The 144,179-nt window shown below is 38.3% G+C and overlaps 2 protein-coding genes and 3 long non-coding RNA genes across 7 annotated transcripts; 2 read left to right on the top strand and 3 right to left on the bottom strand.

The window, feature by feature from the left end:
• Positions 1-24,833: 24,833 nt before the first annotated feature.
• On the bottom strand, positions 24,834-43,906 carry LOC109144831. Its single transcript, XR_002045824.3, has 2 exons — positions 43,637-43,906; positions 24,834-28,245 (listed from the first exon to the last, which is right to left on the bottom strand). It is a non-coding gene; the product is annotated as an uncharacterized LOC109144831 (long non-coding RNA).
• Positions 43,907-43,994: 88 nt separating this feature from the next.
• On the top strand, positions 43,995-113,576 carry SRFBP1 (serum response factor binding protein 1). Its single transcript, XM_039566611.1, has 8 exons — positions 43,995-44,117; positions 67,205-67,293; positions 68,256-68,328; positions 88,173-88,244; positions 108,457-108,538; positions 109,413-110,154; positions 110,581-110,618; positions 111,358-113,576. Exons 1-8 carry the CDS (start codon positions 44,088-44,090, stop codon positions 111,546-111,548), a joined length of 1,317 nt encoding a protein of 438 aa, XP_039422545.1. The 5' UTR covers positions 43,995-44,087; the 3' UTR covers positions 111,549-113,576.
• Positions 79,899-84,015, bottom strand: LOC109144858. Its single transcript, XR_002045848.3, has 3 exons — positions 83,589-84,015; positions 80,993-81,079; positions 79,899-80,741 (listed from the first exon to the last, which is right to left on the bottom strand). It is a non-coding gene; the product is annotated as an uncharacterized LOC109144858 (long non-coding RNA).
• A 2,323-nt stretch (positions 113,577-115,899) lies between the features above and the next one.
• On the bottom strand, positions 115,900-129,420 carry LOX (lysyl oxidase). Of its 2 annotated transcripts, XM_039566610.1 has the most exons (7): positions 128,277-129,098; positions 127,750-127,858; positions 126,304-126,441; positions 123,781-123,937; positions 121,269-121,364; positions 121,021-121,136; positions 115,900-119,600 (listed from the first exon to the last, which is right to left on the bottom strand). In XM_039566610.1, exons 1-7 carry the CDS (start codon positions 129,001-129,003, stop codon positions 119,594-119,596), a joined length of 1,350 nt encoding a protein of 449 aa, XP_039422544.1. In that variant the 5' UTR covers positions 129,004-129,098; the 3' UTR covers positions 115,900-119,593. The 2 variants fall into 2 exon arrangements, with proteins under 2 accessions (XP_039422544.1, XP_039422543.1); XM_039566609.1 differs by lacking the exon at positions 115,900-119,600 and having other exon boundaries at positions 121,017-121,136; positions 128,277-129,420.
• Positions 127,975-139,887, top strand: LOC109144857. 2 transcript variants are annotated; one of them, XR_005603787.1, is made up of 5 exons: positions 128,918-129,030; positions 131,659-131,780; positions 133,878-134,186; positions 136,484-136,685; positions 139,822-139,887. It is a non-coding gene; the product is annotated as an uncharacterized LOC109144857 (long non-coding RNA). The 2 variants fall into 2 exon arrangements; XR_002045847.1 differs by lacking the exons at positions 128,918-129,030; positions 136,484-136,685; positions 139,822-139,887 and adding an exon at positions 127,975-128,041 and having other exon boundaries at positions 133,878-134,113.
• The last annotated feature ends 4,292 nt before the right edge of the window (positions 139,888-144,179 follow it).

Here is a 144,179-nt window from a genome sequence, read left to right as displayed (position 1 = left end):
TCAGTGTGCCATTTTGATCCAGATTAAAATCTGTTATGGTCAAGGAACTCTGTTTACTAGCTGGAGAGTGGACAGAACTGATGGAAGTATGTTTTGCCACACATTCAAATGATCTGTTATGGAAAAAACAGTCTATTCCTACACTTATTTCTTAGTATTATAGGCAGATCTTGCTTCTTATTTTTCCTTTGTTACCACAAGATTTCTCATCATCACTGGCATGATTCCACTTTACCTTGTGCAACTAAGTTTAAGCACTAAAACGTTGTCGCTAGGATTTTTAAAATACTAATAGGTCTGTTCATCACTAGGAACTTGCACCTTGGATGGATTAACTGATTAAAACTAATGGGCTGAGCACCTCACTAAGGCGAGCACTTCAAAAGATATAAGCAGAAAGTAATTGAGAAATATAAGAGGTTCTTGTACAAAGCAGATATCTTGAGCTTGGAGTGTCGTGCGAGAGAAGTCTGTGAAGTCTCTTGTTTGTGGATATGGAAAAGGATGTGTGAATAGGCACAATACAATGTGGACCTCTGATATTTTCTTAGTCATCTGCCCACACATATATACCCTAAATGATTCACTGTAAAGTGATTCACTATATCCTAATGGATTCCATTTACAGATATATGTAGTATAAGTACTACGCAAAATTTTTCTGGAATCCTCATGATTTTGAAATATCAAATAAGAGTACTTCAAAACAATAGCACCAGAACCCAAACCAGTACTTTTTCAGTATCTTAAAAACTATATCCTGAAAATATTTCTGAAGCATTTTGTTGTTCAGTCTGGTTCTGGTTTACTGCAGTGATTAATATTTCAGCAAGTGATTCATGTTTAATATTTTTTGTATCCCAAATGTCTTCCATATAATCAGAAGGCTTCAAATAGGATGATTTTATATTATACCAAAATAAAATTATCTCAGAAACAAAAAGAAATGCTTTGCATCTGTAGAAGCAAACTTGCTCCTCTGTAATCTACTGATTTAGAGAACTTGATCTGCATAACAACTTTCTGGCTATGTTTTATTCATTTACTGGGTATTCATCAATGCTCTGAGCAAAATAAAAAATCAAAATGCAGGGAGTTGCATAATCCATGCAAGTACACACCAGTCTACCCATTATGACTGGTTAAATAAACTTTTAGGTATGTGTTTGAAATCAGCACACTAAAACTGCTCCCCAGAAGACAGAAAACACGTTTGTATATCAGTTTTCTCTGTTGAACAAGACAGTTTTCTTGTTTCTGATTTTTCATGTGTTTCATTGGGTTTTAACATGAAAATTTTGTAGATTCTGTGTAACTAAAGACCAAAGCTGATAAATAAAACCTTTGTAAACTAGTAGTAACATGAAAGAAGAAACATGATTACTTTTAAAAAGCGCTCAGTTAACAGCAGCAATATGGGCCCTTCTAACTGGTCAAATACCTCTCTTCCTCCACTTGCAATCTTCAAAACACTGATCAGCCGTTGAAGTAGTTGAAAAAATTTTGGACAAGATTTTGTGTAAGAAAAGGTTTCCTGAAAACTTACAGGTCTTCCAATTTGGTAATTCTACTTCTTAGTAAGTACTTGCATGTTCAAAAGACGTGGAGAAGAAACAAATGCTGCCTGTCACACTTAAAAAACTCTTTTTTTTTTTTTTAATATGCTTTGTGGATAACCCCTCTTTTATTGATAGAAACACATATCCAAAAGTGGAATGAAGGAACAAAATGAGGTGACCAGGAAAATTCTTACAGTTACTTACAGAAAAAAAATTAATGAACACTACTGCGCAGTTTAACAGATGACCAATGATGAAGAAAAGGAAAAAAAAACCCACCATGAATATTTTGTATCTATTGTAGATATCATAGGAAATGTAGTTATGCTGGTAGAAGACCTTAGCACAGACAAAATGCAAAAGCCTCTACAGAGAACTAATTTAATGTTGTAGAAAAAATAAACAAGAATTGCAATTTACCGTGTGAACTCTAAGTTAAAATGCCTTTGTAAAGAATTCATTCAGAAAAATAAAAATAATAAGCGGGAAACATAATGTGTCACATTTGGATGATGTACTGACAAGAGGTAACAAAGGTTTTGATGCCAGTATGACATGTACATGTCAGGACTAAAACAGGTAGCATTAGTCTAAAAGAAACAGACTGTGGTCTGATAGTCTAGAATAGTCTTGTCTGTGCATAGCCATCCACCTGGGCTTCACTGCAGGCTGCCTGCCTGGCCAGGTGTCAGCCCTGCCTCAGGCTAGTCACCCACCTTCTGACCTGTGCCCACAGGACCCCCCTTCTCTGCAACTGGACAGGGCTGGGATTTGTGAGTCCTCTGCTCTGGTAGCTGCTGTCACACTCAAATCCATCTCCTCTGCTGGCTCTTGACATATATTCAGTATGAGATTACATACTAAAGGCTACATACAAAAGACTCCCGAGTCTTCCTCAGAAATCACAGAAAACCACAAAGAGCATCAATATATGCCCCTCTTCTGCAGTGCAGGAAACATAATAAAATTTCCGAATCCAGATCTAAAAAGGACCTAGATGCCCAGAATGGCACCTAAGTACCAGACTTAGCTACTGGAAATTAGGTACCAAAATTCCAAACTTCAGCTGCCTAATCTGTTAATTAAAACCCACAGACAGGTGAATGCTGATTAGAGAGAGTCAAGACCCTCAGACAGAATAGCAAGGAAGGCTGTAGATTTAAATGAAGGTCAAATTTCAGCCCTGTGCAGTCCAGGATTACAGGTTTTTTTCCGAAGCAAATGCAGAGGCATTGGTACAGGTGGTGATAATTACATGCTTTAAAGGAACGTGGCTGCTACAGAAAGTGATTGCCTCAGGATGAAGTTTGTACAGCTCTTAGAAAAAGAGCTTCAGGAGAAAGTTCAGGGCCAGAGATGATGCTTTGCAAAAGCCATACAATGGAGAAATTTAAGACTAATGTGGTCTCTGTTACCTCCCTGGCTGACTCTCATGGCGCATTTGCTCAGCAGGTTGTGAGGCTCCAGACCTCCCCGGATTTGCAGCTGCAGATAGTACAGGCAGAGTAGGCACACAGTGCTGGGCCAGTCCACTTGAGAGGCCACACATCAAAAAGTTCAGTGCTGAAATGCATGTTCTACCTGTTTAAGTATTTCTACTCTTATTCCATTTCCTGCTATGCTTCCACTTAAATAAAAAATGATGGGTTTTGTGGGATTGGGGGGTGGGGGGGAGGGTTGTTTTTGATGGATGTTGGTACTGATGTTTGGATCCTTTCACTGCCATGACTGACCTAAATAAAAGTCCTGTTTATGTACAATCTAATTTACTACCTTAAAGAGATTTTTATTAGTTTAAAGTAACAGATACAACATTTAACATCAGCAGGATGGAACATCAGATTGCTAATGGCTATGCCAGACAGCAATGTGAAATCTAACCTATAGGCATACAGGAAGACAAAGCATTGGTGTTCACATGTACATTCTTCCACTATGCTGAATCCTAAAAGAAAGTGACTTCCCCACCATGCTCACTTTTTAATGAGAAGTAGAGAAGTCTCTTCTCACTATGTTTAAAATATCTGTGGAGAAACAATGCTAGATAAAGCGAAATGAGGCTGCAAGCTATAATTTTCCATTAATGGAAAAGAGTTTGAAAAGTTCAAATTTAGTCACCAGGAAACATTTCTAAATATGTTTAAGTAACTGGAAGTGCTGCCAACACTGGATTAGCACTGTACCCCACGCAATTCCTCATGCCATACACCAGAGAGTATATGGAGTGATGGGAATAAATTAAAATTTAATCTTTCATTTTTGTCTGTCATTTTTCAGAACCCTCTAAGAGGCTGTTTATACAGAACTCAAACAGAAGCCTTTTAACTATGCTGAAGGGAAGCCAGATGCTATTTTCTGAAACCCTGAAAAGACAGAAAGTTTGGATCTTCTCAGTGGTCTTAGTCTACAGGTGATTTCATGTTCAAACGAATATTGGTTTAGAGCTTTTTAATTGAAATTAATGAGACAAATAGACACAATTTCTGGAAAACTTAGGGAAATCCTCTTATCAGCATCCACTTGAAAAAACTAGAAAGAAATATCACCTTATTCTCTCACCTCAGACTAAATCCATTTTAATACTAATAAGGCTTATTTTTGTTATGACTTTCTAATGTACATCGTATTAATGCAATAAAAATCTTCAACGGCACCAACACAAGAATAGGTTTCAGAGGTTTTTCATACTTTAGTGTTCCCCTGCCAACCAGATGAGTGCTTCTGCAGACGTGACTTAAAATTCCATCAGCTTATAATGGGTACACTGATGAAATGAAACACCCCTAATTTACTATAAACAGTATGTTTTTGTGGTTTCTCTTACCAAAAAACTAAGATACTGGAAAGTCTTACTCTGGGACAGACATAAATTCAGTAGTGCTAATGGAAGATTTGTTACTATGTCTATCCCCACGCCAGACCTTAGAAATGTGCAAAACAACATTCTACAGTGTTTCTCATCCATACAAAATAAAAGGATGTATATGTCCCTGTTATAAACCAATATGAGTTGGCACCAGTACAGTGGTCCTGAAATAAAAGAATAAAATAATACAGTGCTACCAACTTACATGCCTCATATGAATCTTTTTCCAGCAATTGAAATGTTCAAAATTAAGAGCAGAAAGTATGACAAATATTAAAAAGCTATGCTACAGAGACCCTGGGACTCATTGTATTCTCATTTATACATATATGAAGAACAAGTGCAAAATCAGGGGAATTATACTTTTATAAAAGTGGCACAGGAGAGGAGTTCAGCACATTGTAGAACGTACAGATTTACGGTAATATTCTTAGGTGTACCAATGTACCATAGCAGAGAAGCATACAAAGTTGTCTTTGACTGATCTAGCACCTAAGCTGGAGGAGGCTGGAGCATCCCTGTTAATCCTGTGGATGCTGGGCCATCCCAGGCAGAGCAGGTACACAGGAGGGAAAAGAGGTTGCGGCACACGCATAACAAAAGCCCGTATTGGGGCTTTTCATCTGATTTTAGGAAGATTATGTTTATTTTATTGAGAAAGCATCTCTGTACACACTGATGCAGCCTAGTCATTTATATGAATGGAACTGAGCCAATTCAGAGCTGAGGGCATGACCAAATTCCTTTCCAGCTTCTATTACTGCATGTGTCAGAGGGAATTGTTACTGCGTAAACTGTCAGTTCAGATGCCCTCTTGGTGTTGTCCCTACAAATGTGAGCAGAATACTTTATGATCAACTCTGTGCAACTACAGCAAACCTGCTAACAATCAAGGGCATTCAAAGACAGCAGTGACATTTATGGAAAGTTCTACATTTGATTAAAGAAGACAAAAATTGAGCTCAATAGGCACGGTTAGAAGCACTAGATGCTAAATTATTCTGTACGATTCTGTGGTTCAGAAACACGAATTAGCTGATGCTCGAGGCAGTGAATTGTTGAAGTTTAAATGTGAGAAATTCTGCCTATTCCTATTAACTAGAACTGAAGTATTTGTCAATACCTCTCTCACACATTCCATATACATCCATGCAATGACACCCAGCAGAACACGGCTACTAAGTATTTAACTGCAACTTCTTCTGAAATATTCCATAACACGTGCCAAGATTTTTCATAATTCTAACATTTGCTTTCAGATAACTAAAAATACATGGTGATGAATAGGGCAGTAAACTTCAGATTTGAGACAAACCTTTGTTTTGAACGTACCTTGTGGAGTTATGATCAGGGCAAGATCCATCAAAATGTTGCAAATATCATAGTGACAGAGCAAAGGAGCACAATATGATCACACATCCCTTCTATCAGTATTAGTGTACTAGCAGGACTTCTTGCCACATAATAATTATCTGGGGTAAAGGAAGAAATTGAAGTATGAAGTAATGTTTTTTAAAAATCTACATGTAAATATGAACTTAAATTTTTAATGAATGATGACATCCATATTCCTCCTTAAAATACTGTCAGTACTAAGAATTAAAAATCAGATTTGCCTATTTTAAGCTAAAGAGTACCATGATGGTATTCTGCATTTGAGCCCATACTTTGCCCATTTATTTTGTCTAAAATTATAAGTTTTATAAATAATATTTGGCTTATCTTCTGAGGCTTTAGTTTTTTAAACCACTTCTGTATTGTACTATGAATTTCAACTCACTTAATTTCATCTCACTGAATTCATCTTACTTCTCAGAAGGTCTGTTTTTCCTTGAATTTTTGGTCTAATTTCAAGTAAATCAGTTCAATCCAGTTCAAAATAAAACAGCAGTCATAGAAACTACACAGTTTGTGTATGTTGTATGTTATATGTATGTTATACTGTTGGGTTTGTGCTATAGTTATTGTGATCCTTGACAATATGGATTACCTATTTGTTCTGGAAAAAAACCCTTACTGGTTAATCTGGAAAGTATATTTATAATCATTGAGCCATAATTCTGGAAAAGGTCAGAGATTATTAGTATAGTACATTTTAAAGCAGAGAAACCATTCTTTTCCATTTTACAAGATCAATTTTCCTAAAGCACGTCACAAAAATGTAATCCATTAGCACTTCTCTTGCTTCTTTTTAAGTAGTTAAACTCTTTGTTTTAAGAGTTCATAATATCAAGATATTCATCTTGAATGATTGTCTTCAAGGTGTAGTATTGATAAAAAAAATATAACTTTTAAGCTCTTAAATGCAAATCCACAAAAAATTACAAAGCCCATTTTCTTTTCAGAATTGAGATATGAGTGCAACTAACTATATTTGCAGTTTTCAGTTTAGAAACTTCAGTTCCCAAGGCTTTACATATGAGGTTTTTTTACACTGAAGTCAAGAGCAAAATTCCAGTTGAACTCAGGGAAGTTCTGGAATATCTCATGAGAAAATGTTAAAAACCACTCAAACTCTAGAAATAACCATACAGAAATATCTGCATGCTTTTGTTAAGTACACTGAAATACATTAGTTTGCATGTCTTTCAAATAATACTACAAATTTATTTTAACAAACCATTCTGGAATCTCTTTATTAAAAATATTCTCATAACTGAAGTTAATAAGGTTTTGACACTTTTGAAAACTGCATTTTTCCCCTCTGTAACTTTTAAGCTTTTCTGATATCGATCAAAATAGCACATGGATACAAAAACATGTATTTATATACTCAGATAAACATTTTGTTTCACATTTTTGTTATCCTAAATCAAAAACTGGAGAAACTGTTTTAGGCTGAAGCATTGTAATAAGAAATTCATCTTGATTATTAAAAGACTACCTTCTGCAGAGGGTAGAAAACGATAAATAGTGATTATATTTTCTTCTTTCTCTAGATTTTAATTGGCTTATCATTTGTTTTGCTGTAAGATATCTCACTGCTATTGTTCCTTGCTTAATCATTACTTGAAAGTTTGATCATTAGTTTCATTTCTCCATTTTAAAAATTTATTGAACATGAATAATAACAAGGAGGAGGTTATTGATCACAGAAAAAGAAGAAAAACATTTGTCCCAGACCAGATTATATACAGTTCTGTGTCTACAGCAGGAAGACTTATTTTGGCAGGATTCTGATTATAGTGAAATTAATGGAAAAAAATACAGCTACTTCAGAGGGATCAAAGTATAAAGTGGCATCAAACCTTTACAGTGTTTTTCAGGTTACACAAGAGACATTATTTTAAAATAATTCATACTTAATGAAAGACTCCTGACAATTCATTTAGGTATAAATGTTTTTTTAAGAAATTACAGATCTTACCTGAAGTAACGTTACAGAACAGTAATGTCCCTACTAGCCATTTCCTGGCCAAGAAATCATTATAACTGTGACATATTTACCACCAGCAAATGATTATTCATTTATTCTCCCATATGCATGAAATTACTTGAAGTTTCACGGTCACTCTCTTCTTCATTTGTACCACTCTCCTCTGCCACTCTGCATACATTCTGTAACACTGTTCTTGAAGTTCTGACAATAGAAAACAATACCTTCAAGGTCTTCTCACATTGATTTTAATACTGCATATAGTTCAGAAATGTGCAGATCATTTGTAATACCTTGATTTTCTCAAGTGTGTTTATAATGATCTCAAAATAATTTTGTGTGGCAATCTACCGGTCACACCCTTGTGAATTTATCATTACTTATTAGTGTAACACATGCCACGAATGACACCTTTAACAGCAGACATACAGAAGCTTAATATCTAGCTTCAGGTGTCATTTGATGTATGGGAGTAGCTAATAGTTCATCACCACCAAGAAATATTACAAGCATTTTTTATCTTCTTACCTAAGAATAAGAAACTAAATATGGGGCAGAATGCCCAATAAAATTTACTCCCCACTGCTAGGATGTCATTAAAACTGAGAATTCTTGAAAGGTGCTCAATCTCACAGCAAAACTCAGATCACCAAATAGCTTTTATAATCGGTATTGAGTGTTCATTAATTCATTAATTCATTAATTTGAAAACTGGTCCTTGATTCTATCACCTTTGTTGCCAACATTTGAGCTGTTTGAGATTATATTTGACCTAATTGATTCCTGCTTCTCTGAAATTGTCTGTATACAGCTCAACAGTTTGATCGGAGACATAGTGATTTGTTGTGTAGAAATGCCATGCCATTGGGCTGCATAAGCCCCAGCAAGCACATTATACACAGCTTGGCTGTTTCAAAGGATTGTATCTACATGTAAAAAAAATGTTTATGAGCCATCCTATAGCACATTTCTACTTCTGGTTAGTCACTTCAGTCAAACACTTCTCTCACTGCTTCTGCAGCAAAAAGCAGTGTGTTGAAAGCTTTACTCAACTTTCAATGACACAAAAAGCTATAATAAACATAATTAAATCAGTATTGGGCAGGATAAATGCTGGGGAGTAAGGATAGTAAAGTTTAATGTAAAGAAGATTCCAAGATTCTGAGGTGAAAAAAGAGATGACAACTACATATTAACATGCCTGAAGCATGTTATTTTAAACCTCATCTGCAATTCTTACTCCAGAAAACCATCTCAGTTTCTCACTTGCATACTGTTTATATACTGTTCTTCTAAAGAAGTTGGTACTTGAGATGACAAAGCAGAGATTCAAGACCAGGTATTGCACTGGAGATGTAGTTCAGCCACAGGGACCGACAGTGTCCAGATCCAGCAGACCCACTGAAGAAAATGTGATCAGCTGCAAATTGTGAGTCTGACCTGAACTTCTATTCAAGATACCATTTTACATCCATGTTCATTGCTAAAACCTACTCAACTATTATACATGTTTTTTCTGGGTCTACTTCTACTCCTTACAATCATTTCATTTTTGGTTCTGAATGTGATCTTATTTTGACTAATTTTTGAACAGCACAATTTCACTAGCTTCAGGAAAACTGAACTTGATTTACAAATGGTGGAGTTGTATTAGAGTTAAACCAATGATTTTGACATTATCATTGTCATTGTAAGCTTGATTTTTCAAAAAGCAGATTTCCCCTGCTATTTGCTGTCGCTATGGCAACAACATCCAGTGACTTGCTGTGACAGCATGGGCAGGAGTGGGAATTGTGATGAAGCCATAAAAATACTCCTTTTGCAGCAAATAAAATCATATTACTATTTTCTCTCTATAAATCTATCTTTTCCACACTATCTTTCCACCAGATTTTAAAAAATCCCTGTTGGCTACTTCTATCCTTGTGATACATGAATAGTTTTTGCTTTGGCACTTTTAAAATTGGAGAGTGCTAATGCAGATTTCGCAGGCTAATAAATTCAGGATTTAGCATTTATGTTGGCTCTTTAAGGCAATATTTTATTACTTGTAATTACAGGAAAGCCCTGAGGGGACCTTGGGTGATATATACAGTATAAATATGAATATTGATTCACTCAGTCAATCAGCCAGATATTTTTTATATAGTACCTCTCAGTGTTTATCTTTGGTCACTGTAGATAAAAAAATGCAAAAGGAATTAGAACCATAAATAAAGACTCTGCATACAAAGAATAGTTCTGACAGAAGGTATAGCATGTAATAAATATGCACATGAGGGCAAGTTATTAATAAGATAACTAGTATTCTAGCCTCTGTAGCAGCGCCCTCAATCATGCCATGAACCAGATGCCAACGAGACTCCCCAGAGGCCAGCTATTAATTCCTTGGCTAAGCAGCAATATAAGCAACATTACTCTAAACACGGGCTGTTTCTCCTCTACTCTTTAACTATCCCACAGTGCTGAAATTGTAATGAGAAGAGATCTGGAGCTCAGCCAGCCAGCCATTTGCAATCCAGCCAAATGGATGTTACTGCACAGAGATTTTTTTTTTTTCTTTTTATGCTTTTTATCAAATTAAGGTTAAATACACCTGGTTTCTTAAAAATCCTCCTTTAACTCCTTTAAGTATGTGGACTTCAAAGTGGCCTCCTTATTTGCAGATCTACAAATGGGATAGAACACATGCTGCATGGTGCTAGTCCAGAAAAATATTAAAATGCATTCTTAACTTCATGTGTAATCCAACTATCATTGAATCAAACATTGTCTCATCATATTTTTGACAGTGTTAGCTATGTTTGGAGTGAAATATGTGTATAAATGTTTTGCTAGATAAGTTATAAAGTTTTGCATTTCCAGTATTTCCTTGACAAATAACTGACACTAAAAAAACCCCAAAATTAAACATTGTCAGTGATATGTGTGTAATCTGATCAAGTTCTGAATTTTATAGTAAACAATGTAATGATTGGTAAGAATAGAAGTTTACTGGTTTTTCAGCTCTCAAAACTGCATTCATATTTACCAACGAACTGTGCTGGGTTGGCCCTTGCTGGTATGCAAGTCCACACCTCACTCCTCACTCACTTACCCGTAGAGCAAGATAGGGAAGAGAATTGGAGGAGCATAAATGTGTTAACACAATTAAAAAGCAAAGGAAGGAAGCAGGAAAAAAAACCAAAAATAAACCACAAACTGATTCAAAGACACTTACCACCTCCCACAAACATATTGATAAACAAGCAGTTCCTACCCAAAACCCATCTCTCCTATGCCTTTAATTATGCTCATGGTGTAATATGGTATGGAATATTCCTTTGGCCAGTTGAGGTCAGTTGTCCACATTGTGTTCCTTCCCAATCACTTGTCCACCACAACCTACTGTAGACCTGAGTGCGAGACAGAGAAGGCCTTGGTACTGTACAAGTCCTCCTTGTCAATAGTCAAAACATCAGTGTAATCAACAGTGTTTTGGTAACAAACCAAAACAGAGGACCATGAGGGCTGCTATGAAGAAAGCTAACTCCAATAGAAGTTTCCTGGAATGCCTTGGGTAACTTCCTTCTCCAAGCGATAGAGCAGCTAAAAAGGAGAGGTGCCGTGTTGGATTTTGTTTTCACCAAAACAAAAGGAGGGGCTGTGGGGGGGATATGTGAAGCTCAAAGGCAGCCTTGGCAGCAGTGACCATGAAATGGAGTCCAAGATCTTAGGGTAGTGAGAAGGGTGCACAGAAAGCTCACTACCCTGGAATTCAGGAGAGATAACTTGGCCCCTTCAGGGATCTCTTTGGTAAAGTGCCTTGGGATAAAGCCTTGGAGGGAAGATGGGCCTAAGAAAGCTGGTTATTAGTCAAGCATTTCTTCCTCCAAGCTCAAGAAGATGAAGAGGCAACCTTATTAATGCATACAAATAAGGACATGTGTCAAAAAGATCGACCCAGGCTCTTCTCAGTTTTACTGTGACAAAGCAGTAGAGAAAAGCCTCTCCATTATGTTATGTGGATGATTATCTTCAGATTTATTGCTAATAAAGTATCTAAATATTGTCAATGCAGTATATAACATAAATTTGTCTAAAGAGATAAAATATAAACAGATTGCCCTAGAAATGTACAGGCTTTGGCCTTGCAGAATGCAGTTACAAAGCAACAAAGTACCTATGGAACTACTGCAAGATTTTATCTCTGTAGGTGACCATAACACTTTAACTTATCCATTCAGAAGTGAGTCTTGCCAGTGTTATGGCTGGATGTACCTGGCAGACATCCCTGCCTTGAGGTGGGGGAGAAGGATAGGGGGAGTGAAGGGAATGGTGTGGGTGAGGGTAGATCCATCTGGAAGCCGCCTGCAGCCTCAGGAGATCAGTCAGCTCAGTCTCCAGTGGCATTTGATACCCTTTTGCAAGCCAGTGTGCACCAAAGCCCATCACAGGCATCACAGCTCCCTCATCTCTGAAATGCATTCATCATGTGATCATCTGGAGTCACCTCTGCAATTTGTATTTGATATTCTTATCTTAGGAAAAATCATATTGCCCATCAGAGACAATTGCAGGGGAGAGGAGGTGTGAGTGAGGGGAGAATGCAGGAGAAGGCATTTTGTCACCAGCCCACAATATTAAAAACTTTCAGAGAAATATGAATCAATGCCTGATCACTTAGTTGTTACTCTGTTTGGTAAACCTTTATGGGATTCTTAAATAAAAACTGAATGAATAATGGAGTTAATCTAGGAAAGAGTAATTCACTAAATTATTTCAAAGTGGCATTTACTGGAGTAAAAAGCCCATTACTGCGCTACTTTCCCCAGCATACTGAAAAAAAAATACTCTTCAGAGAGGTCAATAACATTTAACTTGATTGAGAGTTAAAGCAATTTGATTTCTTATTTGATGGTTGCTCTTCACACCTTAAAAACTAAGCCTATCCAACTGTATCATAGCAGGCAACTAACATAAGGGAACTAAACTAACTAACTAAACTAACATTTAAGGGAACAGAAGGTAAATATCTCCATATTTTCCATTCAAGCATACATATATTGAAAAGTACATAACTGCTGTGATGCAAGGATATTCCATGAAACATGTCACAGAGTTTCAGTATTAAAATAAATTTGAATTCTTATCAATTTATGTAACAATTTGTTTAATTTATACTCTTTATTGCACAAAAGTGGTATGATTCTGGAAACATTTCTCTTTATTGCCAGAACTGACCAACAGGTTACTATTCTCAAAATCCCTAGAGCATCCAAATGCAGGCTCAGATAGCCTCAAAACCAGCAGTAATTTCCTATGAACACAATGTGTCTTATTTGTCTTTGCTTTTGAAAAATATCACATATATCACAAATGAACATCATTACTGGCATCATAACTCTGCCAGAATGATTGAATACTGAATAATTTAGAAATATCATGCATAAGTCTCAATTAAGTCTTCATTGGTAAGATCCAGCCTGCCCAAGATCTAGTTGCAAAGACTGTATAAAGCACTTACAACTTTTTAGATAAAGTAACTCTATTTACTCATACATTTTTAGATGAGAATGTCAGCTTTTCTAATTGCCATTTAGAAGGACAAAAGCTGGTTGGTTGGGAAATGTCACCACAGAAATCTTGCTGCACAACTCCTAAATTCTGGTTGCTTTGGAAAAAAACAGACTTTCAGATGCTCTCATCTCTGTTATTTAAATTATATAGAGATTTCAGAAGTAATGAATATTCTTATCCAAGTAAGGCCTGTGAAAGTTTAAGATGTTCAAAGATGCAGCCTAGCATCTTACATGATGAAGCTGAAAGGTACCACTCTACAGGAAGAAAGCAGGCATGCTTCTTGGAAACTGGTTATGTACACCGACTCCAAATAGCACAATAAGTTTAGTCAGACCTGTCCACACTTTCTGTTCTCCCTAAAATGCCTCACTCATAATCTCTGACAACTTGCAGTGATACAGTTTAAGAGTTTACCCTATTCATTGTTTGTCCCAGTCCTTGCACCTTGCCAGAGACAATAAAATGGAGAGAATACGAGTGTCATTCTGGTGGGAAGGGAACACATGTTGTCAGCCTCCTTGTTGCCCATACTGACACTGCACAGTGTGTTCACTGTTTTCACAGCTTCCTCCTCTGAAACTCAAACAGGACCACTATCTTCTCCAGAGGATGAGAAGCAACACATAATTCCTGAACTCCACAACCTGGACAGCAGTGTCTTCCTTCCAAAACATCAGCTAGAGACTTTCCCTGATGAAGGACTAGATGATCAGGAAACACCTACCAGATTCAGACTCACACTTCAGCAGAAGCCGAAGTCCAATATAAACAAAGCAAGGGCTAGTGGTCTGCAGCATGAAGCACGTCCCCAACTCTTGCAGAAAGGTTGGGAGCTCCTGTAGGAAAGGTCCCTGTCTGCAGCCACCCTTAGCCTGGCACATGCCTATACTGCACCAAATGCTGAGCCTCCAGTGAGGACCAAAGATGCATGTTGTCTTCAAAAAGACCCTTAACTCAACTGTGGGGGCAGGAAACCTTGCTCAAGTGTTGACAGTCTTTCTCACCATTACACAAACTCAGGTTGAAGGCCACTTCCAAGGTAGTCTCACATTGACTACACCACTGTGCTCTCCAAGCAGCCACTTTGCCTCTACACAGAGAGGGCTGCTGCCCTGGGAGTGGCCTGCTGCCCACCTTGCTGGGCAAGCAGTGCTGACTCTTCTCCAAGGGGGCTCTGCTTGCTCCTTCTCCCCTCTCCTTCCCCTCTTGTTCCTGTATATCTCCTTCATATCATCTCTGGAACTGAGCTGGCTACGTGGCAAATTGGCTACTTGTCAAGTAAAAAAGATCACTTTCTTACTGAGTGAAAGACAGGATGGGAAGATGTGTCTGGTATCAGAAGAAAGACAACAGTGGAGACAAAAGGACCATCATCTTGGGTTGTTACATCTGTGTTTTGCAAATTGGACCTGGCAAAAAATGCTAGTTTGTTATTATACCTCACAAGGCTGTTATGGGAACAGTAGGTATGAAGTGTTAAAAATTTGCCCCTTTTGCTTTGATCATGCTTATAGCCAAATTCATGTGTTCTGTATGGAAAAAAAATGGTAATTCTTTACAACAAATCTGGAATGGCCACATATTTAGGAACACACATCCTAGGACATTCTTCTTTAAGACATTATTCATGCTTTCTTGTTTCTGATACATAAAAAGAATTTACATTGGAATTTGCCTTGTTCTAAGTTTGAGAGAGATTTATCTATGTATGAATGAAAAAGGATGATGTACTCTTTTCTAGTGAAATCACTGCTCTAAAAAATGTGCTTAACAAATTTGTACACAACATTTGTAAGTCAATATTCAGTCATGGTGGCTTATGACAAGAATTATCTGTTAAAACTCTTCAACAGCTATCAGAAACACTAGATTAAGGAGGCTTGACATGACACTCTTAGTGTAAATACAGAATTAAAGAGCTCTAGAGATTACTAGAATGTATAAATCAGCTTTAGCAGCTAATTGGAACAATCAAGCCCCCAGTGGAAGATGCTGGTTTTGTGAAGGGTTTTGGTATGCCAATTTATGACGAACAAAATACAACTAAATTTCTCTATTCAGGCAGCACAAAGTTATGTCTTGATCTTGGATATTTGCTTCCTAACAACTCCCATCTAGAGATCGGACTATTCCTGAAGCCACAGTCTTCATGCAGATCTAGTGATTTTGCCGGACAGGCACACATATAGCGCCTAATTAGATTGCAATACAACAAAAATGTGTATAAACAAAAACATTGGACAGATAAATGCAGAAAAACACATTACTCTCCATAAACAAAAACATATAGTTGAAGACTTCATATTTTCTATCCAGAAGAACTGCTTTGGCCTCTTCCTTGCCAGCAAACACACTAATAGGTGGTGTCCATCTACTGCTCATACTTTCAGTGTTTGCATAAAGCAGTCACCATGAAACACCACTTGTACAACATCCAAGTGGCACTGATGTAGCAGTACCATCACAGCTGGAAAAGACAACAATGCCAAAATATAAACACAGTTTTATGATATGAAAGGCTTTATGAGGAAAAGTATACCCCCAGAAAATACAGGGATAAGACACTGCGCTCATACTAGGGAGCATAGTTGTAATTATTTGAGTAAAATAGCACATCCACTACTCTGATAATCACACACATTTAAAATGTTTACATTATCTTGAGGACTGAAATCTTTTCCATTATTTTCACATGTAAGTTACATTTGGGGACAAACTGTACTGTTCTGCAAGATGAGAGCAGACAAGCCGGATTCTTTTCTAATGAATCTAAAGAGCAGAAATTTGAACTGCATGCACTAGTTACACCAGCTGCTTACAAGACGTAAGAAAATTTGGTCCCAGTTATTTCATTGTTTTCTTATTCTAAATTAATGGTATTATTGTGAAGGTAAAATTAATGTAGAGGAATTCCTTGTGGAACAGGGGCATGAGATACCCCAGGAGAGCTTGGGCATCCCAGGGCTGTTGCACAAGTACCCCTGACGGGGCCTCAGGCTGAAGACAGGCTTGCAAGGCACCTGCTAGCCGGCAGCCTTGAACAGCCTTGGGAAAAGGCACACACTGGTCAGCTCCCCCGCTGCTTCGAGGCTTTCTCATGGGAAAGGGGCGTGAACTTTGAAAAAGTCTAACTTGGTGAAGGTAAACAATAAAACGGGAGCACGATGCTCAAATCGTATCGGTGTTCGTATCGTGACTCTGGCTGGATTCCCCTGCTCCCGGGACCCCCCCCTGCTACAGCAAACTACCATTTTATTCTTTCTAATTAACAGCACTAGTATAATTTATCTGAGATGCATTTAAGGGCAAAAGAGATTTGCTGCAAAATTACCATTTTGCAACTGGAAGTTATTCAAAACCTAAGATGAAATACAAATTGATTTGCAGATCCACATCACTCCAGACCACTTTTCTGTAGTTTTCACTATGAATTTTTAGCAAACATTAATACTACTTCCCTCCTTATTTCTGTAAGTAAAGAGACAAAGCTTGAAACAGATACAGGTAATTTAAAAACCCCATTGTTTTATCAAGATTCTATTTACTTTATAGAAAAACTATATTTAAGACTACTCAAAATGCAGCTAACAGTTATTTTTTCTTATGTGTGGAGTTTCATTAAATCAAACAAAGTTGAAGCTTGTTATTTCACACAGATTTATTCAGGGGAGGGTCCTGTACAATGCCCAATGGCAATTATAACTGCTGAAGATAAAAAAGGCCTCAGGCCACTCCACCAACCCTTGTCCCCATAGAGAGTGGATGTGCGAACAGGTGAAAACCATAAACAGAAATCTACCAGTCCATATTTCAGTTGAAACAACTTGTACTCCATATTCCTCCTTGAAATATACATCAAAATTCACATTTCAAACCAGTACATGTGACTTTTAGAGATATGACATTAGGGTGAAATCCAAAATCACATGCCAGAAGTACATGCGGTTAAATTGATCTCTGTATGGCAACGTTAAACACAGGCCTGTCGTCAACAGAAAAAATTGTGTACCATTTCATGCCTCCAGTATATCATTATGTAAGAACCAAAGAGAGCCTCAGGGCTTACAGAAGGTCAGCATGTTTGCTTAACTGTTGTTTTGCTTCCATTATAATGTCATTATGATGAACTGAGAAAGAACTCAAACCCTTAAACAGGCTCAGGACTTTCTTAAGCAAACCGTGGGTCTTTTCTATGTCAAACTTAAATAAACCTTTAATTCAGGGAATGGTTTTGTTCATCTAGACTATTCTAGAACTAAAAATTTTCCGAAGTGCTAGATGATAATGGGGCAGAGATAATTCATGCACTTCATATCCTCTCAGGCTATTCAGACTTTCACTTGGACCTTGGCTGCCCAAAGTGGTTAAATAACTACTTTCAGAATCATGGTGTCACAATTAGGTCAGGCACTGGAATATTGGATGAAGAAGAAATGAAATGCAGTAGCTTTATAGGAAAGAAACTCCACAACAAAGGTCAAAAAATGCAAATGAGATGAATATCAATCATAACTTTACAAAGATTTAACTGACCATTGCAGCACAAAATGTTATTACACTGTCACCCAGTAAAATTCCTGTGACTGATAGGAAAAGAAGTTCATTTTTATCTTCTGTCATGAACTATTAAAGCATTAGAAGCTATGTAAGTAATAAAGGGACTGTTCAGCTTTATCAATTTTGACAGCTATCCCCAGGAAACATTTGCTTTCACAATAGCTGGATGTTCTCATTATTTTGTTGTTTATCATTTTTATAATTTTTTTTTTGTCCTAATCAGCTCTCCATCAGCTGTCCAAATAGCTAATAAAGCTGGTCTGTAGAGATCCCTAACTACAATCTTTTTGGCCTCTCCTCTACCATATCAAGTCTGTGGTTGTTTGCTTTTAACTTCCTCAAATTCCAAGAGGCTTGCAATCCCTGTGATTAAAATTCTCTTTGGTCTTCTCCTATAGCAATCTTACTGCCACTTGTCTTGGCTATTACCTTTCGTTTGTTCCCTTACAGTGTAGAAAGACACTGTCAGAATCATCTTGCACACTTACAAACCATAGAGTATCTCCCTTTTTTATCTGTTTATCAGCTTCTCATTTTCTTGCGATAAAATCTCTGGATTCTCTTTTCATCCTCCTTAATTTCCTTTAGTGTTTGTTTTTCCCCAGTAACCTCAACATCTTACCAGTTCTTCAGTGTTACACCTTTGCCTGATTATGACTTCATGCTTTCCAAGACAGGGCTCCAACGCAAGCCCTAATCTCATGAAAAATGCCACATCAGACAAACAGGTGCAGTAGTACATATCAGATCTACAACTTTTAGTGCATGAGAACAGGCCATTAAAACCATTCTGTATATTAGAAGTGTGACAGACAAGAAATCTGTGCTTCAAACACCTAGAACATTCAGCCTGTTCTTCTGTTCCTTAGAAATTGACTGCACATACTCATTTTCTTCATTGTCATTATGAGTTGTGTAGCTGTTTCTTGTATCTTGTAGAAATCACAAAACCTTTGGAACAAGCAACATACACTTTACTCATGTTGACAAAACTATCATTTATAGAGCCCCTACAGAGATGTATTAACCACAATTATTTACTACAGTCTTAGGTGAGACCTTCAAACTCACTTCATGTGCAGTGAGCTGTAATGCAAAATTTAACACCTTGCTGACTTTAATCAGCATTTTGTTCTGGAGATTTTTTTGGATATCAGTAGATATCCAAAGATTAAGCTGTTTTTCTAACCCACCTCTTCTATCTGAACCTTTGTAACTACTGCTAAAAACCAAGAATGTATAAACCAGTAAATTTTCAGAAAAAGTGAATTTGGCCCCTAATGTTTTGCATGATCTTTTATACAGAATGAACACTGGGCAAGTGGAAAAGTTATTTAGTCTTACGCCTTCCTAGTTGATATTCTTGCCATGATTCATTTCTTCTTACCATCTAAAATTAATCACAGAATCCTCAGACTGTAGAATGGTTTGGGTTAGAAGGGATCTAAAAGATATCTAGTTCCAGCCTTGCCACCATGGGCAGGGCACACCTTCAATTAGACCATACTGCTCAAAGCCTCATCCAATCTGGCCTTGAGCACTTCCAGGGACAGGGCATCCGTGGCTGCTCTGAATATCCTGTTCCAGTGCCTCACCACTTTCACAGTAAAGAACTTCTCCCAACACCCAATTCTAAACTTACTCTTTCAATTTAAAACCATTGCCTATTACTAAATCATAGTAAGCAACCCTGAAATATTAATCTTGCATGCACACATTTTTAAAAAACCCCCCACCAATTAAAAAAAAAATATGCATTTACTGTCACCTTTGTTATTCTGTTTCACTTTAAATCCTCTATTGCATATGCTTTATTACCCATTAAACCAGTATGGCTTACTCATAGCTTCCCTCTTGGGAAAATTGATTTAATACTGCAACCATTTAATTTTTTACTATCACCTTCTTTTTAATTTAGATTTCACCTTGAATTGTTAATATCTTCTTCCCTTTACTCATTTTCACTTAAACAAATGTAAATTGGCAATGCAATGTCATTTCTTGACTTCTATATCTGTTCATTAATTTTAATCTATTTCACCTTTTTTTTTTTTTACTTTAAAATGAATTAATATGTTTCAAGGTTCTCTTTATCTAGCAATTATTTCCTTGACTCAGTTTCAACATAAGCACAGATAGCTGATGTTCTGGAGTCTGTTTTCTCATCAGCTATGGAAGAAGCTTCTCCACTTAACAGTCTCATTATTTCAAATCAAAGCAAGAAAGCTTCATTTTAATGCAAAATAATGTTTGATGGTGATTTGTTTCATAGGTTGGCTTTTTGCAGTAGTCTTCTTAGTTAAAAAAAAAAAAAAAGAAAAAACCAGAGAATCCAAATGCGTTAAAGTGTACAACCTGTGGATTAACCCTTTGTAAAAAGGTGGTCTTTAAAAGTAGAGGTATACTCATTAGATCCTCTACACAAAAAGAAAATTAAAGCAAAGGGTGAATCTATCCCTCAGAAAAGGGTGGCAATAATCTCTTAGATTAGTCAGAATTGAGCAGTTCAAAATAAGAAGCAAAAGCCAATAGCTCATCCCCTGCTTGTGTTTATTACCCATGCAGCATGTTCAGTCTACTCAGAGAAGACTGAGTGAATTTATATTCAAATTCATCAGCCAGAATTGAAATATGAAACTACTAAGATACTACAATTATTTTCTAAAGAACTTACAGGAATTTTAACTTTTCTTATAAATTGAATGTAGAGAGATGGCAAAAAATAGATATAGCAGCAGGGGAGTTTAATTTTCTAGTACCCATGAGATCATAAGCTATTTTTAAGGTAATGTCTTACTGGGATTACTGGCAGTGGTAATTAACTAAAATTGACAAGGTACTCATTGTGACATATTATGACAGGGAAGAATTTGTATCACAGCTCTACTTTAGCACTTCAACATATTAGAATAAATTAGCCTCATGGTCTCAAAAGGATGTTCAAGGGTATTCCTCTCTTTTAATGTTTTGTAACTCCATCAGCTTCTCTAATGTATTACTATGAGTATTTCTATACGATCTGTACCACTAGAGGAGACTCGCTATAAAATATTATTTACATCTGCTAACCACACTGACTTGATGACTTTTATCTCAATGCACAGCGAGAGGAGCTTTTGCTAAAGCATGTAAGTCTTGCAGCATAATATCCTGGCTACCTTCAAATAACAGAAATCTTTGACACTTCAGAAGTACTTATTCTAAGTTTGGAGCTTTTGATTTATTATTTGTTTGGGAATTAATGAAGTTTCGATCTTTTTGCTTTTTATTATTGCTGCATTTTGATACATCTCTGAGAAAGGGAGAGAGAAAGAGTTTAGGATTGGTTTAAAGCTGACTCAATACTGTGCTTGCTTGAAGCTACTAATGACGCATCATAAGAAACACTAGGTGCCAGCCTAAACTTTACACTAATGCCTCTTAGATGAAAGGACTTTTTGGCATGAAAAACAGGGCAGCCAGGCAGCCTAAGAGTAATTACAAGATCATACTTCATTTCACTGTTTTTTAACCGGTTTCTAAAGAAGAAAGTGGTTTTCTGACTTTGATCATTATGTACTAGTGCAGGGGGAAGTGAAAAGTGGTTTTTCCTTCACCAGTAGTCGCAGTCCCTACTAACATAAACATGGTGGAAGCCTTCAAAAACAGATCCTATAAGCTATTGTTGTTCAAGAAATAGTTCAGTATCCTCAGCTTATTTGGAAGCTCTCCCACACAGGCTATAATCAAGTATTAAAGGAAATAAATGAGACAAAAAAAAATCTGATTTAAAACTTAAAACCCAGGGAGCACGGATACTTTTTTGCTCTGTGCCAGATTTTTTTATAATTCAACAGCTTTTTATGAAAAGTACCACTTAAAAACCTTGACAGATATAAAAAATTATAATTTTTAATTAGAAAGATGTTGCAGTATGTAACATTCAAGAGTTTATTTTAGGTACATTAAATAATCTAGCCCAATTAAAAGAGAATTGCTTCTCTGTTAATGGCACTTTCTGTTTTCATTAAATGAATAGAGGGCAACCTCCTTTTGACACTCATTTGTCTTAATAATAAATCACAAACTCTAAGTTCTCTGAATAAAAAGACTGCATTTGGCTAGCATCAGCAATACCTTTTCATCAAGACTCTACAGGGCTGCTAGTTCAATTCCTTCCAAAATGCTAGTAAAGCAGCTCTTCAACCGGAGGAACACTAGTAGAAATTCTAGGCAATAATGCTAAACCAATTTCCACAGCTCTAGCTCACAAAAGCTGGGTTTGAAACACAGACCTTGTTTTATAATCACATTCTTTGCCATATCATAAAAAATGCTCAAGTACGAAAAGTCTTCAGTTGTGTTTCAGATCCTGCGTAAGAATTTTACAGTTTTAGTGAATATTTTGGGATGACCTAATTGAAGCCTTCCAGTATCTGAAGGGAGCCTACAAAAAAGATGGAGAGATACTTTTTACAAGTGTATATAGTGACAGGACATGGTGGAATGGCTTTAAACTGAGAGTAGGTTTAGATCAGACTTTAGGAAAAGATTTTTTACTGTGAGGATGGTGAGGCACTGGAACAGGCTGTCCAGACAAGTTGTTGATGCCACAACCCTGGGAGTGTTCAAGGCTAGGTTGGATGGGACTTTGAGCAGCTTGGTTGTCCTGGGTTGCAGTGTATTCTACTACCATCCTGATGAGCTGTTGAAACCAGGAGGGGCAGTGTTTCCTTGCCTCCTCCCTCTGGACTATCTTCTGTTAATGAGCCCATCAATGCCTGGCCGCATGACTCATCATCCCATTGGGAGATGCTCCACCCAGAAGGAGGAACCAAGCATTTCATCCTGGATATAATCTGAGATTCTGAGCACCACAGCCACCCTTGCCACTGGATTCCCAGAGGACAGGAGCTACACAGCCACCACTGGACCTTCTGAGGAAGAGCAGACCTCTCTACAGGACCACCACTTTGACAGAACCACATCCACCACTTCAAGAGTGTCATACATGAGATCCTTAATTGTGCTTGGTCTTTGCATATTAAGTGCCTTAATTAATAAATTCTGAGTTAAATATGTCTAAATTGAATGTTAAAATTAACCCATCAGCCCAGGTACAAAAATCAAGTTCTATTATTAGTGTTTTCAATTGTTCAAAGTAGTTTATTTGCACCGTTCCCAGTTAAAAATTCCCCAGTTAAAAATCCCTAACTTATGCTCCCTTTTCAAACTTTAAACCACCTGTACACCATAAGAGTTATCTTTCCTATGTTCATTGTCTACTTTTACAAGTGTTTTAAGATGCATCAGATGTATTTTAATATTTTTTTAAGGGTTTTTACTTTGCACTCTAGTCCAAGGACTAACTCCAAAACCCCAGTTTCTAACAGCCAGCAGCTATTTTTAGCCCCATAGCCCTTACCCTGCAGGCAAGCTCCATGGCAACCTGAATTTAATGGAGGCATGTTACCACCCTTATTTCAACTGATACCACCCCTCTGACAACGACGAGGTATTGGTAGATGGAGATGATCTGTCAAAGGGAAAGCACCAATCACTTTAAACCAAAGGGGTGGGCTGTAGGCGGGCTGCGGGCGGGCTGTGGGCGGACTGGGGCAGAGCAAAGGCACAATAAAACAATGAGGCAGCTCTCCAAAAGGGGGCAGTTTTCTGTAGGCTAGCTGTGGTGGTTTTCAGTGCTGGGCATTAAAAGCCTTACTCCTATTAAGGAGCTTTTAATAATTTTTTTTTCCCTGACTTTTGGACCAGCTAAAAGTCAGCCCAGCACTGCAAGTCCTTTTCTCTACCTGAGGTCCAGTGCTGTCTCAGCCAGAAGATCTCAGATCTCTGCGCTCCTGGGGCATACCATCTATCGAGCCATAGGATCCCAAATTTTTATACTTTTCTAATTTCTGTAATTTTTCAATTTTTCTGTTTTCAATAAATTATTCTAATTTTTTATTTAACTAAGAGTTGTCTCTTTTCTCACAAGGAGGACTGCAGCCACCATCTTACTGGACTGCTACCACCACCCTGGCTAACAGGGTGTCAGGTTGTGTCCTGACTCTGTCAGTTTAAACCAGTGTTTTCTGCCTTCATGTTTTTTAAATTTCCCTATTAAATTGTTACTCTGACTTGATGCCTCCCACTGATTTGTTTTCAAACTACTACATTGATCTAGTTGAAGGTGTCTCTGCCCATAGCAGCAGGGGGGTTGGAACTAGATTGTCTTTAAGGTCTCTTCCAACCCAAGCCCATTCTATGATTCCATGTGGAAAGCTGTCATACAACAGCCTGAGCAGAACTGATGATGGGGTCTGTGAAAATACTCAGTCTTCATTAAGCAGTAATAAAAAATACTTAGTCTTCATTAAGCAGTAATAAAATTCGGAATTTCCAGATGCAAAGTCTTGTAACATTACACTTACAGCACTGAGAAAGGAATTTCCTGGACACATAACAGGAGGCTCAATTGCACATGCTGCTTGCTTAGAATCTGTGGTGTAGTAACTCACAGACTTTGATCACACTGTTACTTTGGTTCACAAGAGCTACTGAAACCAGAATTTTTGAAGCAAGTTCTTTTTAAAAGTCTTTACTATTTCTTCACCAGTGTTTTTCTCCTGATGTTCATTCAGTAACACAGGATAAACACGTCAGCCCACACATTACCTTCAGGAGATTCAGACTTAACAGGAAAAGTCTGAAGTAATGAACTATACCAAACCAACCCTTTTCTTTCTTCAGCTGTGTACTAATAAAACACCAGAAACAGGAGATATGGTCTTGAAAAGGTCATCTCGTTAACTCAAAGGACTGGAATTCAAGAATTTTGAGTTCTTTTCCTAGCTCTGTCTTAGACCGTTAATAAACTTGGGATGTTTTTTGCATCTGAAAACAATGATGATAATAACTACCTAGCAGCCTCAAAAAGTATTTGTGGTGCTTTATTCTTCAGTGCTGTGAAGAGCAATGAAGTGTTTGTCATCAGACAATGAAATACACAACATTATTCTTTCACATGGAGCAGACTGTAAGAACTATGACATCTGTCAGTATGACCACTTTTCCTTCCTGGTTCATGTCAAGCATTTAAGTCTGGGCTTCTATTTTTAACAATTTTTTGAAGTATCACCTAAGTTCTCTGCTTCTGTGAGCAGAAATTGAGAAGGCCCTACCTGCTATCCACAGCATTTTCTCTGTTTTACAGAAGTAACACAGGATTATTGACTACTAAAATCCTTTATCCTTGTCTGCTATTGTTTTTAAACTATGCAGATGACTTTTAACATACAACTGGTATATCTCTACACAAGGGAGTATTGTCTTGCTTGCAAGACAGAATTGTGACAACAAAGTACGTGAAGGTGTATAAATCGATCCACATTTGAGAATCAAACTAGGGAGATATCCTCTATGGAACTGACTGAATAACAGCTCAGAACTGGTTTATTGCCTGAAAACATAAGTTTCTAGTTATAAACATTTTTAGACTAAGTAATTGTTAAGGAAGTAATGTCTACAAATGCTTCAAGAACAAAATTTGGAACAACTGGATCCTGTATGTAAGGACTGTGAGCAGGGGGGAAAGGAAAGTCTGTGATTCATTGGTTTTTGTATGTTTATGGTTGACATGGGAAACTCTTTTCCATTCAGTGTAACTCCTCACAATGCTCTTAATATAAACATATCTATGACAGAAATCGTATCTAGTCTTTACAAATAAGTTCCTTATGAATTTCAACTAGAAAGAACATAACTGATGCTTGATCACCAGTTTCTACTGAAATATTTGTCTTCCTGAAGGCTCTTGGATTCAATTTTTTTTTAAAAATTTACTAGAGCTAGCACAGTTCTACATGTTTAGTGAATAAACAGTTGCTTAACTAATATTAATACTAAAGCTCATTGTGAATTTTCCACAGGAAACCTGTTTTTCGTACGTAAAGTCAAAATTAAACATTTAATTGTTGGTCTATCTGACTCATATATCTTATAATGCACCAAAAAGGAAAGGTCCTTTTGACATAAAAAAATATTAACTAGCATTTCCCAGGTCCTATAATGCATTATGGAAATTCTATGTCAGGCATCCATTTCAGCCAAGGCTCTCCAAATACCATTTCCCACGATGCAAAATGAACTTCTCTCTTTGACCTGGCTGGTGCTACATGATTGAAAAATTTGAATTCACCATAGAAGGAACTGGAAGGCAAAAAAGACCATTGAGGCAAAGGCAGTGTATAGTGGGTAAGAAACAGTCTTTTCTTCCCTTGTCAACTACTGGAACACTGAAATGTCATCATACACTAACTGACCAAAAAAAACCCCAAAACCACCAAACCAAAAATAACCCAACAACCAAACCCAAAAAACCCCCCAACCAACCAACCAACCAACCAAACCCAACAAAAACAACAACAACAACAAAAAAAACCTACCCGAAAACTGAGAGCTGACTCTCAAAGCAGTATCTAGCTGAACTTCTGTGGGGACAAAACAGATTTCAGCCTCCACCAATCTCCCTTTACCATACTTTGTGCATAGTGTTTTGACTCCTAGCAGATTTCACCCTCAGCATTGCACCATGCTGCAAATGCACCAACTTTGCTGTCACCTAAATGCATTCTTAGTGGCAGAGAAGTTTGTGTCAGAGCTCCTTTTTGCTGCATCCCATGAGTCATTGCCAATGTGCTCTAGACAAATTTCAGTTTCTCAGAATTCTAAGAAAAACGTTCCATCTTTTAGAAAAATATCCTATACAATTTTATTCTTACAGCCCATTTATATTTAAATGAATTTTCTGAAAATATTTGTCTACTTTAAAAAATAAAGAAAGAAAGTCTAGAGACATGTCAGTTCCACTAAACCTCCTTAATGTGTTCTTAAAATGTCTCCACTGGACACCTGTTGAAGTGGGATTTGGGTAGTACTGCTAGTTCTTGTCCAGTGAAACCTGGACCAGCTCAAGCAGAGTGCCATGTCCTGAAAACTTGTGGTGATACCTCCCCTGCCCCACTCAGGCCAAACTATGATCTGAGAAATGCTCATTAGGCTTCAGCCTTGACGAAAAGCACCTGGGCTCAGCCTTTCTTGAGCTTATTGGAAACACTGTTCCCAGGAACTAGTGCTGTCTCCTGGTTTTTAACAAACGGTGGAAATTTATTTTTCATGCCTGAAAAACAGCCCAAGGGGAATAATACTTTTTGAAGAAAGTTACCTACTAGGATTGCAGCCAGGATGAAAAAGTTATTATGACCAAAGCTCACTCTGTTTTAACCCTATAAACCATGGTCCAAAGTGAGAGCCTTGGAGCTCTGCTGGACTACAGAAGCTTCTTGCCTGTGAGTGGGGCCTCTCAGAGCCAGCGAACTCTCAGGTCTGCTGTACTCAGAGGATCACCAAACAGCAATGCTGGTGATATGCCCTGTCCTCCAGACTCACCCCTTCACCCACTGAGAAGATGCAAACGCATCTGACGCGAGTACTTCCCTGAACTGAATGGGAATTTTTTCAGAAGTGTATCTCTTAAACATCCTTGAGGTCTGCATGCATGCTAGAGTTAACATGCCATATCAAATGTGCTGTGAATGTTACTCTCCTGGATTCTTAGTATTTTAGATTTGTAAGTAAGTTAGGCCTGTGAGTTACTGTGGTGCTATAGTAAATTCTGTATGAATCCTTTGTTCAATTAACTTAAGCTATACATTAAGTGCTGTTAAGTTTAAGTGCTGTTAAACCTTTATGCCAAAAATTTCCTAGGCTCCATTTAGCAAGAGGGTCTACTCCACACCTTGTGAGTCAACAGCAAGTCCTTCTTTATTCCTTTTTTCTTTTGATCCTTATCCTTTCCTACCCTTTCTTTTCCTCCTCCCTCCCCCCCTCCCTCAGCCCGCAAGCCTTCTCACAGGTAATATTTGGATTGATTTTGGTCATAGATTGAAGGGGTTTAGATTTTTCTTTGCTTTTTCTCTGTGTGCTTTAACCATCTAGTAAGTAGTAGGGTGAACCTTAGCAACGAACTTTGTAATGCTTTTGCTTTTACACTAACCCTGCTTTTGCCAATACCTTTGCCAGTGATTCTTTAAGCAACCCTAAAACACACATTCACGACACAAGTCTTTGGAATATCTTGGCTCTTCGAGGTGAGCGCTCTCAAAAGGATTGCTGCCCGCTGAGTCCTGGTAAATTATTTTCCTGTGAAGGATGACTTAGTCCAGATCAACAGACTGGTAGATCTGTTTGCAGACCACAATGTCTAAAACATCCTCTGGAACCTGGGAATCATGTATCAGCCTTTTTTTGCTTCTTTTCTTCTGTCATAAAGTTGGCTAGAGTTTTTCCTGCAAGAAAAAATGTAGAATAAGAGACAGCACACGTTTTGCATGTCTGGTGGTGTAAAAAGAAAATATTGCAGAACACTGCTGCCTGACCAGAGTTTCAAGGGACCAGAAACTTCTTTTTTCTTTATTTTCCCTTTCGGCAGCTCTGTTTCACAGAGGCCCAGACAGGGCACGAAAATAAAGGAGTACAGAAAGTTCAAATGAGAAACAGATGTTGGGAACAAGTGTTGAAACAATACTCAATGCCCCAACAGCCATTTGCTTCAGTACCCTGAATACCCCAGGAACATAAAAAGAATATATTACAACAACACATATATCGGTACGGTGATGGAAACTAATGAACTAACTAATTTATGATTTACATAACTGAAATCTAATCTAAAAATACAGAGCTTGGTAATATGATTTTTTAAGTTATTAGACAAAAAATTATTCTGAAATTAAACATTACTGAAATGAGAGTTAATTTCCAGCATAGGGTTAGTACCTGTAGAGTAAGTGTAATGCCATAATATAAATTCAGTTATGACCATGAAGACTTAACTGAAAGTTCTATTATATTTCAAAAGTTGCAATGTAGACTGACATAAGTAAGGATATTCATATACCACTCCTGCATACAGATGTACACAAAAATGTCTCCAGTGAGGACCTCAGAGCACGTATGGGAAGACAGATTTTCTCTCTTCCTGCTCCATATGATATATCAGTTTGAGAAGAGAACATGCCTTATGGAATTGTTGCTCCTTCATCTTCTTCCCTTGCAAGAGGTGTATATAATAATATGTTGTACTGAGATGGTTGTGGGTGGTTGTTATGCTATCTAAGGTGTTTTCAAGGATATTTTGCCCAGTTGTACTTTCCTAAAGAGATTGCCACCTCAGTCTCATAACTGCTTGGGTGTTCCTTGTAAAGAAGTGAAAAGGAACAACTGAAGAAACGTATTTCTTACCTTGGTTGAGCAGTATCCGACTATATATCTGACTGCTTCATATACGCATTCATGTATTTCTTGTATTGGCTGAGCTGTATTAAAGTCTGTATCTCACTACTTCAAATATTGTAATCTGGAGTTTTTCCACCTTTCATGCAGTACTGAAGAGGTCTTTGAGCAACACTACCCTCTAACTTCAGCTGCTGAAATTTGAAGTTGCAATTCTGCTTTCAGCTACTGCCACAAACCACACTGGCAACAACCATTAGTAATGACAGGTCCCCTACAGAGAGCTCCTGAAGTAACCACCCTGGTATCAAGCAGGAATGAATCAGTAGTCATATTATTGTTAGTACAATTCTGCTCCTCACGTTTCCTGCTCTGTTGAGAATTAGAGATTATAGACATGAGCTGGTCTTCACATCTAAAACTGAGTAACAGAGGCTGTAGATGTAAGGATTGATTTTACATATTTCAGAAAACCATGAATTTCTAACTGCAATTTATTTTTTCTTACAAGAAGGTGAATAACAAAGTAACCTTTCAGCAAACCTTGGTGCACTCCTTAAATAAAAGGAAAGAATAGTATTTAAGGATGTATGTGCAAAACTGTTTTCTACTGACATACAAAGCTCCAAGGTATTCTGCAACAAAGGTGTTTTACAACTAAGTCCTTGTTGTTCATAAAAACTTTGAAATACATCCTTAAAGTCAAGATCATATCTAAGCATTACCTTGTAAGCATACATGCATTTTATACCTGTGCTATTATATTATCTACATAATACGTAAATAATATATATTCTAAATAAACCAGAGCCTAAATTATGGGAGAACTTGTAATACAAGATGTTAAGCTTGTAATACACTATAGAGAGTATTTCCTTCTAACCAAAGTAAAATCTCCTGGCCAGTTTCACATAACTTCCAATAATACCAAGAATCTTGTGACTGAATTTAAATTTCAAAAAATTATTCATAGATTTTTAACTTACTTATCTGTTTTCTGGGTCTCAGATATTAACAGAGTTAAGAGAGAAAACTCCAGGGCAGCAAAATCAGCTAATGATAAACATGTGCTAAGAGTTTCCTAATCATGAAAAAGATCTCTCTATGTGAACACTGCTGCATCTTGCCCCTGCTGTCAAGACTGAAAACAATTTCCATTAAATGGTGTGAACTTCCAGAAAAAATAGTGTGAACTTTTAAGAAATCTGTCCCTTTTAGCAGTAAAAAGTCCTTTAACAACTCCAATAGTAGCCTTACTTTTCGTTCTTATAAATAAAAGAACTTTGGTATCAACAGAACAAAAGATAGGACACACATGCTTATGAACACCTAAAAATTTCTTCAGTCACTGAACACATTCTTCCCAATGGTGCTTCCAGATTATGACAGTAGAAGATAGGCTGTTTACTTATTAGTGGGTAAAATTTTTAAAAATAACTGAAATTACATGATCAGATCTGACTCTTGAGTGATGTCTGAAGGCATTGCTTGGTGACATTAAAAGCTGAACTTCTTTCATATCCACCTTAATTAGTAATTGCCTGACATAAAGGTACAAACATGACCTTTACATTTTCACTCTTTCTTAGAGAAAGAAAACACTTCCTGTTCCAATATATGTGGTGCATCCCACCGCCTGTTTTATGTGGCTAACTATATTCACAGGCTATTATGTGGAAGTACACACATCAGACAAATTACTTAAAACCTGCTCACCATAATTCAGCAAGCACTTGCATGGACTTGTATTCAGAAAATGGGTAGAATTTGGTCAGTATTACACTAAAATTTCTATAAACTATTTTCTCTCTCCTGAGTTAAGCAGACTGAAAATCAATTTGATTAACATATACCTAAAAATATGCTACAAAATGCACCTGAACATCCACGTAAATGAATGTTAGTGGTTACTAGGGTTTTGGACCTCCTAGTTATAACAGCCAACAAACTGTACGATTTCCTCACTTATGTGCATCATCCTGAAGTTCACATAGGCTTTCTACAAGCCAGATAAACTAAAATTTTGCAAGACTTATGCTTTTTTTCATCTTTCAGACTATCAGAAGTACTGACTTCTTCTGCCAGTACAGTCATTCCTCAATTCACTGTAGGTGTTCAAAATGCACATAACACTTCTTCCCAGTGAACTGACAAGCATAACAATGAAAGAGGTTTAGTTATAGAGGGTCTAAATGATCTGCTGTGGGGATGAACAAATTTTATTAAAGTATTTGTTTAAAAGTCCAGCAGTAGCCAACTCAGAGCTATTGAAAAACCCAAACCCCATTGGGTTAAACTTACTCATTTCAGAGAAGGAAAACAGAGGAACAGAAGCTGGAATTCAGAAATGAAGGGAGAAGAGATTGTATGATTTACTCAAAATCCAATGGTTGGGTCTATTTCTACTTTATCCTTTACCATAGACACCAGAACAGCTATTTCTATATGTAACACAGAGAATACCAAAACCTGAACTTTTGACCTTGCTATACTTGCAGCAAATCTGTTTAACTTCAGTATGTAAAGCAATTCATAGAAGACATTAGAAGTTCATGCACAAGATCTATGAGAACCAACCAAGAGAATCTTTAATTCCTAACGCATTGCCAAATTTAAAATTAAGTTGCTATACGAGAGTTGATGAAAATATTCAAATGACTGTCATATTAACGTGATTAACACTAATTAAGCACCTGATGAGATACCTTCTTGTGTATCAAGAACATATAGTCTTTCTCTAATATTCAGGATGCAGAAAGAAAGCTGCTGAAAATATCGAAATTTTTAGAAAATCAGAAAATGATAATTTTTCCCTTAGAAATTACAATATTACAAGCATAAAGTACCATACACAACCCAAATCAGGGTTCTCAGGTGGAGCACCCATCTTATGAGTCAATAACAGAACAAGCCAAAGCATCACACATGGAAGAAATTTTGTAACACATCTGTTACAAAACCAATATAGCTAAACAAAGTCTGTAGAGCAACTTCTTTAAATAAAGAAGTCATAATTTATTGATTACTTTTCCACAAACTCTCAGACAATAATACAAAGAAAGGTGTAGCAAGATTTTTCTAGTCTAGATGTTCTTCCAAGTGTTGTTCTACACAATAGGAAAGCTGGTTTAAGCAGTAAGTGAAAAAATTGGTGTAATTAACCATTATCTTAAATTACAACCATCTAATATTGAACTCTTTTCCTTCAGGTTTCTAGTTTGACACCAGGGCACAAAAATAAATTATACACAGAGTGCTTTTCAGGCTATGTGTGCAAGGTGAATGTCCTCATTCCTCTTGTTGTACTTGCACAGTTCAGGGATGTCCATGTATTACGTTAATGACTATATAAACATTCAAAAAGCAGTGTGGAAATTGGTTTCTGGTCTTTTTCACCAATTTTTCACTTTAATGGCATCATAAAAAAAACTCATCATCTCTGAAAGAAGTATCTCCTCATGGCAGTAGAAAAATCCCCATTGGTCAGATCATTACAACGAGACTAACCCTGTGCCCATCCCAAACCACTCAGCCCGACTCTAGAGTAGTCTTTATTTTCCAGCTTTAATGAGATACTTGAATTTAACTTGTATAAAAAAGATATGACTAAGCAGATGAATTATTTACATGAGCTGAAGCCAAACTTTTTATTTGTGAAGCCTAAGCACAAAAGTGCTTTTGCACTGCAGATTTCCAATATGATTACAGCCTAGATTTTCTGGTTCCCAGTTGAGCTATGCTCAGCAAGGAGTTTGTATCAGTTTGGAACACCCAGCAGCCCTGCAATTGGCTTTCTTGACCTTCAAATAAATTAAAGCATCCTAATAGCCTGCTGCTACCAACTGCAGAGAACAATTCAGTGGGTAAGAACTATCCTGACCTTGCTTCTTTCCCAAGGAGCGCCCATGCCAGGGTGAAGAGTACAATCAGAAGCCATTAGCATTAATTAACCCCCAGAAGTTATGCAGAGAAGTCATATGGAGGCTGAGCTATCAACTTTCTATCTGCCTTCCAAAACTTACACTGCACAAATGTCATGCAGAGTCAGGTCTTTCACCTATCAACAAAATGAATGAGAAATCAGAAGGACTGACATAACCTTTCCCTTGGAAACCAGTGGCTAAAATGTTGCTACTGCACTAGATAGGCCATAAAGTTAAAGCATAAAACAAATTTATTTCCTTGCTTGATAGAAATTCGAGCAAGAATTTTGAACAAACCAAGCCTGAGCAGTCTTAAAAGACCTTCTTAACATGTATTTTATGACAGTTTTCCTCTGTGAAATTTTCCCAGACGTGGGTATTCATCATTGGACATCAAGAAATTAAATGATGAGAATCATTTCACAGAAGTTCTAACTCATATATTCACTTGGAAATTGCACTTTACACATGCTTCATTCTGATTGGAACATCATGAATATATTTGTTATTTTCTAGACATGATGCTATGATTTGAAGAACTACAACCAGATATTGATCAAGATACTACTAAGGGTTGTAGAGATTTTGTACATTCAGTGGCAGAGAACTTGTTCTCTATGTACAGGCATTTCTTCCTAAAATAACTGCTAGTCATTCAGAGTGGTAATCACCCCACTGCCTCCCACTTCTGGATATTTACTTCTGGTGACTATTTTCAGAAGAACTCATATGCAAATTTACTTACTATATCAAGCCAGTCATCCCCATAGAAAACTAATAAAACCCAGAAATATTGTGACTGAAAGACTGCCTGACACTATTGTCAATGCTACTGAGAGTTTTCTGTTGCAACAGATGCAACAGAAAAGCCAGGTAATTCACTTAGCTCCTCTCCTACTCTATTTGCTTCAAAAGAAACAAAATCTGTGAAGAGCCATGTCTGCAGTAACTACGCTGTGGAGAGGCTGCTGCAGTAGTCTTATGGAGGCCTTGTGAATTAATTCCTCTAAATTTTTCTCAGTAGTGCAAAAGAATTTTCTATTTATTCTCTCATGCAGTATCAAAGCAAAGACACAGATCCACAACACACATATGCACACACACACAAATACCAAAGCAGTGAAAAAAACCTCCCCCTAATATTTTATTAGCAAGCTTAACAAATTTGCCAATGCTTCAAAAATCAAGAAAAAAAGCAAAGAAGAAATTAGAATATTCTTCCTACAGTTATGATAAATTAAAATAAAGAGGTTAATAAAATTGCTGGAGTGCTCATTAGAAAATTTAATGAAATGCAAGAAAAATGAAAAAAATCCAAGCCAACAGATGTGATTACTTTCATATTCTGTTTCACAGTTTATGGCATCATAGAAAGGCTTTTATTTCAGAAATGGAAGTTAGACCAAGTCAGAAACAAGACCGTATGTATGTAATTTAGGCAATTTGAAAAAGAGACAGGAAGAAAAAAATCGGGAAGTGTCAGCCATGCCACTTTACAAAATAGAGCTGCCATTGATTATCTTTTATTAGCACATGGGCATGGCTGTGAAGATTTTGAAGGATTATGCTGTATGAACTTATCCGATCATTCTGTTTCCATTCACAAACAGCTACAAAACCTAAGGGACCTGGCTAACCAAATTACAACAGCTGACCCGTCTTGGCTAGACAGTTTGTTTGATGGTTGGAGCTTTGCACCTTGGCTAAGGGAACTCTGTAAAATAGGCTTGATTATTCTAGTAGTAATAATTATAGTTTTAGTAGCAGTACCTTGTATACTTCAGTGTGTGCAAAAAATGACGAGTAGGACTGTGTCTAATATCTTAGTTGTTCATCAGAACGGGAGAGATGTTGGGGAAGATGAAACAGGAAAGCCTTATAAATATGATTGCCTGACAAAAGATTTTGGGAATATGAAAACTATAAGCGACATCGAAATGAAAGCCACTTTTGAAATACCAAATCTTAGTTACTGAACAACTAGAAAACAATGGTATGGCCGACTGAAGGTAATCCCCTTTTGATGGAACAATACCCTCTGCTTGCAGGCAGGTCCAAGGGTCAGAGCAGACCCTACTAGCTCAGCAGAAGGGGTCCAAAGAGTAGTTTTTAGAAGTTAAGATGTAACACTCTATGGTAATATAAGAACTCTTATAGGCTGTAGGTAAATGCTATAGGATTTGTATCTTGTATTAGATTGGTTAGTGACAATTAGAATATTCAGTACAGAGATGATTTATTGTATTGTAACCAGGACTTCAGAATCCACTCTACTTACTCCCTGACCCGCTTACTCTCTTACTTACCTCCTCTTCGCTTACTCCACTCTTACCTACTTGCTCTTACTTTTACACTCTTGCTCTCTTGGGCCTGCTCCGAGCTGAGTCTGGCAGCTCTAAGCAGTGCCCCTGTACCCACGCCCTTTGCAATAAACCGCATGTTCCAAGATCTGACTTCAGAGATCTCTCGTCTCCGTCCGTCCTGACCGTCCAACCCACCCCAAGCTCCTACAGGGAAGTCCCTGACAATCACCAGGTAGAATCTCTATTCAGAATAGTCTTCAGTGGACTGAAAAGCCAGGCCTAATCTGGAGTGTGTGAAGAAAACCATGGCAGGTGCTTAATATTTTTATGCAATAACAACATCCTTGAGTCTTACATGTTCTAGTATATTCCTCACTTGCTACAGAAAAGGAAGGCCACCTTCATAAAAAATCACATCAGAAAAAAGGAAAAGACACCCAGAAGAAGGAGTGCATTCTCTTTTGTTCAAATCATTCAAGTCTGTTGGCTAACATATTTTCATCACTCTAGCAGTGTTCCTCTGACCAAAATAAGATATACCATTGATGTGTTCCCTCAAGATATGACAAAGTTGCTCAAAAAAACACCAAAGAATTGAGATATAAATACTGATCAGTTAGGAACTGCATACTCTTCTTCCTATCACTTACCTGTTTCAATGTAGGACAATAAACACTAAAAACTTACTTATACACTGGGTTTTGATATTATTATCAGTTTGCACCCCACCGCCTCTTGTCCTATCAAGTAGGCACCGCTACACCCACCACACAGTTATATTCATTGGTAAGGTCCCCCTGAGCTTTCTCAAGGCTGAGCAGTCCCAGCTCTCTTGCCTGCTCCTTGATGATGCGGTCCTTGACTTGACTTGATCCAGGATGTTCATGTTTTTCTTGCACTGGGAAGCCTAGAAATGGACTAACAGCTGCAGATGTGTCTCACATGTGATAGAGAGGAGGGAACACTACCCTCAACCTACTGGCAGGCATTGCCTTTCCTAATGTAATCCAGGAGACCTCTGGCCTTCTTTGCTATGAGGGTGCATTGCTGGCTCATGGTCAACTAGTGCCCACCAGGACACCAAGGTGCTTTCCTGCAAAGTTGCTTTCCACCATGTCAGCCCCAAGTTTTTAGAATTCAGGAAATTATCTTGTGTTTAGTGGTTTCACAGCAAACATTCAACAACAGCTTTGACATTGGAAAGACACCAGATTTTCTCCATCATTCTGTGGCTTGAAAGCTCAGTATGTTTAATCTCTGCCAAAGGATCACGTTACATAAACTCTGGGTATATCACATAATGTACTCTTTTGCAAGGACATGGAGTGCTTTTAAATGAAACACTTGTTACTGGTTGTAGTGGTTCAACAACCTTGTAAATTAAAAAGACTTATTAAATTTTCATCTGTATTTTTCAACTCCACTTTTAAAAACCTTGAAACATGATTCTGCTAATGCTGCTGGAGCTACAGATTCATTAGTCAGAATTTTCACCACAGACTCTTACTCTCAAAGTTACATCATAAAATTGTGTTTAGGTATTAACATTAGATTTCTAAGACTAATTGTAAACTAGTTCTAAGCCAGGAGCACACACACACACACACACACACACACACAAAAAAAAAAGAACCAAAAAACATTGTCCAACTTTAAAGTATAAAGTCTCCCAGGTTTTTTGTTCCTATAAATTGTGTAAAATAAAAATCAGCCTGTTTCATAAACCACATATTGAAGAGAAATTATCCAAAATTGTTTTAACCTTTTGCTCACTTTGATGAAAGAAATGATGCAGTTATGCTTGAAAACTTGACACTACAAAGAAATGTCCATTAATTGGACTCACATGCTTGCAAGTAGAACTTTCTGCTCTCAAGCTGCTACAATCCATCTCTTATATTATATGTATCCTGAAATTGACCAGTAATGTACTTTCCTATTCAAAGATGTAACAGATGGTCTGGTGAAGACATGTAAGGGCAGCTTATGAAATATATATGAGATATCAAATTCAATATGCACCTAATATTGCAACATTTACTCATGTTTTTAGATACCCAAACTTCTTAGAACTTCCATTTGTTCTGTGATTATGCTCATAACCTAAGTGACAGCAGCTGTTTCTTTAAAGTCAAAAGACCAGTGACAGAAAATTTGAGTGTTCCAAGAACTGTTGTGTACAACTAATTACTTTAAGAAAACTTATAGTGCATTCCAAACTTTTGTTTACATTTGCTGATTTTCATTGGGAAAAAAAGTGATTTTTTTTTTTCTAGAAAAAATTTAGTTTACTTTGAGACTATGATATGAAGAAACAATGCCTTTAAAAAAACTCAAGTTAAAATGCCACAATCCTTTGCACATTCTGGTAAAAGTAACTGTTAACTAGTAGACTGAAAAATTCGGAGAACTTACATTGTTAAAATTTGTTCTTGTATGTCTTTTATCTTTCTCATATATCAACATTATTAGTATCAACACTGAAACATGATTTTCATTAATCACCACATAACAGTATTGTCCAAGTATGCAATTTCCAAAGTAGTACTCTTTGTACTTTAATCATTTGATTTACCAAACTAAAGCTTTGTTTTAGAAGTCAGGAAGCTTCACAGATCACTTTCTGATCTGTGGAGTTTGATGAGTTCCTTTGACTGGACTCCTGAGGGAGGAATCCTACCTGAATTCTGCTCAGCTTTAGACTTAACTCCTAGATCAGTTCCAAAGGGGAAAGGAAACAGAGAGAAATCTTGATCAGTCAGGCGCCCACTGGAATACACTACAAGACTCCAATTCCTCAGCTGCTTTTGTACATGAACCTGATGAAAGATGACACTGACTCAAAGGCTTTTAATTACTGAAGGGAGCACTCAAGGATAACTTTGTTGCATCTGGAGTAAATCGCATCTGTTTATGATTTCAGACTTAGGCAGACAGTAACTTCCAGTTTCTCTCTCCGTATTTCTGAGTTTTTGTTCACAACTACAATTTGACATCAATGCCAAGATTCATCCTGCCTAACTAATTTTTAATTGAGGCATTTAGGTTAAGAATCTGATCACCCTAGACTTCTGTTACCCTCAGCAACAAGATCATAGATAAACTTAAGTGCTCTCTGGAATTATCCCTGTGTTGCCCTCTGAAGGGAATGGAAGTAACAAATAATCCTGATTTGACTCCTGCTTGATTAAACATCCTGTTTAAAAGCCTAACATAGGGTGTGACAAACTTTGCCTTCAGACTTTTCTACACATAAAATTTATGCTTACCAAATTGAAATTCTGAGACAAAATAATTTCTGAATTGTCAGAGTACAATTAAACGATGATGTTTTGTTTTATATTTTCACATAAGTAACTAAAACTATTCTACAGATGAGAAATTCTCTTCCATATTAGCCAAGAAGTTTCTCCTCTACTTGTCTGTTCACACCTCTCTATTCATAGTAAAGATTCCATGCTATTCCTGATCCCACTCACTTAAAATTTCATACTACAATTCATCCCTTTCTTTCCCACTCCTTTCTGCAGCTTTTTCTTTGCAATACAGACAGCAATCAGCTCCATTAATCCCATCAGTCACTCCAGTACTATCCCATAGACTCCTGTCCCATCTATTTCTAAGCTCCATCACCCACTTCCAAATTCCTCTTCAGGGACTGGGTATGCAGACTCATCCTGTGTAGCTCTAACTGTAGACACCACAGGTGTGCATTCCCTGTGCATTTTTTACTGAGAATTCCAACAACCTCTCTCTGTGAATGAGTCAGACCCACTTCATTCTCATCTTTCCCGGCACATCTGTTGTTTGAGAGCCATGCCAAAGAACCACCGTCCATTTTTTGCTCATGGGATCTCTTCAGAGTGCTTCTGCAGTTTATTTTCAAGTGTTCCTCCTGCAAGGGATCAGAGAGAGCTTGCTCTTTTTTCTCCCCCTGAATCTTACCTTTGAGTAGTCTTTTCTGCTATCATAAATTCAGCGGTCATCTGTGGACTGAAACATAGAAGTGTTTTTTTCTACTCCAAACTCACCAACCAGGTCTTAACAATTTTTGGATATGGAATGTTTTGGGTTACCCACAACATTTTATTGGAAATTATATATAGTTTTAAAATTTATAATAATACTTAAGGAATCTAGCAGACTTTAGGACCACATTTTTTACTTAACATTTTACCTGTGTGTAATAAGGGAAAATTTCGGCCTCACACAACAAGCAATTGAAATAGTCAGCTGAACTACTGGAACTGCTTCGTAAAAAAGGAAAATGTAGGATATAGGAATTATTCAGTGATGTGTTTATGATGGGTTGCAGAAGAAAACAATGTGCTTTACACATTTAATATCTCAGGCTGGAGTTCACCACAAAATCTTCTTTCCAAGCTCTGTTTTCATATACATTAAAATAATAATTAAATTTAGAATTTTTAAAAAAATTTAAATTCCCAATGTGTTGCTGAATGTTGAATGAATTTTAAGTACGAAGGAATCTCAATGTTAATTCTGCTTTCTTAATAACAGGGATATGATCACTTATGATGTAAATATAGTGAGTTTCACCAAAGCATCTGTTCTAATGAGTACATAAGGACAGTAACACAGGTATGTGTGTATGAAGACTCAAAAGTGAAGAAAGCAATACGGAAAATAATTGCAATAATAAGAGCAAACTTTTCTATTCTGTCTTAATAGTCGAAAGTCTTCATAGAACATGTTTATAGACCATGAAAGAATTTTTTACTATATATTTTTTCAATACTTTTCCTATGTAAATAAGAATTCATATCCTGTGGCAGAGGCGGACACCACCTTCCCTTTGTCTCCCTACACATAGTTGGCAGTGGGGGCTGCTGTCTTGGGAGGGGGCGGTACCCCCCCACCATTTTGGGTGTCTCCATGTTCCTGTGGGGTTCCTGAGATTTAGTGATTTTGTGTTAAGTGATTGTTTTTTGGGGGTTTTTTTTTGCCTGTTGCTGTTTTGCATGTTAGTAAACTGTTATTTTTTCAGTTATATCTACTAGGTTTTGTTCCTTATTAGTGGAAAGGGATTGGTTGAAACTAAGGGGAGGTAACTCATTTTAGAGCATCCACAGCTTTAAATTGTCAAGACAAAAAGAAAGGGAGCAAGCCCAGAAGAGATGTCTTGGTATCAGTATAAAGAAACTCCTCTGGCAAAAGTCAAAGCACAAGCTGCAGGAAACTACAAGTTGCAGAAAACCTTCTGGTTTTGTGGTCCTCAGTGTCTAGCTAACATTACTGGCACTTCTTTCTGTAAAGCTTCTTAAAGTTTAAATTTGATTCACAAAACATGAAAGATTAATTGAAATTTCTACAATTTACTTCTTGTCATTTCCAATACAAAACAAACTTCGTACATATTTCATTACATCTGTACTGAGCATATGAACGCAAGAGTCAGTCTGCAATAATCACATATTTCAGTAAGTACTCCAAAAATATAACTTTTATGCATGGCCTCTGGGATCAAGGCCAGTTGTAGCTACAAGATGGTCTACACAGCTGCTACCACATCACATGAACCTGGAGCGTGCCAAGATAAAGGGAGAGAAATAGGACCCAGCCATAACCCCCTCTTTCTTTAAATAGTTTTCCATTTCAACTCCCCTGTATTGTTCTGCAACATCTTATGTCCTACAAATAGAATCATAGAATTGTAGAATATCCTGAGCTGGAAGGGACCCATCACTGAAGTCCAACTCTTGCCTTGCACAGGACACCCCAAGAATCACACCACATGCCTTAGAGCATTGTCCAAACCCTTCTTGAGCTCTGTCAGGCTTCCCTGGGGAGCCTGTTCAGTGCCCAACCATCCTCTGGGTGAAGAACCTTGTCCTGATAGCTGACCTAAACCTCCTCTGACACAACTTCAGGCCATTCCCTTGGGTCCTGTCACTGTCACCACACAAAAGAGATCAGTGTCTGCCCCTGCACTTCTCCTCATGAGGAAGTTGTAACTGCAGTGAGGCCTCCCTTATCCTCTTCTTCAGGCTGAACAGACCCAGTGACCTCATATGGCTTTCCACCTCTAGGCCCTTCACCATCTTCAAGGCCCATAAATACGTGCTGCCCTGCAACATGAATACACACACAGCTGTTCTCAAAGGAGAGAAAATGGTTCAGAAAAATGCATTCCAACACTGAGAATAAGTGCCAAAATATTGGAGTTAAATACTGACATGACAGGAAGAAACATCAGAACAAAACACCGAAGTATGAATGTGTTACATGGGGCAATGCCTCAGAGCATCCTGACTGTGACAAGCTGACAAGAAAATCTTGACTCAGAACGAATTTAAGTCAAAATATAGTATGACAAAGGGCCAACAAAGAAGTTGTGAGGCACAAAGATTCTTAACTCTGGAAGGTCAGTGAGGTTTAAAAAGGGAGAAAGAAATAAACTCACTTATTTTCAGCAATGACTAAGTGAGAAGAAAACAAAATTGTTGGATGAAAAAGGGCCAGAAGTATGTCATCAGGGCCTACAAGAAACTTTCAAAGCAAGTTAATTCAGTATTCAGACGAAATGGAAAGGCAAATTGAAGTTATTACCCAATAGGCTACACAGACAGGGAACAACTCTAATTGATGTGAGACCAGGCCGGCACTGGTTGGATTCACAGAACCGCAGCTGGCTCCCTGGTCCTGCTTTTGTCTTTCTCTTTGCTAAGATGCACAATGGAATTTAAGACTGGCATATCTAGGGATTAGTTTTGCATGAAATATCAAGACAAAAGGAAGAAGCACTTTATTTTCCTTGGAAGATCTTTCCTTCTGGAGTTTCTGCAATCCAGTTTTACACTCAGTGCAAACAGATCCGATCTAGATGTGAGATTATGTCCAGTAATTCTTAAAAGTACATTGACGGCATTATGCGTATCACATCCAAGACTAATCTATATTCAGATATAGTCAAATTCAGCTCCTTCTCATGTAGAACACTATAGCTGCCTGACCTTGGTGGTACTACAAAGAAAAGATCACTCCAAAGAAAAGATCACTCCATGACGGTTGGCTGAATTTCAGTAAACTGGATATAACTGTCCAAGTCAGAATTTTTATGAAGCAGCAGCTGTGGTAAACACCCCACATCTGCAGTGAGAGTCAAAGCACTCTCAGCAAATGCTATAAATGAAAATCAGCTCCTGTTGGAACAAAATTCCTTTACTACAAGATGAAGGGATGAGCTCAAAGTATTTTCAGTTGGCTTTTTACTGATCCAAATGAAACCTAGACTGCTACTGAACATCCAGCACCGCTTTCAGAAACATCCTAAATGGAACTCAAAAGTAATACGTTGAAGGACTAGTCTGGCTTAACCTCACTTCCATGTAAGACTTGATAAAAAGTTCAGTCAAAGGTGATTTTGCTGCAGTTCACTCACAGGAGATGCCTGAGCACCAGTTAGAAATTAAACATTAAAATATAACAAGATCCAAATGCTAGATCCTGCAGATAAAATGCATTGCAGAGACAGCTGACAACAGTTGTATTTGTTTAAATATTTAGACTTCAAAGCAGAATCCTAGGCACAAGAGTGCCATCCAGGGGCCAGCTAATTGCTGGTAAATGTCCAAAGAATTTCCTGAAACTTTTTTTCCGTATAAACAAAACTGGGTTTGTTTAAAACAATTTCCCCAAATATTTTCAAATATGACCTCAGTTCTTTTTAATACTGCAACAGATAAACAGCAATATGAAATAAAAACTGATTCATTCTCTAGACATACTAAGATTTGCTTACATTTAAGCATGGATTTTCCAGAAGTTTTGTTTCAATAGAAGAATATTTGTAGCAATGTATATCAAGAAGTTCTTCTAGCCCAATAAACTGGCAATCACGAGGAAAGTTCTGATGAAACTTTGCCAAAGACATCGCGAAAGCCAGAACACGTGCTCAGCCACATTTCACTACAGACATTTAAAATTAATGATGTATATAAAATGTCACACAACCAAAGCTTCAGGAGGTACAGTTTCTACACAACTCCAAATCTTCCTTCTGCTCAAATGAAAAACCCAACCTGGAAACTGTAAACCACTTTGGAAATGGAGGCTGTTTTGTCAGGGTGGGGACAGAGCAAAGCCCAGAGATACAGCAGTGGTCACAATTTACTCCTGTAATGAGTTCCACTCAGCAGCAAAAAGGGGGGGCAAGAGAGGGGAAGCAAGAACCCCAAAATATTTCTAAGATTACAAACCAGTCGTGGGGGCAGAGGCCACTTCAGTTTAAGGATTTACAAGCGTACATCTCCCGAGGCTTTGGATTCAGCCAGCCAGCCAGCGATGCCATCCGCGCAGCAGCGCAGAGCAAACGCCGCGCTGCGAGGGTTCAGCTTTCACCTCATGCGAGGCGAGCTCTTTAGGAATGGTCCCAAACGCCTCGGGTAGGCCGCGCTCGGGATCCGCCTCCTGCCCACGCCGCTCATCACCCGCGAACACCAGAAAAAACAACCCAACCAAAGCCCTTCGACCCCGTTTCGAACGGGAGCTGCGGGCGGGGCGGGGGCGGGGCGGGGGCGGGGCCGGGGCCGGGGCGAGAGCGGCCCCGCGGCGCCTGCGCGCGGTTTCGGTTCCTGCGGCGGCGTGGGGAGCGCTCGGAGCGGCCCGGGCACGGCGCGGCCTGCGGGGCTTTGCGGAGGCGCCGGCGCCATGGCTCCCGTGCTGAACCTCAACAACGAGGTGAGACACCCGCGGCCTCGGGGCGCCGGCGGGAGCGGGCCGCGGGGACGGGCCGGGGGGACTCGCGCCGGGGAAGGCCCCGCGGCGGCCGGGGGAAGGGCCGGCGCGGCGGTCAGCGGCGGCGGATCGCCCTGCGAGCGAGCCGGCTCGGGGCCGACCCTCCCCGCAGCCGACGTGGCCGCCTGGAGCGGTAGGGAGGGCCTCATGTGGCCCCAGGTGGCTGCCGCCCTCCCTCGGCGTGGGGAAGCGCATCCCATCGTGCTGGCGCTCAACTGTGATGAAAACAAACGTCCGTCTTGTGAAGTTCAGCTACTTCTAGGGGAATGCCATGCGATTTCGACGCGTGTGCCTCCGTGCGACGTCCTGCCCATGAGTGTCATTTCATCACGCCTGTCTTGCTGTGTTTGTGTTCACACTGAAGTTTTGCAGCTGATTCTGGCGGACCCACCAAAGCCCCAGCTGCCTGCCTTCTGATGGCAAAGATATGGTGTTGCCTTATTTTCTTGGAGAGGGAGGGACTGAAAATGAAAAATTACTGGGTTACAGCTAACTTCTTCCTGTTCTGCAAGAAGTTTGGTGTTTCATATTTATTTCAGAATATGTTTTTCCTCTTTACATTTTGGTTCGGTTGAATTCGGTTATGAGTGTTTCACTTGTGATGGGTTTTGGTTACACATTTACAAATCATTGTGCACAATAAGCCTGACACAACTAACGCAATCTCTTTTTAGGTGTTGCACCAACAGTTTAGAATAGCTGGCAGTTCTGCTGAGCATATGTGGTATGAGCACCTGCACTTGGCACTGTACTCTTCCAGAATTCCTTCATAATTAACAGCTTGGTTACAATTTGTTATCAGCAGAACAAAAATTACTTTGTTTTAGGCACGTAGTAACTTGGAGAGGGGTTGATTTCCAAGTTGATTTCCTGGTCAAGAATTTAGTGAAATGTAGCCTCTTCATCAGGGAAAAAGTTTGATAGTACATAAAATAGAGATATTTACTCAGTAGTTATTGGTTCTTGCTGTCAACAAAGGTAAGGTCAGAAATGAGTGATTTGACACTGAAATACACCTATAAATCACCAAAGAAAGAAGAGGGTATTTCGTTCATTGTTGTAGCGTGGACTTTTTTCTGATTGATGCAAGTTTGTTTCATAGTCTTTCACCACAAAGATGCTAATATAACAAGGGATGAAAACAGAAGCATTAGTTGACTGAGGTGTTCTTCAGAAAAAGAGTACAATGAGTTTCTATACAAAACATTGGAAAATTTCAGTAAGGACAGTGGGAATGTCATTTCATCTTATGCTTCAAACATAACCTTCTCCTGAGAGGGAACTGAAAGTAAGTTCTGGAGGAGGTAGCTTTTACCAGAGTTTCTACAGAAAGTAGACACTCTGTAATAATAGGTCCATCTGAGATGTAAGGTAGGACAGAGAAAAATCCTGGATGCCATCTCTTCCGGAGGGACAGAAGATCAGTCTGACTTAGAGTAGAGATCTAGCATGAATAGATTAAAAAGTGTTTTCCGTTTCTATGCAGGTGGCCTTTTGTATGTGTCAGAGCTGTTTTAATTACCGTGGTGATTAGTCATAAAAAGAGAGATAAGTTATTTACCAATACCTGGATATTTCCTATCTCTGTAGCAATACCTTCTGTGTATTTGTTCCAGAGATGCCCTTTTAAGAAGGTATCTTAAAAGTCGTATCTTCCTCTAGTAGACAAGATGGAGGAATTTTATTTAGGACCATGTTTAAAGGAATAATTTTTGAAAATGCAATCTGTTAAATAAACTTTCCTTGTGTATTGTTGCAACTTGCAAAGGGAAAGCAAATTACAGAGCAGCTCTATACTGTGCACCTTCAGCTTTTTGCAATCAGACAGTACTAGGGATCATGCAGATTTTTTTCCCCATTAGGATTTATACTGTAGGTATGATGATATTTGTTGCAGAGACAACCTTTTGACACTTACATAGCTTATAAACTTGTTTATCTTTGCTGGATTTACAGGAGTCCAGTATCTGAAGGAGGTCTACAAGAAGGCTGGAGAGAGACTTTTCTTGAAGGCATGTTGAGATAGTACGAGAGGGAATGGCTTTAAATTGAAATAGAGTAGATTTAGATTAGATATTAGGGAGAGGTTCTATGCTGTGAGGGTGGTGAGGCACTAGTGTATGTTGGCCTGTGGATATGTGGCTGCCCTGTCTCTAGAGGCGTTTAAGGGCGAAGTTGGATGCACTCTGAGCAGCTTGGTCTAGTGGGAGGTGTCCCTGCCCATTGCAGCAGGGTTGGAACCATGTGATCTTTAAGGCCCCTTTCAACCTAAATTGTTCTATGAAATTCTGCTGTGTTATGCTTACGTTACATATTTCAGGTTTTAATTCTAGCGAAGAAAGACTTCTGCTGTTAATGAACATAAAATACCATGTCCTGCTGAATGGTGGAATCTTAAGAAATTCTAGGATGATAAGATTTCAAAAATTTTTTTACCAATTCATATTTCATTTATAGGAAGAGCAAATAGTCTTAAGACCAGTGTTTCTCAGTGGTATAAACTGGCACTTTTCTTAATGTTAATTGGCCTTTTTTTTAATTGCTTACTGGTTTATGTTTCATATTAGTAGCTAACAAAACAAATACTTACAAGTGTCAAAAAAACTTACTTGTACTGTAGTATCTACTACATGAAGTGTATATGTGCTTTGAAACTAGATGACATTTAATTGCATGATGATTGAGTGGTGACGATGATGATTACTATTATTAAAAAAATTATTTAAAAAAAAAACCAGTGGACTGTGATGTCTGTCTGCTTTTTCAGAGCTTTTGAACTCACTGGCTAATTTTGGAGAAATTGGAAAGGAGTAGAGTCCTCAAAAGTTGTTGGGCTTTGTTTATTTTTTAATTATAATTTGCTTAAAGAATAGTACCTCCATGGAGCAATATTGTCCCAACTCTTCTGATCTAATAAGGAACAAAGAATAAAAATATTGTACTGTTGAGGTGACTGTATGAATGAGACATTTGATGTAAGTGTACAGTGTTAAGGATCCAGCATGAAAAGAGGAAATTGCAACTGTTGTGGTGAGGTGAAATAAGACAGAAAATAATATGAGACCAGTCATAATAATTCATTCACAAATAATTAATTTAGACATTTCATTAATCTTTCTTCTCATGGAAAGTTGTTTATAGCAATGTAAATGCTTCAAAGTGTCACATTATTTCCATGTTAACAAGTAGGACTTGTGCCAAAAGCATATAAAAATTTTCTTCCTCTTTCTTTAACTGAATATATACCTAGATAATAACAGAAAAAAAGCAAGGTCTTGGCAGTACCCACAGTCAGCAAGGTCGAATAATTTTAGAAAGCCATCTTGCTGCTAGTGAGTAGCATGGTACAGTTTCAGTGTGACTGAAAAACTGAGGTTGAAAAGGGTTAAGAAATTACAATTCTCTCGTAATTCAGGCATCTTATTACTGTATGGGATTGCTGCATTTTGACTACTGCCCAAGGGAGAATTGGGTGGGTGCAGAGGAAATAAAAACCATAAAAAGTTGGAACTAAGTGAAACAGTGAAGACTAGAGTTTTTGGGAAAGAAGAAAATGCAGTATTATCATTTTCTATTCGCTGCATTCTTTGATGCAAAGGAAAGCATAAGTCGTAGAATGAAAATTTCAGTTTTGCAATTCCATATTCACTGCATATGATCTTACTTTTGAAGGAGTTGTCTGTATTAAGCCTAATTGTATTCTCCTATTGTGCTTACTCTTACAAGCATACAGGCTGAAGGAATCATTTTAAAAACTTGTTGCTTTCTTGAATACGTTTCCTATTTTGAAAAGCTTTCTAAGAAATTTCAGGTGTCTTGCCACAGAATAGCTTCCAAAGTTAAACTTTTCTGGAAACATTTGCTAGATGGCAGCACATAATCATCAACTGCCATAGAGAAGGGCAGGTTTAAAGGTAGATAGCTCATATTTAGTGTGAAAAATTGTCCTTGTTGATCAGCAGTATACAATAGTATGAAACAGAAGCTACAGATATCTAGGGGTTTTTTTCAGAACCTCTGTTTCTTAAATTATGTTGTTCTGGTTTTACCATCATAATCTGCCATCAATACTGTATTATTGCAACAAATACATTTTTCTTCCTACCCTTCTTTTTATTTTTTTTCCTTTGAATGATACTCTGTTTGCCAGTACCTCAAGGAGCTACACTGCAGAAAGCTCATTAAGCTAATGCAAATGAAGTCTGTATAAATTGTTTTAAAAATAAGTGTTCTAATGTATACCTACATGAATGCCGTAATGGCTGAAGTTGAGTATTAGTAAGGTATTGTATTATGTAAAGCAAATTCATAGAGTTGAAAGTCATTTCTGTCTGTGGGACATGAATCAAATTTCTCAAACTTGATTGGATATGGAAACTTTGGTATCAGGTGAATTTTTCTCTTAAATTTGTAGTAATTAATTTCATACAGACAAAATAATTTTTCTCGGTATTTACAAAGCTATGAGTTTTACATAATAAAAGCTGGTGTCTGCACAATGCTTGTCATCCAAGATAGAATTGTTCTTTTTTCTTTCCTAAAAGGTAGAGTTAAGATAAAACCATATCCTGAGAATGATGTGTGTGCACACATATTTTTCAGTCCGCCAAGCAAAGTCCAGAATTAAAATTGTCATGTAGGGAGCTTAGTAATGAAGCTCAAGGTGATTAATTCCATTCATAGTGTTTTGGTACAACAGTTTGTATTGTGATACTCTATGTGGCAACACTTAGCTCTTCTACTCTTTAGATTCAGGACTGATATCCTGTCCTCTGATTTAGCTGGGCAGCAGTTTAGATGAATAGCACATTTAGAAAGCAGTCTGGACACGTGAATTAAGAATTTAGATTGGTGTATGGCAAAGTTGAGTATGAGTAGCGTGGCTGATAATGAAAAAAATCAGAGAAAAAGCCATGGGGAGTGACCTTATGAAGAAAGACTGACGTACAGTCTCTGGAAGTCTGAAACTGGAGTCTTGAGTTATAGCTGAATTAATTACTCAATTATATATAATTCAGTAATTTTACAGAACTGTATCTGTAATCTTGTCTCTTTATCACAGGTCAAACAGAAGTAAACGTATATTCGGAGATGCTTATATAAAGACTGAGTTGTCTTGGTGTAGCATGGGTAGATGTTGTGTTTGTCCTTAGGTGGTCACACACAGCTAAGATACTGAAATTGCATTTATACATGCCTTCATTCACAAATTGCAGAAAGTTCAAGTACGTCCTTTTGTAATTAAATAATTTTTGGTGACCAAAGCTTCTGTATAGCAGTAAAGAGAACGTGGTCTGAACGGAGTATCAGGAAAGATTAGAGAGGGGGAAATTTGAGTGGGTCATTCATTCTTCCTGAAGCTGAATTGACTTCTGTAACTGAGAACTGCCTCATGATTTTTGTAAGGTGCACTAAATGTAAAAGATCTGAGTACTTACCATGCTAGTCTTTACTGTATTATATATTTCTGGATTTTATACAGTAGGTCCAGCATGCTTGTATAAATATTTTTGAACTGATACCAAAAAAAATTAACTTAAATTTTTTTTAGTCTTTGAATGGTCACCATTTTTGCAAGAAGCATTCTGTACAAAATGAGTTTAAGACTTCACTGTGGTATTTATTTGCAGTTACTTAGGATCTTCCTTATTTTCGGCCTTCTTTAGCATTATGTATGACTAGCTTATCACTTAGATGTGATACACCTCTCTGTGTTTTTGTTGACTTAGGATGAAATTAAACATTTTGTTTATTAATGGTCTGGTTTTTTCCCCACATTTTATTCTATAGAAACCAAGACAGTTTGTAACATTGAAGCGCCTTTTTGTGGAGAATTGCTTTGCAGTTCAGACAGATGTGACATGCCCCTGAAGGAGTGCGATTCTCCAGCTGTGGTTTCTTGAGCATCCGGACTTGCATCTTCTGAATCTGGGGCTTCTCACTCTCCTTGCTCTTCACCCATTCCAGCCACGTGGTCTTGCCTCCCTCTTCGGTGATCGTAAGAAGTTTTTTGCTAGGGTAGCTACAGATTGAAGGTAGCAGGGTCTTACAAGTGAGTGGGAGCAGCAGTGAATGGGATGGGACCAGAGGAGAAGTGGAGAGATGGACTGTGCCACCACCATGAGTGAGCTGTTGCTTGGCTGATAGACGTGGTGTTTTTCATCTTAAGTATTTATCTCTAAGTAGTGGCTTTCTGTGAAATAAACGTAAGATTTGGGGAGGGTGTTGAACTAGCAAAACCTAAAATAGGGTGATATATAATGTGTAGTTATGCTGTCCGGCTGGTGTTCGTTACAGAAATTAATTAGTGATCAAGGCTGTTAAGGCAGGAGAATTAGAAAGTTCAAAGGGGAAGCCAAAGGAGCCCCTTACATTTGTCTAATCTTGATAGCTTTACATAGTAAGTTCATAGGAGACTAGTTACAAATCAGCTTGAAAGAAGAATGTTAACATTTCAGTGATGTCTAGGTATATAGGTGCCTAAGATGCTCTGTGGTCAAAATTGAAGCTGTGGCTGGATACTGGTGCTGCCAAAACCTGTTTATCCCTGACTAACTTGTTATCTTAAATACTTCTTGAAGTTGGTCATACAGTCTCTTCTATGTTACTAAGTTTATTTTTTGGGAAATGTGGCTCGGGGTATATCAGAGGGGGAAAAAAATGGTCTCTTACCTGTTGCAAAAGAACAAGTTTGCAGTCCGGTAATATTTGAGTTGCATTTCCAACAGTAATTAGGGAACTAACACTTGGGCCTTCTTGGGCTTTCTTTGAAAATGCTTTTCACTATCATGGACAAGTTGATGTGAGCACTCAGGTTTTTAGTGTATTAGATCCAAAGATCCAAATGGCTTCTATTACCTAAGGTATGTTGTGATACTTTAAAGTATGTTCCTAAGCCTTCCTTACACTGATGAAAAAAAATCCTAGATGGAAACTTTCAGAATAACACTGACAGAGTGCTGTAGACATTACGGTGTGTAAAACAGTTTGAAATACTGGGCAGCCAGTCCAGTGCAGTGATCCAGCATCTCACTGAAATAAAGTAGCTACCCTTAGAGATCTATTTGTGTGCTGTCACCTGGGCTGTGTGGTAATCAAAGAGTCCCTTAGGGCAATTTAATATTTGTGTCTGCTGTCTTTATATAGAGGGGAAGTGAGACTTGAGATGAGGCATCTGACCAGTTATCTGGTATTGGACTGAGCTGTGAGATGTCTTAATGCTCATAATCCAAAATATAGTCTTGTCTTTTAAGGCATGACACTGTCTGATGGGGGAAAATACTTAGTTTAATGGCTTAGTCGTTACAAAACTTTCCAGTAATTGAGAAAGCTGATGTATAGGTTCCCTCAGTCTGAGATGAGTTGAATCCTGTGAATCTTGATGACCAGCAGAGTGCACTGATCACAAGTATTAGCAAGTACTGTTGCTGGGCTACTGTCTGGCAAAGAAGGGCAGTTTTATGGAGTGAGGGGAGCCTGGTCATGTATTTCACCAGTGGGAGCATTTCCGTGGGAAAAGTCCTTGGCAGTGCTCCAAGGGCTGCTTATCCAACAATTAGTATAAAATACATGAGTTCCCTGAAAGGAAAAACTGGAACTCAGAACTCTTTACTCCTGAGAAGATTGTTCTTGCTGGTCTATAGATGAGTTCTCTTTTGCTATTTTCTCTCTGGTTTATGAGCCTTATTTCATCCAGCACCTATACAGTATGCTGACCAAGCCATTTTCTTGAAGTAGAAGTGTTTACCCTAGACTCCTATCCTAGGTTTTTCAGTTCTCTTAAGTGTCCCAGCATCTAGGCTGTTCCTCAAATGGTGGACTCCAGTTCTTGTACTCTTCTGAGCTATCTGCCAGTATGGTTCAGCTGTATCAGAGAGTCTCTGTCTCTTGGTCAACTTAAGCCAGCTTTAGGTTCATCTGTGACCACTTCAAAATTATTCTTAAGGTAGAGTGGCCAGCACTTGGATACTTAGGAAAAAGTATGGGTGTTAGGATGCTCTGTGGTCTAATTGAAGCTGTGAATGACTGTTGGCACTGCCAAGATCTGTATATCCCTGGCTTGCACATGGTCTTAAATACTTCCTTGAAGCTGGTTCTGCAGTCTCTTAAATGTCACTAAAGTCAGTCTAAAGTCTTCGAAAGGCGTATAAACAAGTTATGAGAACTGAGAAAAGATAAATTTCTACACAATTCAAAACTAAATAGCTAATCTTTTCCATCAGTTCATTTCTTAGTATACTGGCAAATCACTACGTTTTTTCTGTATATTACAAGTCTAAGCAAAGTTGGAAAGCAAACACGGCTTTCTTCTTAAACTGTGGAATACTTGGCAGCAGTCATTTTAGCTCTGTGGAAATGCATGTAAAAATTCTTGCATTGGTTGTGTTACTAATAAATAATACTAGGCACAACAGTTTCTTGAAGAAGAAGGAAGTTGTGCTACATAGGGCTTGATTTCTGCTTAAAACAGTTCAAGTGTTAAATTGCTGACATTCTTTTACAGACCATGTAAATGTCCTAAGGAAAAAGTCTTTTGAAAGCTTATGAAATTTCCAAACTTATACTCTGCGAGATAGAATTCTGAGGAATTGTGGCTTTTTTTTTTCCCTCGGAACTCTTCCAGCAGCTGTTTCTAAAGTTTCTAGAGTTGCCACATCATCAGTTTTACTAATATTAGCAGCAAATTCTGATCTGCATGCTCTTCACACAGATTTTGTTTCAGCAGATTACTGAAGCAATTAAGCATGGCTAACAAGGCAGTTTTTTACTTCTGGCAGTATTGTATACAGCCATTACTGGACTGCTGTACTTGAGGACAGTAATGAAAACTTTTTCTTAGCTCAAGTGGTTTATATAAAGTGTGTGTGGTAGGCCACGTAGGCTAGTAAGATGCTCTCATAAAACAAAAACATCTGTGGTTCCTTGGTGTGGTAGTGTGCAATAATGAAAAAAACATGCAAATGGTCATGGGAAACTTCGTAACTTTTATTTTAAAGGAACTGTGAGGTACTTCCAGTACACGGTGTAGTTTTTTATTTTTTATCAAATGTAATTTATAGCTATATATGCCTGATTAAAACACAATTTTAAAATGGTTCTGTTACAGTAGATATGCGTAATTGCAGAGGTGTTTCAGCAGCATTTTATTGCCGGGTGTGGAACTTGCTGCCAAATTAGGAAGGGAGGGGGGCTGAAATAGGTAGAAGGGAAGCGGTGATGTTAGACTTTTTCATAATAGAATTTGGGGGCTTGGGGGAGGGGATGTTCCTAGAAGGAGAATAGTAGTCAATTGTGCATTCATTGCAAATTGCTTATTAGTATGCAGTGATAAAAGTGTTTTCAGTTTGTCTTACGCTGTAGAGGTCAGTAGTGAAGAGCAGTAAAGGGAAAAGTCAAGTGGCCAACTGCTAAATTCAGTGACTCTTTTCATTGTCCTTCAAGTCACTTAAAGGAAAGGGATTTTATATTCTTGTACTGATTTTATATGAAAAAAATTACCATTATGTTGTTGCCTTTGCAGAGAAAGGTCACAATGATAGCTGTTTATTCATATGGCATTTAATACCAAATGAAATTGTGTATTGAAAAAGAAGCTGAGGCAGATTGCTCTCTACAGATACCTGAAAGGAGGTTGGAGTGAGGTGGGGATTGGTCTCTTTTCCCAAGTAGCAGGAGAAGAGGAAATGGCATCAAGTTGTGCCAGATTGACTGTTAGGGAAAATTTCTTCACCTAAAGGTTTGTCAAGCATTGCAGCAGGATGCTCAGGTTAGTGGCTCAGTCACCATTCCTGGAAGTATTTAAAGATGTGTAGATGTGGCACTTAGGGACATGGTTTAGTGGTTGGCTTGGCAGTGTTTGATTTACAGTTAGGCTTTATGATATTAAAGGTGTTTTTCAATGTAAATGATTCTGTGAATCCTCTTTGGTGTTTTATGAGGACACATGAGAAAACACTAGGTCTTGTGTAGGTATGTTAATGTAGGAGGAGATGAGTGGATAGAAGGTGTTTGCATGAGAGGCTGGTGAGAACTGTTCTGAATAGCAACTAGTCCAAAGGAATGAATGGGGAATTTCATCCAGAGGCAATTATCACTGAGGAAATGCTGCAAAGATTATAAATAGCACAGAAGAGAGTACCTTACATGTATAAGATAGGAATTCCAGACAATATAAAACAATAAGGCAGTTAAGGTGATTGCTCGTTCGTGGAGGGGAAGGAAGGAGAGAGCTTGTAAGTCTTTAAATATTAGAACAGACATAAATGATGGGTGGGTGATGAGGTGTGTTGAACAAGATGAAACAGGATGAGGAATGAGGAGAGCTCATAAGGATGGGAAAGGGGAAATGAGTTTGGTTAGAAAAACCTAGAGATTGAAGAAGAATATAGGAAGCTTCAGGAGAAGGAAATCTTCCAACAGAACCATCACTTGATTCAATGGTTGGCCAATGAACATACCACTGGGCAGACCGGTAAGCATGAGAGGACTTGTTCCATCACAACAAAGATTTTGCGGGAGCCTTCAAGCATTGCTCCAGGTTTTTAATAAGTCATACTGGGATAGCTGTATACCAATCTCTTGTAGATTTGGCATCTTGGCAACAGATAGAGAACAACTTGTGTAAAGGTGTTTAAATGAATGGATGGATGTCAGACATCTGGCAGGGACATTTGAAGCTCTTTATTCTTTCTACTTTTCATACTTGTCCCTTTCCCCAGTTTCTATTGATGTCATGAAGAAACTTCTAGGAAGAATACAGATCATTAGATTTTTGGGGTATTTTTAAACACTGACTTCCCCATGTGTTTGTGTTTATGAAAAATTCTCACAATGAAATAGGTTTTTTTTAAACAGATCTGAGGGAATAAGGAACACTAATTGGCATAGCAAGGTAATTCTCCATTCCCATTAGCAAAATTCTTCCCATCCTTCGAAAAATACTCAAAAGTAATTTACATGTTAGAGACACTTTTTTTTTTTTTTCATAAATCTGTAACTACTAACTGAGATAAAGTTCCCACAAAAAATACAAGTCATAGAGGCATAATAGCAGAAAGCACCTTAATAGATGAGCAGTTTTCCTGTTGGAAGTAGTATAGTATTTCAGTTTGTTAGGCCAATAATACTGCAGCATGTTTGAAGCCAATGGACATTCACCTCCCATTCTGGTGATGTTCACAGTCTTTGGCTGAATATTCATCCTGTTTGGAAGTGTAAAACAGAGAGATTATCAGGTTGTATTTCCCGAGGCTATGGCTTTTGCTGGTCACTGGCATACCCTAGGCCTGAGCAGGGGTTGTGTTCATTTGTATTCACTGGATGTGTTTTGATACTTACGTTTCATACGAGTGTCAGGTGTCTGTACTAGGGGCACCATAAAACACATGAAAAGTTAGACTTGATAGTCTATTACTAAAAGAAGTCTCATGCTTCTTCAAAGAAATTTGGATCTGGTAGCATTTTTTTAATAAGGAGACAAATCTTTTTTTTAAGAAGAGAGGCAATAGTACCAAATACTTTGAAAGTCATAAACCACGAACAGCTTTTTTGTTCTTTCCCTATTTTCTTGTTCTCTTTTCTTTTTTTAACAAAGGATTTTTTTTCCTTTAAAAATGTGGATACTAAATTCTTATTATTTGTTTCTCGACAGCTTTTTTTCCAGGCACAAGAAAAAAGTGCTTATGATATTTTTGATTTTTGATTTTTTTTTTTTCCTCCTGGAACTCCACACACTAATTTTTATTTAATCAATGTTTTGGACTTAACATCATTCCCTGCTTTTCTTACTCTGCTGTGTCATTCCATGACATACCACTCTACTTACTTCCTGTGTGATGGTTTTCGTTACAATCTTGTGATGCTACGTGTATAGATGATTTCTTTGTCTTTCTGAACTTTATACATGTTCAGAACATAAGAACTCTTGGAAATTACAGATTAGAGAGGAGAAACTTCTACTCTTATTTTAAAATATACTTGCTCGACAGAAATTCCTTAGGGTTGTGAGGAGAGTGTAATAGAGAGAGCTGCTTATCCTTCCGAAATGTATCAATAGTGGTGATACATACTTACTCATATCATGAAAATTAGCTGTAACTGTTGGAAGATCCACTTGATGTGTGGTTTGCTTCTATCCAGAACACTGACTTCTGCTTTAGCAGCAGAAGTTGATAGCTGTTCTTTTGTTAATGGTTGAGCATTCCCCTTTTTTGGTGGGAGTTTTCACATACCTAAGGAGCCTTCCAGTCTTTCTCCAGTACTTAGGCCTCTCCTTACTTGTGTTGACAAACTTTGCAGAGGAGGAGTTTGAAAAAAAAAACAGTTTAAATTTTAAAACAAAAAGTTTATTTTTCTTATCATAGTGAGATCGGTTACTTTTATGATGCAGGCATTCTGTATATTTATGGTCAATATAAAAATCGTGGTATTTGGCTACTTTTTTTGTCTTTCAGATTTATGGAGGAATGGAAAATGATTTAGTAGGTATTTCTCCAACTTCATCACTCCTTTGCTGATGCTGCTTTGTTTCATTTAATGAACTTGAAAACATTTTTCCATAATGATTCCTTTATGCTTGCATAATAATAATAATTATTTTTTATGTATTAACATATTATATTTATATATTACAATTATGCTTGCATAACAATATATAGTGACACTGAAATATAAGTTTTGAAATGGGTGAGTCTTACTACAAAACAAGTGTTTATATTGAATGACATAATAATAGTAATAAAAAATTCCTGGTAAAATTAAGATAGAAATATTTGTTAAATATAGTGATGCTGTAACATTGCACAGGCTTCCCGTTCTTCCCCGGCCTCTTGGTGTGTGAGACTAGTATAAGCTGAGGGCAATTGAAGTAACTATAAAAGTATCTTTTTTGCATGAAGTGTCTTGCACAGAAGCAGCTCTCTGTCTTCTATCCCATTCAGCAAGTTGTCAGTGTTCTAATTTCTCCTGACGTTTCAATCACCAGATTAAATCATCAGTACAAAGAATGTGGTAAAAATAAAATGTATTGTATATGTAAGTTGAGAACCAGTGATGCCTGGCATGTTACAGCTTTCAGTACAGTATTCCATAAAGCTTCATATGGATATCCTCAGTTATTCCTCTGTCTCTTTTTAATTTTTTAGTGTGTTTTCCTTATGGTTACTCCGTTTGAGTGTTCTCAGTAACTGTAGTTATGGCTTATGTTTCCTGTCCGTTTGGACAATCAGGGGATGGTGTTCTGTGTCTGGTTCAGAGCCAGATGTGCTGGTGAATGAGTATGCATGCACTGTTCTCAGCCAAAATGGGAAAGACTTGAATTCTGCTTGTGTATTTCTTCCATGTGGATGTTAGTTCATAGCTCCTACTTGGCTACCAGCTTTCACAAAACACGTGGAAGCTCTGGCCTGTGATGATTGGTCAACCTTGATTTTGGTTTAAGAAGTCCAAAAGTTACCAGAGAGGGATACTGACAGACAGTGTGCTTACAAACCTGATTTTCTCAGAAACCAGGCTAACAAATATAATTTCGGAATACACAGTTTCGATGCTGCACTCTTTCAGAATAGCTGAGAAGAGTTGTAACATACTAGCACTGAAGACTTGAGGGTTTCTGTGGTGACTTAGGAAGCCAGTACTACCATTTATATTAGCATCTCTTAATTCCAAGCCAAAGCAATGACACCACCAAAACACACCTCCAAAGTAATACTTGAATCACTGTGGTTGAATTTCTGTATTTGTAACGGTGAAAGGTTCTTACCCAATTTTGACACTATTTTCTTTTCATGATGGCAGTTCAACCCTACATGTTTGGATCATGTTTGTGACCTATATAATTATCGTCAAAATTACACAGATTGTTTGTGAGTCAGTGTAGTCAAGTTGTGGTGTCGTGCTTTGGATTATGCAAGTAATGTAGAGATTCGTAGTGTTGCCTTGTGAGCAATGCTCTTTTCCACCTGCTTTTAAAAGGTTCACCGTTTGAAGAGGGGAAAAAGCCCTCAGCACTCTTATTACCTATAGACGTGTGTTCGCCCTCGTAATTCATACGTGACTACTGTAGCTTCTGCTGCTACTGTCTTTCTTTAAAGTCAAAGCTTAAGGAGGCGTGAAATTCACATGTGACTTCTAACTAGATCTCTGGTCTAATTAAGAAGTCCTAGGCATAGAAATCTGTTGATTTGAGCTTAGCTCCATTAAATGTCTTGATCACATCCCCCTTCAACCTTCCATGGAAATATTTTTAGCAGAGTGATAACTGGGGGTTATCAAACTTGCATTCAGCTGATCAATTAAATAGAGTTAGAAATTACCTTCAGGTAGTCCTCTGTTTTGGAAGACATGTATAATTTTTACTTCCATGTGGTTACATATGCAGTGATTTATCTAATGTAGCATCTTGAGTTTAAAACAGTTATTTCTTATCTGGACGTTTACAACTGTGGTGTATATTTAGGGTTTAGAAATCTGTCTAGCCATCTCATGATCCTGGTTTGGACTTGAATGCTTTCTGAAGTACTACATAGAGTCTGACTCCATCCAGTGAGACGCTGACTTTGAAGCAGTAAATCCATTAAATTTTGGTCTTTGGCAATGAGCAAGTAATTCTAGGCTAGTCTTACTCTTTCCCAACTATCTTAGATATTTGGAATTGCTTTTCAAAACCTTTAGATGAAAATGATCTTTTCTAGCAGTTCTGAGTACTCATTGTGGTTTCTACTTGGAAAAATTATGCTAGAAATGACAACTGTTCTCCATGCAGGAGGAAATACAGTGCTATATTGAATAAAGAAACCCATATTTCAGTGCTTCAGTTGAGAAAGTACAAAGAAAGCAGCATGGGCAGACTGTGGAGGAAGCATTTGACAGTAACTCACAAGGGGTGTGTGCATTACTTTTCCTGTGAGGAAGGTGGAAATTCGCCCAAGTGGGCGGTGTGCTTTTTTTCATTCATCTTTAGCAAACCCCTTGGGAAACCTGACAGGGGGAATACCCAGAGGCCTGAGAAGCTGCAGGTGTTTTGCTTTCTGGATGCTCCAGCTAGTGGTGGCATTTTTGCCTGCTTTGGGCAGCAAGGTCCGGTAGTTCAATCCAGAAGCATGTTTCAAGAATTTTTATACATTCTGTTAGTTGTATTGGGATAGGATTGAGTCCACGTGATTCAGACCTGTTTGCATGTAGCTGAAGATGTCAAAGGCAAGATTAATACCGCATTGGTGTGGCACAAACAGTAACTGAAAAACTGTGTTCCAGCACTTTCTATGCTGGGATTTGATCTTTATATTAAATAAAGAGATAGCTCATTTATTGTAGTCTGATTTGTTGTGGTCCATCCCTCTGTCTTTCTTCTGTGTGTTCTTACTTTGCTCTTTTGTGCTGGAACTGACTAGCATTCATGTGACCATCAGGGAAAACAGTTCAGGAAACTGATCTGGCTGAAAATTCACCTTGTTTTGGGTTTTTTATATATTGTTTTTTGTACTATATATTTGTATAAAACTGTTACAGAACTGAACACTGATACTCCACGTAGGTGTGTTTATGTTGTTTCTGCCTTTGCCACCCTACTTACATATGTTTTTATAGTGCAAATATATGAAGCTGTATTAAGTCTGACTGCCTATTTCCACATCTTTTGACATGTATAAAAAATATACTGTAATACAGGGATTCTTTTTGTAAAAAAAGAAAGGAAAAAAGGAAACTTGGCAATTGCTAACGTTTCCTAAGGATCTAAAAATCATTAGATCTTTCAAGCTGACATTCCAGATAATAGAGAGAAATATTTGTAGTGAAGTTCCAGAAACATTTTTTCACTTAGATTATTCACTCAAAAGATTATGTACTATTGTTAGTTCTGGCTAATATGTGATCCAGCTGCAGGTGTTTTGAATTTTAAAACTCTGTGTTGCCAAATAGCACCAAAAATTAATGTTGAGAATACTCTGTTGCCATGGTAATTTCTTGGTTAGAAGACTGCCGAGTAACTGTAAAGTGAAACCAATGCTTTTGATGTGCCCTAAAATGAGGAAAAGAAAGAAGATCAGTGAGAACTGAAACATCACTTAGTTCCATGTCTTTCTTGTAGGTATTGGAGAGACCTTGAATATTCAACTTAAACACATTTCACTTTCTTTTTATTTTTTGGTTTGGGTTTTTTTCAGCTGGAGTTCTTGCCTTGATACTTGTTGTTGTGTAATTTAAGCAATTTGTAAAAATTTGTAAAAAAGGCCACTGTACAAAACACGAGTGGTTTTGGTGTGTTTTTAGGGACTTCCTCCCTTTCTACTTTAGCAGCACTGTTTAAACTTGAGGGAGTTCAACAGTAAATCTCTTACTGCAGTAAAACCTAAAAGCTGTTGTATACCTACAGGCATATAAAAATTATTTTTCCTTTTGCTTTGAGCCATTTTGATCCAAACAGATCAGGCTCTTACTTCAACCTTCTAGGGTTTTCATGGCATGAGGGAAATCTGTGAGGACTGAAGTATATCCTGTACCTGCAATTTCATTTTTTTCCTGTCATTCATTCACTAGACCCTGGTATATAGTAACTTGTCAATAGCAATATGATTGGCTGTATTTAAAATAGATTCTTCCTGGGACAGAACTAAGAGCCTTGGTTCTTGATGTTTTCTCCTTGTTATCCCACTCTCATGTGTGACCATGTCAGGTAAATCCTGCCAGCCTGGAGCATACAAGAAGAAACTGAAATGCTAAGGCCAGCTCGGAACTACCCTCTTTTTTTTTCCAGGCCTCAAGTGATAGAAAAGACATAAGAGACCTTATATTGCACAGTGAATTTGGATGCGTCTAAGTAAAATTACGGAACATTGCTTTAGGAACATCATCTTAAAATTGTAAAAGAAGTATTTTTGCACTTGTGTCTGCAAAGTTGTCTTGTTGAAGACAATTTTCATACAGGAGAGACTTTGCCATGTTGAGGGAGAGGCTGGAGGCCTCTGTTTAATGGGTGTGTGTTTGTTCAACCTTATGGACATTTCACAATGCTATAAACTCTTACGATTAGGGGGTTTTTTTCACTAGATGAGGTTAGATGCAGTGTCCTTCCTTGAAGAGAACAGAATGATTTGTCTTTTCTGGTTGCTTGTACCAGAACTAGGACTAGACTGTGTGCTGGCATAAAGCAGAAGTGGATGAAGAAATTCTGGTCTGTCTAGTGCTGGTTGTTTAAGGATTTAATAATTTAAGTGCATTATTGGGTCAGGACCAAAATATTCAGTACCTCATGGGCTGAAGCCCAAGAAGAACAGTTGTATGTACTGCAGACGGCTCCGAGGAAAAGGCCATGTCCATCAGTTTATTGGCTTTCATGCATTTTGGATAGCTGGGGCTCACTGAGTAAGTTAACTTTTGTTAACTTTGAGTTAAGAAGATTTTTAGACGTTCTGGGTCCTTCAGGTATTTTCATATACAGTACTAGCTTTTGTACATGGTAATGTGAAAAAACACTTTTCCTTCACAGTTGTTCTAGTATTTCAGTGTTTTTTGAATAAAATACATTCAAACAAGTCATATGCAGAAATGTATTAGTGCTTCTCTTAATCCATTGGATTTTTTTTGAAGAATGGTTTGGTTTCGGTTTTTGGGTTTTTTTTGTCAAGTACAGTTGATACTGTGGTTCAGAGTAGACACGTACCTTTCTTGATACATCTACAAATCTTTAGTCACACTTTCCTTTACTTTTTTCTAATTGGCTGAACATTAGCTTTGTTTGGAGTCATATTGCTTGTACAGATCTCAAAACAAGTTTCAGAAGTGGCCAAGTATAACATTTTATTCTAATGTAATGTTCGTTTGAGAACTTTGCTGCTGTTGTCTTAAAAATGTGAAGGCAAATATCTTTGACTAGTCATGTGAATTTGAATGTATAATTGTACCTACACTGTCATTTTATCCACATTCCTTGGTGTGTTTTTCTTGCCCTCCCTAATATGAGGACTGTTTCTTAGTGATACAGACTTTCAGAACCTAAACCAGGCTTTTTGATGTCGTTTTATCTAAAAATGCCTTACATTTCTCTTAAAGAAACTTGAAAAATTTAAAACAAGTTTTTTTGGAACTTAGTTATGTGGGAGGCTCTTAAAATAACTTTGTACTCTATTGCACATGTGTTTTATCTTGTATTATGTACAATAACCATGTTCCATTAATTTAAAAGGGATAATGTCTGTGATCAGAAGCCCTTTCTAGACAGTCTAACACTGATTTAGGAACTGATTGAGCCCTTCCAGGACTTTTGTTAGTTGAAATTAATTCTGACTATGATGAAATACCAGTGGCCAAACGGAACTATTTCATGAAAAAAACCCAAAAAAACGTAGAGAAGACTTAAAGATCAAAGGTTCAGTTAAGTAATCCTGTGTCAGTTTCTTTCGGGCACGAGAAGAGCTTGGACATGCTGAGGATTGGGAAGGTCTCATTGGACTACCACGCAAAAAGACAAATCCCTGGGAATGGCTATTAACCCTCTGGAGCCAGGTGTAACATGGGAGGCACAGTAGGTGAAGCTATTAGTTTCTCCCTTTCTCAGCTGTGGATTCTGGGTTAAATACAGTTCTTGTGATGTCTTTAAACACACACTTGCTAGAAACCACCCTCTTGGTTTGATATGTACACTCTGGTGGCTTTGTACTGTGTCAGTGTTACCCATCCATTCAAGCTGGGGCTGTTTTCATTGCCGGTTGAGTACCGGAAGCGTTGTGCAAAGTATCACTTTAATGTAGGCTGTGCTGAAGCCAGCAATTGCTTTTACAATCTCCCTCAGTAGTGTGCACTCCTTGGAAAAGGTGAACTGCAGGGGAGTTTCTAGTTCTTGCCTGTCTTGTCATCTGCTGATCCCCTGCTGTGCTCTTGGTTTGCCCTTTTTTGAAGGGGCAGCAGCAGCTACCATCTGCCTATGGCTTAAAATGGTTTGCATGCCGCTGGCTGGTACGTGTCACACTTTGTGGCAGTGCTTACTGCAGGTGGCAAGCTGTTGGGTTGATGGATGCCTCTCTTCTGTGGAATGCCATTAGTTATAGAAATTTTCTGCATTTCATCTTTGTTTAGCATCAGTAGTAATATAAATACATTATTCTGTGAAGAGGCACAGTGCCGCAGGGATAATTTTTGTTTATAACCATAGCTTTTGAAATACACTTATGTGCATTCATGCTAGTATATGTTACTACCTAGGCTTGTTTTTAAAAGTGAGTTAATTTCTTTTACGATTTGTTTTAGTTTTAATAATTGATATGTAATTTATATCTGTTCGTACTTTGGTGTTACCTATTTGTTGGGGAAGATGAAACAGGAAAGCCTTATAAATATGATTGCCTGACAAAAGATTTTGGGAATATGAAAACTACAGGCAACATCGAAATGAAAGCCACTTTTGAAATACCAAGTCTTAGTTACTGAACAACTAGAAAACAATGGTATGGCCGACTGAAGGTAATCCCCTTTTGATGGAACAATACCCTCTGCTTGCAGGCAGGTCCAAGGGTCAGAGCAGACCCTACTAGCTCAGCAGAAGGGGTCCAAAGAGTAGTTTTTAGAAGTTAAGATGTAACACTCTATGGTAATATAAGAACTCTTATAGGCTGTATGTAAATGCTATAGGATTTGTATCTTGTATTAGATTGGTTAGTGACAATTAGAATATTCAGTACAGAAGATGATTTATTGTATTGTAACCAGGACTTCACACACTTAATTCCTTACTACTTCTTCCACTCTTGCTCTGACTTCCGCTCTTGCTCTTACACTCTCTCTCTCTCTCTCTCTCTCGCCCGTTTACTCTCTTGCTCTCTTGGGCCTGCTCAGAGCTGAGTCTGGCAGCTCTGAGCAGTGCCCCTGTACCCACGCCCTTTGCAATAAACCGACTGTGTCCCAAGACCAGCCTATAGAGATCTCTCGTCTCCATCCGTCTCCGTCCCGCCTGTAACCTACACCTATTATTAATAATTTGCAAACACAGAGGTTTGGTAGCATTAATGAATAAGAATGGCTTAATTGTCTTGTAAATAGTGTTTCCCAACAAAATAAAGAAGTGTCTTCAACAAAGGAAAGCATCTGTTGTTCTTTGTTCAAAGAAATCCTTGAAGTGATTATTTCCACATACAATTGCAGACTTCCTTAATTTCCAGGAACCCTAGATCCTATTGATAGAAGAAATTGTTTGGTTTGTGTTTTGCTTGTTTATAATTATTCTTTTGTGCTTACTGTGACTGCTGAGTAGATTAAAAATCCTTATTGCCTTGTCTTAAAGCTTAGTTAAGTCTGATCCTGACTTACACTGCAGCCTTTTTATGTTTCAGTGCAAAGACTTCTCCTTTTCTTACTGTCTTTTCTTAAGGTATTTATAAAAAATAACTTATTATGAATAAATATTTATTATTTTTTGAAAGTCATGACTGTTCTTGGTATGGGTTTTTTGGTTTTGTTTAGTTTTGTTGGGGTTTTTTTACTGATGGCAAAGTTGCCTCTCTCACTTTGTAACACAAGAGACCAGGGGCTACCCTGGTGGTCTAAGCATTGTTTCAGGCACACTGTGAATCTGAAGCTAAACTTTTTTGATTGCTTTCCCAAAGAGCTGACTGCTTTCTTGAGAACGGTATGAGTACTTCCAAGAACACAGTTGATGCATACTGTCCCGTGTGAAAGAAGTGACTGGATTACATAAATGGATATTCCTAGTCTGCCAAAGAGCGAATACCTTCCCTCATTCCTGCTGTCGTGTCTATACAGCCTTCATTGGCTGGCAGCAGAGGAAGCTGGAGTTTGGCTCTTGTAGGCCCTGGAAACATGTTGTGTGTGCATTAATATTTCTAATAAAAAATAAATGACAAAATATTTTTGAGAGAAAGTTAAATATACTTCATGTTTGCATACACAGTAACAAATATGTAAAGTATGAGTTACTTAAACTCCAGTGTGTTTCTAGCTTGTGGATGTTTCTAGTGGTTATTAAAAAAAATAGAGAATAAAAAACCCCAAACTCAAAACAACCCCCCCTCCCCAGACTTTCTAAGAAGGCATACACAGTTTGCATCTGACATTCCAAACTCACTAAATGTACATAGTATCAAAGAGGTATTCAACCAGAAGCTGCATTATTTTTCTTCCTTTTAGAAGATGATGTACTATAGGGACCTATGATAATCTCCTTCAGTGTCTTTTAAAAAAGAAATATCTGCATGCCTTGATGGCAAATGGTAATGTTATGGATTTGTTCCTTAGCATGGTAAAGACTTGAGCAGTGCTGCTGTATAGCAGAAACTTGGCACTTAAGTGTCTCTTGGTATGTGGTTTCAGCTGTTAACTGAAATAGAAATGATTTTGTAGGTAGACCTGTGTGTAGTTCCTTCTACTAGGGTAACTAAGGTAAGTACTGACCTTTGCTGTAACAATTTTTGGAACACGAGACCACTTTTAGGTTAGTTGTTTCATCCCACAAACCTTCTTTACCTTTTCATTTCTCATGGTGTAAGTGGCTAACACTGCCCCCCGTACAATTCCCCTCCCTTGATTCTCAGAGGAGCGCTGCTCCCCATGTTCCTTGGCTTCCCTGGCAGAGGTAGGGAGCATGTATGCCTCTCTAGAAATTGTTTTGCTCTGATTCAGCCTTCAGTTAAGCCACTGCTGAATACAGTTCAGGGCTTAACAACTTGATTGAGTCAGTAACCTAAGCTACAAACATAATCATTAGTGCAAAGTATGTGGGTTTTTTGTTTGTTTGTTTGTTTGTTTATTTTTTAGTATCATCTTTATGGTCTCTGCACAGGGTGTATATATACTAGCCAGACTCCCCATGACAGGTGTGAAATACAGCTCTGCGAGCTTTGAAGTTTTTTCCTTTTTTTTTTTTGTTCAGTTTAGGTTTATAGTAGTGATATTCCTGGTGGACTTGACTAGATGGTGCAGTCATCATCAATCTATCATTTTGATGTTATCTCTGAGAAATTAGAATAGAAATCTGATGTAAAGAACTTTATTGAGAAAGAGGTGCCAACTTAATTTTGAAACTTATCCCACTGGATCAATTTATGATAAATTTGGTCTTTGTCAGGAAGACTGATTATTTTTGTTTGTTTTAGTATTTCGTGTTATACTAAGTTAAACTATTAAATATAAAATCTTAATAGACATAGTATGATATATATGAATAAATAAGGAGGAAGTTGAATTGTAAAAAAAAAGGGTCACCACTGACTCCCTGTATCTCTGAAACGTTCATCATTGGCAAGACAGCACCTGGGCATAAGGTTTTTCATTATGGAATTTAGTTGCAAACATTGGGAAGATTTGTTTGTTCATCCTGTCTGTCTAATAATAATGACAATTCTCTTTCTTTGTTACTGGAGTGAGTAGTAAGATCAAAATATCGTTGTCAAATTTTCTTTAAAACCGCCTGCTTTACATTTAGGAATAGAGTACTGGGTAGGATGGCAAATTGAGACAGACTGTAGCAAGTTAGAAATCACTTGGATTTTTGTTTTCAACAAAAATTAATTCAAATACATAAAAGAATTTCATATCTCAAATTCTGTTCCATCATAAATAATGTTTATTTTGAGAGTCTTTCCTTAATACTTCAAAGTGTTTCATAATGAAAATGCTTTTATGTATTATACACCAATTGACTTAATCTACTGCTGGCTGTTTCACTGGGACAAAAATAAGCCAAGTGAAGGCAAAAGGTGAGACTTTTCAAATCTCTACCTCAGTCTAGCTCTAAGAATAATATTAAAATATGGCTAGTTAGGAATGTCTTGTCTTCTGTTTAGACCTCAGACGCATTTTTAGACTGTTGGTTGTTCTTCCTCTGATGTTTATGGAAGCAGTTTGATTTTAATGGAAATCTGAATTCATTTGAAATGGGATTTGGTTAGCAGGAAATGCACTCTTTTTTCAAAAATAGTTCTTTGTTGAACTAATTTCTAAAATTTAAGTTAATGTAATGAATGTATTGTATATGGAACATAATCAAGGAAAACACTTTATAATGTCTTCCATATTTCTTACAGGTTGTGAAGATGAGAAAAGATGTGAAGAAGGCCAGAGTCCTGACTATTCGCAGACTAACCAGACACATCGGGAAATTAAAATTGAAAAAGTCAGTTTTAAATAATAGTGTTCCTGTTTGTGTTTTTATAAATGAGGCAGTATTTTAATTGTTTTCACAAAAACAGAAAAGTGGGTGAAAAATGTACTACATTTAAAACTTAAGGCACTAAAATACCTAAATTCTGTTTGTCTTATTTTTACATCATTTTAGACTAAAAATACTAGCTAGAAGGAGTTTCATAAAGCAGAATTGGAATGACTTTTTGTAGTGGGATTTAATGTATTGGAAGGTTATCTGAATCAGCTACAGAACCTTTTACAGCACTTACAGAAGTGTCAGATTTGATTTTTTAGGTTATTCTGTTGTTAAAGTTAAGTTTCACCATGTTTTCTCACTGCAGTTGTCTTCAAGATTGTGTAACAAAAAATACTTTCAGTTTGCATAGATATACAGGTCATACTTGGTTTTTCATCATTACTATTAATGAATTCTTATATAAACAGTTTAAACAATATTTTGTAGATTATACTTTTAAAGATTATTGGTGCAACATAATACCATGTGTCTTATTTGAGATAGTAGGAGATACATCTTTTACTGTGTTCATAGTGTAAATTGAGCATACTCTTCTCTCACAATTTTAGCAAGTTGTACAAAAGAAGAAGCAAACCCAATGAACTTCCATATTTAAATATTTCAGATCTTAAAGTATAATTGTATTTGAGACACTAGTGTCACCTATTGTTGATATGAATTGTGGTTTACTTTTTTTTAATACAGTAACATTGTTTTTCATGTTGTTCTGCTAAATCCTCAGTGTTTCCTCCACTGTTCAGAACAGCAAAAGTGTTAGGCTATGTTCAGCTCTTTGCTAAAGTGTTCATGTGACAATAAGGGATTGTGTTTATGCTCCATCTCCTGATTTTTTTATTTTGCTATTTAGTATTGCCAGTAAGGAAATAAAGTAATTAAACTGAGATTTTCTTAATAAAGATAGACTTCATTTGCAGGGGTTCAGAAGACTTGAAATTAAAGAACCAAAAACGAGTTGAGAGATTAATAGAAGAAATCCATGCCATGAAGGTAATGCCATGTTTAGATATTTCAATATTAGAGGCAGTTATTTTAGTAACTGAAAGTTTTGTCTGTTCTCTGCTGCTGCCTTACTGAAACTTAAAGTATTTTCAGAGTAAGCTTGAACATTAACACAACTAGAAAACGATGAATATTTGTGTTTGTCAGGGTGTTAGACAGTTTGAGTCTTAAGCTTTCCAGGCTAAACATGAATTTGCTTAGCAGTGTGTGGTGTTCGAAGTTTTTACTGTAACATTAAAGCACAGAATTTAAAGTTCTCATGGCGCTCAGGAGTATGGGGAGGCATTTTGTGTGTCTGACAGTATAGTATTGGTGTTGTCTGTTCTCCAAGCTCTAAACATCATGCCATTTGTATTTAGTTCTGTTATAGTTTCAAGTTGTGTCTGCAAGGGAGTGGCAATGCTTGAGTCAAATCTTTTTTTTATTTTCAGCCTTGCTGTCAATTGATAGTTTTTGTATCTTATATGTTATGACATCAAGAAAATGCTTCAGAAATTTTATTACTTCATAATGATTTGTGCTGATCTCTCCATTTTAGTTGATACTACATAAAATTATGTGTGCTGAAATGAGTTATGAATTCCAGTCATAAGGGTTGAGCACAAGAGTCATGTATAGGCCATGAAAAATGTTTTCTCACAATATGGCTGTTTTGGTTGTTTACTTGATAACTGATTGTTTACAGTTGATAACTGTAGTGATTAAATCACTCTTACTATTGTGTGCTATTCTGGGAGGTTCTTTTTTTTTAACATTACTGTCTTCCTTTCCTCAACCTTGCAGAGATCTATCTTAGTCTTCAAAAAAAGCTAGCAACAGGAAAGGCTTCATTGACCAAGTTAGATGTGCTCTGTGCCAGATCAGGTAGAATCATATGGATTTTTAGCTTAATACTTCAGTAAGAGTCCTCATAAACCAGTAAAAAGGAAAAGAAAGCAGACAGCACTTCTCAAACACCATGACAGTAATACTGAGGCACTCTGCTTTAATGACTTGCCATCAGTATTAAACTTGGTCTTGTATTTGCTCATTTTTCTCTCTCTCCTTTTTTTTTTTAAGTTTTTAAAATTTTTTTAATGGCAAGTTTGTGTGTCTCAGTTCCTAAGAGAATATCTCAAGTGATCAGGTGTGCTGGAGCACTGAGCTCGAATGTCCATGTTTTATGGGGCTTTTGTGAGTGTTTGTGAGAGGGTTTCACTGCAAGATTTGTTCTGCATGCATTTACCAGGAGTCTTTGTGCTTTTCCTTCCAGGATTGGCTCATGCAGACGTCTTAAAGCATGCCTGCACTCAGGACTGTATTGGCCAAGTACATTCAAGTGTTGCTTCAGTTGGCATGAATACGTACAGGGCTTGTAAGTGGTAGCGTTAAGAGTGGTTGTCAAGGGAGATTAGATTTATAGTCCAGAGAGCTGAAGGCAAATTTTACTCTGAAATACTTTGTAGAAAGGGAGGAGTCTTCAAAGTAAGCAGCTGAGAAGGAAAAACTCTCCCACTTCTTAGGCAGATAGCTAGTAAATGCACTTGGTTATCTGAAATTTTAAGTGCTGTAGGTTGACTTTATTGTTAAAAAAAATGCACCATTATATTAATATTTCAGTAGGAAAAATGTTGGGTTACTTGGAGATTTTTAGTCTTTAAAAATGCACAAATTGACACGTACTAGCTGTACTGTTTATTTTTTTCTTAGATGACAGAAAAATTTCTGTTTCTTATGAATCACAAGCTAAAAGGCACTAGTTGTTTATGTATTTTTTTAACCACTGTTGATTTCTAGAATAACAGAGATTTTTAGAGATGGAATAGAAATACTCCTCATTCATCATGGAAAAAGTAAAAAAGACAGCTTTCACACCAACTGGTAATGTTCTTTCAGATGAGTGGATGATTTTATATTGGTGAAGCCTCAGTATCAGCAACCTTTTGTCCTAAGTTATTGATCATACGATTTGTAAAAAACACTTTCACATAACTCCAATTAGGAATTTGAGAATTTTAAGGAAAGATTGGAGAGAATAGAAATAGGAAGAGATCTATAGAGTTGCAATTTAGAGCAGGCTTGAATTATTCTAGATTATTTTAGCAGTTTTAGTGTCTGGATCTCAAACACATGCCAGAAGAGATTCAAAATCCTTTCAAAATTGGTGGTCTGTGTGCAGGACATAGCAATTGTTCCTGTTCTGTTAACACCAAGTTGTCCATGAACTTCTCCTCACATGTTTTATGTAAGAAAAAATCTCTGACTTCAAAGTCTCTTACTGAATGATTAGTCTTGAGGAGCTGCAAACTGCAAAGAGCAATTCAGTGGAAAAGAAAAAAATCCAAGAAAATAATTACATCAGCCAAAGTGGTTTGGAGCCAGAAAGTGGACATTACACCAAAGTCCAATAGCGTGTGTATTTTCAGGATAAAAGGTTTATTGAAGTGGTTACTTAGAACTTCTGGAAATTCTTTATTGATTGGAGGCATGAAGGCTTTCTGTAGGTTGAAGAAAATAGTACAAAATTTTTTTGAGGTTTTCCCAGTTGCCAAAGACATCTCTTTCTAAACATCAGTCCTTTTTTCTTCCGTCTGTCAAGGACAAACCCAGACCTCCTTTCTCCTTATCATATATCCAGAAGACAAAAAAAAAAGCCTTCTGAGGACTGTTGGCAACAAAGTCTTTGGAAGGACTTCTGATTACCTCAGAAGGCATAATTGGGGGATTCCATTTTACAGGGAATTTGTTTCAATCTCAGGGAAGAAAGACTGACATTCTGGAGCCTTGAAAGAGGTGTCTGTTTTACTGAAGCTTTTAATGCAATGGCTTAAGTTTCTCTTATTCAGAAAAAAAAACCTAATGGTTTGAAATCCTAATTAGGGAGAATTCTTTGCTTTCTTAAGAATTATGTTCCTCAGTTCAACTGCCTGTAAACCCACAAACTTTTTGTACTAATTAATTTACTTGGGGAATCTGTTTCTTGGTTAGCCGTGTTTCAATATGGCTGCTGCTACTTTGTGGAACAAATGTTGTCTTTCATCCAGGCTGTAACCAAAAAACCCAAAGCACACCCAAGGAAAACCATCCCAGTTGCTTGATGGTGCAATGCTTAGAGACTTCCTGCAGCTCAGCAGGACTTTTCTGAATGAAACAGATTTGAACTTTCAGTTACAAGATTTTAACTTCTCTTTCTAGAGTGGATCTTTACTAACTACAGTAGATACAATAGATACAGTATAATATACTGTTATACTGTATAATATATATACAGTATAATAATGCAGTAGATACAATAGGAAAGACTAAATGCTTGCTGTTATTAAATGTTGCCACTTACTCTCAGGGATGCTATTTTCCTGTCCTCAAGTAAATTCTGAACAGACAGTGCTGACATAATATCACTATAAATACACTGTTTCCTAGGAATGATACGGTATAAGATGCTTTTACTTCTTAGGTTTAATACTCCTGTCCCTGTCTTTTTTTAGTATGCTCTGTGTAGTCACATATGCACAGAGCATATATTCTGTGTATTGAATATCTATCTGCATATATTGAAAATCTATGAAGTGTTGGTGCTGGGCTGTATTGAAAAACCTTTTGTTACTTGAATTTGCAAATATTACCTATTGTATTATTGTTAGAATGACAATTTTGTATTCTCTGTATTTGCATTGTTAGAACTGAAGAATAAAAAAAAACTTAACTGGCAAATACAATTAAAAGTGTCTCAAGCACAACAATCAGAAGTAAACATTGTGAGAAATGAGAGCAGTTAAAAGTTCAGCTACATGGGTGCAGGAACTGGGTTAATTGGTTTCAGGAGTTCTCAAAGCTATTGGAATAATACATTGGTTTTTCTTCAGTTTTCATTTTTCCAAAACTGTATAAAATACTTATTCAACAATTCACGAAAGATGGGAGAAAAGAACGGTATGACCTTTTCTAGTCTCTACTATGATACTACTTCTTTGAAATACCAACTTGTGTGTACTTACAGGTATTTCTTTGCTTGCTTGTCAGGCTTGATGATACTATGAAAATGGATTAATTATCCATGGTAGAGTACTGCTTATCATATTTAAGAAGCTATTATTTTTTGAAAGTTTCTTTACACAAAAATAACAGGTTGTCTAGTAATTTCGTACCAATGTGTAGCTTACCTTGAGTTACTTGAATTTCTTGGCTGAAGTAAGACCTTAATATATTTGCTGTTTCTTTACCATGTGTCTAGGAGTACTTTTGCCTTTAACTTAACAGCAAAAACCTTGGCATTATGGAAGGTGTTGCTATAGCAATATCATGTTTGGAGGATGCCCTTTAAGAAAGTATGGACAACAGGCAACTTGCAGTGCTTGAAGGAAAAATGCCTTCCAGCTGTTAGGAATGAGCAGCAGTTGGTTTCAGCCATTTTCAAGTGTCTTGGAAAGATATGTTCTCTATCTTGAAAATTATCACTGGAGAAACAGATTAGTTAATACAATGAAGGTGTTTTTATCATGGAATAAAACCACAGTATTTATCATGGAATAATTAATTTAGTACAAGAGATGCAGGAAAAAATAATGCTTTGCATTATTTTCTTTCAGTTTCATATTCTAGCAAGATGTTAACAGAAGTAGACTTAAATATTAACTCCATTATTAAAGTTTTGAAAGCCAAATTGGTTTATAAAAGTAGAACTTCAGTTTGAAGGATGCTTTCACACTCTTTGTCCTTGGAACAACAATCACTCAATTTCCTGAAAGTAACAGTGGTAAGGTTGAGAACAGGGCTGGGTAACTGATGATTTTTGTAGTAGGTCAGCTTAAGGAACTTGGTAGGTTTTTCAGTATGGCCTTTTTGTGTGGAATTTTTATATTCTGAAATACCAGGCTTTTTCGTAAAGTTTTTTGTCATTTTCTTCTACCAGTAGTGTTTTCTTGGTTAATGGTTTCATCTTTCGTAACTTGGGTTTCAGTTAACATCTTGCCGTAAAATTGTCTTAAGTCAGGTGGGAACTAATGCATTTTTTTGCTTTTTCTTTCTCCTAGCATGTGTTTCCATATTTTGCATATTTTCTTTTAAAATAGATAGCAAACATTCATCTTAATGTTACAGAATCTTTAACCTGTAAAAGTTTTTGTAAGAGGAATGGGAAGTGCTTGAACTTCAGTGTGATCAGCCTAAGAACAGTCCTTGATGCGTCTCTACAAAAGGCAGAGGCAGGGGTGGTTCAGTTTTCACAACGGTGTGGGCCAAATGCCACTTGTAGACCATTTTAGGGAAGGAAGAAGGGCTAGAATGCAAAGTTTTTCAGCCTTCCTTCAGTGGAGCGGTCCAGATCCTTGCATGTCTGACTTTTTATCCATGCATGATGCATTCCTCTGCAGTAATGCAGGATTCATGGGACTTTGAGTGGCAGATACATCCACTTGTGCATTGGTCAGGCGTACACACGCGAGGAGTCAGGCACTCTTAGGAAACACAAAAGTTTGCTGCTTGTGCTCTCAACAGCACATGCTACTTTGCCAGTGGCAGTTCATTGCTGTTTTGAACAATGTATGCCTTAGTAAGGAGGATTATTTCTGTTAAACAAACTGAATATTAATTTCATGACTATCTAAAATGATGTCAAGGCTGAAGTAAAAGCTCTCCCAAGTAGGGAGCACAATGTAAAGACCACTTAACATAATGGAGAAGGTGCTGCAGATAAACAGTGTGTTCCTGAGCCCAAATACAAGCAGGAAGTCCACTGAAGGTCGAAGCAAGAACAGACAGCCTGTGAGGAATATAGACACTGTGCCTGAATGCACACAGATGATGTTAATAAAAACAAAACTGATGGATTTTCAAGTAGTGTGGAGTGTGAAGCTCTGCAGGAATGGGTTCTGTAGGTATACTGGCAGCAGAAGTGAGGAAAACGAGAGTCCACAGCTCAGTGTGGAGATACAGAAAACAGTGAGATGTTTAATGGTTTTTTTAATTGATGAATAAGAATGAGGAAGGAATGCCTCATCAGGAGCCTACATAAACGTGTCTCTTCAGTACAGCCTCTTTACTTGAATATTCCTACCTATAGCCTTTTCTGATTCTCAAATAGTGAGAAGGCAGGTTGGTATACTCACTGGCTGAGTTCTCTTCTTAATTTTCATAGCATTTCATACTCCATCAGTATACATGGCTTCCATTCATATTTATGGTAAAATGAGGAGCTCCATACTCAATATTAACTGTTTTCCCAAGCTAGTCTCCTGGTTGCTCCCCCTGCAGGGTCAAAATATGTTGAATGAGCAATCTCAGCATGAGAAAGCTGTAGAATATGATACTTTCTTTTTTTTTTTTTCCTAGATAGTGAGCATGAAAGAATACTTAAAGTTGTAAGAAAGAAAGAAAAACTAGTGTGGGATCTTGTACTGTACAGTTTTAATTTGGAGGAAGAAAATAACTGACAGCCATTCCTACTGTTTTATTACATTATGATAGCAGAAGTTTGTTTGGGTTTTTTTAATATACTGAAATACTGTCCTGGACTACATTAAAAAAATGAGCTGCATTTCTTAAATACAAAAGTCAGTAAAAATATCATCAGCTTCATTTTGAAAACTTAATTGTTGACAAGATACTTAAATAGAAGCAGCTATCATGTGTTTTTTTCTTATGCATTAGATTCCTAGTTACAAAGTCAAAACAGATCATAAGGGCAGCTTTTTGTTGGATTTGAGACAACTTAAGGAAAATATTAAAGTAGGTTCTAAGTGCAGGTTGTCAGCTGACCTAAAAATATGGCTTGCAGATGAAGGTTTTTCAAGTCTTGCATAAGAATTTTACTATCTTATTTTTTGTAAGGGTGCAGAATAAGCCATTTTCACTTTTTGAAAAAATAGGGCTTGCAGATGAGACATCATCTCCTTTCTGAATTCTGTGTATTTTCATTGTTTATTTCAATAAAGAGGCAACCTTTGCAATACTATAAAAAAAAAATGCAAAAAAATATGCCTTTGTGTGAAAATTGATCAGCGATAGCAAAACAAACCACTTAATCAAAATAATGACAGAAGTGTCAGCTTGTTTTTGCACTCATTTTGAAAGTATTTATATGTATTCAAAATAGATATTTTTTTGTTGTTGGCTTCTTTCATCATCCCAGCATGCATTTCACTTTATTGCACCAACTTGGGCCTTTTCCTTAAATTTTTCTGTAATTTATGAGAAGCTGAAACAGAAAATAATGTTTCTGTGAGTACAACATACCTTTCCTTTTTATTTTGACCATCCTATGCTGAGGTGTAGTAGTAGTCAAGATAAGATGATCCTCATGAGATCTCTGAGGCAGTTCTAATTAATTTCTTGCTGTATGGTAGCTGATCTTTGTACTTAGTTTATTCTGGAGAAGCTAACAAAAATATCTGCAGTAAACAGTGAATCTACTTAGTATGGTGGATCAATATTAAACTATCTAAATATCCTTAATTAACTGTCCTTTTTTGTCCTCTTTCTTCTGAAGAAATTTTCCACAGAAATTAGATCTTTTGTTCTTCATGAATAGAAATTATTCTTTAATATTGTGGTAAAGGTCTTATTCCTATTTCTTCTAATTGAGGGGTTTGTAGTGGGAGGAGGAAGAAATTGGAGATCACTGTGAGTATCTTTATAGTCACTTGGAAATTAATTAATTCGGAATGGTGACTGCAGCTGCTGTGACTCCTTATTGCAACTGATGCTTTTGTGTGTAAAATCTTATTTCCCCATGGCTGCCTCCTGCTTAAAAAAATAGATGAAGTCTGTTTGGGAATGTAATGCTAATGTAAATAGGACTTCAGTGCTGAACAGATGTATTGAGACTTTTATTAAAAGTATGGCTTTAGTGAACACATGGATTAATAGGATGAGGCAGATTAATGGTATCTTTAGGAGATGACAGTCATACCTTGCAAATCAGTGGGAGTTCTTTGAAGGAGTAAATACATAGTAGATATTGTTAATTGAGTCTGTATATTGTTTTATATTATTTTTTAAAAGCTGTTGTCCAGCTTTCTCCAAAGCCTCTAGTGATTTTATGTGGAATTTTCTTCTTTTAGTCATAGAGTTAAACATAGTAAGTGAAAGAGAAGAATAGATGCTTGGCTTTCATAGTGTTGGAAAGCTAAAAGTGGAGTTCTGTGCAGATCAGTGCTGGAAATGATTCAGAAAAAGAGAATGAATGACAGAGCTTGAGGATTCCAAAATTTTGGGGTAGTGAAGATAGTAATACTAAAACACTGCAGAACTGACCAACTGGGCAATGAAATGACTGAAGAAATTCAATGGTGATAAATGCTAAGTAATATGTGTGATGGTGGTGGGAATTACATTTCCAGTAGTTCATTTCCACTGGATTGAAATTGGCTTTTACCAATACCACTAGGAGGTGGTTATCAGAGTTACCACAGATATCTGTGAAAATGCTAGATTGCTCTTCCTTGTCTTCAGACAGAAGACAGTCTGTTCCTATTAAAATCAATTATTTTACTGTACACTGCACAAATCATCTTCGTGTATGTAAAAAACAACCAAATAAGCTAGTAAAAATATAAAGAAGAGTGTCAAGAATGATCAGATACGGCACAGCATCTATATAAGGTGTAACAAAACTGGAAGAGGATTCCCCAGGATACAAAGGGAACTATTGATGTTGGAGTTTTACACAATTCATGTATTTGTCCTGGGTAATTACTGTGCCATTGGTGTACCAATATTTTGCTGAGGAGCTTTTAACAGCCAGTTTGAAAATCTGCATATACTAAAAGTAAAAATTTTTTGTGTGTGTTTTGTTACGGTCTCTTCTGTCCAGAATTTACTCCTCACCCTGGGCAAATCAGGTGACAGGTTTGTCTTGCTGAAGTTTCAAGATCTCTAGGAAAGGACAAAAACTAACTTATTTTTTTTCTCTATGGAGCCTGGAGGAGGAGTAGTTTTCCTGGAGACAGTGCATACTGAGAAGAGGAATGGAAACAAGAAGTTCTTTCTTTCTGTATGGTGTCTAATCTTTCTTTCTTTTATTCTCTCTGGAAGCAGACAAAGGGGTTGTGCATATAGGGTCTGTGTATTCACGTTCTTCTACTTCACACTGCATCTCTTCAGGTTCTTCTGTCCTCACTCTTTGTTTCTGTTTCCGTCTCTTATTTCAAACCCGAATGTAGCGGGTGGGGGCTATTACGCGGATCGCGCCCATTTGTCAGCCACTATCTTGTTGTTTGGGAATGCTGCGAGCATCCATCACGTCCTTTCTCTGGCTGCCTCGGTGGCGCCGTGCTGGCTCTCGCTCCTGCCGGGCGGGCGAGGCGGGGAGCGGGGGCGCCGCTCCAGGAGTGCCCCGCGCCCTCTCCTGGCAGGTAGCGCCGCTTTCCTGCCGTTCGCACCAAAGCCGCGCTGCTGGCAGCCGCTGCCGCTGCTGGCAGCCGCGCCGAATACCGCGGACAGTAATTCAAAACCCGGGGCTCTTCCAGCCAGCACAGGGTTCCTTGGAAATATGTTAACCCTGAAATCGCATATGGTTGTTGTTTTAATATTAGAAAAGCATTGTAGAACAAATTGTCAGTACAACGAAATTGCAGATTGCGTTACAGTGCAAACGAACACTGACATTCAGAACTAAGGGACTTTTGGAAGAAAATAATGATAATTTTGGCACCGTGCTTGCTGTACTTCTAAGCTTGCTTTATTTCTCTTCTTTTGTTAGTTTCGTATGCTTGTAATTGTAGTTTATTTTCATAATACCTTCTACTTCTGAAATCGTCACAAGATTGTAGACTTGCTGATTGTTTTCTCTATGCTGTGCTGAAAACAGTGACTGCTCTCTGAATGTGACTACTGAATCAGATGTGAACCTCCAAAATGAAACAATTCATTTAATCTAATTGACAGAACAAAATGCCAAGTTCACAGTGTTCATCTCGGTAGACTGATGTAATTGCTGGCATTTGACTTGCATACCTCTTGAAATATTAAATTAGTTTATAAACGTGGCAGAAAAGAGCAGTCTATACTTGCCAAATAAAGTTTGGGTATTTTACAAGAGCTCAAACAATTAGCCATGTTAAGTGTACTTTTGGGGAGTTGTTTTTTTCGTTTTGTTACTAAAGCATGAATAAGTAGTCCTTCCCTCAGCTGCTTGTTCTGCTTTTAGACGAGGTTATGCAGCATAGAAGAATGAGGATATTTAGCTAGAGGAAGGTAACCATTTTTGCAAAACTGTGTTTATAGGAATATGGTGCAGTTTTGTTAGATGAATATTTTAATAACTTTAATTTTCCAGAGAACAATAAACCCAGAAAACTATAAAATTTTGTATTGTGAATCTTATTAGATGAAAACTCACAGGTTGACGCTGAATTTCACTTGGATCTAAACTGAGACAGCAATACTGTAGACATTTAGTAATGTTTAAAATTGGTGCCAGCAAAAACCTGACACCAGTGTAGCTTACAAAAAGAACAATTACTAGACAAGTTCCCCTTGAAGTACATTCTTACATTCCTGATGACTAACTGTAATTTTGGAGTATTCTTTTTTTTTTTTTTTTTGACGGGTTAGGAATAGTTAATTCCCATCAAACTCAATTGTCCTGTGTTCATCTAAAGTGAGGTGGTTCTTAAGCTTCTGGTTTTTTTGGGAAGTTGAATTCTGGTAATTTCCTCTAGTGACATCTTTGGTTTTGTTATTTTAAAATACGAATTAAATTTTACCGTTGTTTTCTTAATCTGTTTTGTAGTGTTACTTTCCAAGTTGTTATTAATTCAACAAGGTTGAAAATTAATGATTTCAAGGAAGATTATTTCTTTTATTTTGACATGTATTTTATATTAAAATCAAAGACCAGTTAAAACAACATAAAATTCAATAAAACTTGGAAATATAAGGCAGTTGACAAAACATGCAAAGTTATTAAAAATACATTAAATGTCTTTGGTGCATACTTCAGGAAAATTAGGAACTGTAAAACCATTTCTTTTTATGCTTTTCTTCCTCTTTGTAATACAGACCCTAGATAATTTGTAAATAAAAAACTCTATAACTACTGTAGAACACCATAATAATCTTAAGCCCAGGTGATACAGGGGAATGTATTTAAATGATAATTCACTTGCCTTCAATTAGAGAGAAAATGTCTTCATTTCTTCTGGATAAAACCTCTGTTTTTAGTATATGATGATACTGAACCAAGTGATCCAGTCAGGTTTCTGGGAAAAGCTTTGTTGGCTATACCAGTGCAACAAACAAACAAAACATCAATGGAATTTTTTTTATTTTATTGTGCTTTTGCTTTTCTTTAGTTGTCTGTCTTTTATGACACAGGTGTGTACAGTAAAATTTGACTTCCACGGAAAGCTATATCTTTACATACATACATTTTCAGACATTTATTAGACCTGCTGCATTGACTGTCAGCTTCGCAAAGGCTTAACTTCTTGAAGTTATTTATTAAAAGAAGATGTTGTTTCTGAATATGTGCAAACTTCTGAAATAGCATTTATTCAAGCATTATTACATTTCTATTTGAAATCTATTAGTACATATATATCTGTTTGATAGTGAGAAACTTCCACAACATGTGGGGAGCATTGCTAGTTCTAAAGACATTCCTACCCCCATTGTAATGTGATGTGTAATTTTCTTAGAATAAAAAGTACATTAGTAATATGCTGATTTGTCTTGTTTATATTAATTTTGAGTGCACATACGCCTCAACAGACAGCCTTTACTTTGTCACTTTATTACATTATGTTTAATAAAAAGGTCTTCCCAAACACATTCACTCTACAGTGGTCTCTTACTACACAGTAGAGTCTTATGTTTTTTTAAATAGATTTACATGTTAGCACCACTTAGATTTTGTGCCTATCTTTAATTTAAAAAGCAAGAACTTATGCCTGTGAGTCGCCAAAGAAATCATGAAAATAGCTCCCAAAAATAGACTCCTTTATTTTTTCTATCTGAAAGGTGTAGGCTCTGGCATAAATATGCACAAACATTGAAAATCCTAAATGTTGTCTTGCCAGGAAGAATGGTAAGTCAAACTGAGTGAGGCAGAGAGATCATTAACCTTAGTGTGAGTAGATCAGGCATACCTCGTCTTTTATTTCTTTTCCTGAGGACCTTGTAGATGTTTCTGAATTTTTTGAGTATTGAAAATAAATAGGTTTAATGGCCTTTTATTTAAATCCACCATGAACTGTGTCTTAGTAGGCATAGCAAGACCTTTCCCTGTGTAGTATAAGTGGATTGTGATAACCAAGGGGAGCTGAGTGCTGAAGTTTCCCAACACATCCTCTGCCCTGAGCCCCAAGAGTGGTTCACCCCCGAACTCCAAGAACGAATCCCCATTTCAGCTGCATGGGCCAGCAAGTGAGCTGACACTTTCAGGAGGGGTGAGTGGGTGAGTGCAGGTTTTTTCCCAATGACTGTTAAAAAAAAAAAAAGCAAAAAACAAATTAACAAGAAAGTTTTTAGCATGGAGATGCATAAATATTTACTTGATTCATGGATGGTAATAATATTCTTAACAATTATGATGACTTGGCAGTCTTCATAATTTTCTGGACATCAGTCAGTTTCAGACCTATGACAGGGGTGGCCCTAGCAGCACCATCCTCTACTTCCTGTCAAATCAATCTACCTCTCATGAGGTTACTGACCCCTGCTGGATTCTCACCTGTGAGTTGAAAACCTCAGTCCTTCTCAGCAGAAATTTGAAACTCTTGGTAGGTCTGTAATGCTTTCACTTCCGCAAATGTGTCTGCTGCAAAAGGAGGCAATGGCAGGTCTTTTTAGAATTGCTTTAGAAATGCAACGAATGCAACATCTTAATGATTATCCAATCTATTTCTTACCACCAAGTAAAATAAATGGAGCAATTGCATCATTTGGGTGTTCTCATGTTGTTCAGCCAGGGAGGATAAATTGTTGCTGGGAATTATTTGTCACAGTCAGCAAAGCAGGAAATCATTAAAACAAAAGTGAGTCTTCAGCTGAGAAGTGCTTTACTGCAGAAGGTGCAGTTGCAAACAAGTAGCAAGTACAGTGTTCTGCGTTTACCTATCATCAGGGTGCAGTTACAGAAATTTGGGACAAATCAGTAGGCCTCTCTGGAAGGTTTTTATGTAATTTACAGGTGATGGATAAAGATGAGAGTGACCTGGATTGCCTGGATTCCATTGAGGAAAAAACTAAAGCCAAATGGAAGATGAAATTTCCAGGACTAAGGCTACAGGCTCTTTGTCTAGAATTAGACTTCTCTTCTGTGCGATATTACCAAGAGAGATACTGCCTCCCATTTTATTCCTATTTTAAAAAATGTAGTTAAAAAATGAGAGCAAATACAGAAAATACTTCGAGACCTTAAATATCTTTAAATTTTTAATCTGTGGTAAATGAAGTTCAAGACATCTAATTACTCAGAAGACAGTTTGAGAGGTGTTTTACTAATAGTTCATAGAGACTGGCAGGAGGGCAGGCAGCTACTTGAAAGTGCTTAGCTTTGTCAGTGGTAAAATTACATAGGGATTTTGTAATAAAGCAGGTATGTCAGCGTAACTCTGATTTGTTTAATAAACTTGCTAATAAGCTTAAGCCACACTTAACTAGACAATGTCATATTTTACTTACCACTTAAATTTTGTGTTATTCTGTTTATTAATTTTATCCAGATTGCTCTCTTGGCAATACCGTTCATCTTGGTTGCACATCGAGTAAAATGGGGCTTGGGGAGACAGAGGTTTGGGGGGTTTATTTATTTTATTTTTTTTTATAGGCAGAGTGCCATTCACTTTGCTATGGCGGTCAACTAATGTGACTTACATCCCTGGAAATCCTTGTGTGTGTATCTACGTCTGAGCTACTGACAAAGGATTTGTATTTACAAACTGGGGAAGAAAATACTCTTTTTCTTCATAATGAGTTTGATAATAAATTAGAGCACTGCATTTCTTGAAAATATGCGTTCATAACTGAAATGAATTGTGCTCTTATAATGGATTCCGTTTCTTTTTGGAAGCTGGATAAGCTTTCAGGTGAGCCATGGCTGATTTGAAGGTATCCCATTTTTGTGTACTTTCACAATGGGAATACTTACCCCTAAGTCTAAGACTGCTTTTGTTCTGAATGACTAAAATACTGAATTTCTAAAAATTTAAGGGAACAAATTGGTTATGACAAGAAGACATGCAGGGATTAAATTGTAGGAAAAAGTGTTCTGGAAGTTTTTTCTCTTGCACCTTTCTCCTCACTAAGCAACCTAGAAAAATGGCAGAAAGTGGAAAAATCAGACTGAATGCTGTAAAAAATATAAGAAGCTTCATGAGAAAGTAGTCTCAAACACAGGCTTAAGAGTAAAAATTATGGTTATGTTTTAAAAGCTGCAAGTATATTAATGGATAGCAAACTATAGCTGAGATTTCAGCAGAAATATGACTTTTGGTAAGGGTGTTCTATTTCCATATTCCCTGATTCTATTACTTATTTTTTGATGAAGTTTCACTATTTTAAGATGAAAGTTATTTTTTCATATGGAAAGGCTTAAAACTTGCACAGCTAAGAAAATATGAAAAAATAATGAAAATTAATGAATTTTTTGATATACATAAACAAAAATTACTAGTCAAAACAAAATTGAAATTGTCATTTTTAATAGTCTGAAGACTCCTAAATTGTTTCCACAGGCCACTGGCAAACTGTGTTTTTTTTCTGAGTCATCTAAAACTGCCTGAGACAGCATAGCTGGGAATACATTTAGTATGAAAAATCTTACATTTCTGAGATGTGTTGAAGCCTCATTTGACAGTGAGATTTTTTGTCTTTGCTGTCTTCCAGAGGCTATTCAGTAAACTACATTTCCATGCCTTTTAGGTTTGAACCTCTATCTTACCCAGTATCACTTTGATAAAGTGTCATCTGAGCAGCCACAATCAATATAAGCATGAAATCCTATTTTTACATGCTATTTACGTTTGACATACTTCTCTTCAATGTAGTCTTGTCTTTCTGTGTCAGACACTTAGGGTTTATTAAAAAAGAAATCTCCCAACGTTGCTATTTTAAGTTTCTGTAAGTACTGGGGGTGAGCTCACTGCCTTCAGTACCCTGTTCAGAGGCGAGTGCCTGCCCCATAGCTACCCCTTCCTGTGCCCCAGTGCTCACTCTTCCCAGCCCAGGCCAGTCTTTGCCCACCCATATTTACTTTTTCCAAAATCTGGCATTTCAATGTGACTTCATATCCAACACTGGCTTCATGCGCTATTACTAGTAGTTACCTTAGTACCTTGCAAGATGTCCGCCTCTGAAGTCTGCCCTGTATTCCACCTTTCCATGGAACTCGTCTGTTTTTTGTGTAACTCTGCCCTGATGATCTGTACAACCACTCTGCAGCTTCTTGCATTATCTGTCACATCCAGCAGTTTTCTTATGTCTAGTAGCTTTTCACATCCTGTTTATTCAGCTTAATCTCAGACCAAGGCCTGGTCGTCTGCCTTGCAGCCCTGACAGGATCCAACTGGCTGACAGGTCAGTTCTGACATCTCTCAACTGCCCACTGGAGCAGCTGCCTGGGCAGTGAATGGCTGGAGGAGCATCAGTCCCCACACTGTTGAAAAATTGAGCCAGACTGGTCCTACTGCTGCCACTCCTTTGCCACCTCCTTCCAGTGTCATCTTGGCATTCCAGTGGCCATTTGTGGGCTCAGCTGAGGCATCAGGACAGACAGCTGCACTGCACCATCATGCTTTGTGTCGGGTACGTCAGCCTGCAGAATCTTTCCTTGCTCATGTCCCTGTCTCCTAAAGGGTTTCATAACAGAAGCTGAGACAGGGGTGCAGTCTGTAAGTAAAAGAAAATTATTTCTTCTGTGGTTGCTTACTGCCCATTATCCATCAGCATGCCAGCATTTGCCAACTATAGTACTAATGCCAGTAGTGCTGGCAGTGTTTTACCTCTCATAATTGTCTCTCTCCCACAAGAGAAAACATGGTCGGTCTGCAGGGCAGAAGGGTCTGTTGATCCCAACAGTTTTGTATCATCCCTTAGGAGGCAGTCAGTATGTCAACACCTTGCTTTTAAGGTTTTGGGTTCGGGTATTTTTAGGCATTTGGGGGTTATTTAAAACAGTTGTCAGGGATGATTTTCAAGGAGAAAGAGTGTGTACCTTCGTTGGTAGAGGGCTTATGTCTGTATTTCCCTAATCTAGATTTATTGTGGTTTGTATACTTCATACAGTAGCATCTTTATCTTGTTCCCTCTTAACTTTTGTATGCCTTGCTCACTTGGAACATAACATCTGTTTTGGAAACCTACTGCCACAGGTTATGACACCAAGCATTAATATAATTTCAGAAAGCAGCTATAATCTGTGAGAGTATTTGGAAGGCACTGAGAGTGTTCATTAGGGGCCTCGAGAAGTGGATCTTCTCAGTGCTAAAGGGATAGAAAGGAGAGGGGGAAGGGATGAAGAAAAACACAGAAAGTAAAAGAAGAGCCAGTGGACAAGGGATAAACAGAGACAGGGACAAAGACAATTGATCTCCAGTTGCTAATAATGGGCCATTAAAAAACTACTGATACTGCTTTGCAGAAGGCCAACCTTGGCTTTGTAACTGATAAGGGGGAACAATAGGAACATGAGGATTTGGGGATGTGGGAGGACCTGTGAACTACACAAAACTTACTAAGCAACACTTGGGGAGCATAATTGGAAGCGAGCATTTGAGGGGCCAATCTTAGCCAGTTCTAGTCCATAAATTTACCTGACTAAGCACTGCAACTGATTGAGACAGTCTGTTATCTTTTTATTTTTCCTTACCTGTGTGTAATCTCACCCCTTTGTCCCTTGTGTGCAAGTGCTATAAGGACTAGGTTAGGCCAGCTACTGAGGTTATGGGGCAAGCAACAGGAGTCAGGCTAGGAGTGTAGGGGTAGGGCCCTGAGCAACCTGTTCTAGCAGGAGATACCCCTGCCCATGGTGGGGGTAGGAACTAGAGAATCTTTAAGACCCCTTCTAACCATTCTGTGTTTTTACAGTTCTGTGGTCTGGGAAGGGGTGTCAGGTGGGTAGAGGGCCCTTGCTGGTGCCTGTAACATGAGTGGGAGTGTGTGCATCTGCCTGCTAGTGACTTGCTGCCAGCGAGCAAGTAGAATGCCCACAAGGGGGATGGGCCCCACCCAGCCTGGCCTTGAATATTCCCAGGGGATGTGGTATCCACAGCTGCTTTGGGCAACCAGTGCCAGTGCCTCACCACCCTCACAGTAAAGAATTTCTTCCTAATATCCATGGTGTCCAAGAGCTATGGACACAGGCAGAGGGGTATTAGATGGACAGAAGGACATGCTGTGCTGATACTGAGGGATCCTTGAGTGCTCATGTGTTTGTGCATTTTGAGGGGGTGGGAGGTGGCATTGCTGTCAATAGTGAGCTTCAGTCCTGATCGGAAAAGAAGAGGTCTTGGCGGGCTGTACTGATGCTTGTGTGAGTCCTGAGAGTGCTGTGTGCTGCATACCTTAACTACTGGTTGAACCTTGTCAATAAGAAAGCAACTGCTACATCTGTGGACCTGGGACAGACACCTCCAGGTCTCCGGACACACTGGGCTGGGCTGCAGCATCAGGCAGGAGGAATCCCTAGTCTCAGAGATGCTGGAAGGGGGCAGGGATTTATAACATCCCTTAGCATAAATGGTGAAAGAGAGTTTCATAATAGATATTCAATACTAAGGTTTTCTTGGTGAGTCAGGAGTTATTGAGGTATGTGCATCTCAAAGTTGAGAAAACTCTGCTGGGAAAAATACCACTATCTCCCTTTTTTATTATCTGCTGCTGACCATTAAGAGACAGAATAAACATGTATTTATTACAGTAACTTGACTCACGTGGCTACTTTTACAAAACCAGGGTGCTCTGGAATAGTTAAGTCAAAAATGCTTTGTTTGCCTTAAATCTAAGAGAAGTGAAGGAGATCATTTTATAAATTTGGGGATTTAAGCCTTAACAGAAGGTTCTTGGCCTCATTCTGTATCTGAGGCATTTCAATGTGGCTTTCATGACTTCACATTCCAAAGTGTAATTCATTCTCCAGTATTATTCATGATTCTGCAATGTCTTGGGAATTCTGCAATATTGTCATATCAAAATTAAACTTCTGACATTCTCATGGAGGGATTGCTGAAGTTCATCTGCCTCTGCCCTGAACCCTGTTCCTGCATTTAAATCCTAAGGAGACAGGAAATAGGCAGTTTTATTTGGGATGAAGATCATAAGAATTATCTTTTTTTTTTGTTGTTTTTTTTTAATAAACCAGCAGCTTGATTTGATGAATAATACTGGGTTTCAGAGCTTCATTTGTAACCCCCAACCTGCTATGTGACAGTAAGCATGTCACTTAACCAACGTGTCCTACTTTCACCATCTGTGAAACACTTTGAAAAGTCATGGAAAACTGAATCATAGGGCTTTTCCATCTCTGTTAGGTCATCCAACTGTTCATCTGCCAGTAGAAGATTGTTTCCTACATCCACCAGTGTTTTTCCAGTGTGGATTCTGTCCTCTTAAGTGTGGTTGGGCTTCCACTAGCACCTTTGGGAGATGATTTTGCAGAGTTCTAGAAAGTTCTAGAAGTTCTTCTGACATTCACAAAAAGAGATTTTTGTTGTTGTTGTTAATTTAACTGTGTTCTGTTACTTTTTTCCCCATTACTAGATAGTTTTTTACAGTTTCAAGACATATGCAATTCATGCAACACCTTAAAGGTCTAGATAAATTGCAAGTCTCTGTAAGGTATCTTATCTATAAAAAGAAGAAAAACAAAAGGTTTTGAGATGCAAGGTATGACCTTTTATAAGAATGTAAACTACTTGGTATTTCCTGAAATTATGTCTAAGGAAGTTTACAGACTGCTCCAGAGTTAGGACAGAAGAGGGATAGAATATGGAACTTAGCAGTGATGTTAAAATGAAAGTGTTGGAATAGGTATCAAGGATGGTTAAGCAGGAGAAGAAATAAATTAACAAATGCAATATAGTTGTTGAACATAACTAAATTACTTTGTACAGAGCTTTAACTTTTCAAAATATGTGGAAATTATTTATGTCCTGCATAAGAGTAGTTAAACTGCTTTTAAAATAGCCATCTGGGAAACAACTGGTATGTAACATGATTTTTTGTTGCACTGCCCTCGGAGGAAAATAATATTCAGTTAATTCAGTTTATGAGGTTAATAGAACATTTTGTAATACAACCTGCATCAAGCATGTGTCTTAAAATAGCGAGAAATCTGTCATGGGGGCATCTTTCGTAAAATACTGAGCTTTTAACAAAATCCACTTGTCCAGGATTTTCATTCCTCTATTTCAGCTGCCAGTGGAAATGCTTAAGTCCAGGAATAAAAACTGCATGTGTAGTCAGTTTCTTTAGAAAAGACATGTTTTTTTTTCATCTCTGCTTCATTTTCATTGTCTTAAACTTACATGTTCACATGTGTTGATAAGTTCTGATATAACTTCAGAGTCTAAGATAAGTCGGGAATTTAAAGCCTTGCAAAGTTTATTTGTAGTAAAACAATATGGGTAATTGAAATATTTCTGCAAATAAAACCACCCTACTGCATACTTTGCTGCTAAAAAATCCCTTTTGCCTTCAGCAGTAGTATATACAGTTAGATTAGGTATAAGGTAGTGTTTTGGAAAGGTCAGTATAAATGTAGTGTTTACATACATCCAAAAGTCTCCATATAACAAACTGGTTTTCTTCCTTTAAAAAGAAAAGAATGGTTAGAATGTTTATGAGGAAGGTGAACCTTAGAAAGATTTCATGAAGTCTGATCATAAGAAGAATAAACTTATCTTTCATTACAGGACATAAAACCAGATGAAGTTACCAGACTTGCTCTTAGGACAGAAGTTAATTTTGAAACTGTCTGCAGAAAGGTAAGACTTGCTGGATCTTGTTGTCCTTCCCCTGCTTCTCTGAGTGAGAAAAGATGCGTATGTGAGTGCAAGTACATGGATTTCGCACAGTGTGTTCTGTTTGTTGTGTTGTGTCTTCATTATAGATCTTCCTTTTCTGAGGAAGTTTATCGACTCGGACATACCTACAGAAAAATGAGTATCTGTCTAGTACAAGTGACTTGTCATCATTGGTCTGGTGGGCTAGTCCCTAGTAACTGGAGCAGAATACCAGGAAGCATAGCAGTGATTTCTTAGTATTTATAAAGAGATTTGTTTTGTTTATATAGTATATACACATGATTCAATTAGTGTAAATAATCTAAGTAAGGTTTCAACAACAGTTGGAAAAAGACTCCCAATACTTTTAAATGTCGAGAGACTTTTCCACATGTAAACAAAGCACGACAAACGTTAGCTTGAAATAAAGGTGGAATTCTAACACCCCTGTGGCTCATTTGTTTCAGTGTAATGTTTCTCTTGAAGCCTGCTGATGGTGCAGTATCAAATATTAACTGTCTAACTAGTGATATCTGTAAGAGATTAAGTGAAGACATAGAAGTGGAGAGACGCTTGTTGCAATAAGCAGCTGAGGTGGAGAGCAGTACCATTCCAAATGATATGCTGCATTAGTGATGGCAGAAAGCAATTCTGAATTTAAAAATGTCAATACATGAAGTTTTATGGTTTTTTTTGCTTTATCCTAAATTCTTATGGGTGGCCCACTGAGGAAGGCTGAAACCTGAAATGTTTATAGTACATGGGGTAAGTTTTAATGTAGAATTGGATCATTTACTTGTGTAATGGCATCATTAATTTGTAATATAACTCTGCTGTTGCATATTGCAGTCATGTGTGATGTAGTTCAGTTATTAGCATAGTGTGCAGCAAGTTTTTCAATATTTCATGTCAGCAAAATCAAGTTAATAGGAAAATATCATAGGAATTTGGTATTTCTGGATCAGTGTTTGGGTAGAAGCATCTTAACTGTTTTTCCTTCTCTTAATGATAGAAGAGAGTAAGGAAAAGGTCACAGATAAACTGACATGAAGCTAAAAAGCATTCTTCTTCTAAATTTATTTGACCAGGATTTTCCAGTGTGAAGATGAGGTAGTCGGAAACTGGTTACTGTAATGTTAGAAATGGTGCAGACACGAAGATTTTGAATGTGCGAGCACATGTGGAGAGGGATTTAATTTTTGAAGAGTGATTATAAATTGAAACAGTGACGTTTAGTCACTTAACCATAGTAGACTCTTCTGCCAAGATTTCAAATGCACCATGCTGATTCTATGAAGTGTAGGAGCACCAAAATTAAATAATTGATGTTATTTTTTTACAGGAATTTATAGGTTCACAGTTGGAATTCTATTTACTAAGAGGGCAATTTTATTGATAAGAATGCTGAAGGAGTATAATTGATCTTCCTGGTTTATTTCACCACATTGTTTTTTATATATTCACAGTAACGACTGTGAATGTAATCTCATATTTACTTAAAGTCTTAAAATACGCTTTAATTTAGCTTTAGTTCTTGAAAATGTATAATGTGAGCATCTTCATGGAATTTTTGGGCGTTTTGATCTTTGTTGTTTCTATTACTTTTTGCTGCTGGTCCCATTTTTCAGAGGAATGGAATTCTGTTAATCTCACACTTTGTAGTGGATGGAATTTACATTTCAAATCAAGCTGATGGATGAATGCTGATGTTTTTTTAAACCCATAGAAGGTTTTAACCTCCTTACTGCAGAAGAAGAATATGTACAATTAATTATAACAGTATGCTGACAAGTGGTGGCTGTGCCATCATAACTTCATTGGTTGCTTTTGGTTGGCCATAGCATTTCCCCAACTAAAGAAGGCATCGGTTCTGTGGTTAAGCAGGAGTTAATTTTCCAGTATTTTATTTCTTATTTTCCCACAGTTAGTTATTAAACATACAATAAAAAATATATTTGATTTTCTATCCCTAGCAATATTCTGTAGTCTCATGAAATACAGACCACACTGTTTACCTTTTCATTAACTTGAGTTTCAAAATATTTGAAGGAAAACATCCTGTGGCTGTTTTCGTTTTCAGAATAGGTTTGTTTTCATTGACAAAAGGCAATCTGCTTTTAATTCACTGTGGAATGCTGAATATTAGTTTTGCATAGTGGTCATGTAGTCAAGATACTTGTTTAATTGCTTCTTCTCACTGAGATTTTATGTTTCATTATTGTTTCCCCAACATTTTTCAGAATAAGTGAAGCATACTTTTCTATTTAAAAAGAGTTTGCATATATTTCAGTTAAGTACAATAAAGTTGTGCTAAGTGGCAATTTACTGTGAGTTCCTATGATTTAGCTGTAAATATCTCTGTATTGATAATAAGCACATCAGATTTATGTAGTTGCAGGGGGAGTTGGCAAGAGTCACCAGCCCCGTGATGCAAGACTTTTCATAAAAGCATTACAAGAAGTAGCAGGTGAACAGTTCTTCGTGCACATCTGCTGAAATATTTTTAATCCATATGAATATTGCTGCACCTGCCACCATTGTTACCAACAGGTGATAAACTGTATTGTAAAACTTGTAGTAAATGTTACCATGCAACTTTGACCAGGCTTTATATTGTTGATTGTATTTACAGCTGTTGAAAAACAGAAGCTGTATTTTCTAGGTTTTCTTCAAGTCCTTGTGTACTTTCTATACCAAGCTGTGCATTGTCTGCCACAAATATATTTGACAGACATTAGTAAAAGTAGAAAAACATGTCATAGAGCTCATATTTTAAACTCATATTTTCAGCTGTGATGGCATTTTGAACTGTTGCACACAGCATATATTCCTAACTGTTACGGGAGGCTTGGTTCATCAGTGTTGTGCTCCACTGAACTGAAGTTATAAATTGGAACCTAATCCTAGTATAATGCTATTCATTACAAGCAGAAAACTGAACTGAGAACTGACAAAGTCTTAACTGTTATCTTCAACTTGTTGCTAACATAGCTTTAAGGTAATTCAGATAGGTGAAGATAGGCAGGATAGGTAAGTTAATATGTATTGATGTTTTCCCAGTATTAGAAAATTTTGTGTATAATCTGGTCTGTTTCCTCTGGAAAAGGGGATGTTGGTCCACCTGCAAACACCTTCATAAGCACAGTGAGTTTTGTTGCCTTTGCTAACAGATATTGACTAACGTATTGTAGCATCTCATTTAGCTTTTTTCCAGTAAGTCTTTGGTGTATAGCACATGAGAAAAAAGTGCATGTGTTTTAAACCCTTGAGAACAACAGAATTCCAGCATAATGGAACTCTGCTACAAGCAGCGATATGTCATCTTGCCTTAAGTCAAAATACTTCTAATTTTTTCTAACAAATAAAGTCTATGTGTTTCAAAATTCAGTGACTGTCTGATTTGGGGGAGCAGGGTTGAAACAGAAATTAACTATTGTATTTTACTTTGAGTGAAGAATAGAGTACCAATAGACATTATTATCAGAGATTGAATTGAGCACATGGTTCTGACTTGCAGAAATACCAACAAGCATTCACAGATGATAAATACTACCTATATTTTTTGCTTTCAGATGCAATTCTCACATAACCTTAGGAGCATAGTACTCCCTTCTTTTACACTGATCTTTAGTCTGGTCCTTGAGAACAGTGCTACCTTTTCCTGTTGAGTGTTGTATTTCCATCCATTGCTCAATCCTGTTGCGTTTGAATCATACAGATGCTTGTCTGCAAAGAGGATTCTGCACAGCAAATTTTGAGTATATTATGATCCTCAGAGTTTTTTGGGGCCATGCCACATCCCTCTGAAAAGCTTGCCACAGTTTCTAAGTGTGTTGAGAAATTTTTTGTAGGCCAGAAATGTAAGTCATTAGTAGCCCTTAGAAGCATTTCACTCCCTCCCCCCCCAGTTTAAGGTCTGGCAAGCTTATTTTTGATTGCTTCGTGTACAGGAACCAACTTTGTCTTGTTTGGAATTTAAAAGGAATTCAAAGACTTTAGAAATAGGATCTCAGGCGGCTCATGCACAGCCATAGGGGGACATGTCAGGATTTGACTGAGCAACTGGATACACAGTATGAGTTTCATCATTTAAAATCTAAGCTGCCTGATGAGGGCAACTCGGCTTAACATGATTTTGGAGGGTTTATGTTAGTGCTATGTTGCTTCTGGTTCAGATATTTTTAACAGATGCCCAAAGACTGATACATTATAGTTAGAAGTTCTGGGGTGAGTGAATTTAGTGTCTATGGGACTTTACCTATATGACTTAAATGAACTTGGGATAGGGGAACCAACCAAAATACTAACAGTAATATGAAAGGGTGATTTATCAAACAAGGCTTTGTCTGATGCACATGTGAGAAGACCCTGTTTCCCGGACTTCTTGAATTCACTGGATCTCTGCTGTGGGACTAAGGAAGTCGTTGTGCAAAAAGGACATGAGAAAAAGGTAGAAAGGTGTTTCTGCCCAGGACAGACAGGAAGGACGAAGTTACTGGGCTAAATATGTATTGCCTTTATTTCTTTCAAAAGCGTGTTTCAATCACATTATCAAAATAGCATTTCTCAGATTCATGTCCTTTTTAAATTATGCAGGTGATGGCCTTAGAGTCATCTATGAATTCTCAGCCTCTCATCAGTATGCAAGAAAGGAGCAAGGGTGGAGAAGTCACAATACTAGTTTTGGTTTTACTCTTCTTTTTAGATTTATATTGAAAATGTTTTTCACTCCAACAATATGTGAAAGGCAAATTATGAAAGGCTGCTAGCTTTCAGGCTTTAATTAACAGTGAGTAATTAATTGGAGCAGCAGTTTTCCCAGAGTAACTCACTAGATGGATACAAGGCAGTGTCTTGCTGAAGGAATACACAAGACATTGTTCTACTGAATACACTTATTTATTGGGGAAATTTTAAACTTAGTACTCCTAGTACTTTCAAACTGTGTGGTAGGAAAAGAAAGATGTAATTTCTGAATCAAGTAGAATTTTTGAGAAAGCACATCTGCATCTACAGAGGAACAGTCATATCTGTATTTCCTAATTTTGAGAAATATAAAGGTTTCTCTTTCATCTGACAATCCTAAATCTATGCTTGTGATCTTTGCATTCCTTTATTTTGAAAATGTTTTTCCTAGTGGAAAACACCTAAAAAAACCCCTCTGTATGCACTGTAGATTTAATCTGAGGAAATGCACTAAATCATAAAAAGGGCCCCTAAAAGGGGTCTTTTGCATTTTAATTGAAGACTTGCTGTTAGCTTCAAAGGCTTTGGATCAGACACAAAATAGTTGCTGTCTTTCGTTTGGGGTTTGGAGGATTTTTCCACAACCTCCTCCCTTCTCCTCCCCCCAGCCCTCCTGAAGAATTCGACTCACAACACAAACATACTAATTAGGATAGATGTTATTACTGATGTAAAACTTCTGTTTCTGTTATTAGTGCCTTTAATAGTAGATTATTATGTACATGGATTTTTAACATTGCTTATGGAAATATTTTGTTTGCAATACATAAACGATAAGGATAGGACTACTGTATGAATCAATTTTCTTTGTGATACTGATGTGATAGTCCATAAACTTTGTATAATATGCTTATCATTAATACTTCGCAATTTTGTGGTTTGATTTTGCCTGTGTAGGGGCAAATGGCTGGTGTTTTTGAGGAATCCAAGAAAAACTTCATTCTCCTTTTTATATGAATTCTGGTTGTTACACTCTGATGATTTAATTGCCTACCTGGATTTCATGAACAATCTCCATCTCACTCCCGTCCCCCTTCTCTATAAGTATTAATTATTGGTAACATTGTTATCTTACTTCCTTTTGCTCCAGAAGGAATGGATTGCCTTACTAGGTGCATGGATGTTTCTATTCTCCAACAACGTGTTTATGCTGAAAATAATATATTCAATTTATTTTGCCACATGTTAAAATGTTACCTTCCCTTCTTATTTCAGTATGAAACAATAGATACTCATTTGCATATTAGATGCTAGATAGACTTTTCTCTCTGTAAGAGGTGCATCTGTCACTATGTTATACTTTTTGGAAATGAGTTGCATTAATTTAATACTACAATTTCCTGCATCACAGACTAAAATAACTGTCTTGGTGCTGGGTATCAGTATTACAGAGCTGAATTTGTTTTGTCCTGAGTATTTTGACTCCATTTGAATGAAAGTTACACTAAATGTATGAAGCCACTGTTTCCTGAGAATTTTCCATGTCAAACACCAGATGTTAGTGTTAAACAGGAGTGTCTGTGGTCTTCCTAAGACTACTGATGAAGTGAAGAATTTTGCATTCATTGATATCACATTGCGTTCACTGAATATCACATTCAGGTGTAAATACTTTCTCTGTGTGACTGATTGTTTTCTTTTCCTGAAAGTTCCTTATCTTCCAAATTTGATTCCAAATTTCCAAGCTGTTTAGCATGCCTTTTATATACATCAGGCTATATTTTAGAACCTAGAATCCATTACTATGGCTGCAGCTAAAGTTTAATGTCTGTCTATCTGCTAGCCCAGCCAGTATCAGTCCCTCCCCAAGCTTCCAGTGGGAGAGTACAGGGTTGTAGTGGGTTCTGTCCATGTCACTCCCACTTTTGGTTATCCACTCCTTCCCTCCACCACAGTCTTCTTTCCTTACTGTCTCTGGAACAATTTGTAGATCTCTTCAGTTGCCCCTTCGTATTCAAACTAGGCTGACATACATTCTCCACTTTAGTGCCACTGTTTGAGAGCAAGGAGGTAGACTAGACCAAGGTTAGCATCATCTTCAACATCAGAGTAGCAATTGCAATGAGCTCAGTTTAACTGCAGCTTTGATTTTGTTAACTCTGGAAAGAGTCTTCTTTTAAGTTCGGTATCGAAATAAACTGCTAGTAACTTTGGCAGTACTTCACAGAGATACTGTTTATCTCTGACATAAAAGGACTGTCTCCTTTCAAATTTTAAATTGCTAGTCCAAGAATCTTTCTACCACTCATTTGCATTCCTGTGAGGCTGTATTTCTTCAATTTTGTTGCCTGGCTGAACTGTTTCAGTTTGCTAAAGTACAAGGGCTAGACAAGTATCAGACTCAGAAGTGGTATGATTGCCTTTGATTTGAATACACTCTTTCACTTATTTGATGTGCCAGACCAGAATGTGGGCAAGCATATTATTGTTAGTAAAGCTCAGAGGAAGTTGATTCACATTTTTGTGAGTGATATTTGGCTTGGATCCCCAGGTAATTCAAATACAATGAATATGCTTGTGAGGGTATAATGGTTGAAAAGCTGGGTGGGAAGAGCAGTACTTTTAGAGTCAGATATACCTGTGGTGGTGATGTTGTGATGCATGGTGCTGCACATGCACATGGTGGTACTCCTTCAGTCCCAGAAAGCTTTATGTCACACCACTCACAAAAGACAAGCAACTCACAACTTTCATTTCTATTTTAAATGAGTATTTGAGTGATGCGTGATCAGTATCTCACTGGATACGAGCTGTCATGGGAATAATAGAGGAAAATATTAGAAGTAGTCTTGTTTCTATGCTGTCCTTGAAGAAAATGCAAGAAAAGTGGCATAACAAGAGGTTCTCAAGGTATTGTGGTTGATTTGGCAACTTTTTGGTTTGGTTTTGTTGTTTTGTTGGGTTTTTTTAAATAAAGAAAGGCCAGGTTACTGATGTCCACAATCTCCTTCTCCAGAATATTTTCCAGACTCTCATACAATGCCTATGAGGCAGAATATCAATGCCTGGATGTGTATATGGTATAAAAATGAGACACGTAGGTATTTGTAGTACATTTGGGGCCAGGAAAAGCTGGAAATGAAGGATGACCTGCAGCATAATCAAATTTGCACTGGGCTCTCAGGACTGAAAATTCTGAAGGACATAAAGGAATATTTAAAAGCATAGGGAAGGTTATATGTGTGGAGGAACATCAGATTAACATTGACATGACATACAGGGAGCATGGGGCTACTTTTCAGGATGTCTCTCATAGCCCAAGGATAGAACAGCTTGATCCAATAAGTAATGAAGGTAAATCAGACTGTCTACAGTGACGATTGACACCTCCAATACTAAGCCACGGGGAAAGAGTGTAACTTATGAATGCTTCCATATTAACCCTTGCACCAAAAACAATAATGGAGGGACACTAGAATTCCTGACATGTGTCATCATCACAGATAATACAGATACCCTCCTTCCACCAGGTCTTCAAGATACTTAATGCAATTTACCATCTTTACAGGGATAATGGTGTGGGATGTACATGCATGAGAGTGGTACTTTTCTGTGAAGCACTGTAGTTTAACAGCTCAAAGGAATTACTGGAAAAGAAAAGCTCTCTGAAGTGTTTTGAGTGGAAGTTCCAACTGTCACAAAACTTGGATAGCAATAATGTACTACAGGCCCCATTGAGAATGGTAATGGTGAACAGAAAATGTTCAATGAGACTAGAGAAGCTACACATTTAGGACAGATAATAGGAGTCAGTGTTTTCAGTTATTCTTAATTCTTTTGGATACTAAAGACAGAATCGTTATATTTTATGTATACATAGGGAAAGTAATCCATTTGTAAAGTTGATCCACATGAAGGGGTAGGGAGATGGATGTGCTCAACCAAATGACAAAGCAAAATGTTTCCTCTGTCTTGTCATCTGTCTGTAAATCCTCTGAGAATTGATACTCATTGAGCAATTTCAACCAAGGTTCCCATAGCTGGTTTTAAGAGCATTAACTTCCAGTAGGAAGGCTTTTGTGTGTGTATGTATGTGAGAAATAAAGATCAGTGTACCCTGGAGGGAAAAATGGTCATAGTTTATTACCTCTTGATCTTGTTTTGAGAAGCACAATATAGTTGGCACTCTATGATAGTGCCCTCCTATCTAGGAGAAAAGTGCAGGGAGAGAGAACATAAGGTAGAATTTACATTAATTTAAACATTCTTCTGGTTGCTTGCTTAGAGAACTTTAAATGTTAAGATGTCTTTAATGTTACATAAACAAATGTGATTACTTATGTTAAAGACTAACAGTTCCTTGTGCATTATTAACTGGAAAAGCTCTTTCTGTGTATTTGCTTTGTAGTGTGACTCAGAATTGCATTGCAAAATCAGAAAAAAAATCTGACATTCCTGATATTTCTAAAAATGAAAAACAGCTGCTGCTGTCTTATTCTCCTTTTATTTTTACAAATGAAACTCGATCAGTTTTTCATTATATATCGTGTAAAAATAAAGTACAATATCATTCTGATTTCTTCCCATCTCTCCTGTCCAGGTAAGTTTTTAAAGTGCCCAACTCAATAATAAGAAATGGATATTTATAAAAATGGAAAAAAAAAAAAAAAGTTACAGGATTAAGTGGGCTCTTTCAGCTCATTATGAAGCCCATCAGTCTGTTGTTAAGACTGGAAAACTAGAAGAAAAGTGCTAGAGCTACCATTGCTTGAACTTTGAAGAACTTAACTGTAAAACGAGAGAAATTAGACATTCCTGAATTATTGGAATTCTGTTTGAAAAAAACTCTCATCTATTGGGACACCAGAGAATATAGCTGCTACAACCATCCACATAAAAAGGTTATAGCTTGGTAAAATGACAGCATAAGTTTGCAGCACATTGCATCTCTCTGGCAGTATTGGTAGGTAAGACAAAGTATGGGAAACTGGAGATAACTGATGACTTAGTGGAAATAGAACAACATCAAATTTCAAGTGGTGATGATCTAGTTTTTCTTGGGTTTGGAAGTCAAATAACTGCCAGATGATTGGAGTGGTTCAGTGGTTACACGTTAGGAAAACTCTGCATGCCGGAGTTAAGTAATAATAATGTAATACCCTAAAAGATGCCCGAGAGCCTCTAAGCATAAAGGTTCTATGTGCCATATAGTGAAATACATGGTATAAAATCTGAACACCCAGGATTTCCATCTCTTTTACATCCATTCTCTGCTGATGTGCTCTAGTAATACCAGGGCTTACATATATATCTGATGTGTGCTTATCATTAGAGTAGGTCTTGAATGCATTGAGTCAATAGACTTAATAACGGAAAATCTACATTTTGGTGCCAAAGAACTGGCATGTTTATCTCTGATGTTTTAATAGTTTTTCAGTGAACTGAATTTGTATTTCCATTGTCTTTTTCAGAAAAAGTCTGAAAGACATATATATATGTTAAAAAAAAAATCTGTTTTCAATCATGCACACAAATTGCAATGTGGTATGCCAAGAAATGCTGTCTTGTTTTGAGTAGTATATTATAACACAGCCTAACCCTCATTAGTGCGTGCAGTGCTTGTGAAGTCTTTTAAGTCATCTGTGCCTCCAAACCTCTGGCTCTCATATTTAGTTCCTTCAACAGTGTTTTGAACAGAAATACGTCTCTCCTGAGAGTTCTGTTTGAAGACATTAACCTGACAGTATTTTACTTATATATAGGTGTGTTCCTTGGTGATAATGCTTGTAAATGTAAAGGTCTGAGCAAGACATGGTTTGTCCACAGGGATAATTTTTTTTCCTTTATATCATAAGTTATCTGAAATATACCTGATTAAATTGGTGCTTGTTTTTCAAACGTTAGCTAGTTTTGAAGCATTACATCTGTTTTAAATTTGAGGAACTCAACTACGTCTACTTTCTCTGCTATAAACTTAAGTTAATATGTGCTTATACTTACCATGCAGTATCAGGCTGCATCTGACAAGTTATAGTTGGAGGTTTAAGCATCTGTTTTAAAGTGAAATATTTTAAGGATTTTTCAAGATTACATCCCTGGTAGTTGGGTACAGAGTTTTGTAGCATATTGACGTTATAGGGAGAATGGTGGATTTCTTTGGTTCATCCAAGACAGAATGTTTTAAACTTTTTGGCCTATTATAATAGTTTTAATAATACAGAGCTCATCCCTGTATCACACCAATTTAGTTGCTACCATGAGCTCCACTCAATCGTTGGACAAGCCCATGGTGCACAGCTGAATCATGGGAGTTCAGATGCATTCAGGTTAATGTGAAGTCAGAGAACTGTTTACTGCTTGTTTACAGCACTGCCTGAGTGTTGTTGGTCTCCTTTGTGTTTCTGCTCTCCTTTCTATAACAAATAGGTATAAATAATCAATTTTTAATTTTTTTCTAAGAAATGGTTCTTTGAGATTTCATTTTGGTATTACCCAGCTTAACTCTCTATTCAGAGTTACGAAACAGCTGCCTGTTTTAATTTTTCAGACCCTCATTCTGGTAGCCAGTTACTAGAAATGACTTCTCAACTTCACTTTTTTGTACAAGTCAATTGTGGTTTCAGATCCGATATATATAGTTGGTGTAAAACTAATTTGTATATGATGTTTCTTCCAGATTTCATTATCTTCTCTTAAGACTGCATGAATTTTGTGGCAAAGAACTTTCTCACAGCTGCTGCCTGTTATCCAAGGAGTATTTTGTTTCTATTCCCCCTGAAGTACATCTTTTGTTTCAGGGTTTCTATTTCATCTTATTTTGCTTTCCAGTTTAATTTCCCAATATGATTGTCTCTTGCGTTTTTCGGGTCAGAATGTTTGCTTGGTTTTCTTATGTGCAGTTTGAGTGGGTTTTTTAGTGCCATCTGTTTTACTATGCTGTCCCCCAGAATTGTTTATGCAGTTTGGCAAGATGCATATATTTTATAGCGATACTGTGTCTCAGCTGTTCAAATGTCAAAATACATGAAAGGCATATATTTTATAGAAAGCTAGATATTTAAAAAAAAGCAAAAAATATGTAGCCTTTATACTACTATATTTTATGTGTTTGATTTTATCTGCATGTATTATTTGCATTTGATTTTATACTGAATGTATTTTATCCTGGTCAGTTGTCCTGGATGTACAATTTAAATTATGGGGGGTTTTTTAATTGCTGATATTTCTAAATAATTTTTTTTAGACACTAACTTAGGAAGCACTCACTTCACAAGTGTTTTCCACTTGCAATTTGTCCACATTTGTCTACAGCATAAAGTAGTGTTCAACATGCCCTAGGTTTTCTTAAATGCCAGCAGTGGTTTCAGTGTTGATATGAATTAGACCATCACAACTGGGGGAGGAGTCGTCACAGTGCTCACTTTATGTCCTCTTTCATAACCTTAAGAAGTAGTTTGGGTTTTTTTTTAGTTTGTGCATTGTTTGTGTGGGATGCCAAATTGAGAGGATTATAGACACATAGCCTTACTAGCTTTGGAAAAACCGAAGGTGAGTTAGAAGCATTTTAATTTTCTCACAATCTTGCTGTTTCCACTTACACCTGGAGTTGACCCTGTTCTCCATAAGGAAATAATTAAGAATCCATGCCTACTTGAATCTTGACTTTTTTCTTCTGACGTTTCTTTATTGAAACAATCATAGCAATTGGGGTTTTTGCATGAAGAGAAGGAAGGAATTGTAGAATATTAAGTACATAATTTTTAGTTGGGCAGGTCTGGGGTTTATGCCAGGCTCTGCTGTAGATCACTCGGGTAGTTTGGGATGAAACACTCCATTTTTCTTTGACCATTTCCAATCTGAAAAATAAGCATTTACTTCACACTTCTTTGCTTGGCTAAATTAATTGTGACAAGTTAGCCCAAAGAAACTCTATTGACTCTTTTTACTCATTAAATATGGTCATCTAACACTTGCAGAGTACTAGGCTTTTTAAAGAGCTTGTAAACTTCTTAAAATGCTTGGATAGTACGTATTTTTTACCATGCATGTAGTAAAGAACAGCAAATAATCTATTTTTGTTTGAATCTATGACCTATTTTGGAACAGATAAAAGACAAGCCAAAAGACAAGACAAAGTTAATGTGGAATTGAACATGAATCTAAGTGAACAAATCTACTGGGAAAAGGATAGCTTTGGTCCAGACGTACAAATAAAATTAGAGCACTGTAAGTACCTATAGTATTTAGAAGAATCGTGTGCTCTTCCCTGATGCTGGATTCAAGGGTCTGTGGTAGGCAGTGGTGAGTTGAGTCAGTGCTGCTGCCAGCAACGCAAGCTCAGCTAGGCTTCTGCCTTCTACTTGGTGTAGTTCTACATATGAGCAAAAACATTGCCCATGTTGCCATGGGTGTTCAGTTTCATAATGTTCTTCATAATGTTTCTGTGTTGGGTTTGCATGGCAAGATTTTGGTAGATGGGTTGGCTGTCAGGGTAGCTTCTGTGAGAAGCTGCCAGAAGCTTCCCCTGTGCCAGATGGAGCCAATGTCTGCTGGCTCCAGGATGGACCCACCACTGGCCAAGCCCTTCAGCAATGGTAGCAGCACTTCTGGGATAACAGAGTTAAAAAGGAATGGGGTAGAATGCACAGGAGCAATTGCAGCCAGGGAAGAGAGGAGTGAGAATATGTGGGAGAAAGAGCCATGAAGAAGGAGCAGAGGAGGTGCTTCAGGCACTGGAGCTGAGGAGGGAACAGCAGAGACAATGTGTGGTGAACTGACCCACAGCCCCCCATTCCCTGGGGTGGAGGAGATAGAGAAAATGAGAAGTGAAGTTGAACCTGGGAAGAAAGGAGGGGTGGAGGGAAGGTGTTTCAAGATTTAGTTTTTAGTTCTCATTACCCTATTTTTTTTTGATTGGCAATAAATTATATTAATACTTTCCCAAGTTGAGTTTGTTTTGCCCATTGTGGTAATTGATTAGTGATCTCTCCCTGTCCTTATCTCAACCCATGAATCTTTCATTGTATTTTCTCTCCCTTGTTCTCCTGAGGAGGGGAGTGATAAAGCAGCTTCACTGGGTACCTGGTTGACCCACCACGGCTTTCAAGATGAATAAATATCCAAATACTTTCATGGCTGAATTACCATGATAAAAGAAAACAATGTAAATTAATATAAACTGTGGCAAGCATTGTAAAGAATAATAAACAAGTTTGCTTTGTATATCTTGATGTTTTGTAAGAAATTGTTCAGTTTTAATTCTGTAGTTCTATCACAGAACATGGTCTTGATGAGTTTTTGCAAGGGTTTTAGATCTGTTAAGACTTTTTTTTAGCTTCAAATGGAAATTTTTCATCAGCCTATTTTAAAAGTTGTATATGATCCAATTAAAAAAAATTTTGCTGAAGCTAGGACAATTTCCTGAGATCCATAAAGAATTTATTTCTGTAAGAACTTCTCACCTGTCATGCTATTTTATAACTGCTACTTCATAACAGCTGTACGATTATTTTGGTGTTATGTTGAAAATTGTTAAAGCTTGAGTGAAAACAAAGTAATAGTTTATTATAAAAATGACAGGTTTTGGCAGATGATGAGTAAATAATTTGTCCTCATTTGTCATCATTAATGTAAGACTCAGCAACCAACCCCTTGCTGTCAGGAGCTGAGAGACGGCAATGCTGCCATTAACAGTTGCATCCCATACCAAAGTCTTCACCATATCTGATGGCCACAAATCACATGCTGTGTGTCTTACAGACATAAAGCAAGAGAGAGAGCTAGCTGCATTTCACAGTCAGAAAGCAACTTCTCTCAAGTCTTGTTCCAAAGTAGTATGAGGTCATGGTGTGGACTTGGGTGGCAGCCATGATTTGGCACCTTCAACCACCCTGCGACTTCACATTAATCGCATCTGTTGTTATGAAGGACAGCTGTAACTAGTTAGAGTTTTGTAAAGAATGTGTGGATTAACAGGTTTTCTAGTTGTTTGTTTGGTTTTTGCTGTTTTTTAATAGAGAGCTCTTCTCCCAAGCTGCTGTGAAGGATATTGCAATGACATCTTGTTTTGGCTCTGAACTGGATGTTATTTTTTTAATGCTTACTCTGGTTAGTATTGTCTGTGCTTTTTTTTTTTTTTTTAATTGGGGTCTTGTTAACATTTGACATTAAATTGCACTTTTAGATAGTTTAGAAACTAGTATGACATTCTCCAAGGCTGGTTTCTGTGTCATGGTTTTTGACATGTACTGCATACTTGTCAGTGGGGCTTCTGACTCTCTCCATTTCAATGTCATTGTTTTAAATAACTGACTAATGACAGATGCAGCGCCACCAAGCATTACCAGTTTGGCAGCACTCTCACACAGGTGAAGCTCTAGTTGTTGTCCTTATAGTAGTATATGCTTCTACTTACAGTCTTATTTTCGATGAGATCTGTAATGAGGCAATTCCCTTTTGTGTAAAAGTCAACTGAAGAACAAAACTATGACCTCTTTCATTTTACTGATTATAACTACAGCAGAGCGGGTACAGACAAAAGTAGTCTTGGAACAGAAAGATTAATCAGCATAAAGTGATGGTCGAAAGTCTCCATTTCATGTTCTGGAATTAATCACAGGTTTCTGTCCTTTAATTCATCCTGAAGCTCTGCTGTCTCAGGCGTAGTACCAAGGCATACCATTCTGCTTCTGCAATCCCATCTGCCTCGAGACTATGAGACAGTTTCTCATTCTCCCGTTATTACCTGCATTGTATGAAGCAGGTTCTACCCACACAGGCTTCTACCTGATGTTTACATCACACTGCTCCTTCTTTTGATCCTGTGGTGCTAGGTTTCAGAGCCATTCCATACTTCTGACCCCTTTTTCAGCACATCTCAAAACTTTAATTGTGAATCTGCTTTTATCTTCACAACTTTTTAATGTCCATTCTCTCCACAGTCATTGCCACGTTTTGCCAGGTTTCTCTTATGTGGGGCTTATATGTGTGTTTGACAATAGATGTTTTTAATATTATTTACAGAAATAATGCATTATTTACCAAGATAGAATGTTAGAGGAGACTGACTTCAGATGGTTCTGTATGTAACTGTCATGGTTTAACCCCAGCCAACACCAAGTGCCATGCAGTTAGCTGCTCACTCACTCCTGCACCAGCAGGATCAGGGAGAGAATTGGAAGAATAAAAGCCAGAAAACTCACAGGCTGGGATAAAGACAGTTTAATAGGGAAAGCAAAAGCTGTGCACAATAGCAAAGCAAAACAAGGAATGAATTCAGTGCTTCCCACGGGCAGGCAGGTGTTCAGCCATCTCCAGGAGAGCAGAGCCCCATCAGACATGACAGTGAACTCAGAAGACAAACACCATCACTCCAAATGTCCCCCCCTTCCTCCTTCTTCCCCCCACTTTATGTACTGACCATGATGTCACATGGTCTGGAATATCCCTTTGGTCAGCTGGGGTCACCTGTCCCATCTGTGTCTCCTCCCAACCTCCCATGTACCCCGAACTCCCTCACCAGTGTGGAAGTACAAACAGCAGAAAAGGCCTTGGCTCTGTGTGAGCCCTGCTCCGCAAAACAAAACATCTCTGTGTTGTCAACCCTGTGTTCAGCACTAATCCAAAATACAGCCCTGTATTAGCCACTGTGAAGAAAATTATCCTACCTCAGCCTCAACTGGCACAGTAGCTTCAATCTTCTCACTGCAAAGTGTGACTATACACTGCTCTGTTGCTTTCTTCACTTTGCAGTGCCTCGTTCGCACACGGAAGGAGGAAGAACGTTCCTGTAGAAAGTACTAGCACATTCTTGCATAAAAATATTAGTGCAAAATAATACAAGAAGTAGCAGAAGTGTGTCAGAATAAAGGTGTACAATTCTAGTATCTAATTAAACATTCAAGGGACAGGAGTGGTGGGGGGAGGATGTTCTTGCTTGTGAAGACAGTTGACGTTTGTTAAGGTTTTTTTTCTGCATTGTCTATATTGCTACAATGTTTTATATACTGGAAAATACTTGACGAAAAATAAATTGAGCATGGCCTGTGACAACAAAAAACAAAACCAAAGCAAAACCAAAAAACCAATGAGACATTTTAGAGAATGTGAATATCATATTGTATGTTTGTTAACTGCTGGCTATCAGTGTGAGTAGTGTTTGTGAAGTATTTTGCTGAAAGGAAAAAAATGTGGTTATTCCATATGGATTTGTCTATATATGCTTAAAGCCTTTCTATAAATATTTGAATTAAAGGACACCAGATGTTGCACAGAAGCTGCTGCTGCTTTCTGAACTTCATGGTATATTCTTTCAAAACCACAGGAAGTAGCTGAGGGAAAAAGTGTATTAATTAAGTTCAGAAATAGATTTTCCAGCTATAGGAAAATCTCCAAAGAAAATAGCATATGATCTTCAGAAATGTGAGCATTCTGTCCCAAGAATCTGGTGGCAGCATGCAGCACTGTCTGGGGATCAAAATTCAGATTCCGAGTTCTCAGAGCTAGGCTAGCCTGGAAATAAGCCAGTCTGTGGCCCTTGGAAATGGACCCATCTTTTGACCTGTCCCTTCTGGTGAGTGTTCATAGTTCTGTAGACAGTCTTCAGAAAAAATATTTTTCCAGTTTTTCTTGACCTGAAAAAATAATGTTGTAGTAGCAGAGTCTTGAGGGAAGGGAAAGTACTAGAATTCTGAGATGCTCTGCGCTTCAAACATGAAATATGGCTGACCATAGAGTATATTTTATAAGCTCTAAAACTGTGGCAAAAGAATTACAGAATGGGATTTGTTTTGCACTGGTTGAGGAAGAAGATTTATCGTTGGCAAACCAATTAAATGCTTCTGCATTTAGATGTACTGACTCCAGTGTATTTGTAGTGCCTTCTTTTGCTCTATTTCCTTGAGACCAAAGCACTGAGAGTGAGTCTCCTGCACTAGCAGTTGGTGGAAGTGTCCCATCTATCTTTGTGCAATGAATATATAACTGTTTATAGTTACATGGTTCTGCTGTAAGAAAATGGACATGCAAACAAGTAACATTCAGTGTGGCGGTGCAGGTGGCTCCAGCCACTGTTTCTCCTGAGGAGAACTAAGACAACCACCTATGGTGGTCAGCAACCCAAGTTTGGCATGTAACTTCAGTCATGGTGAGAACCCATGATTCCTTTGTTTTGTCTTTTGCATGTTTTCCCCTGATTGGTTAATACTTTGTCTCCCAGTGTTATGTATGAAGTCAGGTATATTCATTTCCTGTCTTTAATATGTATTAGTTCTGGAAAGTTCCTTGTTCCTCGATGCCCCATTGGATCCTTTCCTGAGTCTCTCCTATGTGTTGTTCCCATTGGTTCCCTTCCTGTCAATCCCACCTGCTTGTCTCTATCCCATTGGCTGATATCCCTTTCCCCACCTATTCTGTACCCAGTATAAGATCCCTGGACCCTCCCACCAATTGGCCTCTTCGTCCCTGTCTTTTCGTGGGAATTAACCTGCGTGGAACACATACGGAGAGTCCCCTGTCTTTACTTCTTTGCCTTTGCCTGCGTGCCTGCTTAACAGACACAGGGAGATACAGCCCCTTCAGGGTGAGGAGCTCTACCCCTTTTTCATTGTGTGTTGGGCACTGAGTGCTGCCTTCCAGAGGGGTTTCAGCGTTGACCTCCGGGCTTCTTTGTGTTGGCACGCGAGGGGTAAAACCCCCTTCTGCCAGCTCCCAGTAGCTGAAAACCCCTCAATTCACCACTGAGCACTCTTAAGTGGATCACATCAGCTACTTGAAATGTGAATTGCTCATGTTTTGGGTAGCATGTGTGTCCTGGTGGTTTGACCCCAGCCAACAGCTAAGCACCCAGCAGCTGCTTACTCACCCCACCCCTGTGGGATGGGGAGAGCATCGCAAGAGCAGAAGTCAGAAAAACCTCTGTCTTGAGATAAAGACAGTTCAATGTGTGAATGAAAGCTGTATGTGAAAGGAAAGAAGAACAAGGAATTTATTCACTACTTCCCATTGGCAGGTAGACATTTAGCCACATCCCAGAGAGCAGGGCTTCACATAATGGTTACTTGGGAAGATATATGTCATAACCATAAACATCTCCCCATACCTTTTCCTTGCCTCAAGTTTTTATTGCTAAGCATGACTTGAAAATGACTTGATATTCTTTCGGTGCATGTGGATGAGCTGTACCCAGGGATGTTTCTTGCCTGTTGCAGGAGTAGAGCAAGAAACAGAGAAGGCCTTGATGCTGTGCAAGCACTGCTTAGCAGTAACTAAAACATTGGTGTGTTACCAACTCTAAAATGTTTTTAGTCACAAATCCAAAACACAGCACCATCTTGTCTGCTACAAAGCATGTTAACTCCATCGTAGGGTAGAGCCAGTACCACTTCTACTCATTCCCTGCGAGGTAACACCTGTGGCTTGGGCTCCATCTGCTGTGGTGATTGCTTAGGACAGGAGAGGCAGCATGCTCTGTTGAGTTGATGGCCCCAAAATCAGCTCAGGTTGGGTCACAGGGCACTTGCCTGGTTCTTTACGAATATCATCGTCTGTTGGTGTTCTGGTGGCTTCTGCTGTGATACTTCCTGTAGCACAAAGCTCAAATCACAGAAACAATTTGAACATTTATGCATTGCAGCATCACTAGGAGGAAGAGAGAAAGGTATGTCTTTTCCACTCTCCCAGAGAATTCAGCTCCAGGCTTTAAGAAATCTTCTTGCTAAATTTGTATTTTACAAATGTGTTAGACCTACTTTTCCTCCTTTCAAAGAAGAAGAAAAGAAACAAACAAAAAATCACACAGAAAAAAACAAAACAGAAGACAGAGCTGTCTTTGGAAAAGTCTTAGATACTTTTCATTTTGTTGTTCAAGCAGAGCGATGACAAGAATCTTTTTTTTTTTTTTTTTGTCAAATTGAAGCAAGAAGATCATATTTCTTCTTTGAATCAGTTTGCAGAGTTCCAGTATTCTATCACTTCACATCACATTCAGGCTTGTCTTTGTGGTCAAGTCAGACCTTGCCTTTCAGTCACATTTTACATATATTCCTTCAATATCTGCTGTGTAATTATGCCAACTTCTGTGGCATCAATACGGTACTTCTAGCAGGCTGTTGCTTTCCTTCAAGCAGAATGCCTTCTACCAGTATGATGATCTTTATTTGGTGGGTTCATGAATTTTCTTTGCTCTTGTATGAAATAGTAAATATAAAATCAGTGAACGATGTGTCTGGTACGCTTTAAAAAAAAACATAAGTCACGTTATCCCTGTTCGGTACCTGAGAAATAGCACATGTATGTCTGCTACGTTTCTGTCAGTGTTTAGGCAGCCAGATTTTTCTGCATTTAGAATGACGGTAATGCACGAAAAATAAAATACTGTTAGTGTCATAAGCTTTCCTCTTGTTCAGTTCATGGTGAGAATCACATTAGTACGCATTGTAGCGTAACTGACACAGACCTGTGTAAGTTGACTGTTCTGTTGACCTCAAGCCTTTGAATTTTTCCTTTGCAGCCAAATTGTACTGCAGCTGAGCGAGCCATGGCAAGACTTGCAACACACCCCACCTTGAAGCCCAGATTTCTTGAACTTAAAGGTATGAAACAATTTATTGAATTGTTTATTACATCTGTAGCTTACCGGTGTGTTACCTTGTTCATGTATATTTCTGGTGTGAACAAAAGTAAAAGACTCACAAAACTAAAAGCTCTTGTAAAAAGCCTAACTAGCTGCAGTGAACCAAGCCACAAACTTGAAACCATTTATATTGGTTGAAATGGGCTTGTATGTGACAGTATACAGTATGACATTTATTTAATACAGGGTGTTGAACAAACAGAGCATATAATGGAAATTCTGAAAATCTGATAGATGCAATGGAGTATTTCTAAATTAAGTAGGAACATAAATAGATCATTACAGCTGGGTTGTAAAAGGTTTTACAAATTACTTTCTTAATCTTCCCTGAAAACTGTCCCAAGAATCCTTAGGGTATCTTTCCTGATTATTTAGGTTTTCTCTTTTTCTCTTGAAACTGGAATTTTCCACCTAAAATTGATGTTTAAAAGGGTCAAGTCCTAGCAGTAATGTCACAAAGTTACTTTCTTAATAACAGGGCTATCAAATACCCATTTAATTATATATGAGCAATTTAATATTAGTTTGCAATTTTACACACAAAGTGAACATGATTATCAGCTGCAGATTATTTTTGGAAAGCAAAGTTCACACTTCAACCCAAATCTCATAGCATATTTAATAGATAATATTTTCAAGGTTTTTCCTTCACTTTTGTTGATACTGTATTCTAAGGTATTTCTTGCCTCATGTGTTCAGGGAATAATTGATAAGGACATCCAAAGTAAGCTCAATACAACACATACAAGTTGTAAAAATGTTTTATTATATAAAAATAACTTGCATAAATTCATGTGTAGCTGAAACAAAATGTTTTTCTGCCCTTTGTACAGCTGCTGTTAAAGCTTTTAAGGATGCAAGAAAGAACCCAGACAAAGCCACTCCTATGAAAAAGGATAAGTCAGAAGAACAGCCTAAATCAGCGCAACATTCCAAGAGCAGCTTGGATGACCAAGCTCCTAAGCTACCTCAAAAACAGCAAGGATGTGAACACAAAACAAAGCCAGCCATGAAAATAGAAACTGACAAGGTGGTTGAAGAACTCTGTGAGAGTGAATCTGAGCAGAAAACTGTGGAAATGGAGGGAGCATATAGTCCAGAAGAATCTTCATTTCAGGCAGTAGAAATGCAAGCAGTCACTCAAAATAAAACAGGAAAGAAACTTGACTATCAAAAAAGGAAAGAAAATCTGAGTATGAACAAATTAAATGCAATAAAAGAAATAATTGATGATAGTGACCAAGAGCATCCCAGTAAAAAGGAGTACTTTGATGATAGTACTGAAGAGAGGTTTTATAATGAGTCATCAGATTCTGACAGTGACAGCAGTGATGACTTCTTCATTGGCAAAGTAAAAAAAAAGAAAAAAGTAGCAGCAGTTAATAATTTTTCTTCAACAAAAGAGAAGGATAGGCTTCAGAAAAACACAGTGAAGACAGAAAAGAGCACAGTGCCTGGGATAGCACAAGATTTGATCATGGAAGAGAGAAAGCCACTTGCAAAAGCAAGCAAGCTGGAATCAGTGTTCTGCAGTTCGTTGTCTACCACCAACCAGAACTTTCAGAACAGAAGAAGGTAAACCTTTTCCCTGTGTTATGTTCTCCATTCCTTCCCTCCTTCGCAGTAATGGAAATGATTGTGATTTTTAGTAGCCCTTATTAAACAAAGAGAATTTCAGCCCATTAAACCTTAGAACATTTTCACAGAAACTACTCACCAGTCTTCTTAAGCTTCCTTGACAGTGCATATTTTTTATATTCACAGTAGTGCTGATGGATGCATAGCATTCCTAACTAGATCTACACCCAAATTCAATCACTTCTGAATACTTGTCTTTCTACTTCTTTATTAACATGGGTGCAGCAATATTGACAAGGCTTGCATGTTATGTTTGAAAAGTTACAGCCTGAGTGTTTTGGTGATGATGATTCTTTATTCACAGGTGTTTGTAATCTTACAAGTTCCTTAAAAAAATCTTAATTTATCTTTTTTTGTTTTTAGAAATGCTAAAGACCAGCCTCTCAAAAATGAAAGAACAGGTATGTATTACTTAACCTGGTAAAATTATGAGAGAAAAAAACATTTTGAAATTCTGTTGTTTCTGCAGTCTATTCATGATGGGCTGTACTTTGTTTCTTTTCAATTATGTGGCACATATTTTAACATTTGTTGTTAAAGTGGTCAAACCACTGAGCTCTCATTTTAGTCTGTGGATATTGTCTGCTATTTTATATTTTTTCATATTAGAAGTACTTGACATAAAGTTTACACAGGAAAGTGCTTTTCTGTCTGTCAAGCGGTTAGTGTTACTTGTACACAGGTAAAGGTTATATTTATATATATATAGTTATATGTAACTATTACCTTGTCTCATAAGTAATTTCTTCAATAGCTCCTGAATATGGAATATTATATTCCATTTGTAGTCTGTGGTACCATTTTGGAATTAATTGGATGGAGGATATAATTTCAATCATATTGAGCTGTATTGTGTAACGCTCATTAGCTTATTGTGACGCAAAATGTTTAGACTGTGCTTAATATTTGTCTACACAAATTTTGAGTGTAGTCAGTATTAATAAATCTTAAGTATCTGCAGTCTACCAAGTGGCAATTTACTGGGCTGCAAGATGAAGAAATCTTGCTGTGAATATTCAAATGACTGTGTTCCCCATAGCTCATTATGAAATTTTTGAAAAGATCTGGAATCCCAAGGTAGTTTGCATACTTTTATGAAGATTCATGATTTAGTTAATGTTTTGTTTTGTACTTGCACAGGTTTTCTTAAAAATGAAACAAAGCTCAAGAAGAAACCATTTGCAAAAACTTCAGGGGGTATTAAATGCAACAATAAGAAAGCATGTTTGGAGCAGCCTCTTCATCCTTCATGGGAAGCAAGCAGGAGACGCAGAGAGCAAATGTCTCAAATTACAGTATTCCAGGGGAAAAAGATTAAATTTGATGACTAGACTATATGTAAATGGAGATTCAAAAATTTTTTTCCAACTGCTGTTTGAACATTTTTGTTATTCTGTCCATATCCTTTGCATCCTACAGAATTGCAACTGCTATTATTTGCCATCTTAGAACAGTCAAGATTGCTTCATTCATTCTGTGTGCTGTCTGTTGATTAATGTGATAGCCATATAGTGTTTGTTCATAAATCCCATTATGTAGTGCCCCCATTCATGAAATACACCCTAACATGAAGGAAGGGTTTTTAGGAACATAATCTGTGCCCTGTCAGAATGGTACAGATTCTTTCGAGGGGGGTTTGGAAGGACTTTTTTGTATGTGAAAGAGGGTACTTTATATGAGAATGTGGTTGTCAAAAGAAAGGTTCTATATTGTCAAATACATCTCAACTGAGACAAAGTAAATGATTCTTGAACTTGAAGAGACTTCACAAATTCATCACTGTATCAGGTAGCTGGAAGAGCCAGTCAGTTGTAAGCATAATATGAAAATTTCTGGAGAGAATAAAATACTGTGCTTTTAAATTGTGATCTCTGTCCTCTGATTATGCTGCCAATTTGAAGAACTGAAAGGGTCTGTTTCATACTTTATTCTGGTAGGTACATCTGGATTCATCAACATGTGTGTCCAACTCTTTCTGAAAGAATGTGAAAACCTGAAAAAACTTTGTACACTAAGAAACATTTGACTTTTAAGTGCCAGTCTGACATAGGGAGTTTATTTGGTTGGGATATGACAAAAAAATTCTACTATTTCTTCAGGTGCTTTTCCAACTACCTAATTGAAAGAAATTCTGAACATGTAATTAATCTTTAATAGTGTTGTTTATTTAAATATAGTTATCTTTCATAATCAAATTAATTCATAAACTTAGTAAATTACTGCACTGTACTATTCATGTAACATTTTGAGATGCCTAGGGAAAGTCCTGCATCAGACTAAAGGCCCATCTAGCCTAGCATCTTTGAAAGTAGTCAAAAAGGGGTGGTTTAAGGGTAGAGGGAGCACACAGGGATACACCGTGCAACATCCATCTCTTCAAGCTTCCAGTTTTACAGCTCAACGACATCATGTGATATTGCAGCTTATGGTGTTTAATAATCCTCTATGGATTTCCTTTCTTCAGATTTGTCTGCTCTTAAATCCATGCAAACCTGTAGAATATGTCATCCCTTAAGGGTAGATGGCCTTCCTACACATTTCAGTCTTATAAAACCCAGTCTTGTTGTGTGTCTCAGCCAAAGCCAGCAGCCTCCTGGGCTGCATTAGAAAACGTTGCCAGCAGTATGAGGGAGGTGATCCTTGCCCTGGACTAAGCACAGATAAAGCTACATCTGAAGTGCTGGAACCGATACTGGGCTCCCCAGCACAAGGTGCCGAGAAAGATTGTGGAGTCTCCATCCTTGGAGACATTTAGAATTTGACTGAGTCATTCCTGGGTAGCTGTTTAAAGGTGGCCCTGCTTGGTCAGCAGGTTGGAACTGAATCGTGTTTAGAGGTCTCTTGCTATCACATCTACTCCTGACCGCAGAGGAGTTGCTGTAAATGTCTAAAATACGTAGTCATTGTGGAATACCTCTGTGTATTCTGCTTGGGATGGCATTAGAGTCAAATGGCAGGAACAACTTCAATTTTTTTAATGTAATGTTACTCTGTTGCTGGTATGGCCGATTCTGTCTCCCTCTCCTGCACAGAGGGAGGGGGCAATTCCTGCCCATTGTCCGTCCCATCCTGTGTGAAGTTCTTGAAGACTAAACCTTCAAGTTGGTCCATTCTGTATTAATATCTAGGCATGGTTTGCCCCACATGGTTAGGCTTGCTTTTCTAAATACTGAACAAATGTCAGTATGTGTAATGCTATCTTAAATGGCATTGTCTCCCAGAGGAATGAGAAATTCAAGCAACCTTCCATTTCCAAGTGGGTTTTGTTGCTGTTATTTTCACTGTACCATATGGATTTTAAGGCCAAAAGTATTTAGGTACTTAAGGCCAAAAGCTTCAAAATAAAGCACAAAAACATGTTTACTGTGGTTTTGTAGGATTATATTTCACAGAAAAAGCCATGCGTTTACCTGCTTTCTACAAACTTCAGAATTTCCAGATGCAAATGTTAATCCATAAAGCTTTAACTAAAATAAGTAAATAAATCCTAGATGAATGCCACACTAAACAACAGTTTGGTATGTGACTTCTCTGGTTCCAATATAAGGCAAGAGAAGTTTCTTTTGGTAGATGTCATCAGCTGTAACAGTTTTTCATGGACAGCTTACCTTTCTTTTAGCAGATGAGTACCCAGTGTAAAGATCAAAACCTTAAAGATTGCAAATAGTTTGAAAAAAGTTCAAGACTCTAAAGAGCCAGTGTTCTAAAGTGCTTTTTTGCATGTGCTTAAAAATTCTAGGAGCATTGGTTTATCTTGGCATTTGAGCAAGTTTCTTACTGCATTATTACAGCTGTAATTTGTGGCCACAGAATTCTCCCTGAAGGAAGCCTGGCTTATCAAAACATCTCTTTTTTTTTTTCTTCAAAAACATTTCTGAGCTCCTGCTTTAAAGAAAAGGAAAAAGATAACATACACTGAACATGAATGAGAGAAGAGAGATTAGGATACTGGCGTTACTTCATATTTTAATGGGTTACTGCTACTTTCTGCTGGTGCTTAGTGACTCACCTGGATCACAGCATTAATACATTATACAAATGAGTAGTAATATCTTTTATGTGTAACTGAGCAATTTATTTGTGAACTGATAAGCCCAGGGAACTTGCCTGGAAGTTTTTGATAAAGTTTAGAACATTTTCTCTTCATTATAACAATGTAACATGTTCAGCATATGTGTGATTTTAACTCATATCTGTATCACTGTTTAGACAGAGGCCTCTCACAAAATACTACCAATGTGTTTTTGTAGTGACATGGGAAGTTATTTCATTCTGTGATTATTAGATTTTAAAATGTTGAGAACCATGCTTTTCAGTTCGGTACCATACCATAGAAGAAATGTCTTTAGCCAGGTACATACTGTCAGATACTACTGGGCAGCTTCAGGTGCACAAATTTTTCACTTCAGACTTACCAACAAAACAATCTCAGATTTTTCAGTGTCTTTTAAGACACTAGACTAGTTTAAATGTGGTTTTGTTGGTTTTTTTTTTTAATAGCAAACAGGCATATTATTGATCAGTTTGAAGACTTCCAAACAGGCATTAATATTTCTTCAGTGAGTTTTTATGGAATTGTTAGATCTGGAAAAATAGGGCTTAAATGAAAATTCAGTTACAGCAATACTTTCTTATGTGAAAGTGTTGAGCTGCTTTGTGAATGTAGACTGGTAGTAGACAATTTTGTGATACTAGACAGGTGATCTAATGTGAAAATGAGATAGCAGTATGGGGATAGAGGGTACTTGGGAACTGGGAGATGCTTTATTTTCAATAGATTTGAATATACTTTCTGCAATTATCATATGCAATTTTTACTGCATTTTTCTATTTGCACAGATTCTGATCCACACCAGGTTCTGTGCTCAAGGAATAGCATTTGGAGAAGTTCTCAGTTGAAGCTCTTAGCTCTAATAAGTAGTAGGATAGGAAATACTTTGTTAAATAGAGAAACATTACACAAATTGGGTTATATCTGAAATAATTCTGTGTTTATTTTACTAATTTTAAAATATATTGCATTACTTTTTTCTCCACTTACGTGAAACCAAAAGTGCCATTAGTTGATATTTAAGTGTTTGACAGCTTCTTAGTAGAACAAGTCTCCAAACTTTTTAACCGTGCTCTTCTGTACTAGTCCCTCAGTGAAGGGACAAGACATGCTTCACAACTCAGACTGTTTCATCAATTTAGCATACAGATTGAAGAGGCAGCAGGACGCTGGCTTGTACTCAGAGAATGTAAATAACAGAATAAAAAATTGTTTGGAGTAATTGCATGTTTAATCTGTTAGTCAAATTTCTAGAGTACATAGACTTTTCTACTATGTACTGCTCAAATGTTCTTTCCATGAAAGCATAGCTTTTGGAGCAGAAATTCTGAAAGTGCTTTTTAAGTTCCTGTTTTTACCAAGGCAGATAAGGTAAGGAGATCATGTGTCCAGATAAACCAAATGCCTCATCCTGTTAAGCCTTTTCATGTTAATCCTTTGTGTGGTATGAGGGATAATTGATCATGCTGTGAAATTTTATCTTTCTTGTTTCTACCTTGTTGTGACATTTTTTCTGAGACCACGTCAGAATGACAGAATCTTCCTCATTTTCATATAGACATAACCACCTTAACTAAAGCCTTCTCACTGGGAGATGGATCTGGCCTGTGCAGTAATACTTCAACAAGTAGAACGCTTGAAACATTTTATTCAAGTCATTTTCACATAAACTTGCAACCATAATACGGGCATGTAACACAAGAATATGAAAGTGCAATGAAGAATACAAAGCTAGTGCCTGAATATTATAAATTAGAGCTCTTCAGATAAAGATGCAAAGTTACTGAAATTAAGACTCTTTGAAGAAAAGTGAAGGAAATAATGAAAAATCTTCAAGAAAGTTGCAAAAACAAGTGGCATTTCACTGTATCTGTAGCATTTAGTTGCATAATAAAACCTCCCAATTACATACTCTTTGGTTTTAGTTCAAGTTAAAATCTTTCAGCACCTTTTAGGATTTGGAGAAAATGAAAATGCCTTTTTGGCATAAATATGAGACACAGGATAAACCACCCTTCAATGTCTCAGTTATGAAAACCACCCTGCTGGTTTTGAATGAGCACACTGCAAACAATGCATGAATGATAACAGGAAGGTACATTTGATATGTACACTCATTCTGGAGCAGAGAAAAAATTAGTAGACTTCTACTAACACAAAAACATCTACACAATATTTTGGTTCCATTGGTGACCAGTCTGTCATTTTTGTTACACTTTAGAAATACACAAATATCAAATGTATTTCAGGATTAAAAAAAACATAACAAACCCTCTAATGAGCCTGACATACATTATGTTCCTTATGTGCAATTCTTATGTAAAGATTTGAAATGTGGGAGGTCGTTGTTTCACACACATTTTTACAATCTTACTTTTCAGAACAAATTTGAGACTGCAAGACATCAAATTTATAGTTGAAATTTCACAAAATTTAAATCTGGTTTTGCTCCCACTGAGACCAATGTCAATATGCCTTTCAAAGATAATGGGAATAAATAAGCCTAATGTCTGGTAAAATTGAATGCAAATATAATTTGCTGTAAAAATAAAAGCTTTTACGAAAACAGATTTTAAAAATGTTTTTGAACAAAAATGCACATAATCCCAAAAATATATTCCAGTATGCAAAAAGTAAGGTGTCAAATCTGCAGAGCCAAGAAACTGAAAATACTGGTTGGTGCTCCCCTATTTAGAACTACTTCTGCACATGCTATATAACAAACTCTTCTACTGCGTTGTGATTTACTATAGTTAGACAGGGTTATAGTCACATTCCTTCATTTTTTTTAATCCTAAAATCCCTTGTTTTTCTGTTCATGTCTTAGGCAATTTTTGTGCTATTGTACATCAATGTCATGTTGCTTAACACACATTTCAAAACAAATACAATATTTTGCTACGGAAAAAAAAAGCTACATTTTCGTAGCTCCAATATCCCCAATATTCAAAGTTACAGCGTTCAACACCTTTCCAGACGAGGCCATTCCCACTTGTTCCACCTACACAGATGCTCAAGGCCCTCTGGCTCCTTGCTGACTGCAGTGGAGTTCTGCAAGTAGTTTGGGCACAGACATGTGAGCATGTGAGTGTGTCATGAGCGAGGGGTGCCCCCCTTCTTGCGGCTGCTCCGTCTCCAGTTACTGCTGTCATATCCCACATTCAGCATCAGGCACAATGAGGTACGAGCACACCACCTCTTCCCAGGAAGCAGCCCGTGCCCACAGCCGAGCTTCCATTCAGTAGCTTTTGTGTGCATTGCCCAAGCTGCTCTCAGGACTTTGACCCCAATTTTGACTCAAGTCTATCGAAAGGTGAATGCACTTGCTGCGTTCAATCCCTTAAAGCCTCTTAAACTTAAAACTCCTTGGGCTGAGATTTCAGAAGCCTAGACTTTAAACAGGCCCTCATTTTTGCAGACATATGTAACAAATGGTTTTCTAATAAATTGAGTTTCCAAATTTTGCTTCTGTTCATTGCCCGTACTGGTTATTGATTGCTGAAATGGATCTCACAGCAAACAAAAAGGGACCTGCAGGTATAAATTATATTATTCTGCACCCTCTTCCACTGGTGGGTAGTAATCACCAGGTTGCTGGTTCTCAGGTTCATTTTACGTGCAAATTTGTAACCAAGTTATGATTAAGGTGGAAATAAATAAATGTACTAAAGAACAGCTGATCCTTGAAGGATATTATGGTAATTCATCAAACTTCCAAATTAAATCCATAGGGTTCTAATGCATAAAATATTTCCAAATACTACTTTAAGTATTCCCAATAGTGATAAAAAATCTTCTCCATACTCCTCAAATTCTTCATTTCTAACTACATTGAATAGCACTTTTTTTTTCTCTTTTAATATATTGAGCTTCCAATGTTTCATTAAGTGTTTTGAACTGCTGATCAAACTTATCAAATACCAATCAGTATTTCTAGGTCCCATTGTTCCAAAAGTAGATTCTTCATTTTACATGATCAGAAATCTGAAAAAAGACGCCAGATCCCCTTGTGATATGTCATTTCACAGTTTAAAACAAAAATCACAGCTACTGTAGCTTACAGCAGGGTGCACTGCAAAAGCAAAATAATTTGGGGATGGGAGGAGGAGTAGTATACCCAGCACCAGTTAAGCAGTTCAGCAAAAACATTAATTTGGGCTGGAAGTTTTTTGCCTTAACAATGTTGCATTTAGTTCCTGAACAGCCTAAAGTAGGATGTTAAATACACTGAATTTTGTTCTTCCTTTCTATATAGTATATTTCCAACTTTGTTATCTTGAATACTGAGATACACATTTTAAAGTCAACTACAGTACTTAAGGGGGAAGCAGGTAGTAGGTTTTCTTCACGCTAAAAATACTTTGTAAGAGATTCCGACCTACTTCTGTTTGTGGTGCCACCTGAGTTAATTGCCTGTATTATTTTGATGGTTAACCTGTTCAAGTTGGATGTTTTTCACAGATGACCACATCAGGGACTCTTCATCATCTCTAAGAGCCCATTTCTTGACAGGTATTTTTTTATCCACATTAAGTTTGCAGAAGTCTTTTTAAAGCCCCACCTTGAAAAATTTCTTGAACATATAAAGGTGGGTACGCTTTTTAATTAATTTTCACAGATGAAAGGTGTATTTCAAAACCCCATCTGTTTTTCACTTAAGAAAATGGAAAAATTTCTAAAGTATTAAAAATGTAAACATAACTTTTCTTGCAGGGGTATAACTGATATATATAATATATATGTATTTCTCTGCTATATGTTAATATTCCTTGAAAACTGAACATACTTCTCTCTTTCATATCAATGTGTCCTAGCAAGAATTTTTAATGGTACTGTATCGTTACTCTTAATCTGTTTTTCATTATTGTATTTTCTGACATAGCTGACATTAGTACTTTCTCTTGCATTTTATTTAATTCATTTTGCATACATTTTTTTCTACCTTTTAAAATACGTTCAACTCATTCACCAATAATATTCCCACTGAAGTCTATTATTACGTAAACTCCAGATTTGAAGGAGCTAAGAAATGGTCCCATGTGTTTATGAAATAGTTAGATTTTCAAAATTTAAAATATCTCTGCACGAAGCACCAGTTTCACACATTTCAATAGCAATACAAGTAATGCCAATTTAAATTCTTAAAATCCAGTTAAGTTTTGGTTGAGAAGCAGCTGAAGTGTTTCAAAGTCACATAAGGTGTGTGGATGTATCTGTGTATGTTCTGCAGTTTTGCTTCTATAGTGTTTGCAACCTAGTGAAGTTTGTATAATGATACTTCAGTTCAAAACATTTGGCACCATCTCATCCATATCTTGCATCTTTTCAGTATCTGTTGGAAGAAGAGAAATAATTTTATGCAGACAAGCAAGCATGCACAGAAAGAGCAACTGCTAAATAACCACTTGTCAGCTTGAATGCACAGGTCAGCAAACGACAACACACCTTTTGTTTCCTAGCCCTGCGTGGGTATGTGTGCGTGAGACAGCTGTGAAGTATGATGTACATATATATATAAATATAGGGTGTTTTCCTGGAGAAGAGGAGGTTGAGGGGAGATCTCATCACTCCCTACAACTCCCTGAGAGGAGGTGGTGGTGAGGTGTGGGTCAGTGTCTTCTCCCACGTAACCAGTGAGACAGGACGGGAGGAAATGGCCTCAAGTTGTGTCAGAGTGATTTAGATGGGAGGTCAGGGGAATCTTTTTCACATAAAGGGTTGTAAAGCATTAGAGCAGAATACCCAGGGAAGTGGTGGGGTCACTATCCCTGGAAGTGTTCAGAAGCTGCATGAATAAGGCACTTGAGACCATGGTTTAATGGTGAGCATGGTGGTGATCCGAGGTTGATGGCTGGACCTCATGATCCAAAAGGTCTTTTCCAACCTTTTCTATTATTCCGTGTACTCAGTAACATTTTCATAGGCAAGATGGGGAGGCTAGAAGTTAAAAGCATGAAACATAAGTTTGCCTCATTTAACTACTGATTTCCTAATGCAAAGTAAGGAATGAATATTTTAAAGGCTAATTAAGCAAGTCACATTAGTTCAGTGTATTTGTTTCACTGACGCTGTTACAGAAGACTATACTGGTCATCTGTTTTACTTTTCATTTACTGCTCTGGAATTTATTTCATATGAACCTCTATACAATGTTAATACTCATTCCTTATGCAATCCAAATGAAGTCCCTTGATAAATATTTTATGTGACTAACACAGTATTCTGAGAACTGCTTACCTCTGTGTTACAGGAGACTGCTTTCTGTGTGTTTCACAGATACTAAGGTACAGTAGGTCTACCGTGACAATATTTATTAAATGAATTTGCCTTTTTGGATGAAAAATGTAAAAAAGGCATAATTTTGGCATTGTTTAAACTTTAAAAGAACTAAACTGTAAATGGAGTGTGTGTGAAAGAACTGTTTCAGTGTGAAAGAACTGCAGCAGAGTAACATACATGTGTGGGATTTTGCAGAATGTCTTAAGAGCACTGCAGCTGGTCAGTTCTGTGTGGATGCTATAAAAGGGTATTGAACGATCCTAGAAAGGTCTCAGTGCAAGAACAAAGAAGGTGTCTGAGCCAGAGATTGTTATCTAGCAGACCAGACAGGAGCAGCAGTTTTGAAAGTGTTACATATTCCAACGGCACAAGTGCAAGAGCAAAATTCCCACAATTTTTAAAATTCCTGAAACCCAAAAAACAAAATACTAACAGTGGGGCACAGTGACACAGAAAGCCATGGAGGCACTTACGGTGAAATTGTACAGCCAGAGGCATAGGCATGGTGGCCCGTGTAGCGGATATCGCAGCGCACAATGTTGTTGGAGTAATCGGATTCAGGCACCAGGTAGCTGGGGTTCACACTCACCTGGAGGGGAGAAAGCACAGTGCTGTCTACTGCCAGGTTTCAGTTGGTAACTTACATACAACAGGGCAAATTATTTTCTTCTTTAAAAGCAAAAAAAAAACCCCCAAACATCCCCATTCCCAGTACACTTACCTTCAGAATATAATTTCCGGGTTGTACATCAGTAATATCAATCCACTGGCAATCTATGTCAGCATTGTAAGTGTCGTAGCAGCCAGGGCTCAGACCCTTAAGAATGACGTTAAAATGGGTGTAAAAAAAATTAATCTTTAGAAACAGTGACATTCTATACATTAGGGAGCTCGGACTGAAGTTCACTTAACCATCACAGTTCACTTAGAAAATTAACCTAGAAAATTAGTCCTATTTTTAGTTGGCATTTTACTTGTGTGTCTAAACTAGAACACTTAAGTCTAATGTATTTTATAGACTGCTGTTTATTACTACTGGATAAGAAATGCCTATAATATTGACAGTTGTTCATCTGTGAGATACCTGTATTTTCTTATAATCACTTGTTACAGTAGTCCTTTTATGAAAAAACTGTTGATGTTACTATTTCCTCTTTACATAAGATCAGAATAAAATAAAAATTGACCAAAGACTGGAAGTAAGTATCTGTAAATGTTGAGTGAATAGCTTCTGAGGTCCTTGAGTACGGACAGACTTGATCACCACATTGGAACCTCTCTCTACCCTTTGAAATGATGCAACTTTTTGCTGTGGATGCACTGTGCCCAAGTGCCATCTTTGAACAGTAGGGCCAACGGCCATTTTCACACTGACCCTTGCATGGAAATGGTGTCTCTTCAGACAAATAATGACACAAGAATCTGAGGGAACTGAAAATGTAGCCTTTATTCTAGATGCATCTTTCTGAAAAATTCTTTGTGTTAGGAACATTAGTAAGAATCCCTACATACGAACGTATTGGTGGTTCAAATCTAGTGTCATTAGCTGTGGCCAATAGAGATTGCTCTAGGCAGAGCTGATCTGTTCTGGCAACACACAGAATACAGAAAACCCAAGTCCTGCAGGAATTCCCTCTTGACCCAGCCGGTGATCAGCTCAGACTCTCACATGTATGTGCCAAGTCTGAGGCTGGAGAAAAGTTTTACAGTCCAATTACAAACCCCTGAATTATGGGCTTCCAGTGGAAATGCTGACACAGCCATGATTCTAGTGACACAAATACTCCAGCTGTAAAATATGTATGTTGCTTAGTTAGATGTCATAGTCTACAGAAGTAGAAAAGGTATTTATAAAACCTCTTCAAAGCCTTTATATATTGCAGATCATTCATTATAGTTAAAATTCAAATGTGGACACGTCAGCCAGTGAAACATAGCTGTCATTTCTCTGTTATAGAATAACTACCTTCTAGATTAAAAGCTGCAGTATAAGGGATAAAGTTTATGTGTAAGTATGGCCACATTGAGTTAAACCACAGATCCATCAAAGCTCAGTGTCATGTCTCTGATAGTGGTCAGCAGCAGATGCTTGACGAGAAAAGAACATAAGGTATGGGATGTGTAATGTCAGGCAAATTCCTTCCACCAGGCAGTTAACTGTATTTAAGGCATGGGGTACCATCATATTTTTGTGTCTAGTAACCTCTATTACTTTGTCTAAATTTTTCTTAAGCTCATGGAGATTTTTGATCTCTGCAACATCCAATGGCAAGGAATTTAAATCTTCATTCACGTGTCCAAAGAGCACTCCTCTCAGTTTTAAAGCTGTTGCCTGACAGGTGTTAAGTTCTTACATTGTCAGAAACAGCAACAATTGTCAGTAAATATCAACAATTTCCTCTTTCAATCCACAATCACTTAAGTTTTGGTCTTATTTCTAGTTTTCCAAATGGAATAGTCTATGAAAGCTCTTAGCCATACTACACTGTTGATCATCCTTGTTCTGCTGGGGTTGGCTGGTTTGGATTTTTTAAGCTTTTCTTTAGCAGTTCTGAGAGGTGGTGATGCAATATTCAAGGTAGGAGTCTTCCATGGATTTATCTATCATAATGGTGTGTTCCATTTTGCATGTTCCCCTCATAAGCCCTGGCACCTGGCTTTACGTTTGCACATGGCCCATCACAATGTCCACACAGCTGCCATTCCCTTTAACAGCCTCCTGGTGTACAGGCACAGAACAGTGCTCTGAGTTTTCTATGCCGGACTGCCAGCCAGCAGCTGCAGGTATTGAAGGAATCCAGCGCCTTACAGCTTCAGACTCCAAGCAAGGGAAGAAATACCAGCTATGAACTCTGGGGCCAGCCAAGGACGTCAGTGAGCAGTCTGGGGCTGATGAACATTGGGAACAGCTTCTTTACAAGCTGTCTTGAGTGCCCCTTAGCAAGCTTGACCAGTCCTACAGCCACAAGAACTTGTGGTGTGTTTTAATACAGTTCAGTTACCAGTGGTACTATGCTACTGAGTGTCACTGCACTTTGATAAGAAACCCACAGTTAACAGCAGGTGGGTGAATTAGCTGTCTCCAGGTTAGTATCCTGGTCTCCAGAATGGGGAATTCCAGAAGCTAGTTAGGGCATCAGCTAACTTAGGGCATCCTATGATTGGCAGTAAAGTTATCCAAATACAAACTGGGGGGGTGAAAGACACGTGGTTTTCTCCAAAGCAGTTCCTACCTGCGTGTGTGCTGTGCATGCATACCGCCTGTAATATCCATAATCACAGGAAGTATCTTCAAGGCAGAAACTTGCTTTGTGTCCTTCAGCAACTTTTCTATGTGAGCTCGCATCCAACAAGTCATAGTGGCTGAATTCGTCCATGCTGTGATAATGTCTGTTAAACCATAGATGCATTATTAGAGATGGATCAGATCTTACCAACATTTTAAAATATTCTTATTTGATCTACATCCTGGTAAATCTGGCCAAATTTTATTTATTACCCAAAACCTGTGTGTTAGTATACTTTCCTACTACTGACCACTCAATTATTTTCATTACTCCAATTTTCAAGTACTACATGTCATCTTCTATAAATAAATAATAGATTTTAATTTGTCATGGGAAAGATTCCATAGCAGCACTCTTTTTCCAAAATTTCCTGTTTCAGCTCTTTTCCAATAACAATAGCAAGTATTAAGTAGTTCATATTTGAATTGAACATCTTATAAGTGCCTTTAGCCAGGGTTTTGCTAGGAATGCTTACCTTACATACCATAAATTCCATGGAAGTTTGCTACTTGCTAGCAAAACCCCAACAATTTGGTTTCACATTTCCATGGCCTTCAGACAATGTAACACATTCATAACATTGGTGAAGACAAAATCTGCATAAAGAATTCAGCTTCTGTGTACTGGCAATGCAGATTTCATTCAATGTCAATTATTTTTGCAGTCTGTACTTAATGCTGTCTCTATTTCAAAAGTGTGTATGGTTTTGATTTGGGCAAAGTGATGCATTTTTCTTGCTTTCACACAAAGTTCACAAAGTTTCACACAAAGTTTCACACAAAGAAGTGAGTTCTAGCTCTTACTGTGCAGCTTAACACCTCATATTCTTGTAATTTCGCTTTTTCCAAATGTGTGGGAAACCAAACTTGTCTTTTCTACATGCTGTCTTTGCAGCATTTGGCTGCTGTTACTTTTGAATGCTTTCAGCTCAGGAGGTGTGTGAAAAAACGTCTAATTAAACACAATTCAAATGTATTGGTAAAACAAAGCAGCACAGGAGCCTCACAAGCAGGCACATCCAGAACACTAAAACTGGGCCACGGATGATGATGACTAACACTGAGGTCTGATGGCTAGCCAAAGTAATTGGCAGTTGAAGTTCATTTCCAAATGAGTTTGTTTCACTGTTATGGAAATGATCACGAGAGATGCATTTTTTTGTAGGCAATGCATTTTCTGTCCAAGAACTGAATCAACATCAGAGACACTTTGCATCTGGACAGTGATAGCTGGGCTGTTGTGGCAGAGTAAGAAACTGTTTTTCTACAAATGGAAGATTTCAACTGCTCTCTACCCATTTCATCCATTTATCAACTTTGTAAGCATGAGGGTTGGGGGATTTTTGTTTTGGTGAAGATTTTTTTCGGGATGGAGGTTAACTAAAGCACTTGTGGAGGGGTTTTTTTAGGTTTGATTTAGTTTTAGCTTTTTGATCCTTGCAAGATTTATAAACTGAAAATATGAATCTTTTTTGAAAGAATTTGTTCTAATCATATTGATTTTTCATTCAGTGCCTCAAGCCTCTGAACCCAGAGAGAAATATTCCATTGGCTCAGAGGCCTTCAGATCAAGCCCACATTGCATACCATTTTTAAAAAGAATAATATTAAGTTATCGTTTATGTACCTGTAGCAGCAGAGCCATATTTTAAGTAAGTGGAAGTAAGTATTCTGGGTAATTAGTTCTGGTATTTTACAACTGCTCCTGCTGAGAAGTAGCAAAAATTGGAAAAAAACCTGCAAACTCTTGCATATGAGTTTTCTGAAAAGGTACAAGTTTGCAGTGTTACCTGCTCCCAAAATGCTGAAAAAGTTCTACTACATTTCCCTTGCTGTGTTTCTAGCAATTATACTATTTCTAGAGCAATGCTCCTATGTCAAAATATCATCATATGGTAAGAACATCATTGATAATGGGATCAGTCAACTCAGTAACTCTCCTTTTCCATATTGATCAGACCATCCCTTGTGAAGAATTAATTCATGAAATTCAGCTCAAGAATTATGGGTCACTGTTAAAAATGATGTGTTATTATAGGGAACATGCTAATAAATGAACATTTTACGGTTCATTTTATGTGTAAGTATGGCCACATATGGCCACACCCTATATATAAACATGTTTATTTTAACATGGTTGGGACTTTTATTTACTGATTACACTTAAATGTAAGGGGACTATATGTAAAATAAAAGGAGGAAGTGCTACTGTCAAATCTCATTTCAGACTTGTATTTATATTTAATTTATATGTTGTAAGAGTTTCATACATATGGATAAGTTGTGTATCCATCTTGGTTTCATGTGTCTGTAGAAAGAGTAATTACCACTACATACAACTAATCAGACAGTAAAAGGCTGAAGTTTCCCCATGGTTTCTCTCTGCTTCACTTCAGTTTTAGAAAGCGTCCCCTTTTAAGTGACAATTTGTTAGTGAAAAGAATAATTAGAAGATGAGCACTTCACTCACTGGTGACAGCTGTGCCACTCCCATGAATAACGGGGTCTGCTGGGCAGAAAATCCGACGTGCCTTGATTTTTCACTCTTTGGGGGAATCTCAGGAGCACCCGATTGTCATAGTCTCTAACATCTGCTCGATAAGCTGAACTGCAATGATGCAAAACAAGGAAAACAAAGAAAAAAGCCGTAAGTATGTGCAAGAAATACTTTGAAAAACACTTTATATCGTCTCAGAAGTAACACGGCAGAGGTCATTTTGGGCCCCAATCTCCTTATGCATTGGAGATTCACAACAGGAATTCCATATGGTGTGGAAATGTCTCGTGTCAGACCAAGACCTGAAAAAGACTCAGATCTGGTTTTAATTTTACAAACGGAAGGTTGACCACTGAATGACTCTGTCTATGAAGAAGATCAGTGCTTAGCTGTAAAATTACTCTGGTACCAAAAAGCACAATTTCATTTGTTGCTCTTAACCAAAATGACTCCCTGTGTATGCACGATCACAGAACAGATGTTTCATACTGTTGTAAAAAAAAAAATTAATATGTATATGAATCAGGGTGCATTTTCTTATTCTACATAGCTATTATCTACAGTCTTTTAAGTACTGGAATATTTTAATCAACTAATAGCCAGCAAGAACCCTTCAATGAGTCTTCATTGTGAAGCTAGCATAAAAAATACTGCTTCTTATGTCATGTTTTCTTTTTTCTGCAAGTGAAGAGCAAGCATGACCCTGGAAACAGTCTGACATAAATTAATGACGCTGGTAAATAAATAAATCTGTTTTGCATGATAAGGTATCAAACAAGTTAAAATGGTTAAAAACAGCCATGTTGATTTCTTTCCAAGCAAAACAGGAAAAATCCCTCCTTGCCAACTGGACAAGACCTAACTTCATAACAAAGCTGTTATTTCAACCCCTTAAGAGACTCTGAAACACTTTTCAGAGAGATTTTAGTTTTAGGAGACATTACAAGGCATAGGCCCAGAAACAATTATCTTATTATAATCTTAATAGTAAATTGTGGTGGTTAAGAATAGGGGTTTTGTTGTTTGGTTGTTTTTTGGGTTTTTTTTATGAAGTAGCATATGGTCTTGTGAGAGTAGAGGGGGGAGATGAAAATCAACAGATTGAAGTGGTTTTCTAGGTGCCTCCATTTCATAAAATTCAGAAATGTTCAAGTGAGCCTGGCAATAGAAACATGTAATACAATTTTTCACAACATGTAGGTTCTTCAGGAGATCTGTAGCTTGTCTCTCTAACATGGCAGTATTGCTTTCTGATGTGCACACTCCACCATCCGCCACAAACTTGGAAGAAGGTTACAGTGGGCTGTGTTTCCTTGCACCCTCCAGCCTCACCCTTCCCCACTCTTCACCGTGTTCACAGGTGGAAACAGGAGCACAGCAACCCGCAGAGAACGGGCAAAAGCTTGGGACGATGCCTACCTTGCCAAGCAGTTCTCCTCGGCAGCACATCTCAAGTTATACATGGACATCCTCTGGACATATGTGGACGCCTGGATGTAATAGGGATCTGGGACTAAGTCAGGGAGACCTGCAGTTCATCAAACCAACCACATAACAGCAAGATCAACGCAGGACACGTTTGCAAATATTTGGCCACCATCCCAGTCGTTAGGGGCCGTCGTTTTGCCTCTGCCCTCCGTTAACCTCGCATCCCCCTTTGCTCAGGCTTGTCCCAAACACCCCATCGCAAGCACGACGCCCGGACCTCTCGGTGGGCTTATCGGCAGCTCGCCCCTCTCCCAGAGGCGGGGAGAGGGCTGCCTGCCGTCCAAGAGCCGGGCGAACGCTTGCCCGGTCAGGTTTTGCCCCGAGCGAGGGCCAGCAGGGCAGGCGACCCCCGCAGCTCACCCCGCCGGGACCGGCGTGCGCGGAGCGAGCGGGTCGTGCGGCGGGGCTGGGGCCGCCGGCAGGGGAGGGACGGGACGGGCGGAAAGGAGGGCTCTTACCGTACTGGAAGTAGCCGGTGCCATAGCCGGGTCTGTACCTGCTGCCCTGGCGGGGCCTCTCGTAGGTGTCGTAGTAGTTGTAGTAGGGGTTATCGTCCGTGTACTTGTAAGGGTTGTAGGGGTCGTCTCCTACCATGACATCTTCCCGGCCGGGCCTGAAGCTGCCCAGGGGCGGCAGGCTGCCGACCCCGGTGCTGCTGCCGTTGCCGTCGGTGCCGGTGCCTCCGGCGGGGCTGGCGGGGGCGCTGGGTCTCGGCGCCCCCGAGGAGGCGCTCCGGGCCGCGGCGGTGGCGGCCGCTGGGCTCCGCTGCGCGGCGGCGGCGCGACCCCCGGAGGAAGCCTGGTAGCCGGCCTGGAACCAGCGCCGAGCGCCGGAGCCGCCCCGGCTGCCGGCGGCGGGCTGGGGCTGGGGCTGGGGCTGCGCGGCGGCGGCGCGGGCGGCGGCTCTCCGCGGCAGCACCGTGCCGTTGTTCCTCAGCAGCAGGATGGGGCTGCCCGCCGCCTCCGCCGCCTGCCTGCGCCGCGGGGGCTGGTACTGGGAGCCCAGGCTGAGCAGGCTGTACACCTGCCCGTTGTTCTCCCACTGGATCCGCTGCCTCCAGGCGGCGGGGGGCGGCGGGGGATCCCGGCGCGGCAGCTGCTGCTGGCAGCCGGCGGGCCAGAGGCAGCTCCAGTAGATGCACGCGTGAAGCTGGGCGAGCAGGAGCCCCGGCGGCGCGAAACGCATCTTCTCCTCTTTCGTGGGCGCCGGCGGGTAGCGAGATACGGGCAAAACTGGGGAGGGGAGGGGGGGGCGAGCGGAGAGCGAGGGGTGCCTTTCCTGCTCGGAATGGAGCGGGGGGAGGGGGGGCGGTGCGGGGAGGCCGGGGGGTGCGGGCTGCGCCTCTGGAAGGCTCAGGCGGGCAGCGGGGTCTCAGGCGCTGGCGGCACCCGGGAGGTGCCATCGGGCAGGTCGGGCCGTCGGAAAGGAAACCCGGCCCGGGGGAGGCGGCGAGAGCGGCTTTTCTTCTCCCCGGTATTTATAGGCGAGGGGATGCGAATGGGAGCCGGAGCAAACAATCAGCCTCTCATCGTCCTCCGGCCCGCGCTGGTGTCTGGAGCGAGGGAAGGAGGAGGAGGAGGAGAGACCAGGGACTTTAAACTTGCTGGCACGCTCGCAAAGTTACACAAGCCCCGCTGGCTGGGCTGGCTGCACCCCCGCCATTTGTTCACGTAATGCGGCTGGAAACGTGCGGCCCTGACAGTTCCCCCCACGGCCGCCCCCCGCCCGCCCCGCGCGGGGGCGGCTCGGGGGGAACGGGGCGGCTCGGGCCGGCGCGGCGGCGGGGGCTCCCCATCCTCCCTCCCTGCCTCCTTCCCTGCCTCCTTGCCTGCCTTGCCTCCCTGTCTCCCCCCGCGCCCCGAGCCGCGCCGAGCCGTGCCGAGCCTGCGGCGGGCGGGCGCGCTCAGACACACGTAGGCTGCCAGAGTATGCCGTGGGGCAGCGCCAAAGTATGCAAAGGAAAAATGCTATTAGCTCATCAGCGCTGGAGAGACTAGAAACGGGGTGGCGGGGAGGGGGAAGGGGCCGCTGGCGAGAGAGGAAACATGTTTCTGGAAAATGTGCTGGCCGGCACATCTCCCGCGCTAGAGCAGCTGCTGGTGACCTTCGTCTCAGCGCTGAGTAACAGTCGGATCCCCTTAATGACCTCTTAATTAGGAGAAAACTTCCATCAAGTAAACTCTTGACTATTGACTTTTGGGGTTTGTGCATATGAGTCACACGAGAAATATATTGGCGATGGTCCTCCCGGAGTAAGTTTTCATTGAAAAGTGAAATTTCACATGGGAGAGGCTTAGCCCTGTCACCAGAACAAATAAACCTAGTTCAGGCAGTGTCTCCCCAAAACCATGCCGGGGAAGAGGAGCAGGCTGCAGCCCGAAAGCCTCTCCCTTCCTTCCTGCTTTTACAAGAGTTCATCAAGGCTGTGTTTTGATAAGTACAATCACCCAGCAAGGCAAATGAATTAAGGTCCGTGGATTTCAGCCAAAACTTCTTTTGGGTGTATTTTTCCAAGGGCTGTTTGCTTATGAATCCTTGCAAAGGAACTGAGGAGAATACACAAAAGTTCTTCTTCACCAAAAGTTGGGTGGTGAGGATATTTAAGTGAATCCTGTCAATGATGATCGGCCTGGGCAGGAGGTTTTCACCCTACTCAGATAGATTCAAGGCAACCTTGGACCGCTGCTAGCTTCCCCACGTCAGGTTAACAGCCCACAAGTTACTGGCCAGGTGAATATTTGCCACTGGATTTTGATGTTCTTGACACACTTCTCCTGTCATTTGTTGTGCTGTAGTTTATTTTAATTGCATACTACCTTAAATGGTGCACACCTAATAATTGAAAACCAGAAAAATGTGGTCCCACATTGCGGCTGTGATGGATGGTGGTGGATGCTGATTTATGCTGCTATAGGATTAGTTGTAGTGCTCATCTTTGAAGTACTTTCACCACCCTGAAATCAGTGGTGCCACCCTACATGTCAAAGGTCCCCCCGTGGACAGGGGGGTCATTGGCTCTGACTGGCACCAGGTGCTCACCATGGTAGGCTTGCTCGTCCTGCTCTAACCATTAAAATGGTCAGTCTGGAGAGTACTGAGGAGCACAAGGCAGGTGTGCTCCAAAGACAGCAAAGTCTTCTCACTTGAGAACGTACCCAATAGCCAAGTAGGTGCTTGTTACCATTGCTAGCCAGCACCAGGGTGGTGGGGAGCATCTGCAGGACTGGGTCCCCAAGGAGAACAGTAACCGGTGTCTTTCCACAAGTGGGTTGTATGTGCTAGTTTGGGCAGTCTGCTGCAGAGGTGGTTTGGTTTGGGCTCTCTTATTCATTGTATTTGCAGGCTGTTCATCCCCTATGATCTTTCTCATTGTGGCTTTGAAAATATTATTGTCCATTTAAGGGTTTGCCTGGAACAATCAATGACTAAGGCTGAGTAACGCGGAAAGGTTAAAGATAGGGAAAATGCAACACTGAAGGAATGAGATTTCTGTCTTTTTAATCTTCCTCTAAATATTACTAATGGTACAAACAGCAGGTTGTTGCCCAATGTGTGATATTAGACAATGTTTCCACACAGTGGGATTCCAGCCATTTTTTCTTATGCCTGATTAAGTTACTACTTTTCATGAAACCGGAGAAAGCATATTTGAGACTGGTATTCTCACCTATCTATCATCCATTCACACTGTTTGCCATTTTTCCCATAGCACAAGTGTCATTTGTTAATTAATTTAGGGTTCATAATGCCTGGAAAGCACTATTAGCATCCCTAGAGAGTGGTGTCCTTCACTTAGCATTAGGTGCCTATGTCCATTTAACTATTGTCCTCTCTCCACAGGTTGCCTGATTACACCAGGTTTTTACATGATGGGTCTGAATAGACCATCAAAAAGCTTTGTGACCTGAGGTGTGGAGGCAAAGATTTCTGCAATACTGAAAAAAGACACATAAGCAAGTCAGGTACTGTGACTGCTTTAAAACTGCCCTAAAAACTGTCGAGCACTCTGATATTAAACTTTCTCATGAGGTTGATACAGCTTCTTTGTAAAGTCCATTTCTGATACTGATCACAGTTAATTTAGTCACTTGAGTTTTTGCCTACCTTTCTTTTTTGTCTGGAACAGCTGGTATTCCTGGGTATTTGTTGCACTGGGGATTTTGATTTCTGCCACCTACAGAAATAAATACAGTCTATATCAACTGAGAAATAAAATCTCCCTTCACTAAAAAATTACGCTAATTAAAGCAGATGCCTGTAAGTAATTGCAGTAATGTCTCAAAACCTCGTATCAGCGGGTAACTTATATTTAAATTTACTTGTAAGGTTGTTGCAGTCCTCATTCGGATGTTACAAACAGAAAATGTCTTCAATGGCATGAGTAGCATTTGGAGTTACCCTAATGTGTACACTACTGCTAAACTGCTAATTCAGTTGTGAATCTTGAAAAATATTAACCTGTTCACCAACAAAAATACCTCAAATATAACCAAAGCTATTTGAATTTGGCATGTCTTAGTACGTGTTCTAAGACAGACATTTTAAGGTTCTTTAATCTTACTATTTGATATGTGTATGAAAAAAGTATGATAGTGTAGAAAAGGGGAAACAATTTTAAATGTCAGTTTACATCAATGGCTTTATTTGTTACTTTTAATATTATTTTAAAAATATCAGTTCTGTAGTTATGGGTTGGATAATTTGTGGCTTTGTTTAGTCATAAACTGGTATGCTTAGCCAGAGTCACACACAAAAAACAAGAAATAGAAATAATTTTATAAAATCCTAAACGAAACTATACAAACTTAGTATGTGTTAAATATATTTATAAATTGATATTTTTTCATTTGGTATTAAAGGGTTGTTTGTTGAGGAGTCACTACAAGACAAATCTTGAAAAGTAGTGGTTGGTTTCAGCTCTTTCTAGCTGGGAAAAAGTCAGTGTGCTCATCTGATTTATGCTTGAATGGACAAAGAACTTACTCTGATTCTTCTGTTTGCATGAACACTGAGTCGTAGATAGATTATTCAAATTTATCTTATTTTGTAGATCTTACTTATAACACTTTTATAAATTGCCATTTTTTGCATTCAAATATTAAAAATTGTGGAATTTTGTTGCACACCAGAACACTGTGGATTTTTCTGAAGCATATTTTACAGAAGGTCCAGGTATCTTTATTTAGGAAGTTGGTTGTAAATCCATTGCATTAAAAGATTCCTAATTATAATGAATTCCCCTTAATAATTGGAATTAAGATGTAAAGGTATTCTTTACAGCTTGTGAACATTACTAGAAACTAAGAACACTGAGCATTTTCAGATTCAGGTCTGTAATGAGATTTTTTAACAAACCAACTTAATTAGAGACAAGGGTTATAAACTTTTTCTGACATCAGTAGTCTTTGGAGCAGACAGTTATTATTTTTACAAAAGTTAGTCTTCTAGTTAAATTTAGCTACCCTTTGTATGTCTAATACTGTCCCTGTCCAGCTCTGTGGGGTCCTGTGTGCATCCAGAGATGCACGGGTGGGTTCAGTAATATAGTCGGTAGCAAAGAGTCAAGAAGGGCATTTGCATGCGGGTTTTTTTCCTTTGTTTGTTTTTTGTTTTGTTTTTCAAACCATAACAACAGTTTAATGTATCTTTTTTAATTATACAAAAGTCCCACCCCAATAATTCAAACATTAATAACTGATCCACTTGATACAAAACCAATTCATCCAGGCAAAACAGTAGAGGAATGTAGGATTCATTTTTAATTAAAGATTATCATTGACAATCATAGTATGGACAGATTTGACTAATTATTATTCTAACTGGTGTTTTGTCCTGGGCAAATCTCTCCACACCTTGGCTATGCCACAGTGCACTTCCAATACACACATGTAAAGCTGTCTACAGGAGCCCTTCACAAACAAAGTTATGTTCAGTTTCAGCTGTCATGAGTTAAACAACATTGAAATCGTGTATAAATCATCAAGGACATTCAGAATGTCAGATGTGAAGCCTGTGTGACAAGAAGTGATTACAAATAACTTTGTCCCCTACCTCCACAGAAGGTGCCTTAAAGGACCCAGGAGACAACGCGGAGGCACCAGGCACCACCACAGACTCCTGCCGGCACCTACCCTTCCCTTCCACTGCTGGATCATGTTCTAAGGCAGCCAAGTGCATCAGCAACCTAGGCTGTCTTCACATCCTCTCTCACTCAGTCTTCAGACTCCACATCACTCACCTCCTCTGTAACATTCAGAACCAGATTTCCTTCACAGTAAACTGAGATACAAACATCTTTCTGACTACTGTCATGAACATGAAAATGCTGCAGAATGCACATGGCTCAGAGACCATAGTCTGGGAGCCAGGTAACTTCAGCAGAGGAACAAATTCGAAGTCAATAATTTGTTGCTTTCACTGGAAAACCTTTTAGGAACCCGGGCTTTGTAGTGCTTGGGAGGCAGAGCTGTGAGCCTGGTAGCCCGAACATTGATCAGAAAGTAAGGCAGGGGACTAATCCCTTTCTAGCTGTTGTGACTGCCCAGTGATTGTCCCTCTACCCTCATTAACTAACATTCAGAAATTAAAACAGTGCTGCCTGGTCTCAGCTCTTCTCCAGCTCATTTATTGTGTATGGTATACAGATTGGTCTCTTCTTGTTTATTTTGGGGAAGCAGGAGGTTGGCCACATTCATGAACTACCCCTGAATCCTCACTGTCAGCTTCAGTAGCTAAAATGAAGAACAGAAAAATGTCAGAGTTAAACACAAACAAAGAAGCCAAAACCCCAAACCCTCTGTTAATACCGTCCCTGCCTGGCTCCGTGGGGTCCCGCGTGCCCCCGCAGACGCACGGGTGGGTTCAGTGCTACAGTCGGCAGCAAAGAGTCGAGAAGGGCATTTGTGCGCGTTCCGGCAGGAGCATTTATTGCTGCTGCGCTGCCGAAGGGTGCAGAGGAAAACAAAACATGAGCCCAAAACTCAGAGTTTTATCCGGGGCCGGGGAAAAGGAGGGACTGGGGAACAGGGACCAATGGGGAAGCTCTGGGGGAGTGACAAGGGTGAGAGGCTGACAGCCAACCGGGGAATCCAAACTGGGATAGATTCACATAACAGAACAATGCATCCAGGGAGAAGCCTTTCTGGTCACCCTAACATAAAGTGGTTCTCGGGGTACTAGGGACTTGTCTTACTGAAAACTCTCTGTCCCTTGTAATGTATGTTCACCGGCCACCACATATGTCTGATTTTGAAGTCTCTAACCAGGCAACTTTCCACTACCATAAGTAATGTAAAAGTAAACTTTCAGACTTTTTTTCCTGCTCTGAATTTATAGAGAAACAAATAGATTTTTGTTGTTTCAATGAAATAATCAACTTGTTGAAAAAAGAATATTATTAGAATTTTATTAGCAGGTAATGCCTCGATTCAAAATTAACAGCAAAAATGCCACCTGTCCTTTACATTATATTTTAGGTTCATCTATCTGCATTACAATACTAGTTTGTGGTTGCTTTGTTTTATACACTTTAGATGGAACTGCTGAATTGCAAATACCTGCACCAGATAAAGCAGATTAATCATACTTGTCTATCTCTTCAGGATCTGACAACTTGATCAGGAAAAGCAGCTACAGGACCTAAGACAGATGTTGCTCTTTTCTTGTGTGATGAGGGCTGAAGACAAGGCCTTCTGATATCAGTGGATTTTTTGTTAAATCAGAGGTTTTCAATGAGGTTTTAATAGCAGTATTTTTTAAGGCTAGAGTGTTGATGTGTTGCTAAAGCTGAACATGGGTGGTTTCGCAGGATGCAGTTATATGGTTTCTTTCTTGAATGTAAGTTTTAAAAGAGCATAGTGAATATTAAACAAAAAGTCTTTCACTTCTTGAATTTATAGTGTGTTTCATCTCTGTATATTTTTTCTAACTTTCCTATTTGTTTTCTGTCTTCCAAGATTTCTATAAAAGCGAGATTTCTAAAATTGTGAGATAAATAGATAAATATGCCATTACTGCAAATTCAATCAGAGATTTGAAAATCCACCAAAGCTTTTTCTTGTCTTATACATCAGCATCTGTAATGAAAGTTTCCTTAACTATTGTCTATGTAGTATTCATTGCAATGGTATGCAAGTAGTCTGATGACACATACAAAGGAACAGAAATCCAACACATTCAAAGTAAAGAGCCCATTATCTGTGCATTAACACCTGTGATAGGTACTATACTTCATTTAGCAAGGTCAATAAAATTCAAATTAGATTAGTACAGTGTATGTGTAAAGATTGCTTTATTGCTTAGGGAGTTCAGTCCTTTACTGTCTCCACAAGCTGAGCACGTGCTAAAGGACTGCCCACCATCTCAGACACAAACACCTAATTTTATTGAAATCTGTGACTACTGAGGAGAGGTTACTGTGAAAATCACAAACTGGCCGAACAGTTCTATACACAGGCACATCTTTGTTGTGGTGGTGTTCCAAAATGAGTCTTCCCTTCTGCATATTTTGCACAAAAGCAAGAAAACCCATCTAGTAAGGATGGCTTGAGAGAACAATTAGTTTTGAATCAAGATATTCACCCGGTTGAGACTGATTATGAACGTTATGTATAAAGGGAGAGAAATGGATAGCTTTCCAAATCTGTAATTTTCTTTCCATCTTCAGCAGGATATAAGTCCCTGTAAATCATTCACAAAGAGGAACACTGCCCAACGTAAGAGCAGAGCACGACAGCAGAAATTTTGGAACATGATTTTACTATGCATCTCATCAAAAACTCTCCTAAATACCTGGATGTGGTAGTTTTCTTCATAGCATCCTTGCCTTTATAACCATCCCTGAATTTGTGTGGCCATCACAGAGACAGGTAATTTTATATGTGGAACTTCAATGTCTGATGGAAAAGCCAGAGAAAGCCCCTGTTTCAAATCCCAAGGTGAATTTTCAAAATTGACATTAGAAAAAAATTTGGTGTTATACTGACAAGGCTCAGTAAAAACAGCAGTCAGTATTGCCCTTCATAATGCAAATGTGAATTCATAAAAAGTGGGGCACTGATGATGGTAAATGAAGAACTGGCAGAGGAACTCCTGTATTCCTATGACTATGATTTTAATGTCTGCTACTTTGTTTTCACTGGGGAATATGTACACAGTAAAAAACAAGCAACCCCCCTGCGCTTTTGCATTAGAATGTTTAGAGGTATCAAGGACATTAGAAATAGAGTTTGCAGTTTGCATTCAAAAAGAAATGAGGGTAGAATAGAAACAGTTGAATGGCACAACTTCTCCAAAGTGAGATCTGCTTCTAGCAGGACATGGAAACTTGAAAAAGGTCTTCTGATAAGAGAGGCAGGTTCCAACTTGTGAGTTATATTAGCCAAGCTCCTACAGAAAAAGGGTATTGTTTAGGCATCTATCCCTCCTGGATATGTACAGCAGTGCTTTGCTGTATCTGATGTCAAAATGGAAATACCTGATCAGGAGGCAGGATGTTTCTAAAATAAATATCTCACATTTACAAGTCAGTCTTGGTTCCCAGCGTGGTATTGGCAAGCAAATATTTGATATTATTAACACCTATTGGCTCTATTTTGCTTATCAGACAGCTATGTTCAGAAAGTTTTGTATGTAAACCCTGCAAAAGGTTTTCTGTGTGGATTACGTAAACATACCTAGTGCATCCTCCTGAATGATCTGTCAGCGCATGTGGATGACAGGGAGTTCATTAGAGGCAGCCAACATGGCTTCACCAAGGGCAAAATCCAAAGAGCTGCCCTCAACATCTCAGTGTCCAAATGGTGATCAGTAACAAGCGTCCCTCAAGGGTCCATATTTGGTGCTCAGTATCTTTACTAATGACACAGACAGTAGGATTGAATGCACCCTCAGGAAGTTTTCTGAATGGTGCAGTTTCCTTTGCTGGAGAGAAGGTGCTCCTCCACTCTGTTCTCCTGAGACCCCACCTGGAGTACTCTGTCCAGCTCTGGGGTCCTCAGCACAAGAAAGATATGGACCTGTTGCAGCAGGCCACAAAAATGATCAGAGGGCTGGAGGACCTGCTTATGAAGACAGGCTGAGAGTGCTGAGGTTGTTCAGCCTAGAGAACAGAAGGCTTCAAGGAGACCATCTAGCAGCCTCTTAGTTTATAGAGGTGTCTTATAATAAAGATGGAAGGAGACTTTTTACTGAAGCCTGTAGTGACAGAACAAGAAGGAACATTTTTAAACTTAAAGCAGGTAGATTTAGGTTAGATACAGGCAAGAATTTTTTTTACAATGCTGGTGGTAAGACATGGAAAGAGGTTGCCCAGAGAAGCTGTGGATGCCCCATCGCTGGAAGGGTTCAAGGCCAGATTGGATCGGCTTGGAGCAACCTGGTTTAGTGAAGGTGTCCCTGCCCATATCAGGGTGGTTGGAACTAGATGATCTTTGAAGGTCCCCTCCAATCTAAACCATTCTATGATTCTGTGAAAATAGACATAATTCCAACCCTGAAACAAACCAACTTACATATAACAGTAGAGATATGCCAGTTTGCCTGAAGTGATAGTCTGGACTGGTGAACATTTCTTGGCTTCTGAGCATTTTTTTGTCCAGGCTTAACTAATTAAACTAATTTAAGAAGATTGAAATAAGTAGTATATAATTGAATAAGTCTTGGGAAAAACTGACTTTATTTATTTACCTTCCTTATAAGATGAAGAGAACACTAAACCTATTGAGAAGTGGTTTGTTGTTCAGATTCTCATCCTATCAAGTACAGGATCTTGGTTCTGTTATCTTTCCTCCTCGCTGCTCTTGTTTTTTTCCAATTGTTATGTCCTTTCTCAAGTCAGTTGAAAGATCCCCAGGGCAGGGACCATGGCTTCCTATGTGTCAGCTCAGTGGTGCTCACAGTAGGGCACTGAGTCTGACTACTACTTTTGGCCACTGCTGCAATATGAAGAGCAGCCCTGAATACAGAATGCTGCATTGAACAAATGCGACATTTAGAACATGTGAAAACCCTCATGCAGCTGCGCGTGTTATTGAACAGAGTTGACACTCAGGAATTCTGACTCAAATAAAACACCCATGGTGGTTTTCCCTTTGGTCTAAATTTCATCATAATATTTTGTCTTACATAACAATATTATGAACTCTTTTACTATTCTGCTTTATAGTAGATCCTTTTTGAAATACCTTCCTAATCTAATCCCTGTTTTCATCTGTGGAGGGCTGTGAGCCTTTGGCACAAGAGCCCTCTGCACTCCCTTGGAGGAGAGAGGTCTGAGGGCAAAAAAACTCACCCCAGAGATAAGCAACCTTCCTCGGGTCATGGTGAGAAACTGAACCACCCCCAGCATGCCTTGTTTCTATATGGTAATAGCCTGTACCCAGTTGGCCACTTGGTTTCTACCCCACCCCCTGCCTTTCCCAAAAAAGCCCCCTGTTTGTGCCCCTCAGAGGGAGTTGTTGTCCCTGGCCTCCCCTTCACAGAGGCTGCTGGACAATAAAAGCTACCCCTGTGGAACTGCTATATGAGGCTCCTGTCTCTCTATCCCAAGTTTGCCTTGGGTGATTTCACAAAGAGCTGAACCACAAGAGCTGGAATCACTTGTAGCAGAGAAGTTGCTACACTTGCTGACATCACCTGCGGCCCAGGGAAGCCTGCCGTCGCCTCTCAAAGAGCTGTTCCTTGCAGGACGCTCTCTCTAGGAAGGTCGTGGAACACCGGTGCTGACCAGCATCGGACCCCCTGCGATATTCCTCCACGCGTAATTATCAGATTTCACTTTAGATATTCTTAGTGACTGGGGAAAGTATTTGAAGTAAAACATTACGTCGTGCAGTTAGCTTGAAAGGAATGTTTATAAAAATATGTTGAAGGTATATTAGGGCAATTACTGTAATATTTGCTTTACCAACTAAGAGTAGAAGAAAAGTGTATACTTAGAAAGAACTCGTTTGGCTTTAATGAGCTGAAATAAACTTGATGTTAAATACTTTTTTTCCCTCACAGTGAACAGACTCAAGAAGCTCCTAATTGAAGACCATTCTTTGCGGGCAAGCTCGGAACTTGTCATGGTAGGCCAACCTGATTCCGCTAGGTTTATTCTGAGTTGAAGCCTCACACAGTAATTGATTTAAACTGCTCTTATGTGTGTCATTTCAAAGCATTCAAGATAATCTCAACATTCGATGTCATGTAGTCAAACAGAAATTTCTGTGAAAAGAGGTACTTTATTCAAAAGTATGTACGTTCAGCTCTACACTGAGTGACAGGTGGCTCCTGCCTTCCCCATCTCTCCAGCTGACTTGTCTCCCTGTGTTATGTCTGGGTGGTGTGATAGCCTCAGGTGAGGCACTGGTCTGACACTGCTAATCAAGCCCACGAAACGACAGGCAATGGGCTGAGGGAGTGCACAGACAACAGCCTTGAGTCTGGTGCAACACTGATTTCTCTGTAGCATGGAAAGCACTGGTGAAAAGCTGTGGTTTCACACAGTGGCTGGGTTTGTATGAGTTATCTGTGTGGTGACACAGGAGCATGATGTGAGGACATGAGATGAGGAAAACCAGGAACAATTAAACCCCTTATTTATCCTCCCCAATAAATATACAGTTAGACCCATGGTGCTTTTTCTTTTGGTCTAGTTTTACCATGGTAATTTCTTTCTGTACTTGCTCTTGTTAAACAAAACTTTCTGTATGCATTTATCTATATAACATTGTCTCTAGGAACAAGTACAATTTCCCTGCATAGCTTGAACAAAATCAAATTCCTGGATCTACATAGACCATCAAAAAAACCCACACACAATGCTAACCTTTGGGAGATTTAATACTTCTGATAACCTCCCTCCTTTGTTATGGGGAACTCAGGAGAGGGGCAGCTGTTCTGCAGGATGGGGTGTCTTACCAGTCATAGTATGACAGACTACACCTTCCAGCACAACAGTCTGAAAGGGCTGTAGGGAGATGTGCCTGCTCCAAGGTTTTCTGCTTTTCCAAGTGGAAGTTTCTGTGCCTGCTTCAGTGAAGTCTTTGTTCAGGAAGCCAGAAAGAGTTTTTCCAAAGAGTCACCAGGAATCAATAATGAATACAAAAATCTTGACTTTGTTTTACTCGCTGTCATGGGCCTCTTGAGTAATGAAGAGCAGAGACTACAGAAACTGCTATAGGGCTGCTGTAGGAATCACATCAGCAGAAGAGACCATGTAGAAAGACAGAACCTGATTAAGCATTGTCAAGTTTAAGAAGCAAAGATGCTGCTTGAGGAGAATAAAGTTTACTGAATGGTTCCAGAAGCAGATGTTTCCCCCCCAGACACGAAAGGAATACGGTATGTCTGGATTCCCTTTAAAAGATTTGTGGATAATACTGAGTTCTAGTGAACAACTCTTGTGAAAATTAATTGAGTTACACCAGAGTGAGAATGTTCAGCTGAGAGTAGAGCATTTAACATGTTTTTATGTGTCCTGTGATGGACTTTTTAAAGAATGAAAATTCCTTCAGGTGTTGTATTTTCCACATTTATTTCAGAGAATCATAAAATCACAGAATATGCTGAGTTGGAAGGGACCCATCAGGATCATCAAGTCTACCTCCTGGCTCTGCACAGGACGCTCCAAGAGTCACACCATGTGCCTGAGAGTATTGACCAAATGTTTCTTCAACTCAGACAGGCTTGGTGCTCTGACCACTTCCCTGGGGAGCCTGTTCAGTGCCCAGTCACCCTCTGGGTGAAGAACCTTTTCCTGATATCCAGCCTAAACTTCCCTGACACAACTTCAGGCCATTCCCTTGGGTCCTGTCACTGCTCACCACAGAGAAGAGGTCAGTGTCTGCCTCTCTTCCTTCTCCTCACAAGGAAGATGCAGAACTGCAGTCTCCTCCTCTCCAGGCTGAACAGACCAAGTGACCTCAGCCACTCCTCACACGGCTTCTCCTCAAGGCCCTTCACCATCTTCGTGCCCTCCTTTGGACCCTCTCTAACACCTCAATGCTATGCTTATATTGCAGTGCCCAGAACTATTGTATGTCTGGCTTTAGATCTTTCTCCTCATTAAAATTATAATGGTTACTAGCACAATTCTTTTGTAAAACTTTGGTTAATTAAAGCTTGAACATATAGGAAGTCAAACCAGAGTACAATCTAAAAGTCCTGAGTTAAGAAGGGCAAGGTACTGTATTTCTCAAACTACTACTTGCCTTTCCATTACTACTGCACTGTTCTTGCAGGTTAGTATTTGCCAGACCAAAAAACATCAAGAAGCAACTTTGGTTTGCAGAACATCATGAAAGATTCAAAAGCATATTACAGAAATCTCTCCCATGACTGATCTTTGCACAACACCGAGGAAGAGCATGTTAACTCTGTTGCAGTAGTGTAAATGAGCAGTGTTGACAGAAAGAAAACAAAACATTATTTTAAAGAAATCCCTGGGGAAATCTGTAAGTAAGATTATATGTGTTAGAATTTGGATTTGCAGAATTTTAAAGCCAAGAAGGACCTGTACAGTCTGATGTTATGCATAATACAGGCAATGGAATTTCACCCAGTAATTTCTGCATAAAGATCATAATTAGTCTCTGAGCTAAGATACCTTTTTTAGAAAGACAATCTTGGATTAAAGAGGTCAAATGATAGAGAGCACACCACATCCCAAAGTCAGCTGATGCAATACTTTTTTCCCTTCCCTACAAAACAAAACAAACAAAACAAAACAAACAAAAACCCCCCCAAACTATGCCTTGTTTATAATTTGAACACCTCCACTGAAGTTGTCATTTAGGACAGCACCTGTACTAAGAAAACATCTGTTAACACAAGCATGAATGAAAATGTTTTAAGTATGAAAAGTATTGACTAGAAAACTAAGAAAAAGAAAGCAAAGTTTTATTTACTGTTCTTGTTCACTCATCTTTATAAGGTCCCTCACTTTTCCCTCCTGGCTGCTTGCTTCATGAGGGAGGATCAGGGTTGTGCTGAAGTGCTGCAGCAGCTTTGAAACACCTTCTGAAATGGCCCCTGCTATTATCTGGTCTTTGGAGTTTCCCTGGGTTTCTAACTGAGAAAGGGGCAAGTTGCTGTAAAGGAGCAGCTTTGGATGCAGCCTCTGTTGGGCTGCAAATGTATTTATCTAACTTTGCTTTCTTCCTGCCAAATAATGGAGTGATACTGGGCTAAGCAAACCACTAGTAAGTGTCAGTAGGGAGGAAGAGATTCACTTACTCCCTGGAAGCATTTCGGGAAGTTTTTGTATCCATGCACCTGAACACAGTCTGATGTCTTTTTCCCAAGGAGTCATCAAACACATTAATTAGGACAAATTGCTAAGTCTTCTCTTTTGTTACATGGCTTTTGCTTGCTGAACACTGGGATCAGAATGATTATTGCATCGCTTGAAAAATTCAAATTCCTTCACCATTCAAAATTTATATTCAGAACACATTATCATAGCTGGAGTTTCTAAAACTACATTTAGGATCCACATTGTAGTCAAGAGGTGTACTGGATGGAGGGACTTCTCAAAAAAAGCCTGGTACTGGGGGACCACAGGGCTCCACATATTTAGTCTAACATCATGCTTTGCAGCTTTTGCCCAGGTTTAAAAGATGTCAGGTAAACTATATCCCATACCTGCAGAAACTGGCCAGATTCCTTTCTCTGGGGTCAAAACTTAGCAAACAGAGGCCTGAAACAAGGGAGAGATTTCTACTGCAGTTAGTGTGGCCCAGGTGGTCCTGTCTTGCCTGTCCAGTCCCACTGAGTCCTGTGCACCCATGACTGTCTGCTGCACCTCCACCTCTATGTGATAAAACCCTTACTGAAAAGTACTTCTCCCAAAAAGCCTGAAAATAAATATAGAGATTACTGGTACATTCTTTCCTGCTCTTTTGAATCACTGGTGACTGTGTAGCATCGGGAGAGCATGTCTTATCTCTAGGTTTTAAACTACCATTGAGACAAATCTTCCTTCATTTTTATTTTTCTCCCTGTGGCAGCACCCCAATTGTAAAAGTAATTCTCTCATAAACAATAAATTTTGCCCTCTTGAAGAATGTAAGATTTAATTCAGTCATTTTCTGCGACCAGAAGAATGGTCATGTTGTTATTCATATCCCATGCAATCATGTTTTTATAAACAGGTATTTAAAATGTCAGAAGGACAAGCAGTGAGCAAACTGTGTAGGTTAAGTGTGAGAAAACAATATCCTGGAGAAGCATGAACCCAACTCATCTGAACCCATAAAAAACTAAGCATTGAGGTTAAACCATAAAATGTGGTGGGCAGTTTCTCACTGCAGTAAACCACTAGACTATTAGGTATGCAGGCAATATGTGTTTGTTTGCTCCCGTGGATACTGAAAGTA

Source organism: Corvus cornix, chromosome Z, assembly GCF_000738735.6.
Source record: "Corvus cornix cornix isolate S_Up_H32 chromosome Z, ASM73873v5, whole genome shotgun sequence".
In the NCBI taxonomy this organism is placed as follows: Eukaryota; Metazoa; Chordata; class Aves; order Passeriformes; family Corvidae; genus Corvus; species Corvus cornix.
This window is presented reverse-complemented; position numbering and strand designations above follow the sequence as displayed.

Excerpts from the sequence above, each read along its gene's own strand:
- LOX (XM_039566610.1), bottom strand. The coding sequence starts at position 129,003 with ATGCGTTTCGCGCCGCCGGGGCTCCTGCTCGCCCAGCTTCACGCGTGC. Across the intron at positions 126,442-127,749 it reads GAGGAGAACTGCTTGGCAAG|TTCAGCTTATCGAGCAGATG; the intron begins GTAGGCATCGTC and ends GCATCATTGCAG. Across the intron at positions 121,137-121,268 it reads CCGGAAATTATATTCTGAAG|GTGAGTGTGAACCCCAGCTA; the intron begins GTAAGTGTACTG and ends TCTCCCCTCCAG.
- SRFBP1 (XM_039566611.1), top strand. The coding sequence starts at position 44,088 with ATGGCTCCCGTGCTGAACCTCAACAACGAG. Across the intron at positions 88,245-108,456 it reads TTGAAACTGTCTGCAGAAAG|CCAAATTGTACTGCAGCTGA; the intron begins GTAAGACTTGCT and ends TTTCCTTTGCAG. Across the intron at positions 110,619-111,357 it reads TCTCAAAAATGAAAGAACAG|GTTTTCTTAAAAATGAAACA; the intron begins GTATGTATTACT and ends GTACTTGCACAG.